The 144179-nt window shown below is 38.5% G+C and overlaps 1 protein-coding gene across 1 annotated transcript; it reads left to right on the top strand.

The window, feature by feature from the left end:
• Positions 1 to 116010: 116010 nt before the first annotated feature.
• LOC145164593 (uncharacterized) lies at positions 116011 to 116758 on the top strand. Its single transcript, XM_079083303.1, has 2 exons — positions 116011 to 116620; positions 116730 to 116758. The coding sequence occupies exons 1-2, from the start codon at positions 116011 to 116013 to the stop codon at positions 116756 to 116758; spliced, it is 639 nt and encodes a 212-aa protein (XP_078939429.1).
• Positions 116759 to 144179: the final 27421 nt, after the last annotated feature.

Below are 144179 nucleotides of genomic sequence, written 5' to 3'. Positions count from 1 at the left end.
TGGTAGTGTCTTTAGAAAACACTCTTCACTGGTTGTTCGAAGTTGTACTTGCAATTATATTTAGCGACTTATCCAAGTGGGATACGGTTGGATTAAGTGTCTAAGGTGCTAACTAAATTGGTATAATATTGATGAATAAAAGTAAAGTCCATTTGGGTTGCCCTCATAACCAGAAAATGGCTCAGATTGATCAAAGGAGAGAGATAAATGACTTATAATATATTATACGATTGATATAGTACTTATAATATGGGTTAATTAGAATTAATTATTGGTACAAGGGTTGAGCTGTGATTATTCAATAGTTGAATAAAATGAAGGATCTAGAATCCTCCTTATGGTGGATTGTTTTGGAGGCTCTTAATAGAGCTTCTGGAATCCTTCAAATAATAAATGGAAACTATATTTGAAATAATATTATATTAAGTTCAAATATAGGGTAGTATGTTTATCAGGCAGCTATATAAAGGGGCATACCCTTATGATTTTCAGCCTAACCCTTTATCAAGAGAGAATTCCAAAAATCCTCATCCTCTCCCTTCCCTCCTTCAATCCTAGGGTTTTTTTGTGTTTGGGTGTGACGCATTAGAGGCTCACATACTTTTGGAGATAGTTTTCAATGAGATTATCAAGGTTATGAGAAGCTTAATTCGAATTAAACTATAAGGTATGTGGTTCTATTCATGAATTTGATTCATAGGGTTTGAAGTTTTTGTTTCGTAAGTATGTTGCTATTAATAGTGAAAAGACATAGACCCATTAGGTTTCATGTACCGTTAATAGTTAAGTGAAATTATTCATGTACATTTGAGGTGTAACCTAAAAATCCCATCAGATTTATGATTTGAAAACGAAAATTGTTGGGTGTACTTTGTATTTGTAACGTGCTATTTTTAGCCGTAGAAGTTTTGGAATTTTAGCAAAATAAAATTTTAAATTTAAGTTTTAAACTAATAATAATAATAGATCATGTTCTAGTGGATAATTAAAATAAAATAGAATTTTAATGCCTCGCGAATAAATTTTGCTAGAAGAATTATTTTTTATAAGTTGAGAAATATAGTCTTTGACTTGGGGGAGTTGACTAACTAATGAATGGGATCAACTTTTCATAGATTAGTATGGAGAAGGACCTTAAGTGAACAATTGTAAGTTGTTAGTGATTTTTGGACGCTATTTTGTAAGAAACTTTCTTAGGGGGGACTTAAGTTGTCAATATTACATAAGATGAGATATATTTGAACCCATATTCTCGCTTCTTCTTCTCATTCACATAATCAGCCCATATTCTCCCTCCATGAGCGACTTCTACTCCCAAACCCTTGATGGGTGAAGCTTGAAGCAATTGGTTGAATCTTTGATCAATTCCTTTGTGAATCTAGCTTGGAAGGTAACTTTTTCCCCGTTTTTCTCTTCTGATTTTCGTTCTAGAACATTATAGGTGTGGTGAATCCAAATATCCCTTCCAATTATTGAGTTCACATGAGTTTTATGTTTGTTTTAATTTCTAGAACCATCTTTTATCTTCAACTAGCAAATAGTTGATAGATTTGGAAATTAGATGTGACAACCAAGAAATTTTTTGTCACCAACCAGGGTTACAAAATAGTAGGGAAAGATAAATATAATAGCTGAGTATTCTAATGTTTCATTTTATGAAGAAATATAATCAAATATATTGTTACACTTAGGATTAAATCAACGTTTTAACTAAAAAATAAGCGTCCAAAAAGTTGTACCGTCTTTTAAAACGGTTTATATATTTGGAAAGTACTCGTCGAGATGATCGCAAGGATATAAAATTTGTAAAAATCCGACTCCAATTGGAGGAGTTATAATTTTTGTAAAATGTAAAATCAATCGCGTAAATAAATATTACAACGTCAAAACGGTACACAGATATCGGTTAAATATTGACTAAAGTTACCTGGTCGGTGTGGGCAACGCCCACACCGGCCTTTTTAGGGAAAAAGGAAAAAACGACATTAAACGAATGTAGTGGTGGTAACGGGATGCAACGCGCAGGCGTATAACGCCCAATAACGGTGAAGTGGGGGTGGTGTTCTTAGGCGTTATTAGGTGTTATCACCCTTAATAACCGGAGTGGGCGTTGCACACTCCTAGTAGCCTTATAAATAGGAGAATCGTAGTACTCCTCAAGATAAGCACTTTAGGAAAAAGAATGTTGAAAATGGGATTCGTATGAGAGAGATACGATTTTTGTAAAACCATTTATTTTTACCTCCGTTAAGCAAAAAGATGAAAGTCAAAACGAGCCGAAACAACCTAAAGGAAAATTGTAGTATTAGTTTAGATCATCACATAGATATAAAGAGGGTAAAGATCAAAGCTTGTACACTTAAGTTATAGATTTTTCAAAATCTTTGAAGTTGACGCGAGGTGCGCGCCATTGCATAGCGTGCATCTGACGCCAGATTTGATCGGATTGCGAGTAATGTGGACCATGGAGAGAGTGATATGTGTCGACTCCATGATGGAGCCACGATGACCACACGCGACCCGCACAGATATTTGTGTTGTGCGTACTCCAAAACCTCAACTATAAATAATAGGTTCTTCAGTCCCATTCTGCATCCCTCAAGACTCTCTATCACTCTCTCTATTGGATCAGTTGCAATCCTGAGACGCATCGGACTCTCGAGCCCGAATCAACCCTACACCAGTGATATCACGCACCGAGGGTGAGTTCATGGCCCCATTTTTCAAATTTTTAAAGATTTTACCGGCGGGGGGGGGGGGGGGAGGGGGGGTCCATGTTTATCAAACTGCTTTATCAAAATATATTTTTGTATGTGTGTGTGTATATATATATATATATATATATATATATATATATATATATATATATCATGGTAAAGTGTATATACTTAGTGATAATTAAGGAAAAGAATTTCATCGGACGAAGATTAAAGAAAGAAAAGATAAAACAATAAATGCACTTAGGACTAAATAAACATGTGTTATTGCACTCTTATTATTCATCATGTAGTATGATTACATTCGGCTAACCCCGAACTTATAATCGTTAATCTTAGGAGAGACAGAAAGATATGTATAGATCTATACGAGGCTGACACCACCACATGCGATTACTAGCTACAATCCCGACATGATAATTTTCTTAAGTATACAATAATATTATTCGACGTACGATGAAGCATCATGTGGGACATATATCGGTCCATAGCGTCGATTATTGGGTCTATATGTAATATTGTTTGGAAAACCTTAACTTAAACTGCCTAGAGGGACGCCTTCAAGTAGTTGTATAATTCGATTAAAAAGGATTCAATAAAAACTATAAATTTTAGGATAACTACTATATCCTAAAAGAAAGAAAGATTTTCAAAAGAAAAGGATTCAAATTAAATAAAAAGAATAATGCAGAAAACTATAAAAACCCATGAACTCACTAACATTATGTTGACGGTCTCAAAATACATGTATTCTTAGGAAAATATGTGTGAAGGGTAGCTGTGGAAGGAAAGAAGCAATCAAGGAGATTACATGGAGTTATTTCCGTTTGTTTTAAATTTTTAGTTATGGATAGGGAGTGTGCTTGACTATCAAACAATGTAACCCTTAAATAATTTAAAATAAATAAAAGAAATGTTTGTGTTATATTTTTGTGTTGTTCAATGTACCTGTCATAGTGATCCAATGTCCCTACATCGCACAGCTCGGCGATTCTGTCGGCGGCCAAGGTTGTGACATATTGGTATCGGAGCTACAGGTTATAACGAACTAGTAATTCCTTAGGAACTATGACTATAACCTAGGGTATACACTCTAAATTAGTTAAACCTAATAAAAATTATTATTATTATTAATTACCATGTGGATAGATTATTAACGGGAGAGGTGTCTAGTTTGAACTGTCGCTTGGGTTGCTGGATTTTAGAACGGCCATATGCTAAAATGGTCCTGCCCTCTGTCACATCTCACTTGGCTGATCCGTACTTGATAGTCTTGAAGTATAAAACATAGAATTAATAAAATACATTTAATCCAACATAATCAGATATTGAGCTATAAAAACTCTTACAAATATACCCAAATATCATAAAGATCATCCATCTAAATCACAACTTTAGATTTTAGGTCAAGAACGAATCCTAGGGTTAATACAGTACTATGGTCATACCACAACTAGACCTAGAATGTGCAACTAAGTTTTATTATTGTCCGACTGATGCACACATAAACCTGGATGTCGTATTTGGCAATCTAAACGCTTAAGGATTTACGGATCGATAACTTAGTTCGATTAGTTGATTTTAGAATTAGATCAAGACCTACAGCTAGAGGATTCTTGGATCGGGGACTTAGATCGAATTATTGAGGATTGGAGGCTAAGATTGAGACCTATTACATGAGGATTCAGCACTTAGTTTGAATGGTACACCTTGAGGATATTCAGATTGATGGATTAGAGTCAGGTATCCGACATACCCCATATAAAGAATCACAGGAGATACGGTACTATCTACTACATACTTATAATAGGAAATTAATTATTTTATGATTCTCATACTATATCTCCTAAACATATTTCCTTTTCGATGTCTTATGCAGGGTATCAGTGTGATATGGAGGACATATGGGCTTGGGTATCGTATCATTTACTAGAGGAGGACTAGGTTGTGCCACACATGCAAGAGACGGAGAGTGACTATGATCCTATGATGCAGTTTCCCCTACCCCAATATCAGTCAAGGAGGATGAAGAGGCATTCGAGGAAAAGAAGGAGCTCATTGAAGAGGATGAGCAGCATGATGAGGATTTTGGTAGGGACCATTAGATAACATACCTTATACGAATTCGTCATCCCATGATGACCCTGTCGAGTGTGGTGAGACTCAGGAGGAGGAAACTACTGAGTCGGAGCCATCCCTCGACATTGTGACACCAGTACCCCCATCTTCTAGCCGATCCTTCGATATCCATGCCTCAGGGCCTAGGACAATATACACTCTAAGAAAATCTATCCCCATTACATCCCAGAAAAGAGTAGCATCGCCGCTATCGTCGCTTAGGGCATCAATGAAGTCGTACCCATCCATAAGTGGATTCCTTAGGTAGATGAGTGGATTGAAGAGGAGAGCATCAGGTTCTATGAGGTTGGAGAGTCTTCACAGGCACCATTACAAGATCCTATTGTAGAGGATCCTACTAAGAGGGCGATCTCAGTGTTGGTTCCACGGGTAGCCCGACAAGATGACATTATATATCGTACTGAGATGGATCTTATATCATTGAGGAGGGATGTGAGGATGGTGACCGGTAGGGTGTAGGAGTTAGAGCGGAGCAGGGATGTGGATAAGATGAGGATCCTCCATGTATATGACCATCTGGAGTAGGCTCATTCTCAGGTTCAGTTTCATCAGATTAAGATCGATGGTTTAGAGAAGCGTGTGGGAGAGTTGGAGCAAAGGTTAATAGTGTTAGAGATCGGCACGGTTACTATGGAGCTGATGATCGGTTACCTACAACACCAGATGGCACAGCTAGTGGCATTGATAGTGGTTTATATTGGTATATGGTAGATAGTTCAATCTTGGAAAGTTGAGAACTACATTTTTAGGTTTGAAGGATGGGAAAGTTAGCAGATTTATATAATGCTACTATGTCTTTTGTATGTAACATAGAAAATTTTCCTGTTCAAACCACCTTTTTTGTACACTCTTGGAAAGTCTTGATGTAAATGTAACCAAACACAATGGAAATTAATGAAATCATATGTATTTCATAAATGATCCGTTGCATTGTGAAATTATTTGTATAATTGATTTGTTTTATTGTTATAGTTAACTTTTTAAATTAATTCTCAAACAAATCTCGACTAATTATGATAATTAACATATATACCCTTAATATAGAATCATGCCACGCACAAGAAGAAACCCGGGACCACAAGACCCTAGCCATGAACCCATGAACCCAGCTGCAATTAAGGCCTTAATAGCCAAACATGTTGCCAATGCAATCACAGACTTAGAAACCAATAGGAACACAGGCTGAGGAGGTAATGGAGGAGAAGGTTCTAATGGAGATAACCAAGGTCCACCCATGACATGTTGATATAAGGATTTTATGAATTAAAAACCGAATTCCTTCCATTGAAACGAAGGTGTAGTCGGTTTGACTCGATGGATAGTAAGAATGGAGTCTGTCTTTGAGATTAGTTTCAGTTCAAAAGATTTCAAGGTGAAGTTTGCTACTTGTACCCTGGCAGATGTGCAGCCCTCGCCTAGTTGAATAGCTATGCGAAAACGATGGGAGTTTGTAATGTTAATGCCATATCGTGGAGCGAACTAAAGAAGCTCTTGATAGAAGAATATTGTCTAAATGAGGAAATGTAGAAGATGGAACAAGAACTCTGGAATTTGGAGATGGAAGAAGCTGATATTGCTGCTTATACGAACCATTTTAATGATCTCTCCTCCTTATGTCCCGGAATGGTCACTCTAAAATATAAGAAGATGGAAAGATACATTTGGGGTCTGCCCTAGCCCATTCATGGTTTAGTTACCACCTCAAAGTCAAGTACGTAGGACAGTGCTAAGAGACTTGCCTTCATCCTGACAAATCAAGAGATACGTCGTGGCATAATGGTCCAGAAGGTTGATCTTCCAAAGGCGGAGCGTAAAACGATAAAGTTTGGAAAGAACTCCAAAGGAAGTACTAAGTGAAAGACCCACACTTTCGTATTTCTAAAAGACCCAAACTTTCATACTTGACAATTGTTACTCTAAAACATGCTACATGCATATTCAAAAAACCAATATTTTACATTGACAATTTGATTACAAAAGACTGGATACAAACCGACTAAGTTTTAGTATATTACATAACTACCCAGGATATTTAAGCTTTTATACATACATGATCCCTAAATACAAAAGTAATATTATAACTATTCTAAACCTTCCAACAGTATAAGACTATACTGTTTACTTATCTCCTGTAATTGTTAAACATTGAGAGGGGTAAGCGGTGACGCTTAGTGAGTTCAATAATAGATACAATATAACATTATACCATATATATACCAATATGACAGAAACAAAGGGAACAAGGAATAACAAAGGCAAATGTGTATCATATGACACACTTTCCATATCAATCGATGATTTGATTCAAAGATATACAATCTATAAGACATAACAATTTCCATACTTGATATAAATCAATAAAGCTTCGGCCCAAATGGCACAGAAGACATATACTTTCTGATTAAACATTTTGGTAGATTTCAGGCTTTCAGCCATGTCTAACCATCAGCCAAAGCCATAGAATAGAAGTCATTCTCTTACGAGACATGCTCTACATGGCCAGAGGCTACATACCAATACCCAAGTGATGCTTATGTCATACACTTCAAGTCAAATGTATAGCTCCGTTAGTATTCTGTTAGTATACAAATCATGCTTTACATAGCCAATGGTATAAAACCAGAATAACACAGGAAAGCACATTGAATATATAACACATAACATACAATTGTTCCTATATATTGAACTCACCGTGAAATAATCGGGGATTAATTTGGGCAGCACTTCGACTCTAAATATGACTTTCTGTGACGAAACCGGGGATTTTAGTTGAAATCCGGCTTTACGCGGGCAGAGTTTCGACTTGAAAATATGATTTTCTCGGGAACTTCGGGGCGTAGGGACTTGCTTCGGGTGTCGGGGATGATACCGGGGCTTCGGGGGGGTTAAAAAAGGGCTAAAGAAGGTTTAGAGAGTGAGAGATATCAGAATTAACAAACAAATTCCGAAGGCTTCGTTTTCTATTTATAGAGTGAAAAATCGACTCTCACGTCGTGAACCATGTATGTTCACGTCGTGGCTTTGATCCTGGTCATCCCCTAGGCTTGCCGTGTGTCTTCTAGGATCGAAACGCGTCGTTCACTGAGTTCACGTCGTGAACACTGTGTTCACGTCGTGAATGTAGTCAAATTCTCGAAGTTTGTGCTCCGAACTTCAAAAATTCATATCTTTCGCATACGAGCTCCATTTTTGACGTTCTTTATATCCACGCGTAGGTGAGATTATGATCTACATCTTTCATTTAGACTTCGCTGGCTAATTTTGACATTATTTTTAATATTATATTAATATTTATTTTAACGGGCCGAGACAGGAAAAGTCCGTTAAATTTTCATAACTTCTTCATCCGACGTCCGTTTCCGTATGTCTTTTTACCATTGTACTACTATTAACGAGACCTTCGATTCTCGTTTAGGTTGTGTCGGCTAAAAATCACTCGATCTTTATTTCGAGATTTTAACTGTCTACTGCTATACCAAAACTTAGAAAAATCATAACTTCCTCATACGAAGTCAGATTTGGGCGTTCTTTTTATGAAAATTCTCGGTTTAACAAATACTATGACTTTCATTTAGATCACCAACGCTAAAAAGTAGTTTATCAAAAACCCACTTTTTACGTCATTCGGCGTTCTGCCGGTTCTGTCGCGAAACTTTGATTGGTCATAACTTCTTCGTTATAACTCGAATTTCGATGAGGTTTTCGCCTAAATGTTTCTAACGGGATTCTATACAACTTTCAATAATAAAATTTTACTTATTTCAATTTTTATATTTTCGTTAAATTTCAATATTAGATTGGAATCTCATAAGACTTCCAATATTTTCCGAGTGATTCTAAACATAGTTTTACTTCATTTCTAGTAAAAACTATTTGTTAGAACTCAACGCTCAAATTCATATAATATTTCATTATATTTTTCACTTTTAAAATTACATAACACGATTTCAAAACGTGTATGTTACAAATACCTCCTCCTTTTGAGGATTTCGTCCCCGAAATCACATTGATATAAATTAGTGGAGATATTTCGCTTTTATCTCATTCTTATTTTTCCTAAGCATAATTTGGGCCTCGATGGTGTTTCCACTTGACGAGCACCAACTCCACAACATATGCACAAAGCATATTTTCTACTGTTTGGATTGTTCTCTCCGTCTGACCATCTCCTTCTTCAATTCTCTGACTGAAATTTCGTCACTACACGAGACATGGTTCTCTGAACCAATCAATTCACTTCGCAGATCTATATTAGTCGGAATCGATTCTTTATGATCATTAAGGTCTGAATGAAAATCATCTTCTTAGTCGTCACCGAAATGAAGGTAATGACATACTCGAACAAAAACGGAATCAATTTCTAGCTTCTTGGTAACCTTGTGACTTTCCCCGATCCAAGTGCGAGTCGTGTGCTTCCAATAGTATAGGCCTCCACTACTATTCACACCTACTCATACTCGTCCCAAGTATTGTCTCGTAGTTCCCAAGTCACCATTCAAAAGTTTTCACAAAAAAACTTTTCACACCTAAGTGTGTTCAAACAAGTACATAGAACAATTTCTCCTAGACTCAACTAAGGATTTCGCGTTTCTATCAAAAATATCTTGGATTTCTTAAATTCATCTTCTAGAATTCTTTTATGCATAAGCTCAATCTAGCATATCCTAATATTTTTCCTAAGTCGAAAGGAATTTCACTTCCAGACCAAGGTCGGCAACAGACCTTAAACTTTCTCAAGTAATAGCAATATAAGTAAGCAACCTAAGGCATGCTATATCCATTTATCATTTAGCACATATTAGAATATAAGGCATATCTCCTCTAATATTCTAGTGCTTGTGTCCATTTAGGTATTCAACCTAAAATATACTAGGCACATATCGTACCATCATCCCTTAGCAATTTATGTTTAAGCCTAGAAATTCCTTACCATTCCTAGTTCACTTAAACTAATGCTCTAAAAATTTTGAAGTAACTTAATATTTTAAAATACTAGGGTTTATCACTACCCAATACCCCACTTAAATCTTTTCTATGGTTTGTATCCATATACTTACAAATGACTCCGTTCATATATTGAACGTTAGACAGTTTAAGTCTAAATATCAATCCGTGATATTTAGTTCACTTAAACTAGTGCTCTGATACCATGATTGAAAGACCCATACTTTCATATTTCTAAAAGACCCAAACTTTCATACTTGACAATTGTTACTCCAAAACATGCTACATGCATATTCATAAAAACAATATTTTACATTGATAATTTGATTACAAAAGACTGGATACAAACCGACTAAGTTTTAGTATATTACATAACTACCCAGGATATTTAAGCTTTTATACATATATGATCCCTAAATACAAAAGTAATATTATAACTATTCTAAACCTTCCAACAGTATAAGACTATACTTTTTACTTACCTCCTGCAATTGTTAAACATTGAGAGGGGTAAGCGGTGACGCTTAGTGAGTTCAATAATAGATACAGTATAACATTATGTCATATATATACCAATATGACAGAAACAAAGGGAACAAGGAACAACAAAGGCAAATGTGTATCATATGACGCACTTTCCATATCAATCGATGATTTGATTCAAAGATATACAATCAATAAGACATAACAATTTCCATACTTGAAATAAATCAATAAAGCTTCGGCCCAAATGGCACAGAAGACATATACTTTCTAATTAAACATTTTGGTAGATTTCAGGCTTTCAGCCCTGTCTAACCATCTGCCAATGCCATAGAATAGAAGTCATTCTCTTACGAGACATGCTCTACATGCCCAGAGGCTACATACCAATACCCAAGTGATGCTTATGTCATACACTTCAAGTCAAAGGTATAGCTTCGTTAGTATTCCGTTAGTATACAAATCATGCTTTACATAGCCAAAGGTATAAAACCAGAATAACACAGGAAAGCACATTAAACATATAACACATAACATACAATTGTTCCTATATATTTAACTCACCGTGAAATAACCGGGGATTAATTTGGGCAGCACTTCGACTCTAAATATGACTTTTTGTGACGAAACCGGGGATTTTAGTTGAAATCCGGCATTACGCGGGCAGAGTTTCGACTTGAAAATATGATTTTCGCAGGAACTTCGGGGCGTCGGGAATTGCTTCGGGTGTCGGGGATGATATCGGGGATTCAGGGGGGTTAAAAGTGGGCTAAAGAAGGTTTAGAGAGTGAGAGATATCAGAATTAACAAACAAATCCCGAAGGCTTCGTTTTCTATTTATAGGGTGAAAAATCGACTCTCACGTCGTGAACCACGTATGTTCACGTCGTGGCTTTGATCATGGTCATCCCCTAGGCTTGCCGTGTGTCTTCTAGGATCGAAATGCGTCGTTCACTGAGTTCACGTCGTGAACACTGTGTTCACGTCGTGAATGTAGTCAAATTCTCGAAGTTTGTGCTCCGAACTTCAAAAATTCATATCTTTAACATACGAGCTCCGTTTTTGACATTCTTTATATCCACGCGTAGGTGAGATTATGCTCTACATCTTTCATTTAGACTCCGTCGGCTAATTTTGACTTTATTTTTAATATTATATTAATATTATTTTTTTAACGGGCCGAGACAGGAAAAGTCCGTTAAATTTTCATAACTTCTTCGTCTGACGTCCGTTTTCGTATGTCTTTTTACCGTTGTACTACTATTAACGAGACCTTCGATTCTCGTTTAGGTTGTTTTGGCTAAAAATCACTCGATCTTTATTTTGAGATTTTAGTTGTCTACTGCTATACCGAAACTTAGAAAAATCATAACTTCCTCATAAGAAGTCAGATTTGGGCGTTCTTTTTATGAAAGTTCTCGGTTTAACAAATACTACGAATTTCATTTAGATCACCAAGGCTAAAAAGTAGTTTATCAAAAACCCACTTTTTACGTCATTCGGCGTCGTGCCGGTTCTGTCGCCAAACTTCGATTGGTCATAACTTCTTCGTTATAACTCGAATTTCGATGAGGTTTTCGCCTAAATGTTTCTAATGGGATTCTATACAACTTTCAATAATAAAATTTTACTTATTTTAATTTTTATATTTTCGTTAAATTTCAATATTAGATTGGAATCTCATAAGACTTCCAATATTTTCCGAGTGATTCTAAACATAGTTTTACTTCATTTCTAGTAAAAACTATCTGTTAGAACTTAACGCTCAAATTCATATAATATTTTATTATATTTTTCACTTTTAAAATTACATAACACGATTTCAAAACGTGTATGTTACACTAAGCAACCATCGGAAAAGAGGTGTGAAGTGGTTCAAGCATATGCGGTTACAACAACCCCAACAGGGACTACCACTGGAGGTAGTCCAAAGTTTAAACAGTGTGGGTATCATCATACGGGAGCATGTTGGGTCTGTACCAATTATGGCAGAAAAGGTCATATTGCCAACAGATGCAGAGCTCCAACAAGCCAAGGAACCGCAACAACAGTAGAAGGTAGAATGTGTTTTGAGTGCAAGGAGGTTGGACATATAAGGAAGAATTGTCCAAGGTTGAGGGGACAGGGAGGAAATGCTAAAGGTTGAGGATTTGTGATAGGAGCTAAGGTGGTCATCCAGGATCTGAAGGTAGTTACTGGTACGTTTCTAATCAATGACTTATAGGAAAATGTACTTTTCGCTATCAGTGCCAATAAAAGCTATATTACTCCCACGTTTAGGAAATTATTAAACCATCCATCTAGTAAACTTAGGGAAGACTATATATTATAAATGGCTAACGGTCAAATCGGTAGTACCCATGAAGTACTGAAAAATTATATGTTAAAATTAAATAATCATACTTTCCTCGTCAATCTCATACCTAGGGTCATTAGGAGCTTTGAATTCATCATCGGCATGGATTAGTTATCCCCTAAACACGTCGAAGTCTTATCCTTTGAGAAAGCATTACATCTACCCTTATCGACCAGAGAATCCTTAATCGTCTACGGAGACAAACCTAGTAAAAATCTTAAAATTGTTTCCTATAAGAAGGCAAGAAAATACTTGCAGAAAAAGTATTACGCCTTTCTACCCCATATTGTCAACAAGAAGGACGATAAGAAAAAGATCGAAGAATTACCTCGGGTGTGCGATTATCCTGATGTATTCCCTGAAGACCTATATGGATTACCCCCAGTGCGTCAAATCAAGTTTCAGATTGATCTAGTTCCAGGAGCTGCCCCGGTAGCAAAGTCTCCTTATAGATTGACACCATCAGAGATGCAAGAGCTCTCCAGCCAGCTACAGGAACTTCTTGGCAAGGGATTCATCAGACCAAGCTTCTCGCCGTGGGGAGCACCCATTTTTTTTGTCAAGAAGAAAGATGGATCTTTCTGGATGTGCATCGACTATAGGGAATTAAATAAATTTACTGTCAATAATCGATATACACTTCCCCGAATCAACACTCTCTTCAATAAACTACAAGGATCCATTTATTACTCTAACATCAATCTTAGATTTGGATATCCTCAACTCCGAGTAATGGAAGAGAACATTTCGAAGACTACATTTAGAACCCGATAGGACCATTATGAGTTCATGGTCATGTCTTTTGGACTGACCAATGCCCCAACTATTTTTATGGATCTCATGAACCCACTATGCAATCCCTACTTGGACAAATTCGTGATAGTATTCATCGACGATATTCTAATCTATTCTTAAACCAAGGAAGAGCATGGGCAGCATTTTCGAGTGATCCAAGAGCTACTAAGGAAAGAAAAGTTGTATGCAAAATTCTCCAAGTGCGAATTTTGGATTAGAGACGTATACTTTCTAGGGCACGTAGTAAGCAGTAAAGGAATTTGCGTTGATCCTTCCGATATTGAAGCTGTGAAGAATTAGGAAACACCCAACACAGCTACCGAGGTTCGGCAATTCTTAGGCTTAGTAGGTTATTATTAGATATTCATAGAGAACTTCTCTAAGATTGCCAAACCCTCACAACATTGACCCAAAAGGAAACAAAATATGTTTGGAGACAAACTAGAAGCAGCTTTTCTAAAGGTGAAGGAAATGTTGTGCGGTGCACCAATATTATCCATTCTAGAGGGTACTGATGATTTCATTGTGTATTGCGATGCTTCGCATTAGGGATTAAGATTTGTATTGATGCAAAGAGAAAAATCATAGCGTACGCCGTACGTCAACTGAAGATGCATGAGAATAACTACACCACCCACGACTTAGAGTTTGGAGTTGTAGTTTTTGCATTAAAAACTTGGCATCATTATCTTTATAGAACGAAGTGTATAATATACAACGACCACAAGAGCCTCCAGTACATTTCGACCAAAAATAACGAAACATGCGATAAGGATGATGGTTGGAATTGATTAATGACTATGAATGTGAGATCCGTTATCATCCATGCAAGGATAACGTCGTAGCCGACACCTTGTGTTGTAAAGAACTAGTTAAGCCTCTTAGAGTCAAAGCACTTTCAATGAATATCTAGTCTAGTCTAATTGTAAGTCCCTGATCTGCTCGTGTATCAATCAGATCCGTTTGATGGTGCGGAATCCCGATCAAACGGATGATGCCAGATCAAAATAAAAGAGAAGGAGAAGAAGAAGATGATGAATCTTGTATTATTTGATGATTAGAATGCAGATCCAAATACAAGATTCACACACAACACACACTCTCTTCTCTGTCTCTCTAGAACACCTTTGGTTTCACACACTTAAGCTCTCCTCAACTACTCTGCCTCACATGCACTCCTCACCCTATATATAGTACATGGGCCGTGAACAAGTTCACGGCCGTAAACACAGCCGTAAACACGTATACGGCCGTAAACACCAAGCTGTTTACGGTCCAAGACACAAAAATACATTTTCCTAGAAAAGTAAAGTATAAACCATATTTTTGACCCAACAATCTCCCCTTTGGTTTATAACTTTCTTTTCTTAATTGACCCAACAAGCTCCCCCTAAAAAGTAGTTGGCTTTTCTTGTCAATCTTCATCGAGAGCTTGGCTTCAACATTAATCTTCAAATTCTTCACGACTTCAAGATGAACTTGATGAATCTTCAATGAATGACTTCATCTTGAGCAGTTGGGATTTTCTGCAGAATTTGACATTGAACGCATATTGGGTGAGGAGGCTTCTTGTAGAGATTCTTGAAAGATAGCGCTTTCAGCTTGAGAATCTTCAGAAAGAACATCAGAGAGAACTAATCTTCAGGATCACTTCAGCGGGTTCAAGAATAGCAACAAATTGATTGAGGAGGCTTCAATGCAATCTGTCACATAATCTTCAAGTGCAGCTTCACCTTGCTTCTGGGGTTGAAAGATTGAATGTCGAAAGAATATTCTTCATTTCTTACTCCTTCGAATGAGAATTCTTCGATGATCACGGATGAAGCCTTGGCTCAGAAATATTCGACACAAACTCCATGAGTTTCATCTTCACCTGAATTCACTTTTCAAGACAAAACAAAACTAAAAGAAAATTTAGCACACAATATTTTTGGATTTTTCATATTTTCTGAAAAAGAAATAAAACATAAATAACACTATTTTTGGATTTTTAATTTTTGATTTTTGTTTGGTTTTCAAAATTTTTAATTCTCCCCTGATATTTAAATTAGAAGAAAACTATGAACAAATTTAACAAAAATAATATCTAACTTTAAGAGTGATTTGGGATCAAAGTTTTTAGACAGCCTTTATCCGTTTACCAGCACCTCTCCCTTCATGAATAGATCTGGTCAATCGTCGGTATTGTGGTCCAATTAAACACGAGAGATTGTGACAAAATTAGGACATACTATAAGTGACAAGACAATGTGATCCTAAGTTCCTAGATAATATTCCTTAAGGACCATTCAGCTGACGACGACCAAAGATATTGTTGTCCACCTAAATTGAGCAGCGAGATCTATAGACAACCTAGTGATTGTTCAATTTTAAATGTACTAGAACATGTTTCCCGCTTCCTGACATACCCCAATAATCAGGAACTTCCAAAGTACTCCTTACTTTACGTGAGCAGACAATTATTATGAGAGAAGTCAGATTTAGAATGCATATGCTATACACCTAGGTCGGATCTCTTCCAATCTCGCAGAGGGTGAAACATATGACTAACCAGATTTAGAGGGATTGAGAAGTAGAATGGTGCATATGTTGTGTACCAGGTCGGATGTATTTCAATCATGCAAAGGAGACAGCATATGACTAACAGACAGGAAGAATTGCATAGATAGAAGATGCAAAGAAATAGAATTGCATATGTTACAATCCAGGTCGGATGTATTTCAATCACGCAGAGGAGGCAACATATGACTAATAGAAAGAAAGCAAGAAAATAATTTCCTACAGACCTACTTTATCGGAATTCCCCAGTCGCCCCATCAATACCGGAATTAAGGACAAAGGTTGTACATCGCGGAAGAGTTAAACCACGGTTCTAGATACAGATTATTTTAGTGTGACCGGTGGATTATCATGTATATCTCCCTGCTCAACCTATCTGAGCGTTGTATTGTCAAGCTAAACGGATCTATCTAGGTCAAGATTTTTCAAGTCTCTAGATTCCTTAAGTTCATTAATGCCTAGTCAAGTCCATTTTAATCTTTCGTGCCTACCAGCGCATCGAACACAGAGCCTAGACAATTCAGATTCAGTCCCTTACACAGATTCAGATTGCCTGTTATCACATGACTATATCACTTCCCAAAACATCTCCCTCAAGCACATTTCATTAACACCATTTTTTTTTGAAATATTCTAATTTTTGTTTTGTTTTTATTTCTCCCCCTAAATTTGTGCATAGGAAAGAAACAAAAGTAAACGCGCAAATTTAAACTATCCTAAAACAAAAATTAGTCTTTAAAGCGAATCAGCTTAAGAAAAACTCGGGAGTATAGAGAAGAAAACTCAAACCGTAAGTCACCGATTGAATTTGCATCCAGAAGGTCCGAGAACAGCACGCGTAATCTCAGAACAGATCCAAAAATTCTTCACATCGTTAAGCACTAACCCCATGAGTGATCCCTTCCTTTCTTCCCTTCCCGCAAAGGACACATACTCCCAAACAGAGTTATGAATGTTGTACAGTTGAGAGATGTCCCCTATCATGTGCCTGGAACAACCACTACCAACAAACCAAAGTCTGATGATATGCCTCCATAGCTGCTCCGACATAGAGCGGGATTAGTTGGTCTTTGGAACCCAGTCCATTTTGAAACTGGGTTGACCTTTGTCATCCTTGCACGGTACTCTCTCCCATGACATATCCTGTTTATCACAAACAGAAGATGAAGAAATATTAGAATCGTTAGAAGATTTGGGAGAGTGAGCCTTTGGAACCCATTTGTAGTTGGGTTTGACCCATTTCTTTTTCGATCCGATGGGTGCCTCGGTACTTGCTTTTGATCTTGATGTCGGCCGTTGAGATGACTTTGATTTTGGCTTCACGAGAGCATCTCTTGGATTTGGCTTCTTGGCCGGCATTCCCTTCTTGTTGTTGGGAGTTGGATTCTTGGCCTTCTGCGCATTCCAGTCACCATTGCGCGATCGTGACCTCGAATGATTTCTTTTGTAGAATCTCCCACTTGGCACGTTCTGCCAGCCTTGTGCATAGTAGGGAACGTATGCGCGATTAGGACAATTTCTGGAAATGTGTCTACATGTCTTTTTCTTCACTGTGAAGTTGTTTCTTCCTGCCCCTGGTGGCGTATCCTTGCCTTGTCTCTTGCTTTTCCCACACACACAGTTGCAGCAGGCACTCTGTTTAACTTGTGTTGGTGGCCTGTATTTCTCGACGGCAGGCTTGTTAGGAGTAACTGAGTTAGAAGCAACAGATTCAGAGTTCAAGGAGTCATTAGTTTGTTCAGTGGTATTCTCCTTGATCTCATCTTCCGCTACTTTACCTGCACATGAAGTAGACGCATCGGTATTATTCACCTCAACACCCTCAGTTGGTTGTTCAGTAGCTGGTTTACCGTATACCATAAATGGTTCTCGGTGAATCTCTTCCTGAGTCAAAGGTTTGGCAGTGTAGTTATGATTGAAGGGAGGAGGGACACCCTCATAACCTAGACCCTTTTGCTGGTTATCCTTAACTTTCATACTATGTTCCATCATAGACGTAACTACCTCACTTCATACATCGAATTTCTTAAATGTAAATTCAGCATCATTATATTTAGCTTTTAATGCATCAAGTTCGGCAGTTATAGCAGCAAGTTTTTTCTTAATGTGATCGTAATTTTCACACTTGTTGCTGTAATCTTCTTGCAGTTTTCGGAAATCCTTGGTTTTGGTCTCTAATTGAGCTTTCAGAGGTTTCTGACCTTTCCTAAGGGTATAGCCTTCGTATTTGAGATCCTCATTTTCTCTTTTTAATAAATCGATTTGATCTCGGAGAAATTTAATAGTAGTTTGACAAGATGGAGTACATGAAACTTCATTGACCGGGATGTTTGAGGAACTCATATTTTTTTTTATTATTATTATTTGAGTTGCCCTTTGACTTAAAAACCGAGAAAGTCAACCTTAAAATTCAAATTTAGAAAGTCAAACTTAAAAATCAAACCGAAAAACTAAATTTGAAAATTTGAAAGTTAAACGAAAAAGTCAAAGTTTAAAGTCAAATGTCAAACTTGAAAAGTCAAAGTCAAAATTTAAGATCAAAAGGCAAAAATAAAAATTAAAAATTAAAAACTAAATTTTTTGGTTGAAAATGGATTTTGAAAATAAAGGAAATTGATTTTTGGGTTAAAAATGTAAAATTTGTGAAAATGGGAACCGAGAAGGACTGTTTTTGAATAAAGAATGCGAAGGAAAGGAACAAAGGGGATGCTAGAGGAGTTGGTTAAGACGTATGGCTGTGTTTGGAGGAGACCCAGGTTCGATTCCCGGCACCCCCAACTTCGATTCTCCTTTTCTTAATGGACGCTGCTATGCGAGGAAAGGAGGATGCGAGGACGAGGTTGCGAAGTGAGGATCGGACCCTACACGAGACCGAGCCGCACACCGAGGACCGCACACTCCGCGGCCGTACACCTTCAACTGGCCGCACACCTTCAATCAGATCGCGAAAAAAACAACGTTTTTCACCATTTTTGCTCCAAAACTCGATCAAAAACTCGTTTTTAGGAAAAACGCGAAGAACAAACCCCCCTTATTTTGCCACGATCTATCCAAAAACGCAAAAATTCTTCAAAAATATGATCAAATAAGCTCCAGATCTGACAAAATTGATTGATACAATCCAATCTCTGATACCAATTGTAAGTCCCTGATCTGCTCGTGTATCAATCAGATCCGTTTGATGGTGTGGAATCCCGATCAAACGGATGATGCCAGATCAAAATAAAAGAGAAGGAGAAGAAGAAGATGATGAATCTTGTATTATTTGATGATTAGAATGTAGATCCAAATACAAGATTCACACACAACACACACTCTCTTCTCTCTCTCTCTCAAGAACACCTTTGGTTTCACACACTTATGCTCTCCTCAACTACTCTGCCTCACATGCACTCCTCACCCTATATATAGTACATGGGCTGTAAACAGGTTCACGGCCGTAAGCACAGCCGTAAACACCAAGCTGTTTACGGTCCAAGACACAAAAATACATTTTCCTAGAAAAGTAAAGTATAAACCATATTTTTGACCCAACACTAATCCCACAAATTATAAATGCTCAGCTCGAGGCTCTAGCAGAATAACACATCGAGGCAGAAGGCCTCAGGGGAATGGAAAAGCAATTAGAAATTAGGGATGAGGGAGCAAGGTACTTCATGGATCGAATACGGGTTCCAAAGTTTGGAAATGTCAAGGGACTAGTTTTAGATAAGGCCCATAGGACTAGGTACTCCATCCGTCCTGGATCAAACAAGATGTATCTAGATTTAAAAACTCTTTATTGGTGGCCGAACATGAAGGCTGAAATTACAACCTACAAAAGTAAATGCCTAACATGTTCCAAGGTCAAGGCAGAACATCAATGGCCATCGGGATTGTTGTAACAACCGGAAATACCTGAGTGGAAGTGGGAGCAGATTGCAATGGATTTTGTGACCAAGTTGCCTAAGACTGCTAGTGGTTACGATACTATATGGGTAGTTGTCGATAGACTAAACAAGTCTGCCCACTTCCTACCGATAAATGAGACAGATAAGATGGAGAATCTGACCAAGACGTACCTTAGAGAGATTGTCATATTACATGGGGTACCACAATCTATCATCTCCGATAGGGATAGTAGATTTACTTCCCGATTCTGGCAAATTTTTCAAAAATCCCTTGGTACTCGCCTGGATATGAGTACAACATATCATCCTCAGACCAACGGTCAAAGCGAAAGGAAAATCCAAATGCTTGAGGACATTCTCAGAGCGTGTGTGGTAGATTTCGACAACTCATAGGACACTCATCTTCCATTGATCGAGTTCTCATACAATAATAGATATCACATGAGCATCAAGGTTGCACCATTCGAAGATTTATATGGTCGGAAATGTCGATCTCCTATTGGTTGGGCAAATTTTGGTGATACCCAACTAGCCAAGAAGTTCGCGGGAATAGCCTACGAACATGCCCATAGATTATTCATGAGACGATCGAGAAAATAGTGTAAATCTTCAAACGCATGAAGGCAACACGTGATCGTTAGAAGAGCTATGCTGATATAAGACGCAAACCCTTTGAATTCCAAGTTGGAGATAGGGTAATGCTTAAGGTCTCTCCTTGGAAAGGAGTTATAAGGTTTGGAAAAAGGGGAAAACTAAATCCTAAGTACATAGGAACGTTTGAAATGATTAATTAGATTGGTCCAGTGGCCTATCAGCTTAGGTTACCCCAAGAGCTAAATAACATGCATGACGTCTTCCATGTGTCCAATATGAAGAAGTGTATCTCCAACGATACACTTATCATTCCACTTGACGAAATCCAAATCAATCTTTAACTGAACTTCGTCGAGGAACCAGTCGAAATTATGGACAGAGAGGTCAAACGACTGAAGCAGAGTCGGATTCCCATAGTCAAGGTATAATGGACCTCTAAGCGAGGACCTAGGTATACCTGGGAACGAGATGATCAAAAGAAGAACAAGTACCCTCACTTGTTCGAAGGAATCCTGATGATAAAATAAAATTTCGGGACAAAATTTCTAAAATGAGGGGAGAATGTGACAACCAAGAAAATTTCCCTCACTAACCACCGTTAGGAAATAGTAGGGAAAGATAAATGTAATAGCTTAGTATTGTAAATTTTTATTTTATTAATAAATATAATCAAATATGTTGTTACATTTAGATATATATCGACGTTTAGACTAAAAAAATAAGCGTCAACAAAGTTGTATCGTCTTTTATAACGATTAATATATTTGGAAAGTACTCGTCGAGGTGATCCCAATGATATAAGATTTGTAAAAATCCAACTCCGATTAAAGGAGTTATGATTTTAGTAAAAAGTAAAATCAATCGTGTAAATAAATATTACGACGTCAAAACGGTACACATAGATCGGTTAAGTTTTAACTAAAGTTATAAAAAGGAGAATTGTAGTACTCCTCGAGATAAGTACTTGAGGAAAAAGAATTCCGAAAACAGGATCCGTGTGAGAGAGATAAGATTTTTGTAAAATCATTTTTTTACCCCGTTAGGCCAAAAGATGAAAGTCAAAACGAGCCGAAACAACCTAAATGAAAGTTGTAGTACTAGATTACATCATCACATAGATATAAAGAGGGTAAAGATTGGAGCTCGTTCGCGTAAGATATAGGTTTTTCAAAATCTTTTATGTACATGTAAGGTACATGAAACTACGCGGCATGCATCTGACACCAGATTCGATCGGATTGCGAGTGACATGTCCCAAGGAAAGAGTGACACATGACGACTCCCTGATGCAGCCAAGATGAGCACGTGCGACGCACGGAGATATGTGGGTCGTGAGCACTCCAAAACCTCAACTATAAAAAGAAGGGTCTGTAGGCCCATTATGCATCCCTCAAGAATCTCTCTCACACTCACTCTCTCTGTTGGAGCTGTTGCAATCCCAAGGCTCCCCAGAGTCCTGAGCCTGAATCAACCATACACCAGCGGTATAACGCATCGAGGGTGAGTTCATGGCCCCATTTTTATGGTTTTAAAGATTTTACCGGGGGGGGGGGATACATGTTTATCAAAATGCTTTCTCAAAATATATTTTTGTAAATATATTAGTAGTTTATATATAAAAAATGAAACGATAGGATAATATGCATTGTACTTAGCTGTTACAATGTCCTAATATCTTGCTATTAAAGTAATCATAATTGTTGTGTATATGGTAATAGAATATGTATATATGTAGTGTATATATATATATATATATATATATATATATATATATATATATATATATATATATATATATGTATACGAAAATAATTATGAAGTATTCACTAATTATAATTATCATATATATATATATATATATATATATATATATATATATATATATATATATATATATATATCATGGTAAAGCGTATATATGTAGTGATGTAGTGATAATTAGGGAGAAGAATTTCATTAGACAAAGATTAAAGAAAGAAAAGATAAAACTATAAACATACTTACGATTAAATAAACATGTGTTAGTGATCTGTTATTATTCATCCTATAGTCTGATTAAATGCAGTTGACCCTGAACCTATAATCTTTAATCTTGCGAGAGTCAGAAAGATATGTATAGATCTTTACGGGGCTGACACCCCCACCTGCAAGTGCTTGTTACAATCACGACATAATAACTTTCTTAAGTATAACAATAATAATATTTGACGTATGATTAAGATTCGTGCGGGGCATATATTAGTTCATAACATCGATTAGAGGGGCTTATGGTAATACTGTTCGAAAAATCTTAACTTAAACTGTCTTGAGGGACTCTTTCAAGTAGTTGTATGATTCGATTAAAAAGGATACAATAAAAACTACGCAGTTTAGGATAGGTATTATATCCTAAAATAAAGAAAGATTTTCAAATGAAAATGGATTTGAATTAAATAAAAAGAGTAAAGCATAAAACTATAAAAAAACTTGTGATCTCACCAACATTATGTTGATGATTTCAAAATACATGTATTCTCAGGAAAAATAAGTGTGGAAAGTAGTTGTGGAAGGAAGGTAGCCATCAAGGAGATCGCATGGACTTATTTTTGTTTGTTTTATATTTTTAGTTATGGATGGGGAGTGTGCTTGACTATTGAACAATTTAACCCTTAAATATTTAAAATAAATAAAATAAATATTTGTGTTGTTCAATATACCTTCGTCGTGATCCAGTGTCCCTACGTCACACAGCTCGACGTTTCTGCCGACGACCGAGGGTGTGACATTGGAGTTGTTGAAATGGGTTCTCAAACCCTATATCTTTCAAATCCAAATCTATGTCTCATTTTTGTCGTTTTATGTTGTAATTTCACTCATAGATTCATCTCTAAGCTCCAACTAGCTAATAGTTATGATATTTGGGAAGTTTAGGTGTGATTTAGGTGGGTTTTCTTAGCCATCAATGGTGGAATATGAAATTTATCATCTAAATGGAGAATTCTTGGAGTTTCATGTTCTTCTACTTTGTTTAGATCATTATCCATTGTTGGATTTGAAATTCCTACTCTAATTTAGGTTAATTAGTTTTTGGTCATAATTTGGGGTTTTCCAACCGAAGATATTCTAGATCTTAAATCCATGGATGATGATGAGTATGAATTTGTTTTTTTGTTCTCATGAAGTTGAATCATTAGCTTTAAGGTCTTGATGAAAATTCGTGCTTGCTTAGGTAATTAATGAGCTTTTGAAGAAGGCAACCTTCTTTCGAGTTCATGAGAAGCTTTAAGCTCAATGTTAATCATAGATTGAGTTTCAATATTTCATGACTCCATTAATTTCATATTCTTTAAGTTTTATATTGGTATTAAATCATTTGGCTTCAATTTGTCTTCATACATTGTGATTTTGGTGCAAATTGAGTTTTATGTCCTCATTGAGCTTCAAAGTGAAGTTGTAACATCCCAAAAATTCATAACTAAAAATTTCATTTTTTTAATTAGATAAAACCACCAACCATTCATTATTTACAGAAAACCATAATGTGAAGATAAAAGTATAACGTTAATCATCTAGAAATACATCAGAGTCAACATGCAGAAATCACGGGTGCGTGCAATGCGAACAACCCGATCCCTTCCTCTTGGAACCGAAGTACCTGAAACATTTTAAACATAAACCGTAAGCACAAAGCCATGTGAGTTCCCCCAAAATACCTCATACCATACATATCATGTATATATACATATATTGGGCCCCAACGGGTATTGGTCCCCGCCTGGTATACATACATACATAGACAACATATGCAAGATTCACAAAGACAACTAGTATACTATATATAATCCAATGGGCCGGCATTGGTACCTTCGACACGTAACTACTGCGAGGAGACTCACTTCAATTCGCTGAAAAGATAGCTGAACAGATTACAACTCCAACTGATGACTCTACAAGTCACCTATACATCAACCAAGGACCTAGTCTCAAACTACTTATCAAAATACCCAAAATACCCCTTAGTCACACTTGGTCTAAATCTCGGAGTTGTTCCAACCATCCAGGAGCCTATGGAACTGTTATGCGATAATGAAGGAGCGGTTGCCTTAAAAAAGGAACCAAGAGATCATGGTAAAACCAGACATATCGACAGAAAGTACCATTTTATCAGACATAGAGTAGAAGAAGGCCATCTTGTAGTAAAGAGGGTGTCATCTGAAGATAACCCAGCAGACCCCCTCACAAAGGGTCTGAGTAGGGCTAAGCATATTCAGCATGCTCAGAGCATAGGACTGAAAGATGATATTAGTTTTAGTAGTTAGATTAGTTTTTGTTCTGAAACTTGTAACAAAGTAAATGTAATTGACTTTAGGTGATTAAATAATAAAGTATTATTTATAAGTTTGGTTACTGCCTTTTGTCGATTGTTTGTTATTGTGTTTCATATTTTGCATGTTTTACTTCCAGAATAATTTAATTATTCAAACTCCACAGTCGCTCGTACTTTTGGAAGTAAGTAGTGAATTAAGACTGTCATGAACTGGATTGTAGATTGTCTAAGGATAGACATGGCAATAGAATTGCTGCAACGTTCATGAGTACTCAGAAATTGAGATTTGAGTATTGGATAAACCCTCGCTCAGAGTATCACTTCATGGAATTCATCACGAGTAATACTGAGACGATAATATCTTATAATCTTCAAACGAAGATATATGAGTTGTAATTTACAAAGTCGGTTATACATTGGTGATACGAAAACGCATCAGTAACTTGGTGTTATAAAACATATTGTCATGTATAATTTGATGAGTAAAAGATACAAGCATATGAGTCAACATTTATTCGTTCCTTTTGTCCTAACCGGAAAAGCGATATATGTGGGCCCCTCGATGATTTGGTGTTGACTTATGTGCTGGGCCCAGCCAGGACTAAATTGATGTGTTCAATTAGAAGTCCTACATCATCACAAATCAGAAATCGGGAAACATAGATTCTAGACATAGAGATTGATTACGTTCCATGTCTTATGTCTGGGGATATCTTGCAGAACGAAGGATTATATGATCGCTTATCTTAGGACATGTAACTGACTGGGTCAGAGTTCAGCAGCAGCTTTTGGAAGCTACAATTTGCTGGTCAAATTTAGAAGGCATACTAGCAATTATAGTTACAGACTTATCCAAGTGGGAGACTGTTGGATTGAGGTGTCGAAGCCCATAACTATAATTGGTATGTACTTGAATTTATAGCAGCACAGTCCTTTTGGGTTGCCCTCAACCTAGCAACTGGACAAGGAAATTATGAAAGGAGAGATATTAATTTATAAGATTAATGAATTAATATAAATGATTTATTAATATGTTAAAAGATTAATATATTAATTAGAAATCATTATGTTTAATTAATAGTTAGCCAGAAATTAATCAGAATTAATTTTGGGGTTAAAAGTATTAAGTATAAAGCGCAGGGACTAGTTTGCAATTATCCAATAGTTGAGTGGAAGGATCCAGAACCTCCTTGGAAGGAGGTGGACGAAATCTATAAGGGAAACCCTAGAGATTTCGTCCAAGGGGCTTTGGATAAGTCCTTTGGGTTAGCTTAGGCCCTAAGCAAAGGAGTATTAGGGTTTTCCCTAAACCCTAGATCCCTCAGCTATTTAAGGAGCCTCCCAGCTCACAATTTCGGCCACTCCTACCTTGGAAGAAACCCTAGGCCGAAAATTGCATACCCTCTCTCTTTCTCTTCTTCAAGTTTCCTTCTTGCTAGTTCTTGGGTGTGATTCCATTAGAGGCATTACATTTGTGGTGCTAAGCTTCCAAGAAGACCAAGATCAAGATCAAGAGGATTGTCAATTGTTTGCTATAACAATTGAAAGGTATGTAACTCTTAAACCCTAGTTTGTTAATTTCGAAATTAGCCTCTCTCCTCTAGGGTTCTTGTTTTGCAATTCAAAGTTATATGTTCAATAGATAAAACATAGATCCAAAGTAGGTTGCATGTGAACTTAAGGATTGTTTTCTATTTTATTTGTTTTACATAAAATCCATCAGTGGTATCAGAGCCATTGTTTGTTTTAAATTGAATTGCTATAATAGTTGAATTGCAAATTAGGGTTTATAGCCATTAAACCCTAAAGGCCAAAATTTTCGATTTTAGGGTTTTGGTTCAAAGGCTTTTCGAAAAACCCTAGCCTCCATGAACCCTAATCGAAATTAGGGTTAGGGTTTTGAAAACCCTAGCCTCCTCCCTTAAAATTTCAAAATATGCTAGCCCTTTTTTTTAGGGTTTCCTTGTTTTGGATAATAGTTGCCTTATTAGATAATTGAGAAAAATAAGGAAATTATCCTATCCCCATATTTTCGAAATCTAGAAGGGATATGGATTAGGATTAAATTAATTGTTTAATTTAATTAGATAATCCTTACAAGATTTAATAAATTGGTTAAAAGTTAATTAATAGATAAATATTAAATCTAGTTATTTGGTTTATTTTAAATTTAAAATTAATGTCTTAATTTTCGAAATTTATATATAAACCTTAAAGTTTTAAAAAGTTTAAAACACACCTTATATATGTATTATAATTAAAAGTTTAATATTATATATGTATAAGAATATGGTCAGTCAAATCGCTAGTATGCCTCATTCACGAAGCTAGTCTATAAAGGGGGTATAAGGAAACTGCCTATAAAATGGTAGTTGAATGGGTGTCCACTCTCACCCACCGCTTCCTTGATTAGTGGAGGGTCGTTAGCAGAACGGATTTGATAGGACAACTACATCTCATTAAAAGTATAATGTTATTAAAGAAAGTACTAGAACATTATTTTACAAAATCCCACATTCTAGTTACTTTAGGAAAAATATGAAAAGTATGCTAATCCATGAAATTGCACATTATGATTTATTGGTCGTTAGTGGAGCGTGTGTGGTTAACCAGCACACTAAAAGGCACTAATAAAGAGTAGTAATGGGTATCTCATAATTGTTATTTTGATGGAGCGTGTGTGGTTTACCAGCACATCAATAGTTGATGATAAAGACAATGAGGTTACCAAGCACATTTGCATGGTTATTCACATCTTGTTTGTGATCCTCGGCATCCCAGTCACAAATAGAAGAGCATAATCTGAGATTAAAACATGCTATTGAATAGTTTCAATGTATCTCAAAAGAATTAGGAATTTCACTTCGTTTATTTCGTCTAATGGTGGAATTAGTGAATCGTCATTCACCTACCCTTATGAAATTTACACTTGGATCTCGGCATCCCATTTCTAAGTTGTGAATCTTCATAGTTGGATCCTAACCTTGATATTATATCTTTGGGTTATTATATTAAGGTATCTTGAAATCTAACTAAAACTTTCTTTCTTTTCAGATGTCTACTCCTGGAAACACTTCTGCTTCATCCTCCTCCAACCACAACTTCTCTTTGCTCAACATTTGCTCCAAAGTCGTTATGGATGGCTCTAACTATAACGATTGGATGCGTAACATCAAGATGGCGCTTCGATTTGAGGACAAAGAATATGTCCTTGAAAAGGAGCTCAAAGAGCTTGATGAGTCTAAAGCTACTCCTGACGAATATGCTGCCTACAAGAAACATTATGATGATGCTACCAAAGTGGCATGCATCATGGTGGCAACCATGTCCCCAGAACTGCAGAGGTACTATGAGGACTACTGGCCTTTTGAGATGAACAAGGACCTTATGGAAAAGTACCATAAGCGAGCTCGTCAAGAAAAGTTTGAAGTAGTCAAGTCACTCATGGCTTGCAAGATGAAAGAAGGGGAGTCGGTTGTATCTCATGTGCAAAGAATGGAACGCTACATAGAGCGTTTGGTCAAGCTCAACATTCACTTTGATGAGGAATTGGCCATTGACATGGTCTTGAACTCACTACCTGATTGTTATGGTCAGTTTATTCTAACTTACCATTTGAACAACACTGAGCAGACACTGGCCCAATTGCACAACTTGTTGCAGACAGCTGAAGCAGGGATGAAGGGTAAAAGTATAGCCTCCACTCCTGTAAGTGCCCCTGTCTTGGCCATTGGACAGGGAAAGGGGAAAAAGAGGAAAGGTCCTCCTAAGCAAAACTGGAAGAGCAAGGCTCAAGCTGGATCATCTAGTAATGGCCCAAAGGCTAAGCCCAATGCTACCACTCCCCATGTTTCTGATCCAAAGGAGGCCGTTTGCTTTTATTGCAATCAAAAGGGGCATTGGAAGAGATCATGCCCACAATATCTGCAAGACATCAAAGATGGCAAAGTAAAGCCATCTTCGCCAGGTATATACACTATTTCTTCTAATAACTCATTATCTTCTCGTTCATGGGTCCTTGATACAGGATGTGGTTTTCACATCTGTTCTGATTTGCAGGGCCTAAAGGAAAGTGAGGAGATAGAGCGAGGAAGGATAAACTTGATCATGGGGAACAAGAAGTCTTCACCAGTGACCAAGATCGGAGTTTACCAACTTTTGCTTAGTAATGATGTTAGATTAGATTTATTAAATTGTTGCTATTCGTCTGAGATGACGAGAAACATTATTTCATTTCATGCATTGTTCAGACAAGGTTTTAAATATTCTTTTAATGATTTGAATGGTTCAATTTCTGTTTATAAGAATGGTGTTTTTGTGTTTGAAGCTTTGCCTTGTGATGGTGTGTATGACACAGTGACTTGTGTTGATAGCTTAGGAAATAGTGTATTTAATATTGACTTGTCTAATAGTGTAGACAAGGCATGCTTGTGGCATTGTCATCTTGGACACATTAACAAGAAACGCATAGCCCAACTCCAAAAGGATGGAGTGTTGGAATCATTTGACCTAAAATCAGATGATATGTGTGAATCTTGTCTTTTGGGAAAGATGACAAAATCACCATTCACAGGGTCTTGTGAAAGAGGTGAAGGTCTGTTGGATCTCATACACATAGATGTGTGTGGGCCCTTCAGATCAACTACAAGGGATGCTTGTTAATCGATTCTATGTGACTTTCACTAATGATTATAGCAGATATGGTTATATCTACTTAATCAAACATAAGTCAGAAACCTTTGAAAAGTTCAAAGAGTTTAAGCATGAGGTCGAAAATCAATTGGGCAGAAAGATAAAGGTACTTAGATCCGATAGAGGCGGGGAATATCTTAGTATCGAGTTCAACGACTATCTAAAAGAATGTGGGATAGTCTCACAATTAACTCCTCCTAGGACACCACAGTTAAATGGTGTAGCTGAGAGGCGTAATCGAACCTTGTTAGACATGGTTCGTTCTATGATGAGTCATGCTTCGCTTCCTATTCACTTCTGGGGGTATGCCTTAGAGACAGCCGCTCACATCCTCAATCTTGTCCCTACAAAGAAGGTTGCCAAAACACCTCACGAAATGTGGACGGGGAAAGTTCCCTCGTTAGCGCATATTAAAGTCTGGGGTTGTGAAGCTTTCGTAAGACGGGAGACTCACGACAAGCTAGCAGCTAGAAGTGAGAAATGTGTTTTCATTGGTTACCCAAAGCAGTCTTTTGGATATTTGTTCTACAGACCTAGTGAAAACGTGGTCTTTGTAGCACGAAGAGGAGTCTTTCTAGAAAGAGAGCTCATATTCAAATAGGACAGTGGGAGCACCATTGACCTTGAAGAAATTCAAGAGTTAGCCAATGAAGGAACCTTAGATGACACTAGCACTCAACCAGAGGAAACAGTTCCTGTTGAACCAGTTGATAACTCATTACCTCTTCGAAGATCCACTAGGGTGAGTGTGCCACCTGAGTTATATGTTTTTCATATTACTTCAGATGGTGACACATTCATAAGTGATAGGACACTGGTAAATTTAGATGAACCAGTCACTTATAAGGAAGCAATGGCAGGCCCAGAGGCTTCCAAGTGGAAAGAGGCAATGGACAGCGAGATTAAGTCCATGTATGACACCCAAGTTTGGAATTTGGTTGATAGTGCACCAGGTCGTAAGACAGTTGGTTGCAAATGGATCTTCAAGAAGAAGACAGACATGGATGGAAATGTGCACACATTCAAGGCTCGATTGGTTGCAAAAGGTTTCACTCAAACCCCAGGGGTTGACTATGATGAGACTTTTTCGCCAGTAGGTAAGATTAAATCTATTAGGATATTGCTCGCCATAACTGCCTTTCATGACTATGAAATCTGGCATATGGATGTCAAAACTGCTTTCCTTAATGGGAAGTTGGCTGAGGATGTTTACATAAATCAGCCAGAGGGTTTTGTTGATGCAAAGTTTCCCAATAGAGTGTGCAAGCTTGATAAATCCATTTATAGATTGAAACAAGCATCTCGCAGCTGGAATCTTTGCTTCCATGAGAAAGTCAAAGAGTTTGGTTTCTCTAGAAGTGAAGATGAGTTTTGTGTGTATATCAAGGCTAGTGGGAGTATAGTAACTTTTCTGGTGTTATATGTCGACGACATATTACTCATTGGTAACGATGTTCCAACCTTGAAAGATGTTAAGTCTTGGCTTGGAAAGTGTTTTGCCATGAAAGACCTTGGAGAAGCTGCCTATATTCTAGGGATTAGAATATTGAGAGATAGAAAGAAGAGACTAATTGGACTTATTCAGAGCACATACTTGGATAAGGTACTAAAGAGGTTTAGTATGGAAAATTCCAAGAAGGGAGAGCTACCTATCCAAAGCAATACCAAATTGAGTAAGACTCAATGCCGGAGTACAGATGAGGAAATAGCAGACATGAGTCGTGTACCTTATGCTTCCGCTGTCGGATCGATCATGTACGCTATGACATGTACTCGCCCTGATGTGGCATTTGCTTTGAGCATGGTCAGTCGCTATCAGGGAAACCCGGGTAGAGCTCATTGGATAGCAGTAAAGAACATACTCAAGTATTTGTGAAGGACGAAGGACTGGGTCCTTGTACTTGGTGGCAATGATACTTTGAGAGTAGATGGTTACAGTGATGCCAACTTTCAGACGGATAGAGATAACTTCCGTTCTCAATCAGGCTGGGTATTTCTACTGAACAGAGGAGCAGTTACTTGGAAAAGTTCCAAGCAAGATATGGTGGCTGATTCTACTTGTGAATCAGAGTACATAGCAGCGAGTGAAGCGTCGAAAGAAGCAGCTTGGTTAAGGAACTTCATCGGAGATCTCGGAGTTGTTCCAACCATCCAGGAGCCTATGGAACTATTCTGCGATAATGAAGGAGCGGTTGCCTTAACAAAGGAACCAAGAGATCATGGTAAAACTAGACATATCGACAGAAAGTACCATTTTATCAGACATAGAGTAGAAGAAGGCCATCTTGTAGTAAAGAGGGTGTCATCTGAAGATAACCCAGCAGACCCCCTCACAAAGGGTCTGAGTAGGGCTAAGCATATTCAGCATGCTCAGAGCATAGGACTGAAAGATGATATTAGTTTTAGTAGTTAGATTAGTTTTTGTTCTGAAACTTGTAACAAAGTAAATGTAATTGACTTTTGGTGATTAAATAATAAAGTATTATTTATAAGTTTGGTTACTACCTTTTGTCGATTGTTTGTTATTGTGTTTCATATTTTGCATGTTTTACTTCCAGAATAATTTAATTATTCAAACTCCACAGTCGCTCGTACTTTTGGAAGTAAGTAGTGAATTAAGACTGTCATGAACTGGATTGTAGATTGTCTAAGGATAGGCATGGAAATAGAATTGCTGCAACGTTCATGAGTACTCAGAAATTGAGATTTGAGTATTGGATAAACCCTCACTCAGAGTATCACTTCATGGAATTCATCACGAGTAATACTGAGACGATAATATCTTATAATTTTTAAACGAAGATATATGAGTTGTAATTTACAAAGTCGGTTATACATTGGTGATACGAAAACGCATCAGTAACTTGGTGTTATAAAACGTATTGTCATGTATAATTTGATGAGTAAAAGATACAAGCATATGAGTCAACGTTTATTCGTTCCTTTTGCCCTCGATGATTTGGTGTTGACTTATATGATGGGCCCAGCCAGGACTAAATTGATGTGTTCAATTAGAAGTCCTACATCATCACAAATCAGAAATCGGGAAACATAGATTCTAGACAAAGAGATTGATTACGTTCCATGTCTTATGTCTGGGGATATCTTGCAGAACGAAGGATTATATGATCGCTTATCTTAGGACATGTAACTGACTGGGTCAGAGTTCAGCAGCAGCTTTTGGAAGCTACAATTTGCTGGTCAAATTTAGAAGGCATACTAGCAATTATAGTTACAGACTTATCCAAGTGGGAGACTGTTGGATTGAGGTGTCGAAGCCCATAACTATAATTGGTATGTACTTGAATTTATAGCAGCACAGTCCTTTTGGGTTGCCCTCAACCTAGCAACTGGACAAGGAAATTATGAAAGGAGAGATATTAATTTATAAGATTAATGAATTAATATAAATGATTTATTAATATGTTAAAAGATTAATATATTAATTAGAAATCATTATGTTTAATTAATAGTTAGCCAGAAATTAATCAGAATTAATTTTGGGGTTAAAAGTATTAATTATAAAGTGCAGGGACTAGTTTGCAATTATCCAATAGTTGAGTGGAAGGATCCAGAACCTCCTTGGAAGGAGGTGGACGAAATCTATAGGGGAAACCCTAGAGATTTCGTCCAAGGAGCTTTGGATAAGTCCTTTGGGTTAGCTTAGGCCCTAAGCAAAGGAGTATTAGGGTTTTCCCTAAACCCTAGATCCCTCAGCTATATAAGGAGCCTCCCAGCTCACAATTTCGGCCACTCCTACCTTGGAAGAAACCCTAAGCCGAAAATTGCATACCCTCTCTCTCTCTCTCTCTTCTTCAAGTTTCCTTCTTGCTAGTTCTTGGGTGTGATTCCATTAGAGGCATTACATTTGTGGTGCTAAGCTTCCAAGAAGACCAAGATCAAGATCAAGAGGATTGTCAATTGTTTGCTATAACAATTGAAAGGTATGTAACTCTTAAACCCTAGTTTGTTAATTTCGAAATTAGCCTCTCTACTCTAGGGTTCTTGTTTTGCAATTCAAAGTTATATGTTCAATAGATAAAACATAGATCCAAAGTAGGTTTCATGTGAACTTAGGAATTGTTTTCTAGTTTATTTGTTTTACATAAAACCCATCAGCAATACCACTAAAAATATCATGCATGGAACTCAAAATAGCATTAAACTCCATATCTGAAACATATGGTAGGAAGGGGACCTTAATAATCCATAAAGTTGCCAACTGTATGGACCCCATGCATTCCACTTAACCCAACATGAATAAATAAGAACAAAAACCTAGATCTAGCATGCTTGAAATAGAAAGGTAGAAGCTTGACAACTTACAAAGGTCCAACAATAGCACAAGATGATGGAAAGAAGCTTGCTTGCTCCGAACAATACACCAATAGAGTCTTCTTCTTCAATAAAGGGCTAGAAACCACCCATAAAGGCCTAAATGAGCTCAAAAGCTTCAAAGGAGATTAGGGTTACGAACTTCGAGGTTTAAGAGTGATGGAGGATGAGGGTGGGAAACCCTATCCTCCCTCTTTCCTTTAAATACTCGACAAATAAGGGTTTAACGATCAACCTCTCGCCACGTCGTGTCCAACAATGCCACCTTGTGGGGGCTCATTAAAGTCCCACGAACATTCTAGCATGGGCACGTCATGGTGAGCCTTCACCACGTCGTGGTCAACCGAAAATCAAGAATTATTTATAAAATTTTTTACCTTGGAGAAACCAAATGTTACAGAAGTTTATAAAATGATTCTTGTTTGATGTCGATCACATTGATGTGAACAAGCTTGGTGAAGTGTAGGAAGAGTGAAGTATCAATAGCACTGGACTAAGGTGAGTTTATCGGGAGAATATATCCTAAATTATAACTTTTATCTAAGAGTTTTCACATGCTACAAATTGCAAATATGATATGAAATGTATTGTTTTTTCTTGTATGTTTGTACATGCTATGTTCTTTCGATATAAAGAAGCAAGTTGAGTATTTTATACAAGTGACTTGGAAAATAAAAGAGTTTTTTCCTTAAAATTTTATTTGAAAATAAAATGGATTTAAGATGAAATATTGATAAGTGGTTTTGAAATCTCTAAAAGAAACTTGTTTTTTGTGTTGGTATGATATATTATGGTGTTTTCATGTTAAAACGGTGTTTTATGGAAAATGTTGCTTTATGTTGAAATGATGTTTTATTATTTGAGATTTTTAACATGTGTATACATACTAGGTAGGTGTCCATGTGATTCCTTCATTATATCCATACAGGATTATCCATTATGATATATAATAATAGTGGGTGATTCGAGATAATCCTTACTATGCACGAGTGGGATAACTACCCCTTGTGTGGTGCTTATGTGATGGTTTATGAATACCTAGTCTATGATGTTGACTTTTGAGATGTTTGTTTGGAATACACTCCTTACATCGTCCCTATTAGTTGTGTTTGGAATACGCTCATTCATGGCTATATGGTGTATATTTGGAATACACTCATTCATAATCAAGTCTTAACCATCAAACTTGTGAGATTGGACTCTTATGAGAAACTTAGGTTTAAGGATAGTTGCATATTGCATACCATTGATCCATTTGTTCGTTTATCCTGTTTGGGCCAAATTGAGTCTTGATTTTGATTAACTAATAAATGTTAATTTGAGATTTGTTGAATGGTTGGGATTGTAAATCCTTGTGTTGTTTTGAGTCATTAAATCCCAACTTATTTTTGTCTTATCTTATTTTGAAAATGTTAAAAATCAAATATATTGGAATTTGTTTTCATAAAATATTGGTTATGATATTCGTAAAATGTTGGGAAGTGTTTTATTTTGAAAGAAAGAGCTTTAATTAAACTTTGGAGCCATTGAGGCCTAATATGTCAAAACGGTGTTTGATAAGATTTGGAAATAAAACCTCTACATTTTTAATACATTTTCAAATAAAATATATAATTTTTAGAGTTTGATTTGAGTAACTGATATAGTTATCTCCCCACTCAAAATGGATCCACCTTGGCTATTCTCACTAGGAAAATTGATTGTCTAACCTGTTTTGGCATATGTTCAGGTTGAAGATGGAATCGTGATGTAGAAGAATTAGATTGGATTTTGAGAAGACCACAACTTATGTGGTGAAATTGAACTAGTGTTGTTAATACTTAAATTGTTAACAACCTTACTACCTAAACTTTTAAAATGTTATGTTTTGGGTCCGTTTTTAGATTTCTGAAAAAAAAAACAAAAAAACAAAAATAAATAACTGAACTGAATTTGGATTTTTAAAACTTAACTTTTTTCTAAAATGATGTTTCAATGGGCCTTAGTGAGGGGTGTTACATATTAAAAGTCAACTGTTATAGTAGACATAAATATTGAGATTGTTGCAATAAACAATCATAGCCTTCAAGGGAGTGATGTGGAGCTCTTGACGAATACGGTGTAATCAATTCATCTCAACAACTGCATTGGATACACATCAATATTATGCCTTCACACTAGAAAAAGGTATAGTAACATGACATTTGGACAACCATGATATGATGTTGTTACCACGAAAGAAACAATAGATAGATGTAGATCAACATGTGAAAGGGACATTCCCCATGGTCTACACCGAAGTACGCAATCAGATCATGTGATGGAGAGATATGAAGTTTTATTCCATGATCAATGGTACTATGTAAATATCCAAACATATGCTTCAAAGCATAAAATTGTGGTTTCTTGGGTTCATGCAAAGGTAGATTTGTTGAACAATAAATACATTATCTAGATGAGTGAATGTTAGGTACTAAAGTTCACCCGCCAGGCTGCAGTATAGGATGGAATCGACAATAAGAGTACCCTTAGCATCAAATTTAGCTTGAGTATCAGCATGAGTAAGATATATATGGCAATATGGCATGTGTGTGATACGATTACGAAAGGCGACCTTTCAAATTCCAAACCAAGTGTTGGTTCCAAACATCAAATGCAACTGAGAGCTAAGGTTTCAATTCCGATTGCGATTGATTGCGAGAATCAGAAACTATCGGAAGGCTTGTCCCCAATGGCAACTTCAACTGTGGTTGTGAATGGGTGCAATTGCAACTGGTTACCAACCATCGAAATGAATCGTAGTCTCTTGTTATCAGTACGATTGGATGCGAACCTCAAAGTACTTTCATATGCAAACTTTGAAGTGTTGCGATTACGAACAATCTCGGAACCAATCGAACTCTCATACACTTGGTTCTGATACGTGTATTGTATTGGTTTTGATGGTCTGCTCGGCTCCTAAGGGCTACTTGGTACTTGTTGTTGGATAGGAAGCCTACTTGGAATCGATACACGATGGATTTTCATTGTTACCACGGTAATTAGCTGGAAGATTTTATTTTACTTTTGGAAACGATTTTAGTCTTTTATTGATTTCCTTATTTACTTTTCGATAAGCCTTCAGAAAGTAGTTTCCTTTTTATCGTGAGTTACCTTTTGTAATCGTTTTGTAAGGCTATAAATAGCCCTTTTGATCATTCATTAAAGATATTCGAAGAATTTTGTTCAAGAACTTTTGTTCATCCTTTCTTGAATTATTGCGTATAATTCCGATTGTTGTCATTATTTGATATGCGTTTCTCATTCGTGGCTCGATTTTATGTCAATAGGTCTTGGATTTTTATTAAATATCATTTGAAGGATGCTTTCCGGATTTTGATAGAATTCGAGTTAATAGTTCATAACTAGTTTTTACCCGATATTCAATCTATAGGTCTAGATTGTCTATCAAATCTATCCCTTTTCTTATTTTCTTTTTGTTCTTGTTCTAGTTATTGTTTCCACTGCAATCACAAAAACCCAAAAACAAATCACCCCCTATTTGCATCATAAGTGGTATCAGAGAACAGATTCTAAATTTCCTGACAATTTTATTCGCTTTCCAGATTTTACTGTGGTTTTTGTTAAAATTGCATCAAGGAGCCATGAACGTCGACGATCCAAATTTCGTGAATGCCTTACATGAAGCTTTACGTGTTTTGCAATATGGATAAAGGCGGAAACCTAGGCACAGACAATTTAGGAATTCTAAGAAGTGCAAGGTAAACGAATTGCCTGAATTTGTTGGTGGGACCGGTCCAGAAGTATATTTGGATTGGGAGAGAAAGATTGAAATAATCTTTAACTTTAAGGAGTCAGATGTTGAGAAATGTTGTAAGTGTGCAATATTGAAGTTTAGTGGAGGAGCTTAAATTTGGTTTGAAGGTTTAAAGACCATGATAGCTCGTGAAGGAAGAAAGAAGATTTCTTCTTGGGAGTCCTTGAAACAAAAAGTTGGGAAGAGGTATGTACCAGCCCATCATAGGACAACAACTTATAGGAGGATGGCAGATTTGAAGCAAGGGAAGATGAATGTAGGAGAATACATTAATGACTTTGAGAAGTTATCATTTCTAGGAGACATTGAGGAGGAAAAACAATAGAAGATGGCACGTTTTCTATGTGGTCTGAATTACAACATCTCTGGTACGGTGGAACTTTATCTATACTCTGATTTCAACATGCTTTGTAGTCTTTCTTTGAAGTTAGAAACCCAAGGGAAGGCAAATTATGTGGGAAGTTCTAGTTTGGAGTCTATCAATCCTAATCCTTGGTTTGTGTCCAAAATTAGCATGAAGGCGACCATAATAACTATTCTTACTGTTGCAAGTAGTTCCACTACAGCCCCAAAGTTGAGTAGTGTGAACAAGGAGACCAGCTTGTCCAAGGTTCATTGTTTCAAATGTCAAGGGTCTGAACAATATCATAATGTTTTTCCGAACAAGAGGGTAGGGACATTAAGAGAGGTTGTTGAGGTTCCTAATGAGTTGCTTGGGGAAGAACAAAGAGTGGATGATACTTTTGTGCATGAAGAAACTTGTAAACCCAAAGAGAAAGAAGAAAGGTATGAAGCGACGACATGTGACATGATTTTGTTTCATAGAGCTTTGCAATCATAGGTGGTGTTGATTGCTCTCAAAGAAACCAATTGTTTCATACAAAGTGTCGTGTGAAGGATAAGTTGTGTAATTTGATTATCGATGATGAAATTTGTACAAATGTTGTTTTTAGAGAGATGGTTACAAAGTTGGGCTTAGTTACAAAAACCCATCCTAAGCCATATACAATTCATTGGTTGGAAGATGGAAACAAATTGAAGGTGAATAAAAAGGTTAGAGTTGGTTTAGTCATGGGATCGTATGAAGATGAATTTTTGTGTGATGTTAATCCCATGGATGCTTGTCATATTCTTTTGGGACGACCATGACGATTTGAAAGGGACGTGATACATAGTGGAAGAACAAATGAATACGAGTTGAGGCATAATGGTAAGAAAATTGTGTTAAGTCCCATGTCGTCAACAGTAGTAAGGTGGATGGTAAACAAGCAAGGCAAGAAGCCAAATATTACTATGTTGACTAGTGAAAAGGAAGTGATTAAGGATCATTTTTGCAATGCTCCAGTTTTGGCATTATCGTATTTTTATAAAGCTTTTGATATTGAATGTGATGCAAGTGATGTGGAACGTGTCAATGATAATGCTTACATTGAGGATTTTGGTGAAGATACATAAGGAAAGGTTCACAAAACAAGGGAGCTAGACCGAAATTAACAAGACCTTAGTCCTCTGATAGAAGCGGAGAACTCATATGAAGATGATGTGATAAAGGAGAGAACGAAGAATGAAACAGATTCTGTGTGTGTCTAGGAATCTGAAGCTAGTCTCTCAAAGGCGGATTCTCAACCATTGCTTAAGATGAATGGTTAACCTAATTTTCGTTCGTTGCCTAAGGATGTTGAAGATTTATCGAGCCTAAATACGGTCTTAAAGAATGTTTCTAATCAGATTAAGTATGTTCATCCTATTTCTATTGTTAGTTATGATGGATCTGATGTTGAGAATGATAGGAAGAATGATAAATATGATGAGACATTGGAAGGTGGTACTAATATTGATCATGGGGATAAAATGAGTTTTTGAATGAGATTGTTGCTTGGTCTAAAAGTGAGCGTTGGGATGATGATGGTCATATGGAATTCAGGAAAATTCCTTTTAAAGGGGGAGGGGATGATACGATTGCGAAATGCGACCTTTCAAATTACAAACTGAGTGTTGGTTCTGAACATCAAATGCGACTGAGAGAAAATGTTTCAATTCTGATTGTGATTGATTACAAGAACCGGAAACTATCGGAAGGTGTGTCCCCAATAGTAACTTCAATTACGATTGGGAATAGGTGCGATTGCAACTGGTTATGACTGGTTCTGAACCATCGGAACGAATCGCAATCTCTTGTTATCAATACGACTCGATGCGAACCTCGGAGTACTTTCAGATGCGAACTTCGGAGTGTTGCGATTACGAACAATCTCAGAACCAATCAGACTATCATACACTTGGTTCCAATACGTGCATGGATATTGGTTCCAATAGGCTACTCGGCTCCGAAGGGCTACTCGGTTCCGATGGGCTACTAAGCTCCAATAGGCTACTTGGAATCGATACAAGATGGATTTTCATGGTTACCACCATTAATTAGCTGTAAAATTTTATTTTGTTTTTGTAAACGATTTTAGTCTTTTATTTATTTCCTTATTTAGTTTTCAATAAACCTTTAGAAGGTAGTTTCCTTTTTATCGTTAGTTTCCTTTTTGTAATCATTTGTAAGGCTATAAATAGCACTTTTGATCATTCATTAAAGATATTCGAACAATTTTGTTCAAGAACTTTTGTTCATCCTTTCTTGAATTATTGCGTATAACTCAGATTGTTGTCATTGTTTGGGAAGCGTTTCTCATTTGTGGCTCGATTTCAAGTCAATAGGTTTTGGCTTGTTATCAAATATCATTTGAAGGATGCTTTCCGAATTTCGATAGAATTCAATTTAATAGGTCTTAACTTGTTTTCACTTAATGTTCAATCTATAGGTCTAGATAGTCTATCAAATCTATCCCTTTTTTTATTTTCTTATAGTTCTTATTCTAGTTATTGTTTCCGCTGCAATCATAAAAACCCAAAAACAAATTAACCCCCCCCCCCCCCCCCGCCCTCCTTTTATTCACGTCAGTGTGGGAGCAATAAGGTCAAGAGCAGACTTTCTCTACTTGAGACACATACTGATGTTGTAATGAATAGAGATGCCCAAAAAATAATTTAGTAAGGCTTACTCTCTACTTCATTATATCTTAGATGACTCTCGCATCTTCATGATTTTGTGAACATTCTACAACTTATTATTTGTTTTGCAGGTTCTATAAGAAATTATTATTTTCCTATAAGTCGTTGGTATTCTAGATCCGAGCATGAAGTGTGCTATTTATGTATGTTTAAAAGCCAATGTGGAGCATATTACCCGGAGATATGCTCTGAGGGAATCAAGAAAATCCTAGTGAGTTTTAAGTAGCCTATTATTTTCTTTCAAAATGACTGTATGTAGGTCTCTTTGGATGTCGTTAGGATGTGTTTTTTTACATGAGATATGATTGAAATCAAAAGGTACCTGCCTAATGTGATTTTATATGGTGATTATGGCTCCTATGTTTATTACAAAGTTAAAAAAAGAAGAATCAACTTTTAAATTTGAATATGGTTCTTTATCCCTTTGCAACTCTTAGATCTTTGTGATGTTATACTCACTGGGGATGAAAGGCAAATCCATGTTATGATTTAAGACATAGTTTTACTTAGGGTTGCTCACTATTTCGATGAAAATGAATTCTCCAATTGTACAATTTGGATTGGACTATTTGGTTCGAATATTCAGATTTTTCGAATGGTTTTCAACAAAAGTGATTTATTATTTTGGACTTCAGATTGGTTTTGGTTTATAAAATAAGAATCGAATAGTCCAAAAAAACCGAATAACAATTTATTATTTTTTTATTTTTAATATGTAACGTCCCAAAAATACTAAGTAAAAAAATTTTGTTTTTAAATCAACTAAAAACATCAACCATTCATTTCAAAACCCTCAAAGTCTGTCAATGTAGAAAATATTTACCAGAGTACAATCCAATATCATAAAATGTAAAACAGTGGTGGATGTTGGGCGATCATGTCGGACCTTTCCCCTTCGAACCAGAAGTACCTGAAAAACATTTTAAACATAAACTGTAAGCACAAAGCTTAGTGAGTTCCCTAAAACACAACATACCATACATACATTGCCATAGGCCACCCCTTGGTCTTGAATACAAGTGTCATCGGTTACCCTCATGGTCTTTTCCTTGGAATGCCATGGGCTACCTCCAGGGTCTTACAACCAAGTGTCATGGGCTACCCCCATGGTTTTTCCTTGAAATTCCTTGGGCTACCCCCATGGTCTAACATCCAAGTACCATGGGCTACCCCCTTGGTCTTTCGTGCAATTTCCATGGGCTACCCCCATGGTCTTTCATACAAATGCCACGGGATACCCTCGGGGTCTTCCATGCAAGTATCACAAAAGCAACAAGCATCCTACATAGTATAGTGAGAAGGCTCACCTCAATCTGATGATAAACAAATCACACACTCGAGTTGCTGCTACAATGGCTCCTCACATTGAACATATCCAAAACCATCCCTAAATAATAATTAGGGTAATAATCCATAATCAAAGGTCCAAATCATATTCTCTTTTACTACCCTTCACATACTAGACCCAACTAAAAACGGCCCAAATGCACTTTTGGGAGTATTCCATGCATACTCCTCCATTACGCCATGTGTATTGGGCTTCACCAAAAATGGATTCGGGGCTAAACCCATTACGCCAAGCGTACCCAGAGCTTACGCCCGATGTACTTCTCTGTTGCCCAAACTCCCTTATAAGCTCTTAATGCTTAAAGACCACACGTACAACTGATAGATCTTAATCTTGGGAAGGTCTTAACTGATAAGGTTGACAACTTTAAGCTTTTGCATGGCTTAATAAGGCCCAAAACCAAACCCTAGGTTCATAACTTCACAAAATGACCAACAATTCATGAATGGGTGGACTATAACAATCAAGATTCGATTTTTATGACTTATCAACCTCAAAAATAGCTAGAAATGATGCTCAAGGGTTTTGGAGTAGCTCATACTTACAAGAACCAAATCCATGGGACCAAAAACCCATAAGGATTCACCAACAAAAAAGATCTAGCAAATGAAACATTAATGTGTGAGCTTTTTGCCTCATGAAGAAGCTAGATGAACCACAAAATCTGGATCTACAAGCAGTGGACTCCCAAGAGCTCCTCCAATGATCACCTTCTTCACAAAACACCCAAAATTACACTCTAAAAGCTCAAGAATCTTACAAGGTGACCAGGGTTTCGAAATGGTGCTTTGGGACAGTGGGGGCTAGTGATGAGGGAGGCCTCAAGGACTTAAGGTCCTTTAAATAGGGTGCAAACTCTTAAATTTAGGGTTTTGGGATCAGCCATAGTACGCCATGCGTACTGCATGAAAACCCCACATCCATTTTAATGACTTACGCCCAACATACTCCTCAAGTACGCCCCGTGTAAGGACCAATTTTGCAAGAAAGTGTTACTTTTAAGTCAGAAATAGAAATACCTAGAAACGGATGTTACATAATATATCTAAAAAAATTACTAATTTTATAATTTATTTTTTCAAATAAGTTCAAAAAGTTTCATCTAATAAAAAAATTTATTATGCATTTTCTCACAAAAGCTTTTTTTATCTATTAAATATTAAACTATAATATACCTTCTTAGTATTTGTTTATAAAATTTAAATCACAACTAAATAATTTGTTTTTGCTTCTTTTGTAAAAATTTGATAATATTATAATTATATGTCGTTTTGAGATGTTCTAGTTTTTGAAAACCGAATTATAAAAACTGATCCAACCGAATTGTAATTGGATCGGATCAGATCAGATTTGAATTCACTTTGGACTATTCAGATCCATATTTTGAAAATCCCAATCAATTTGGATTGACTTAATTGGATCGGATGGAATTGATCCATCCAAATGATCACCCCTAGTTTTACTACAAAAATTGCTATTGAAAGGCTGACTACAAAAAAAAAATAAATAAATAAATAAAGGTTCATAGCATAAATGAATTTTTGTGTGTTGGAAATATGTTCAATTTTATTAATTGTTTTGGTAATATTTCTAATAATAGCAAGGTACTTTTGGGTTGGCCTCATGACCCAAATGACATTAGGAAATACAGATAAATAAGTTGTTATTTATTAATGAATTAATATAATTAGAAAGTATTTTGCTAATTAATGAAATTGTTTTAATTAATTAAAGAGTTTGATTAATAAGTAATTCCCGGAGATTAATTGGAATATTCATAAAGCTCATGAAAACTGTATATGGACAATTATGATAGGCCCTCTAGATAGGAATATGGTAGGTTTGAATCAGATAAAGATTAACCCTAGAGTTTAAATCCTTTTAGGTTTCTATATGCAACCTATAAATAGACTAATAGACTGTTAGGGGTAAACCATACGTGTGTTGAATCCTTTACTAAAATTTTCCAACCTCACACACACACACACACACTCTCTCTCTCTCTCTGTATATATATATATATATATATATATATATATATATATATATATATATATATATATATATATATATATATATATATATATATATATATCCATATATGAAATTCTTAACCTCTCTCCTTAGGTTAGAGATAAAGGTGTTATGATGGATACATTAAGGACTAAATTCATCCAGGTCCTGGTAGTTACACGAGATATAGATTAAACCCTAACTGAGGGTTTCATCCTTTTGATTTTGGTGTTGTAGGTTTAACTTTATTAGGGGTTCTACTTTGGATCATTCATCCATTGCAAGCACTGGCATGTACGAGATCCCAAACAAGCAATCCAGAAGTTAGTAATTTCTTTCTAGTTGATTTTTAAAGTTCGTTGCTATAACTAGTAAAACATAGATCTAGGGTGCATGTACAATTAGGTAAATCTTTTGATTGTTTTCGCTACCGTTAGATAATGTAATTATGCTAATAAAACCCAATAGTGGTATCAGATCCAATAGGTTTAGCTCTATTGCACAAACTTTGTAAAAATCGAAGCATAAAAAGAAACCTACAAGTTGCAGGCGTGACGTGTCTTCTGCTAGACAAGACGCGTTTGGAGATTTTTTGGGTTTTCAAATTTTATTCGTTTTTCGAAAGTCTTGGAGATAAGCCTCTAATTTGAAATATCATTTTAACTGTTTCAATGTGAATATTCAAATTTTGAGATTAATTTGAAATATTATTTAATTGGAATTTAAATATGAATATCTAATTAATTAAAGTTTGAATATTATTTAAACTTAAATTAAAATTTCAATATTTATCTTATACTTTATTTAATAAGAGAATAAAATTAGAAAGACAAAAATATAAATTTAAAAGGTTTAAATTTAGTGTATGTTATAATTACTATATGTAGAACAATTAAACTACATGTGTCCTCACATGTTTTGATAAAAACATTATCGTTTAATCAAAACTAGGTGTACTTACTCTAATACTCGAAGTAAGGTTTAAGGATGTCTCTATGATTTCGAATAAGGTTGGTTTTTTAAATGTTTCATGCTTACCACCCTCACCGCCTTTTTTATTCTTAGAGTGGAGTTACCGAAAGGGTTCGATCGTATTTTATTTCAAGATTAAAAGTATTAATCAAGTAATAAAACAAAAATTCTTTTTTACATATCTAAAAACGTGAGTCATGTGTTTTTTACATAAAACTCTTGATTTTTGACTTATAAATCAAGGGTAAATGTTAATAACTAAATCTTTATTTTTCAATGATTGTATTTCATAATAATTATTATGATAAGATAATATTATAAGGTTCATAATTGTTTTGATAGGATTTTTAAGGTTAAAGTTTATAAATATGAGTTTTTAGGGTTTTTAGGGTTTTTCGGATTTTGCTGAACTTTAGATATCAAGGTAGATTGAATTTTGGACGCATCAAATTATTTTTTGAGTCTTATAACTCTTTTATAGTTATAAATAATGTTTTTAATTCCTTTTTGTCGGTTTATTGGCATTTATATGTAGTGGTTCCGAGATTCAAGTGAACTTGAAGAACCAAGTATACTAGTCATAGTTTCAACTTTGACTTAAGTTCCACGAGACTCCGACCTAATTTTTACCACTAGGTCAAGTGCATAATGTGTGTATATGATTCATGAAAAGGTGTTCGAGTCAAAGAGTGACCCGAATATGGATAGCCTCTACAGTTAAGTAGTTGTAGAATTCACATATCAATATGAAATCTAAGTACATTATCCATTGTTTCTAATTGTTTCCAAGTTCCTAGTAGGTTATAACTTAGGTCTAGTTACTAAGTCTAGTATGTGTCGTGCCTGTACGTGCAACTAAATTTAGTCAAATCTAGAACCGACTCGAATTTTGACGGTTGTCACACTAACCTGAATCAAGAGAGAAAAATGAGAAAGACCAGCAAATGATATCCCTAAACTGTCAGCGGAATACTGAAATGCTTAAATTGAACCCTAATCCGCTAAATTAAATCGCCATTTTAGAAAACACAATTCCTTAAAACAATGAATTTCAAGTGCCGCTCATTCTAATCAACACGCAAAAGCTTGGTAATTTTGAAGCTGATTTCTCGGATTGAAGTTGGAAACTGTTATCTCTTCCGGTGCGTTTTAAATGGTGTTCGATACTGAAGGGTATATCCGGGATTTGATAGGTAAAGAAATGGGCGGGAAAAATCGATTGAGGGAGGCTAATAGAATGCCACGTGGCAAATTTGGTTTTATTTATTAGATTAGGGGATTTTGATTATGCAACTTATGTGTGGATAACCACCTTGTCATTTGGAAAATATAATTTAATATGATGTGTCACTCATAAAATTATTATGTTGATGGAGAGTGTATGGTTAACCGGCAAGCCAACATGAGAGTAATTTCATATTGTTGGTCATGCGGTTTTGCATGGTTGATTCACCATCTATTTAATGATTTGCGGTATCCCCATCATTAAATTTGAGATGAGCACAAACAAGATTAACATGCCATTAAACATCAATGAATCTCAAGTCATCTAGGAGTTTCAAAAGTTTGAAACTGGCTAATTGCATTGCCTACCTAAATAACTTTGTTGTGTGTTTATGACATCTCTTTACTCATCGTAAAGCCAAGTATGGATCCTAGCCTTGTTAATAATGTATTTAGGGTTAATAATTATTTTAAGGATAAAGTCAAACTAAACAAACCTCTTTCATCTTGTAGAGATGATGAACAACAACAACCCTCCACATCCTCCCTCTTCGAAGTCAAACTTCTTTCTTATCTCAATCCAATCTAAAGAGAAACTGACCGGTCAGAACTATCTAGACTGGATTCATACCTTGAGGATTTCCCTAAGGTACGAGGGAAAAGAGTATGTTCTAGGTCAGAATATCCCTTATGTGGCATTCAAAATTACTAAAGTTGCTTGCATAATGTTGACGATCATGTCTCCAGAACTCTAAAAGAGTTTCAAGAGTCTTGGGGCGTTCATAATTAATGAGCATCTCAAGGAAATGTTCTAAGAGTAAGCTCGGAAAAGAAAGGTTTGAGATCATTAAATCTTTGATGGCTTTTAAAAACCAAGACGAAAATTCTATATACGCACACGTTTAGAAAGTGAAGTCATATATTAACAGATTGGTGAACTTGGGTATTGAGTTTCCAAAGGAGTTGACCATTGACATGATCTTGAACTCGCTTTCTAGTTCGTATCATTAGTTCATCATGAACTATAATATGAACAACCTTGACAAGACCCTAATGGAACTTCATGGCATATTGAAAACAGCCAAAGCAAGCTTGGTGAAAACTAAAAGCTCCAACACTACTACTTTTTTCTTGATCATTGGGCATGGTAGTGCTAACAAGAAGAATAAGTTTTCTCATGTTAAGGGTAAAGCCAAGGTTGAATCTTCCAATCAAGGTCTTAAGAGAAAAGGCGATTCTTAGATAGCGCCTAATACCGACCCAAATGAGACCATTTGTTTTTAGTGCCAAGAAAAGGGTTATTGGAGGCGTAGCTGCCCAAAGTACCTTGAAGATGTGAAGAAGAAAAAAGTCAAGGGTATTGGCACTTCATGTATTTTTATGATTGAATTTCACAATATGTCAACTTCTACTTCTTGGGTTCTTGATACTGGATGTGGTACTCACATTTGCTTGGATTTGTATGAACTAAAGGTAAGTAGAAGGTTCAAGCATGGGGAACAGAGGAATCACACCTGTTACAAGGATCAGGATCAGGGAATAAAAGCTCATGCTACAAATGGAATTTCTTTTAGTTTAGTTAATTGTAATGGTGTTTATGAAAGTATTGTTTGTGTAGGAAACAATTATAATCTAATGTCACATGTTGGTTCTTCAAATGTTTAGGATAGATAATGTTTGTGACATTGTCATCTTTGGCATATAAATATGAAACACATGGTTAAGTTTCAAAAGGATGCGATCTTGTGACATGATCATCTTAAACTTTGCTCAATCAACTCATCATGTCTGGGGCCTCTCAGGGCACGGATGATCCCGTTTCGCGGCGTCTAGATTGCCCAATCCATCATTCGGTACGAATCGGCACACTTCCGACATTTTCGAAAGAACTTGTTTTCGAAGAAACAAAGAAAAGGAAGCATGAAACAATTAATCGAAGGCGTGCTATCCAAAAATTGTTTCAAAAGAGATTAATGATGAGGAAGTTGTAAAACTCGTTTCTAAAGAAACTATTGTTGATGATGCATTATTTTTCCACGTTGGAAAAAATGATGATAAATCAAAAGGAGAAAGAACTATGGATGAAGAAGATGAAGATTTTATCGAGGAAGGAGATATTCCATTACCATCAATCATCCTCAACAAGAAGGATGAAATCCGTAATCAAAACAAAACGGAAAAAGTCAAGTTTGCGTCTCTTCTAGACGCTGTCGCGGTTCATATTCCTTCAAAAAAATCCGGATTATAGCACAGGTAATAACGAAGTCTCCAAGTTATTGATTCGGCTGCTGTCCCTTCATCAAAAATAACTGACGGCGAACAAGGAGTAGTTGTTGAAGGAAGACGCATTCCAAATATTATACAAAATGTTGATGACGGAATGCGCGTTCAAGATAGCCAATTTTTGGAAAATGAATCTCATGATGTGCCTTCCAGTTTTTGCAGCCCTATTCTTGGTAATGTCCAAAATAACGACGAATGCACTAATGACTGCAATAATGAGATTCCTTTTTCCAATAATTGCATTTATGGAAATAGTTTGAAAAAAAAATGCACGTTGAGGAAGAGGGTCCAAAGAATTTTGAAGGGTTGGTTAAAAAAACACCCTATATTATCATACTAGGTGTGAGACCCGGGTACCACACGGGTTGATTAAAATGAAAGTTAAATATTAAAGTGTAAATATTAAAACACCAATAGTGTATTTTAATTCAAGATTAACGATAAATCGTCATGTCGTACTATAAAATATAAATTTTAATAAAAAAAACTATACTCATACATAGTAATACCAGTGTTTTATTTAAAAATATTTATAATAAAATAATTTAATTTGCTAATAACTTCTATTGTTTTATTATTCTCAAAAAGATGTTTAAACAAATTTTATTTGGAAAATAAGAAAACAAAGAACAAAAAATCTAAGAAAAATATAAAAAGAAGTATGTAAGTAGCATAATTTTAAATTCGTATAACATATATAGATACATTGGAAAGTTTTTGAAAAAATAGAATATATGTGAATTTAAATGCCAAATAGTAGTATAATTTTAGGCTAATAATATCGAATAAAAAAAATAAATGGAAAATTGATTTAAAAGTCCTTAAATGTAGGAATTGAAATTTGGAAGGAACATGTATTCTTAAATCCTCATAAATACATAATTAGGTGACATTATTAAATAAAATTGAAAAATACAAGAAAATGACATGTGGATTTTATTAAATTCAAAAACAACATAAAATGTCAAGTGTCATAATTCATGACAAAGTGACATGGCAAAAAGTTCTTTATTTATTAAGGAGGATAGACACTTTAATTTAATTTTAAAATAATATTATAAGTTGACTTTTAGAGTGTCTAAGTGTGTTTTAGTGCATTCGAGGAACGTTGAATTAAAAACACACCCTAATTTTAAAGAACATGTGAACCCCTCCCACATGGATTCTTGTAACACAAATCATGAAAGTCACGTGGAGTCGTGGACTCCATGCACGAGGATAATCACTTGAGCCCACTAATGAAAAGTTTGGATCAAAATAAAAAAAGACTTGCCTTTTCTTTTTGGCCCACATCCGACACATAGTCAAAAAAGAAATACTAATCTGCCAGCCCCCGATGGACCCCCTTGTCGGCTTCACGTGGATCGCACCTCCAAAGGATCTGGCCCATGTCCTTCACAAGACCATCAATGCAGCCCAAAAAGTTATTCTCGCCAAGCGATTAAATCCAAAGCGTCAACAGGTAAGTTTTCTAAACCTCATCCACTATTTATATCGAATAATGTATCTGAGATGCATGAAAATCCACTTTGTTCTCCTAAAAATAATAATGCCAACACTAAAAATGAAGAATCTCAAAACCAAGATAAAAAAGGACCGAACTCCATCCTCCTTTACTTCCCAAATCTTTTGCTCATGTTCTTACCGGGTCCCAAAAACAGGAAAATCCAAATTTTAGACTATCCGAGAGATATTATTGAAGACGTGGATGAGCCTGTTGACATCCCTTTGTCTTCGGTGAAAAAAAGTTGCGTCACTTATATGTTTATATTCAAAAGTGGCGCCCCAGACTTAATCTTCATAAAGCCCTTATAGATAAAAATCCCTTTTTGGCTCAAAATTCATGACATACCGTATGAAGCTTGGAATGATAAAGGCCTTAGTTACATTGCCCGTAAAATTGGCAAGCCTTTAGCTATGGATTCTCAGACCGCTAACATGTGTGCTTATGTCGCGGGTAAATCAACATTTGCTCGTGTCTTGTTGAGGTCCCAACTAGACCAAAGTGGATGTATGTTGTTAAAATCCGCATCCCGGATCCGTTAGCTAACACATTCACTTCATAGCCTTGACATAGAATATGCTTAGAAACTCCATTGTGCTCTCATTGTATGATTTATGGTCATTTAATGATAATTCTTGTTCATACCTTATTTCATTAAATAATGAAAAAAAAAAGTTGATACTTCTACCCAAAGTCCCAATATAGAAGAGGAAAATCAAGAAAATACTAAAAAAGATAATAATAGTTTCACCTTTGTTTCTCAAAGAAACCCTTTAAATTGAGGGTCCTCCCTCCCTCCTCAAAAAATGCTAAAAAAAATAAAAAAATAAAAAAGAATAATTCCCTAATCACTTCTTCTAATGGTACAAAATCTCAAAATCTTAATCACAATCAAGGAAAAAATAAAAATAAAATTCAATAAGAATATCGCGTGATCCAAATAATGACCCTCCCGCAGACATATATCGTCTCCCCTCTTTCCTACCTCGTACCCCACCAAAACCGTGGGTACCCCCAAAAACACTAAACCTCCTACCTTAGTAAATACCAAACCCCCTAATGCCTCAAAACACTCATCTTCTTCTAAAAACCGTTATTCTATTCTTGGCGATGCTTCTGCTTCTGATTTCCTCGACATCATCACTGCTCCTATTGTCCCCCCCCCCCCCCTCGGGTGCTTCTGTCAGGGTAAAACTCAGGTTGAGTTTGACCCGGATTCTAATGACTTCTTTGATGAGGATGATGTGACCGAGGTTGAGTCTGATGATGGAGATATTGCTCAGTTTTTCGAGGCAGATATGTCCCTCCGGTGCAGATATGTCCATTATTCAGGAGGCTGAGATGGAGGTCTCCAACCACCCTACTATTTACTAATGACGCACATCATTGTTTGGAACTCTCGAGGGCTCTGTAAGCTTGACCATCAAAAAGCTATGAGAGACCTTATTCGTGATAATCATCTTTGCATATGTGTTGCCCTTGAGACGCATGCTTCTTATTCTAAGATACATCGTATTTGTGATGTCTTTGAACCTTTAAAGGGGTACCAGATCCCTACAGGTACCCGTATTATTGTTGTCTAGAACCCTCAAGTGGGTATGATTTTTTTTAATGCCACAGATTAGGTCATGCACTTTAATGTTAAAATCCTTCAGTCTACCAATAGCTTCTTCTGCTCTTTTATTTAAGCTCATAACTACCATATGCAATGTCGTCAGCTGTGGGACTCCTTAACTAAACATAAGCAGGTAGTTAGGAATGCTCCTTAGATCATTATGGGTGACTTTAATGTTGCTCTTGAACTCAAGGACAGTATTGTTGGCTCCTCTTGTATTACTCGTGGCATGAATGACGTTCTTGACTGTATCAATAATATTGAGGTTGAAAACCTGAATTTCAGTGATCATTTTTACACTTGGATTAAATCTCCGAACGATGGTAATGACATTCTCAAAAAGCTTGATTGTGTTATGTGTAACACCCATATCTCTTTCGTTTTTCCCTCTGCCTTTGTGCCCTTCCTCCCTATCGCACTTCTGACCACTCCCCGACTCTTCTCTCTCTTCCCTCGCATACCCCCTTTAAACCGAAACCTTTGAAAATTTCCAACTTTCTTAGAGATTGTTCCTTCCAAATGGAGCCACGACATACCGAGGTACCAGATGTATAAACTGTCTCAAAATCTCAATCACCTGAAAGGACCCATGAGAAATCTCTTACACAAGAAGCGAAACCTATTCTCTAAGTTCACCTCCTACCGCACCGAGCTTGATAGAGTCTGTAACACCCACAGATTTAGGCTGGTCAATTAAGCTATAATAGGTGTTAAAAATGACTTTTTGATAAAAGATTAGTTTGGATAAATAATCTTAACCAAAGTTATATAATGTGCGACAAGGATTCGGTACATATAAAGAACGTTGAAATCCGACTTCGTATGAAGAAGTTATGCTTCTTCGAAGTTTCAAGATTTAACCAACACAGCTCTATGTATCGTAATAAATGAAATTTTGATTAATTGTTTTTTTTATCCTAAGTGATCTAAATGAAATTCATAGTAATCATTAAACCGAGAGCGTGCATATAGAGAACGTCCAAATCTGACTTCATGAGAGGAAGTTATGATTTTTTGAAGTTTCAACGCAATAGCGCGGGCACATATATCGAAATTATAATTGGTTGATTGTTAGCCGAAACAATATCAACGAGAATAGAAGATCTAGTAAATTTGAACTCGTCAATATAAAGACAGTCGAAAACAGAGTTTGTATGAATAAGTTATGAGTTGCGCACGAACTTTAACATTCTAAAGCGGTCTAAATAAGAATTTTCGTGAAAACAAGAATTAGATGTTAAAACCTTAATAAAAGTTGTAGATCTTGTCGAGAGCTTTCCGAGGATATAAAAAACGTCGAATACAAAGCTCGTATTCGAAAGTTATGGTTGTCCGATGATCTGTGAGAAAACACCTAGACTGATGATGTGTCACCACGAGAGAGCGCCACGTGGCCTGGTCGGCGACCCCCCCTCTTCCGAGACATGGTGACGTGGCACCATGAAAATCTGACGTGTGGCTCCATAGGAACACGACATGTGGCAGCTTCTAGAAAAGAGTGGGGTTGTAACACCCCGGTATTCAGGTACTTTTAAATTCATCCATATGGTTTAATTCATGTCATTTGGTCCCTGTAATAGAAGGAAGTAACCATGAGAAGCCCTAGTGGCAATTTTGAAATTTTGGGACACATGGGAGTACGCTAAGCATACATGAGGGTACGTTGGGCGTATTTATGTCTAGAGGAAACCCTAAGTTTTAGGGTTTGAGGGGTATTTAAACATCCTTATGGCTCATTTATCCTCACATTTTCAGCCTCCAAAGCCTTATAGTCGTTCTTGCAAAACCCTAGCCTCTTTAGAGTGTGATTTGAGCCTTAAAGTGTGTTCTTGGTGTTTTAGAGGAAGGAGAAGTTGCATCAAGAAGCCTTAAAGTGGAAGCAAGCTTGTGGATCTAGGATCTTTGCCTCTTTGTGAAGCTCTAGAAGGTATAAAGTCTATACCTTTATGTTTTGGTTGTTAGATCTCATCTTTTGAAGTTTTATATTGCTTTTCTTGTCCCAAAGGTCCCATTCTATGCATGTTTGGTTACTGGCGTTTTGAGCTGTCCTTCCAGACCTTAGGAAGGGTACTAAGCCATAAAAATGAGGTCCTAATGGCTAGTATTGTCTCATGCATCTTGTAGAGAGTCTTAATGGATTATGACCTTGTATTAAGGACTTTATGGACATGCAAAGTCATAAATTGGAGACTTTACGACTTTAGGGTGCATTTTGACATTAGATCTGAAATATAGGCTTAAGTGCTTAAGCCATTAAGCACTTAATGAAGATTTAAGGTTTGCGAGGTTACCCCCGTGTAGGTGGGAGTACGCCCCGCGTACTCAGTCAGTCACCCCGTGAATTGGTCAATGTGAGGCTTCGCGTACGCTTAGCGTACCTCTTGGTTAAGTCCTGTGTACTCGCCTGAGTCAACCCTTGTTGAGTTGACTCGGTTGGGTTGACTCAGTTGATTTAGTGGGCTTTACCATTTGACTTTGACCAGTTGACTTTGAGTTTGACTAAGTTTGACTTTGAGGGCATTTTGGGTATTCCGGGATTTTGATGGAATTGGTCACTTGGTGGATGTTGGTATTGAGTAGAGAGCTGAGATTCGGAGTTGGGCCTTATCAGTTTTGTCCAGTTTTTGAGGTGAGTTTTCCTCACTATAAATTCGGGTCGAAGGCACCAATGTCGGCCCATTGGTTTGATAACATGTTATTCGTTGATATGTTGACTATGGAGTAGATATGCATGCTAGTTTGGATATGCTAGTCTGGTAGATCTGTATGACTACCTGTGATATTGTCTATTTATCTGTGTATGTTATTATATGTTATATGTCAACATATTGTGTGGGTTGGGTTGAGGTTGTACTGCTCCGTGTTGTAGCCAACAAACCCTGGAGCAAGCTAGATATGAGCTGAGGGTCGGGGAGGGCATGTCAGACTCATACTGAGGGCTCATGAGCATTCTAGATACAAGTTGAGGGTCGGGAAGGGCATGCCAGACTCGTACTGAGGGCTTAGTGATATTCAGTCTGAGGACTGATCAGCCCAGGGAGCAAGCAAGACATAAGTTGTGGGCCAAGGGCAAGCCAAAGTTATGTTGTGGGCTCACGGGTAATCCAATATGTTAGCTATGGACCGATTGCATGCTTTATTATTTATGTGCTATTTGTTTGTGTATTGGTATTTTAAGGCAACTCACCAAGCTTTGGGCTTACAGTTTTGGATTATGTTTCAGGTACCTCAGAGGATCACGGAAAGGCGAAGGCGTGATCGTGCACCTCCTCGTGTTTGGTTTTTGTGGTTTTGGGCAAACTCTGATATTAAACATGTTTTAAAAACTATTTTTTAAACAATGATGATTTATGGTTTGTTTTAAAAGTTTAAAATTTTCATGATTTTTATGGATGTTACAAGTTGGTATCAGAGCCTTGGTTTGAGTGAATTGGAGGAACACCTGTGTGAATCCAATCTCAAATTAAGGAAAAGATTTTTAAAATAATGTTTAAATGGTTTTCAAAATAATCAAGGAGGATGCGATGTGTACGATCAGTCGGAGCCAGTAAGTTGACCCCAAAATACCATACTGTTATTTGATATTGTGATATGTTAGAACATCATGCTAGTGATAGGCTAAGGATCTTCAGGATTTTGCATGATAGAATTGCCGGATTATATGATGTCTGATAGCTTATGGTTCTTCTCTAATGGAATTGACATCATTACTGTAGTTGCTTCATGTATGCATCATGGTTATGCATAACTAAGATTCTATAGCATGAGAACGTTTGGTTTGGCCTTATTTCCTATTCTTTTTTGATGAAGGGCTTAGGGTAGCATCATATACTCAATTGTCTATAGGGTCCAATGTTATGAATGACTAGCATACACGAGTGTTCCAGGGTTGGTGGAAGTTTCATGGATGAGTTGTGTGAGGTCAGCCGGCCAGTTTCGAGAGATTTAGCCTTTTCCTCTAGGGAGTGAGGATTGAGTATGATTATGCTAGTGTGTATTGTTAGAGCTGTTTTGATGATCCTTTAAGACAAATACGGATAGGTGTGGAAGGTAGTATGGGTATGTACTACTAAAATCACAGGACCCGTACGTGTAACAAGGAAGTCACAACCCCTAGGGTTTTGTTAGGAGTTGGTTCCCCTGATATGATATGCGTATTATCTGATATCCTCCTAGTTTATTTTCAGTATGGTGACTACGCGACGTTTTGAGGCTGGGTCCGGATCGGGATCAAGAGCTGGTAGTCAGGGTGGGTCAGCTGTGTTGGATGACAGGATCAGGGAGATCGTGCAGGAGGAGATTGTTGCTCGCTTCCAAGCTTAGTTTCCAGAGATGTTCGGGTCCATTAACACAACCATGATTGAGTACTTTGATGAGCGTTATGCTGCTTTGTTTGAGACTATTACTGCTGCAGCCACCGGAGCCCTTGCGGTTGTAGGGGTTGGATCGGGTCGGGTTTTTCAGTATCGGGAGTTCGATGATATGAAGCCCCGACTTTTGATGGAGTGCACGACTCGATCATAGCCATGAGGTGGCTATCTGATGTGAAGGGATGTTTCTTTACCTAACCAGAAGGTCAGGTGCACTCTGAACCTTTTGAGGACCGGAACGAAGGATTGGTGGAGGCTTGCTGATAGTTTATTTTCTGCTGAGCAGAGAGATGTTGTGTCTTGGGAACAGTTCTCGGAGCTGTTCTGCTCTAGATATGTGCCTCTGGTGGACTGTGAGAGGTTGGCCTAGGAATATCTGGATTTGAGGCAGGGGACAGAGTCAGTGACGGATATCACCAAGATGTTCATGGAGAGGGCTATGTTTTGTCCTGATTTTGCTACATCTAAGCAAGCTCAGATGACCCATTACTTGAGCATGCTTAAGAAGAAGATCAGACAGTTTGTTTCCACCCAGCACTATGGTTCCTTTTTAGAGATGTTGGAGGCCGCCAAGCGGCGTGAGATTGAGATTGATTTCCAGACGGGGGAGTAGAGACCGGCCCGGAAGCAGTCGTAGCCTGCGCTAAAGCGGTTTAGGACCGCTGATGTCAGATCTGGGGGCCAAAAGGGCCGCACTTGTAGAAAGTGAAGAAAGGTGCCTGAGGGTGCTTATCGATCATTATCTAAGGCCATAATTGTGGCCAACAGGGCCATATGGCGAGGGATTGCCGCCAACATGCCCCGACACTCAGTTCCAGGATTTGTTATCATTACGACCAGTTTGGCCATGTGAAGGCCAACTGTCCCTCGCTTGCTTCTAGGCCGACACTGGCTCCAGCGCCGACTACTTTTAGGATCACTGATGGGTGTCAAGGGAGGGTGGAACCCCCGAGGGCTCGAGGTAGCGCTTTCCAGCTCATTGCTGAGGAGGCCAGATCAGCTCCAAATGTTGTGACTAGTATGTTTCTATCCATTATTATGTTGATTATTTTTATGTTATGCTTATCTATGTGCCTCTGTTAGGTACGTTCCTAGTGAACTCTTTTCCTGCTCTAGTTTTGTTTGACTCGGGTGCGAATCGGTCCTTTGTGTCTCGATCGTTCAGTAGAGAGTTTGATATGCCCATTGGGGAGTTAGAGTGTCTCTTGCGATTTTCTATCGCCAACGAACACGGAGTTTCTTCATCATCAGTGTATTAGGGTTGTATTCTGGAGATTTTCAGGGAGCCTTATCCGATCGATTTGATCCCTATCCCCATGAGGGATGTTTGTGTGATTGTGGGTATGGATTGGCTGAGCCACTTCGGTGCTATGATTGATTATGAGGGCCAGCGCATAGTAGTTTGAACCCCAAGTGGGGGAGAACTGGTTATCTATGGAGAGGGCACTAGGATGGGTTCAGGGTTTTGTTCTGCAGCCATGGCTCGATAGTATATTCAGCATGGGTGTGTGGATTACTTGGCTTATGTGGTGGATACGCGTGTTGGGGATTAGGTTTCAGTTTTAGAGGTCCCGGTTGTCAGGGAGTTTGCCGAGGTGTTTCTGGAGGAATTAACCTGTGTGCCTCCCGATAGGCAGGTCGAGTTCAGGATTGACCTTGTTCCAGGTGTGGCCCAGATTGCCAAGGCGGCGTACCGCTTGGCATCGCTTGAGATGCAGGACTTGTCATCCCAGATGCAGGAGCTGTTAGGCAAGCAGTTCATTAGGCCGAGCATATCTCAGTGAGGAGCACCGATTTTGTTCGTCAAGAAGAAGGATGGTTCACACCGGATGTGTATTGATTACCAGGAATTGAACAAGTTAACAGTGAAGAACCGTTATCCCCTTCCGCGGATTCATGACCTCTTTAATCAGTTGCAGGGTGCATCTTGGTTCTCCAAGATAGATCTGAGGTCCGAGTACCACTAGGTCAGAGTGAGAGAGGAGGCGTGGAGAAGACCGCGTTCCGGACTCGTTATGGGCATTATGATTTCGTGGTGATGCCATTTGGGCTCACCAATGCACCTTCAATATTCATGGATTTGATGAATCGAGTATGTAGGCCGATGCTCGATCGTTCGGTTATCATGTTCATTGATGACATCTTGGTGTATTCCAAGACTAAAAAGCAGCATGAGGATCATCTTCGTGAGCTTCTGGGGGTTTTGAGGCGAGAACGACTTTATGCTAAGTTCTTGAAGTGTTAGTTTTGGTTACGAGAGGTTCAGTTCCTTGGACACCTCGTTAACCAGGCTGGGATATTGGTTGATCCGGCCAAGATCGAGGCCATGATGCAGTGGGAGGTTCCGAAATCTCCCTCGGATACCAGGATTTTCTTGGGTTTGGCAAGGTACTATCTGAGATTCATTCAGGATTTCTCCAAGATTGCAGTACCCCTCACTCGTCTGATGAGGAAGGGGGTGGATTTCCGATGGGGTCCTGAGCAACAATCGATATTTGAGAACCTTCGATAGAGACTTTGTGAGGCCCCGGTCTTGACCTTCCCAGAGGGAAATTGAGGATTTTGTGGTATTCTGTGATGTATCCATCACTGTCTTGGGGGCGGTACTCATGCAGAGAGGTCAAGTGATAGCATATGATTCGTGGAAGCTGAAGCCGCACGAGCCACGATATCCCATGCATGATATGGAGTTGGGGTAGTGGTTTTTGCTCTCAAGATTTGGAGGCACTATCTTTATGGGTTCTGCTGTACTATCTACATGCATCGGAAGAGTCTGAGGCATATTATGGATCAGTCGAACCTGAACATGAGGCAGCGCAGGTGGCTAGACGTAGTCAAGGATTATAACTGCGAGATCCTTTACCATATGGATAAAGCGAATGTGGTAGCGGATGCCTTGAGACACAAGCCGGTTGGGCCTTCTGACGGGGTATCATGTATAAGGATATCAATGGCTTCATTACTTTTGCGACTGATTAGGAGGCTCGGGTTGAGGGTGTGCGGGAAAAGAATTGGAAGAAAGAGAGGATCAGGGGTGAGATTGCCAGATTTCTTCTGGATGGTCGTGGGTTGTTGACCCATTGTGGTCGGGTTTGGGTTCCGATGTCTGGTGGGGTCAGAAAGATTGTATTGGAAGTCATCAGTCTCGTTTTCCTATCCATCCGGGGGGCCACTAAGATGTATCGGGATCTGAGACTGAGCTATTGGTAGTCGGGTATGAAGAGGGAGATAGCATGGTACATGGAGAGATGCATGACCTGCAGGATGGTCAAGGCTGAGCATCAGAGGCGCATGGCAAGCTATAACCTCTGGAGGTTCCCATGTGAAAATGGGAGCAGATTTCGATGGACTTCATCACCAAGTTGTCAAAGACAGCAAAGGGTTTTAATGCTATTTGGTCATCGTGGATTGATTGACCAAGAGTGCCCACTTTCTGGAAATTCGGGAGAGTTCTTCGGCCGAGAAGTTGGCCGATGTGTATATTCGCGAGATTTTTGCTCGCCATGGGGTTTCGGTCTCCATTGTTTCAAAAGCGTGATGTTCGGTTCACCTCTCGTTTTTTGCAGAAGTTTCATTAGGAACTGGGCACAGGGTTGCACTTCAGCACTGCTTGTCATCCGCAGACCGATGGCCAGAGTGAGCGGACGATACAGCCCCTTGAGGCTATGTTCAAGTCCTGCGTTATTGATTTTGGTGGGATTTGGGACTCCTACCTACCTCTTGCGGAGTTCTCCTACAACAAAAATTATAACTCCAACATTGGTGTTCCGCCTTTTGAGCTCTTTTATGGGCGGAGATGTCGTACCCCGGTTTACTGGGGCGAGGTTGGTCACAAGGTTATGGGGCACACAGAAGTGGTCCTTCAGACCACAGAGATGATTCAACAGATCAGGCAGAGATTACAGACTGCTAAGAGTCGGCAGAAGAGCTATGCCGACCGACGCCATTCCGATTTGGAGTTTCAAGTCGGCGACATGGTATTACTGAATGTATCACCTTGGAAAGGTGTGATACGCTTCAGGAAGTGGGGAAAGTTGGGTCCTCAGTATATTGGGCCGTTTCGAGTGATCGCCAGGGTTGGCAAGGTTTCTAACAGATTGGATCTTCCTGAGGAGCTCAGCTAGATTCACAACACTTTCCATGTTTTGCAGTTGCGGAAGTGCATATTGGATAAGGATGTGGTGGTTTCATTGAATGATATTCAGGTTGAAGAGCGCCTGAACTATGTTGAGAGGCCGGTAGCTATCCTAGAAAGGAAGGTAAAGGTTTTGTGTAGCAAGCAAGTACCTTTGGTAAAGGTACCGTGGCAGCACTGGAGGGGCTCCGAGGACGAAGTGTAATTCAAGTGGGGGAGAGTTGTAAGGCCCCGATATTTAGGTACTTTTAAATTCATCTGTATGGTTTAATTCATGTCATTTTGGTCCCTGTAATAGAAGGAAGTAGCCATGAGAAGCCCTAGTGGCAATTTTGAAATTTTTGGACAGGTGGGAGTACGCTAAGTGTACATGAGGGTACACTGAGCATACTAGGGTGCGCCCTAGTACCATCGGCGTACACTTACGTACGATGGGCGTACATTTATGTATGCTGGGCGTACACTTATGTACGATGGGCGTACTTATGTCTGGAGGAAACCCTAAGTTTTAGGGTTTGAGGGGTATTTAAACATCCTTATGGCTCATTTATCCCCACCTTTTCAGCCTCCAAAGCCGTAGAGTCGTTCTTGCAAAACCCTAGCCTCTTTATAGTGTGATTTGAGCCGTAAAGTGTGTTCTTGGTGTTTTAGTGGAAGGAGAAGTTGCATCAAGAAGCCTTGAAGTGGAAGCAAGCTTGTGGATCTGGGATCTTTGCCTCTTTGTGAAACTCCAGAAGGTATAAAGTCTATAGCTTTATGTTTTGGTTATTAGATCTCATCTTTGGAAATTTTATGTTGCTTTTATTGTCCTAAAGTTCCCATTCTATGTATGTTTGGTTATTGGCGTTTTGAGTTGTCCTTCCAGACCGTAGGAAGGGTCCTAAGCCATAAAATGAGGTCTTAGTGGCTAGTATTGTCTCCTGCATCTTAAAGAGAGTCTTAATGGATTAAGACCTTGTATTAAGGAATTTATGGACGTGCAAAGTCATAAAGTTGGAGACTTTATGACTTTAGGGTGCATTTGGACAGTAGATCTGAAATATGGGCTTAAGTGCTTAAGCCATTAAGCACTTAATGAAGATTTGAGCTCTGCGAGGTTATGCCCGGCGTAGGTGGGAGTACGCCCCGCATACTCGGTCAGCCACCCTGTGTATTGGTCAATGTGAGGCTTCGCGTACGCGAAGCGTAGCTCTGGGTTACGCCCCGTGTACTCGCCTAAGTCAGCCCTTGTTGAGTTAACTCGGTTGAGTTGATTCGGTTGGGTTGACTCAGTTGGTTTAGTGGGTTTGACGTTTTGACTTTGACCTGTTGACTTTGTGCTTGACCAAGTTTGACCACGTTTGACCAAGTGTCACTTTGAGGGCATTTTGGGTATTTTGGGATTTTGATGGAATTGTTCACTTGGTGGATGTAGGTATTAAGTAGAGAGTTGAGATTCAGAGTCGGGCCTTATAAATTATGTCCAGTTTGTGAGGTGAGTTTTCCTCACTATACTTTTGGTTCGAAGGCACCAAGGTCGGCCCATTGGTTTGATAACATGTTATTTGTTGATATGTTGAGTATTGAGTAGATATGCATGCTAGTTTTGATATGCTAGTTTGGAAGATCTGTAGGACTACCTATGATACTGTATGTTTATCTGTGTATGTTATTATCTGTTATATGTTGACATATTGTGTGGGTTGGGTTGAGGTTGTACTGCTCCATGCTATAGCCAACAAACGCTGGAGCAAACCAGATATGAGTTGAGCGCTAGGGAGGGCATGCCAGACTCATACTGAGGGCTCATGAGCATTCTAGATACGAGTTGAGGGCCGGGAAGGGAATGCTAGACTCGTACCGAGGGCTTTGCGATATTCTATACGAGGATTGATCAGGCCGGGGAGAAATCCGAACATAAGTTGAGGGACAAGGGTAAGCGAGACTTATGATGTGGGCTCAGGGGTAATCCAGTATGTTAGATATAGACCCATTGGATGTTGTATTATTTATGTGCTATTTGTTTGTGTATTGGTATTTTGGGGGAACTCACTAAGCTTTTGGCTTACAGTTTTGTATTATGTTTCAGGTACCTCATAGGATCGCGTAAAGGAGAAGCGTGATCGTGCACCTCCTCGTGTTTGGTCTTTGTGGTTTTGGGCAAACTCTGATATTAAACATGTTTTGAAAACTATTTTGTAAACAATGATGAATTATGGTTTGTTTTAAAATTTTAAATTTTTCATGAGTTTTATGGATGTTACAGGGGTATCCATTCTGGACGAAGACACGTGTCAAATAACCATAGGAGCCAGGAAGGCTGATGTGCGTGGCGCACACCATACCTTGCACGGCGTGCAGGTGCTGAATTCAGCATATAAATAGCAGCATAATCCCATTCATTCCTCCACACCCACCAGTTTTTTCCTCTTGAAATCCTTACAACTTTTGCCTAGTTTTTCCTTAGTTTTAAATAGCTGGCGAAGCCCTACGATCCGTGAGAGACTGATATCTAGGAGCTATCAAGTCGGAGTCCTACCACTACAATTTCCCGGTTTTCGCTAAAACCTTTGTATGTTAAGCTACACTATCTTTCTTTCAGTGTAACTTATATTTATAGTCATAAGTTGTTCTAATGAACCTATAAATATGATTTATCGAAAATTCCAAGTCAAAATACTGATTGATCTACTTACGGGAGAGGTGTCTAGAAAGGTCATGTTGGTTTGGTTATTGGATTTCAGAAAAGGTATTATGCTGAAATGATCTTGTCTCCCAATTGTCTTGCCAGGTTGATCCTTACTAGATAGGTCTTCATGTAGACATTAGGATTATTAAGGAATCTAGACTATAATTATTATAGTCGCCATGATTATGAAACTAGACTAAGACTTAATATTTTATGCATATAGGTCTTTTGAAAGTACAAAGCAAAGCGCTGCCGAAATCGTCAGTCATCCACTTTTACCAAGTGAGTGCATAGTTACTTTCAAACTTACACATAGATGTAAGTATTCTAATTGCTTATGTTCTATATGTGTTGTTTTGCTATGTTTAATATATAAAGTATGACATGATTGGATAAAACTAAATATTTACGAATGGGTAGTAAAGGGTCGTGTGAGATAAATGAGAGGTCGTGATAGGTTAGTGAACGCCATGTGAAATAATAATATGTGTCTACGCAAAGTAATATGGTATTGTCGTGCTTGACCAAAGTACTATTGTACTGTTGTGCTTGTCGTGTTTGTCCAAAGTACCATCACATTGTTGTGCTTACCCAATACATTATCCTACTGTCGTGCCTAATTACTTATGTACTCACCAGGTTTCCCAACCTGACCCACTCAGTTTCGTTGTATCACGAATACCAATACGAAGGTACTGTTAGATAATGTAATTATCTGCTAAGAGATTTATGGAGTCAGTAGGCTACTAGAATACTATGTTTTTAAAGTGGAACTCTTCTTTGGAAATGTTCGATATTAATGTTATCTCACATCGAAATAATATTTTGGGGACAAGTTTCCACACTAAAAAATACTATGTTTTTAAATAAGCATAAATAAAAGTTTTAAAATGGCCGTAAAAATTTAGGGATGTCATAGTTGGTATTAGAGCTTTAGTTTAAGCGAACTAGGAATTTTGAGGATTTCCAAACGTAAACTTAGAGATTAAGTAATGATAGTAAGGTGTGTGTCCAGGATATTTTAGGTTAGATACCTAAATAGACCCAATCACTAGCATATTTTAGGGTATAAGCCTTAAAATAATATGAAGTGCTAAATAAGAAATTATTATATATAGCATGATGTAGGTTGAATGCCTTATTTGCTATGTTATGCACTAGTATACTTTAGGAGGATGTCGTATACGTTGAATATGTACTAAATGATATGTATAACATGCCTTAGGTTCTTACCTACATTGTTATTACTTGGGAAAAGTTAAGGTCTATTGCCGACCTAGAACTAGGAAGCCTATGTGTTCAGGATTCTAAACGTATCATTACTGTATTAGAATTGACATGTAACATTTCGAAGTGATAAGGAGGACTTATGCGTCTAAACATAAATAAAATGTTCCCTATCAAAATCTATTCTCGTCTGGGTACACAAAATGCCTATTTCGATGCACAGAACGACATGGTAAGGATGTGTAGTGGATTGAGAAATGATATCGGAGACCGAAAGCCTGAACCTCATCCTCAACATATGGATGGACATGTGCTAGCAGTCATACCAACAGTTGAACCAGTTACGATGGTAAGAGTTCAAACTATGATTCGGGAAATGTTTTTCAAACATCTGGAGGAGATTAGACAACTAATCCGAGAAGATAAGAAAGAACCCAATACATCGATATAGAACCAGTGTTGAATAAAGGAGGTCATAGTGGGAATGAAGAACCACATAGGGTTAGGGAGAACTACACTAACAAAGAGGTTGATATAGATGGATGCAAGTATGAAGACTTAATGGCATCCCAACCGCCAAGTCTTTTTGGAGAACCAACACCAATAACGGTTATGGATTGGATCCATGAAATGGAAATGGTGTTTGAGAGATGCGATTATAGCAACCAACAGAAAAAAAATCACAGCCAGATAGCTAAAGGCTAGAGTCTTGAGCTGGTGGAAACGATTAGCTGGTACTAGGCTAAAAGCGGAAACAAAGAGAATGTCATGGGAGAACTTCCTTGTACAGTTGAAAGAAGAATACTATTCAGGGAGAGACCTTTTGGAAATAGCTAATGAATTCTAGAACCTGAAGAAAGGACACACGAGCACCAGAGAGTACGCTACAGCCTTTACTGAAAAGATGGAATTAGTCCCTTGCCTATTTCCTACTGAACTCTCTAATATAGAGAGATTGCTAATGGCTTACCAAAGGATTCCGGTCCTTTGGTGAAGCAAGAAACTATCTTGGGAGCAGCCATCCAAGTTGCAAGATCCTTGGAATACATAGTTGAGGGGAGAATCGACACCAAGGAAGAAGTTGGAGAGAAGAGGAAGGGTGAAGAAATTTTAGAACCCAATAAAAAGGGTAGGTTTCCGAAATATGACCCTAACGACGAGAAGCTCGTAGGTAGAAACGAAGCAATTTGGTGCGAGAAATGCGGAAGGAAGCAATGCATAGAAGTGGTAACCTGTTACAGGTGTGGAAAAACTGGTCACTATGCTAAGCAATGTGTAGCCGCTCATAAGGCATGTTTCAAGTGTGGGGAAGCCGCTCATTTCAAGTAGGATTTCCCAAAGAAAAAAGGAGATGCACGAGCATTATAAAAGACTCTAAAGACAATAAAGGAAGAAGTAGATGACGCTTCAGGAAGTCAGGGATAGGAATCTACCTATCCAAGTTCAAAGTAGTCATCCCACACAAATAATGTTATAATATGTAGCCTAATATATGAGGCATTAAGTGTAATAAACTTTGAAGATGATTGTAATCATTTCTAAAGTAATAAAATCTCTTAATATATGTTAAACCATTTATTGATTCATTTGTGAAGTGACTTAGGGAAACTGCGAGTCAACTTTTGGGACAAGTATGAGTAGGTGTAGAAGGTAGTATAGGCCCGTACTACCGGAAGCACATGACTCGTACTTGAATTAGGATGAGTCACAAGGTTACTATGGAACTATAGTTGAATTTGTTTTATTTATGTCCATCGTTACCATCATTTCGGTAGTAACTAAGAAGATGAATGTTATTTCTGACCATAGTGGCCATATTGAATCGATTCCAACTAATCTACGGAGTAAGTTCAACGTAGCGTCTGACTTTAGATTGAAGGAAAAGATAATCGAAGCGATCGATAGAAGTATCACAATCGCCGTTAGGATTAAGAAGCTTGTAGCTAGAAGTGCTACATTAGAACATGAAGGAAAGTATCTTTCGTGTTAGAATCTGACTCAAAGAGATATGAGTCAAGCCATTACATCCTATGATGAAAGGTCATTAGAAGATGACCCATCGGTCTGTTACGATAGTTAAAGTGAAGACCTTATCTTAGATTAAGTCACTCCTAGAAGGAGCAGGAACGTCCAATGGAGATCAAATTTAGAAGGAAGAACAAGAGTGGGATTGAACACCATCAACAGTCAAGAAGTCTAAGAGTTAGAAACTCAATAGAAATGACATAAGACTTACAGTTATTACCTAGGATGGAAAGGTGACATGCGGAGTCATTATACAAGCCCCGTTTCGTTGATGATTTTGGGACGTAAGAAACCTAAGGGGGAGATAATTGTAATACGTGTAGATTTGATCTAGTCGATTAAGGTATAATAGACATTAAAAATGAATTTTTGATAAAAGTTTATTTTGGATAAATAATCTTAACCAAAGTTATAGAATATGTGACAAGGATTCTGTACATATAAAATACACTGAAATCCGACTTCGTATGAAGAAGTTATGTTTCTTCGAAGTTTCACGATTTAACCGACACAACTCTACGTATGGTAAAAGTGAAATTTTGATTAATTTTTTTTAGCCTAAGTAATATAAAGGAAAGTCGTATTAATCGTTAAACCGAGAGCGTGCATATAGAGAATGTCCAAATCTGATTTTGTCAGAGGAAGTTGTGATTTTTCAAATTTTCAGCGCAACAATGTGGGTGCAGATACCAAAATTTTAATCAGTTGATTGTTAGTTGAAACTATTTAAATGAGAATTGGAGATCTCATAAATATGAACAAGTAGATATGAAGACAGTCGAGAATGGAGTTTGTATGAATAAGTTATGAATTTTGCATGAACTTTAACAGTCTAAAGCGGTCTAAATATGAATTTTTATTACAACAAGAATTACATGTTAAGACCTTAATCAAAGTTGTACTTCTCATCGGGAGCTTTTCGGGAATATATAGAACATCGAAAATGGAGCTCGTATGCGAAAGTTATGGCCATATGAAGATCTGTGCGAAAACACCTAGACTGATGACATGGTACCACGAGAGGGTGCCACGTGTCCTGGTCGGCGACCCCCTCTCTTCCAAGACATGGTGACGTGGCACCATGAAAATCCGACATGTGGCTCCGTAGGAACGTGACACGTGACAACTTCTAGAAAGGAGTGAGGTGGCCAATCTGGATGACGACACGTGTCAAATAGCCATAGGAGCCAGCAAGGATGATTTACGCTGCACACACCACAGATTATGCGGTGCGTAGGTACTCAATTTAGCTTATAAATAGCAGCATAATCCTATTCATTCCTCCACACCCACCTATTTTCCCTCTCGAAATCCTCACAGCTTTTGCCCAATTATTCCTTATTTTTAAGTACCTGGCAAAGACCTGCGATCCCTGTGATCCCGACATCTAGTAGCTATCGCACCGGAGTCCTGCAACTATAATTTCATGGGTTTCGCTAAAACCTCTGTAAATTAATCTACACTCTCTTTCTTTCAGTGTAACTTATATTTATAGTCATAAGTTGTTATTATGAACCTATATACAAGATTTATTGGTAATTTCAAGTCAAAATATTGCTTGATCTACTTACGGGAGAGGTGTCTAGAATGGTCATGTTGGCTTGGTTGTTGGATTTCAGAAAAGCAATTTTGTCAAAATTATCATGCCTCTTAACTGTCCTGTCTGGCTGATCCTTACTTGATTGATCTTGATGTAGACATTGGGATTAGTAAGGAATCTAAACACTAATTATTATAGTCATCAGGATTATGGAACTAGACTAAGACTTAATACTTTATGCGTCTAGGTCTTTCGAAAGTGCGAAGCGAAGTGCTGCCGAAATCTCTAGTCATCCACTTTTACCAAGTGAGTGCATCGTTACTTTCAAACTTACACATAAATATAAGTATTCTAATTACTTAAATGATATGTGTGTTGTGTTGTTGTGTTTAATAAATAAAATACGATAGGATTGAATAAAACTAAATATATACGAATGGGTAGTAAAGGGTCATGTGAGATATATAAGAGGTCGTGATAGGTTAGTGAACGCCGTGTGAAATAATAAGCCGTGTCTATCCAAAGTAATATGGTACTATCATGCTTGACCAATGTACTATTGTACAACCGTGTTTGTTGTGTTTGTTGTGTTTTTCCAAACTACCATCATACTTCCATGCTTACCTAATATATTATCGTACTACCGATCCCAATTACTTAGGGGAATATAGATGACTATCGTGTAAGATCCTTTAGGAGAGATCCCTCAAGATCATTACTTAAAGTTAGGAAGTGAGGATAACGGGAATAGGTAACTGGGTTATCGGTTAGTCGTATAAATATACTTAAAGATTACAATACTGTGGGTTGAAAACCCTATATAGTCACCAGGCTTCCCAACCTAACTCACTCAGTTTCTCTGTATCACAGGTAGTGATACGGTGGTACTGATAGATAATGTAATTATCTACTGAGAGATTAAAGGAGTTAGTAGGCTGCTATATCATTGTAAGGCTTGTTTATTATTATATTTTGTAACATCCCAAAATCTAAGACCAAAAAATTCATTTTTAATTTAATAATTCATAAAAAAGATTATTGAAAACATCATTAAGTTATCTCATATCATAAAATTCCATGATTCATATGTCTCAAAACAAGTCATAAGATAATAATGTCAGAGTACAAATCCCAAGAATCATCATAGTGCGGAAGATCGTGGTGTGATGCGTTGCTATCGTGCCGACCCCTTTCCCTTCGAAGAAGAAATACCTGAAACAAAAACTAAAAACCATAAGCACAAAGCTTAGTGAGTTCCCCCATCATACCACATACCATATAATAAACATACTGTTTAACATGTCCGGGTACTGGCCTACCCCTTCGGTCTCTTTCAACCGGTAACTGCCTAGCATATCAGGGTGCTGGCCTACCCCTTCGGTCTCTTTCAACCGGTAACTTGCCTAGCATATCAGGGTGCTGACCTACCACTTCGGTCTCTTTCAACCGGTAGCTTGCCTAGCATATCAGGGTGCTGGCCTACCCCTTCGGTCTCTTTCAACCGGTAGCTTGCCTAGCATATCAGGGTGCTGCCCTACCCCTTCGGTCCTTTGGACCGGTACCGGGGACTATTTCACCCCCTACTTCTACCATATAATATCCTAGTACATAAACACATAAGTCACATCATGCCTAGCATATCAGGGTGTTGGCCTACCCCTTCGGCCCTTTCGACCGGTACTAGGGTTTATCCTAACCCTCCTACCACTATCACATGATATCATAGAATACTAGCACATAAAGCATACCAGATAGTGGCATACCAGATAATTATCACAAAGACAATTATCTATACTATAGCACTTACTAGTGGGCCGACATTGGTGCCTTCGACCCACTTCTACTGGAAGGTAACTCACCTCAAATGTCGTGAAGTAGCTGAACTGTCCTCGGCTCTGAAATCAACTCCACTCAAACTCCTACACATAAAAGATCTCCTTTAATCATCCTTTCATACTCATAACCCATTACGAGTCAACTTTGGTCAAAGTGAAAGTCATAGTCAACACCCTGGTCAAAGTCAGCCTTCTGGTCAAAGTCAACATTCTGAGTTGACTCAACTCGCCGAGTTGGTCCAACAACTCGTCGAGTTCAGTGAATCATAATCCTGAAATCGCGATCCAACCCGTCGAGTTCTTTCACAACTCGTCGAGTTCCTTCTATCTATAAAATTGGGACTTCCCAAGTCAACTCGTTGAGTCATCCTTGAACTCGTCGAGTTTTGCCTATTTTCAGAATTGGGACTCTTCGACCCAACTCGTCGAGTTCCACTATGGACTCGACGAGTTCTTCAGTCTGTTAAACCATCTTAAGGGATTAAGTCCTTATCCCTTATATCTAAGCTCCAAATTTCCAATACTTACTGAAAATGCCCTTTTAAGGGTAAAGTTTCCACCTTTACCCGTTAATACTCTTCCTTAAGATATATAGCTCAAACCCTAACTCTTAAGGACCTAGATCTTGGTCCACAAGCCATCAATACTTCAAGATAGGGTGCACAAACAGAGATCTAGACCTTAGAGACTAAATAAACACGTAAAGTCTCCAACTTTCTCTCCATGCATGGCCTTTTGGAGCTTAAAAGGCCAAAATGATATCCTATAGCTTGCATGGGGCTTCAATGGCCATAAATTTTGCACCTTTATGCCATGAAAGCCCTCCATGGTTCCAGATCTGATGACATACTCACTTGGGACATCCATTTCCCAAAGGTCATGCTTCTTGAACCAAAAATCCCATAAAACTGAAGATAAAGATATCTAAGCATATTATAGACAAGATAAGAGCTCTATACCTCCAATGAACCAGAAATGAAGCTAGACTTTTGGATCTACTCTTCTCTAATCCTTCCTTGCTCACTCTTCAAGTGTCTCCTTCTTTAATAATCACCAAGAATGCACAAAATGGCTCAAAAACTCTCACAAGTGGATTAGGGTTTCGAGGCTAGGGTTTGGGATGATGGAGGCTGTAAATGAGGCCAACCTTTGGAGGTCAAGGTGTTTAAATAGGGTGCTAAACCCTGAAAATTAGGGTTTCACCCTGGTAGCCCTTGTAACACCCTGACTCCCAGGTATATTTTAAAATCTTTTTATTCATTTTATTGAAGAAAATCGACGAGTTGGAGGCCCCAACTCGTCGTGTCAAACCTAGTCATCCCTGCATGGTTTTTGACTCCTACTCGACGAGTCGGAGGAGCCCGACTCGACGAGTAGAGGTTGTGCATGGAAACCCTAATTTTTTGGGTTTTCCCCTACCTATTTAAAGAACCTTGACTCCTCTCCCCAACCTCCCTTACCAGCCCATCATCAAAAACCAAACTGTAGCAAGCTAAGTCTCATTTTTTGAGTGTGTGAGGCTAAAAGAGTGTGTTTTGGTGCATTTCTTGAAGAGATTTGAAGGCTTAGAAGCTTGGAACGAGAAGGAGCCTGTGGATCCAACATCTACTTCATTTTGGCATTTATTTGAAGGTAAAAAGTCTTTACCTTGGCTTTCCATTTCTTAGATCTTCTCTCATGCATGAATATGGTCATTTTTGGGGCAAATGGGGTCATTCTCGGATTTGAACTTGTCCATAAGATATGGTCTCAGATCTGGACTCCTCTAGGTCCCAAATTCGGAAAGATAATAACTTTATCTAGTATTAACCCCTCACCATGCCCTAAACCTCATTCTAGACTTGGTTTTGGAATTCTAAGCCTTTAGGACCTTGCATGCACGTAAAGTTTGCAACTTTACGTGGAATTTGTGCCTTAGGAAGTTAGATCTATAACTTGGAGCTTTGGAGTACCTTAAAAACGTCTGGATAAGAAATGGACTGCATGAACTCGATGAGTCGCATAGCCGACTCGGTGAGTCAGATCAAGATTGCCCGTATTTGATTCTACATGAACACGACGAGTTAGTAAGAGGACTCGATGAGTCAGTAGGGTTTTCCCCGACATCTGGACACGCATCGACTCGACGAGTTGGTTGGAAACTCGGCAAGTCAATTAGGGTTTTGGTGATTTTTGAGTTCTTAAGGAACTCGACGACTTGCTAGCTGCACTCGACGAGTCAGGTCAACATGGACTGTTGACTTTGACATTAACCAAAGGTTGACCAGTTTGACTTCTGGGGGTATTTTGCTACTTGTGAGGTGAGTTATCCTCACTATATCAACAGGGTCTAAGGAACCAATACCAGCCCTTTTTGGATTTGTATTCGGGTTATTGCATGATATGCTTTATTATTTGTATCCTGGTTATAGGATGGTTGCCATGTTAGTGACCTATTAGATCGTTATCGTGGGTATAGGATGGTTGCTATATTAGTGATCGGTTAGATCGGTATCCTGGTTATTGGATGGTTGCCATGTTAATGATCTGTTAGATCGGTATGACTATCTGTACATCCTAGCTAGCGTATGATTTATGTTCACATGTTTGCTGGTTTGGGGGATTGGGTTGTGGCAGGTCCTGCTTTGTGCTGTAGGTCATGATACCCAGGGCAGACCGGATAGACTGCAGACCCGGTTAGGGCATACTAGTCAGGCCGAAGGCCCGGCGAGCGGTCCGGATAGGCTGAAGGCCCTCAGAGGTGGTCCAGACGTGTCAATGGCTCGGAGAGCGGTTCAGATAGACTGATGGCTGTGAGGCGGTCCAGTAAGATGGATGGATCATTATGCATGCTGTGTTTGTTTATATGATATGGTTATATTTGTATGGCGTTGGTATTTTGGGGGAAACTCACTAAGCTTCGGGCATACAGTTGTTGATTATGTTTCAGGTACTTCTGATGATCACGACAAGGAGAAGGCATGATCGTGCACCTCCTTATATTTTCATGATTTGATTTTGGGAATACTTTGATGTTTAAACAATTTTGAAAACAAATTGTAATAACTTAATGGTTTTAAATGTTTTAAAAAGTTCAAATTTGGCATGATTTTTATGGATGTTACAAGTTTGTATCAGAGCCTTGGTTTGAGTGAATTGGAGGAAACACTCGTGTGTCTCCAGTCTCAAACTAAGGACAAGATTTTAAAACGATTGTTCAAATGTTTTTCAAAATACTAAAGGAGGATGCAAGTGTACGATCAGTCGGAGCTCGCGAATAGACCCCAAAATACCTTACAGATTATTTGATTTATCTGATATGTTGGAAAAACATGCTAATACTAGGCTAGGGATCTTCAGGAATTGCATGATAGAATTTCCTGATTATATGATGCGTGATAGCCTAGGGTTTTTCCTTATATGAAATTGACAACTTTACTGTAGTTGCTTAGTGTAGGCATCTCACGGTTGTGCATAATTAAGATCTTATAGCCTGAGAATGTTTGGTTTGGCCTTATTTCCTGTTCTTGTCTAATGAAGGGCTTAGAGTAGGATCAGGTATTCGAAAGTCTATAGGGTCCAGCGTTATGTAGGGCTAGCATACACTAGTGTTGCAGGGTTGGTGGAAGTTTCATGGATTAGTTGTTGGGATTAGTCTTCCAATTATGAGATATGTAGCTTTCCTCTAGGAGTGAGGATTGAGTGCACGCCATGCTTCTATATAGTGGTAGGGCATTGTGATGATACTTGAGACAAATATAGGTAGGTGTGGAAGGTAGTATGGGTCCGTACTAGTGAAAGCACAGGACCCATACGCGTAGCAAGGAAGTCACAACCCCTAGGGTTTGTTGGGAGTTGGTTCCCGGGATTATTATATGGAGTATCTGATATCTTCTTGGTATATTTTCAGCATGGTGGTTACTCGACGATTTGTGACTGGATCCGGGTCAGGATCAGGAGGCGGTGGACAGGAGGCACCAGCAGTGCCCGAGACCATCGGCCATATGGGGCCAGACGAGATGGACGCCAGGATCCGGGAGATCCTGCATGATGAGGTTGCTGTGATGTTTCGGACTTAGTTACCGGAGATGTTCGGGTCTATCAAGACTGCCCTGATGGAGTATTTCGATGAGTGTTACACAACCCTCACTGAGACGGCTGCCGCAGCACCTACAACAGCTGTAACAGCAGCAAGGGGAGGAGCCAGTCTGGCTTTTCATTATCGGGACTTCGACAACACGAAGCCCCTTGCTTTTGGTGGGACTCAGGACCCCATCAAATCCATGAGGTGGCTATCTGACGTGGAGGAGTGTTTCTTCATGTGTTCATGTCCTACTGACCAGAAGGTCAGATGTGCCCTGAACCTGCTGAGGTCTGGAGCAAAGGACTGGTGGAGATTGATGACTGGATCGTATTCTGATGACCAGAGAGCTGCAGTTACTTGGGAGTAGTTCAGGGATATGTTCCGTGCCCACTACATTCCACGGGTTGAGCGGGAACGGTTGGCTCAAGAGTTCTTGGAGTTGAGATAGGATGGTGAGTCAGTGACGCAGATCTCCCGTATGTTCACGGAGAGGGCGATGTTCTGCCCAGAGTTTGCTTCTGAGCAGGCTCAGATGAGACATTATCTGAGCATGCTCAAGACTGACATTCGACAGTTTGTGGTGACCCAGCGTTGTAATACGCCTCTGGAGTTACAGGAGGCCTCTAGGCGGTGTGAGTTAGAGAATGAGCTGCAGTTGAGGGAGCAGCGGAAGGCCCCGACACAGTCACAGACGGCGCCAAATCGGTCTAAGACCGCTGATTCTAAGCCAAGGGAACAGCAGGGCCGCACTTGTGGCAAGTGTGGGAAGGGTCATTCTGGAGTTTGTAGATCGGGTAGCGCGTGCCGCAAATGCGGAAAGGAGGGGAACTATGCGCGGGATTGTCGCCAGCCAGCCCTGGTCCAGGATATGAGGATCTGCTACCACTTTCATCAGGTTGGTCACGTGAAGACCAACTGTCCCCAACTCGCTGCTAGACCGGCGCAGGCTCCAACGCCGGATACACTGAGGATTACTGACGGGAGTCAGGGTCGAGCAGCACCCCCGAGGGCTCAAGGACTCGCCTTCCAGCTTACAGCAGAGGAGGCCAGAGTAGCACCAGACGTATTTTCTGGTATGTTTCTATCCCTTATCTTACTGATTATATATGTTTTATGCTTATATGTTTGTACCGGTGATTAGTTACATTTTTAGTGAACTCCTTACCTGCTTTGGTTTTAAATGACTCGGGGGCGAGTTGGTCGTTTGTCTCTCAGACATTTAGTAGGGAGTTCGGTTTTCCAGTATGAGAGCTAGAGTGTCCGTTGCGAGTCTCTATCGCCAACGTGTTGGTTTTGAGCATTCTAACACTCCTATGGTGTACATGCAACCTTAGAAACCTTGGATCTATGTTTTATCTATGATACTTGCAAAATTGATTTTCCAAGGTTCATAATCTATCTAGCATACATGGGGAACTTTTAAACATAAAAGATAGTAAGAAATACATACCTTTAGTTGCTTGGATTCCTTGAGAACCATGTGAGCCTAGCACCTCAAGTGTGATGCGTCAAATGTCTCACACAACACCAAATACATTTGGAATAACCTTGAGAGAAATGGATCACTTCTAAAATCGGCTATGCCCTCTTGTTCTCACACTAGTGCCGATTTTGGTCTACAACATATTCCTTTTATAGTGTGTCATAAGTAGGGTTACACCATGTAAACCCTAACTTGACATGGCTCTTCATTTCCATGAACCATGGGTTCAAAAACACCATGGGGCATCCATGGAGCATCCTATGGGTTGTAGCCCAACTTGATAATCCATGGAGCATTAGCCCACTATACAAGTATGAGTTATTTACACAATCAACCCATATATTTAATTAGTCTCTTTTCGATCACTTAATTAATTTCAAATTAATTCTTTGATCAATACTAATTAAATAATATTATTAATATATTAGAACTTATAATATATTAATAAACCTTAAGTGTTATTTCTCTCATTTTGGTCTATCCAAATGCATGATGCCATGCAACCCAAATGGACCATGCTAATCGGGTCAAGTACGTTCCAGAAATAGTTATGAACTTAGACACCTAATCCAACACAACGAACACGGGGCTTCTGCTTCTTTAGTCTATCAGGGTTGCATGTTGGAGATATTCGGGGTATCATTCCCGATAGACTTGATTCCGATTCCCATGGGGGATGTGTGTGTGATCGTAGGTATGATCTCGCTTAGTCGCCACGATGCCATGATCGACTGCGAGGGTCAGCGGGTGGTAGTTCGAACCCCAAGTGCGGGAGAACTGATTGTCTACAGCAAGGGCACCAGATTGGGATAAGGGTTTTGTTCGGCTGCCAGGGCTCGGCAGTACATTCAGCACGGGTGTGCGGGTTGTCTAGCGTATGTGGTGGATACACGGGTCAGTGATCAGGTTTCAGTATCAGGGGTTCCAGTGGTGAGGGAGTTTGATGACGTATTCCCGGAGGAGTTACCCGGAGTGCCTCCGGAGAGGCAGGTCGAGTTTAGGATCGACGTAGTGCCAGATGCGGCCCCTATCACCAAGGCGTCGTACCGGTTGGCACTACAAGAGATGCAAGAGCTGTCATCACAGCTGTAGGAACTCCTGGGCAAGCAGTTCATTCGTCCGAGCAGCTCTCCGTGGGGAGCGCCGATTCTCTTCGTCAGGAAGAAGGATGGTTCACACCGGATGTGCATTGACTACAGAGAGTTGAACAAGTTGACGGTGAAAAACCGTTACCCACTCTCGAGGATAGATGATCTTTTCGATCAGTTGCAGGGACCATCTTGGTTCTCCAAGATAGACCTGAGGTCCTGGTACCATCAGGTCAGGGTTAGAGAGGAGGACTTGGAGAAGACCGCATTCCGGACTCGTTATGGACATTACGAGTTCGTGGTGATGCCGTTTGGGCTCACCAACGCGCTGGCAGTATTTATGGACCTGATGAATCGGGTCTGCAGGCTGATGCTCGATCGCTCGGTTATCGTGTTCATAGACGATATCTTGGTATACTCCAAGACCCGAGAGCAGCATGAGGAGCATCTACGGGAGCTATTAGGAGTTTTGAGACGAGAACGGCTTTATGCCAAGTTCTCGAAGTGCAAGTTTTGGTTACGAGAGGTTCAGTTCCTTGGACACCTCGTTAACCAGGAGGGGATTTTGGTCGATCCGGCCAAAATCGAGGCGGTAATGCAGCGGGAGGTTCTGAAATCTCCCAAGGATATCAGGAGCTTCTTGGGAATGGTTGGGTACTATCGGAGATTCATACAAGATTTCTCCAATATTGCAGTACCCCTCACTCGTCTGGCGAGGAAAGGGGTGGATTTCCGGTGGGGCCCCGAGCAGCAGAGGGCGTTTGAGACCCTGAAACAGCGGCTATGCGAGGCTCCAGTATTGATTCTCCCAGAGGGGGTTGAGGATTTTGTAGTGTTCTGTGATGCATCCATCACGGGACTGGGAGTGGTCCTCATGTAGAGAGGACGGGTGATAGCCTACACGTCGCAGCAGCTGAAGCCGCACGAGACGAGATACCCTACTCATGATCTGGAGTTGGGAGCGGTGGTATTCTCTCTCAAGATTTGGAGACATTTCCTTTATGGGGTCCATTGTACTATATACACAGACCACAAGAGCCTGAGACACATCATGGATCAGCCAAACCTGAACATGAGACAGCGTAGGTGGCTGGATGTAGTTAAGGACTACGACTGTGAGATCCTTTACCACCCAAGTAAATCGAATGTGGTTGTGGACGCTCTGAGCTGCAAGTCAGCTGGATCTTCTACCCCAGTGACATGTATGAGGATATCTATGGATTCTCCATTTGTAAGCTTGATCTGGGAAGCTCAGGCAGAGGGTATGCGTTAGGAGAACTGGAAGCTTGAGAGGATTAGGAGTGAGAACACCCTGTTTATGCAGGATAGCCGGGGATTATTGACCCGTTGTGTTCGGGTTTAGTTCCGATGTCGGGTGGGGTCAGACAGACTATTTTTGAGGAGTCTCATAAGTCTCGCTTCTTTATTCACCCGGGGGCCACCAAGATGTACCAGGATTTGCGATTAAGTTACTGGTGGCCGTGCATGAAGCAAGAAATCGCTTGGTATGTGGAGAGGTGTCTGACCTGCAGGATGGTCAAGGTCGAGCACCAGAGGCCGCATGGCAAGCTACAGCCTCTAGAGGTTCCCATGTGGAAGTGGAACATATCAACATATCACGATGGATTTTATTACCAAGCTGTCGTGGACGGCAAAGGGCTTCCTCGCTATTTGGGTCATCGTAGATCGATTGACCAAGAGTGCCCACTTTTTAGCGATACGGGAGAGTTCATCAGCCGAGAAGCTGGCCGATGTGTATATACGCGAGATTGTCGCTCGCCATGGGGTTTCGGTCTCTATCATTTTAGACCGTGATGTTCGGTTCACCTCCCGTTTCTGGCAGAAGTTCCACGAGGAGCTGGGCTCGCAGCTACACTTCAGTATAGCCTATCATCCGCAGACGGACGACCAGAGTGAGCGGACCATCCAGAATCTCGAGGATATGCTGAGAGCCTGCGTTATTGACTTCGATAGGAGCTGGGACTCCTACCTTCCTCTTGCAGAGTTCTCCTACAACAACAACTTTCATTCCAGTATTGGTGCTCGACCATATGAGCTGTTGTATGGACGGAGATGCAGCACCCCAGTTTGTTGGGGCGAGGTTGGACATGATGGGTTTTGAGCATTCTAACACTCCTAAAGTGTACATGCAACCCTAGAAACCCTGGATCTATGTTTTACTAAGATACATGCAAATTTGATTTTTCCAAGGTTCTTAACCTAACTAGCATGGCATGGGGAACTTGAAACATAAAAGCTAGTAGAAGAACTTACCTTTCTTGTTGCTTGGATTCCTTAAGAAATTTGTGAGCCTAGCACCTCAAATGTGATGCCTCAAATGTTTCACACAACACCACAACTCTTGGAATAACATTGAGAGAAGTACACTATCACTCAAAATCGGCTAACCCTCTTGTTCTTCACTTAGTGCCGATTTTTGGTAGCTCATAGGGTCTTTATATAGTGTGTCATAAGTAGAGTTACACCATGTAAACCCTAATTGACATGGCTTTTCATTTCCTCCGTGATCCATGGGTTTTAGCCTCCATGGAGCATCCATGGAGCACCCTATAGATTTAGCCCAACCCAATTAACCATGGATCATTAGCCCACTATATATGAATGGATGATTTACACAATCAACCCCATATATTTAATTAATCTCAATTTTGATCACAAAATTAATTCCAAATTAATTCTTGATCAATACTAATTAAATAATATGATTTCATATTAATATATTAGAACTTATAATATATTAACAAATCATAAGTGTCCTTCTTCTCATTTTGTCTATCCAATTATCATAATGCCATGCAACCCAAATGGACCATGCCAATCGGGTCAAGTACATACCAGAAATAGTTATGGACTTAGACACCTTGTCCAATAGTCTCCCACTTGGATAAGTCTAATAACTATAACTGCAAGTATGACATCAGGAACCGATCAACAATCATAGCTCTTTCAAAGTCTCGTGGAACTAAGATGACGTGCCATTTAAGATTAGTGATCATATAATCCTCTGTTCTCAAGATATCAGCCGGACAAATACATGGAACAATGTCGTACTTATTGTCCAGTAGTTTATTTCCCGATTTCCGATTTGTTTTACATAGAACTTAATCGAACACATCAATTTAGTTCTGACCGGGCCCGGTACATAGGTCAAAACAAAATCATCGAGGGGCCCAGATATCACTTCTAATCCTAGAAGGAACAGATAAACTTCGACTCATATGCTTGTTCTACTACTTGTTGAATCATACACAAAGGTACATTTTATAACATCGAGTTACCAATGCGTTTTCGTACAATCAATGTATAACCAACTCATAGTCAACAACTCATATCTCTAGATTTGAAGACTTATATGATATTACCGTCTCACGATCACTCGAGATAAATTCCATGAAGTGATACAAGTAAGCGTAGATTGAATCCAATACTCGAATCGCTATTCCAGGAGTACTCATGAACACTGTAGCCCCTTTGTCCCAGACAAACTGCATACCCTTCATGACAGTCTTGCCTCATTACCTACTTCCAAAGTATGATTGACTGTGAATGGTTTGAATAATATGATATACTATAACATAATTATTCTGGAAGTCAAAACATGCAAAAATTGAAATGATAGTAAACGATTGACAGAAGATAGTAACACTTTACATATAAATAAACAACAACTTTTATTTATCATCAAATGTCAATTACACTTTACAAATTTCAAAAACTATCTAATTTCTAAAACTAATATCATCCTTTAGCCCAATGCGCCTCACATGCTGAAGATGCTTAACCCTACTTAGTCCCTTCGTGAGGGGATCTGCTGGGTTCCCATCCGATGATACCCTCTTTGCCACGAGGAGTCCTTCTTCTATTCGATGTCTAATGAAATGGTATTTTCTGTCGATGTGTCTAGATCTGCCGTGATCCCTTGGTTCCTTGGCTAAGGCAACTGCAATTTTACTACCACAAAAAATATCCATAGGCTCCTATATAGCTGATACTACTCCAAGGTCTCCAATGAAGTTATTCAGCCATATAGCCTCCTTTACTGCCTCGCTTGTTACTATATACTCTGATTTGCAAGTTGAATCAACCATTGTCTCCTGCTTGGAACTTTTCCAAGTAATTGCTCCTCCGTTTAAGCTAAAGACCCAGCCTGACTGAGAGCGGAAATTATCCCTATCAGTCTGGAAGCTAGCATCAATATACCCTACTACTCTCAAGTCATCACTCCCACCAAGGGTAAGGACCCAGTCCTTAGTTCTCCACAGGTACTTGGGAATGTTCTTTACCGCAGTCCGGTGATCCTTGCCAGGGTTCCCCTGATATCTGCTGACCATGCTCAAAGAAAAGGCCACATCAGGAAGAGTACAATTCATAGCATACATGATCGAGCCTACAACGGAAGCATACGATACTCAACTTATCTCAGCTATCTCAGCCTCTGTACTCGGGCTCTGAGTCTTACTCACTATAGCGTTACTCTGGATCGGTAACTCTCCTTTCTTGGAATCCTGCCTGCTGAACCTATTCAGCACCTTATCCAAGTAGGTACTTTGACTAAGTCCAATTAGTCTCTTACTGCTGTCTCTCAAAATCCTTATCCCTAGGATATAGGCAGCTTCTCTAAGGTCCTTCATAGCGAAACACTTCCCAAGCCAGGACTTTACTTCCTGAAGAGTTGGGATGTCATTTCCTATGAGTAGTATGCCATCCACATATAGTACCAAAAAGCTAACTATACTCCCACTAGCCTTGACATATACAAAGGACTCATCTTCACTCCTCGAAAAGCCAAACTCTTTGACTTTCTCATCGAAACAAAGATTCCATCTGCGAGGTGCTTGTTTCAATCCATAGATGGATTTCTCAAGCTTACACACTCTATTACGATATTCTGTACTGACAAAACCCTCTGGCTGACTTATGTAAACATCCTCAGCCAACTTTCCATTAAGGAAAGCGGTTTTGACATCCATTTCCCATATTTCATAGTCAAGAAATGCAGCAATGGCTAGCATAACCCTAATAGACTTAATCTTCGCTACTGGTGAGAAGGTCTCATCATAGTCAACTCCTGGAGTTTGAGAAAATCCCTTTGTAACAAGTCGCGCCTTATAAGTGTGTACATTCACATCCATGTCGGTCTTCTTCTTGAATATCCATTTGCACCCGACTGTCTTACGACTTGGTACATTGTCAACCAAGTTCCAAACTTGATTGTCATACATGGACTGTATATTGCTGTCCATAGCCTCTTTCCATTTAGCAGACTCAGGGCCTTCCATGGCTTCCGTGTAGCTATTAGGTTCATCCAAACTTACCAGTGTACTATCACTGATAAGTGTATCACCTTCCGCAGTAATATGGAAACCATAGTAATGCTCAGGTGCATTCCTAACTCTCGTGGAATGCCTCAGAGGTACAGACTCGTCAGTTGGATCAACAGGAGTTTCCTCCTCAGGTTGATTGCTAGTGTTTGAGGTTCCTTCACCGCTTGACTCTTGAAGTTCTTCAAGGTCAATTTGCCTCCCACTGTTTCCTTGGCTTATGAACTCTCTCTCTCTCTCTCTCTCTCTCTCTCTCTCTCTCTCTCTCTCTCTCTCAAGACTCCTCTCCTTGCCACAAAGACCACATTATCACTGGGTCTATAGAAGAGGTAACCAAAGGATTTCTGTGGGTAGCCGATGAAAATACACCGCTCACTTCGAGGTTCGAGCTTATCGTGAGTCTGGCGCCTCACGAAAGCCTCGCAACCCCAAATGTTGATGTGGTCCATATTGGGAACTTTCCCAGTCCACATCTCGTGAGGTGTTTTGGCAACCTTTTTGGTAGGGACTTGATTAAGGATATGGGCGGCAGTCTCTAAGGCATACCCCCAGAATGAGATTGGTAGAGAAGCTCGACTCATCATGGAACGAACCATGTCCAACAAGGTTCGATTACGCCTCTCAGCCACACCATTAAGATTTGGTGTTCTAGGAGGTGTCAATTGTTAGACAATCGCACATTCCTTAAGATAATTAAGGAACTCTATACTAAGATACTCACCACCTCGATCGGATCGAACCATCTTAATGTTCTTGCCCATCTGATTCTCCACTTCATGTTTAAACTCTTTAAACTTTTCAAAGTTTTCTGACTTATGCTTGATTAAGTAGACATAACCATATCTACTATAATCATTAGTAAAAGTCACATAGAAGCGATTAGCATCCCTTGTGGCGATTCTGAAGTGTCCACACACATCTGTGTGTACAAGATCCAACAAACCTTCACCCCTAGCACAAGTACCAATGAAGGGTGACTTTGTTATTTTTCCAAGTAAACAAGATTCACAACTATCATCTGACTTTAGGTCAAATGACTCCAAGACTCCATCCTTTCGGAGTTGGCCTATGCGTTTCTTGCTCACATGTCGAAGACGACAATGCCATAATGATGCTTTATCCAAGCTAGTGGAAGAATCGATACACAACACATTATTTTCTTAGTTATCTACAACCGACACAGTTCCATATACACCATCACAAGATAATGCTTTTAAAATAAAGAACATTATTATAGAAAGCATTAATACCACCACATTCATTATCAAATGAAAAAGTAAATCCTTGTTTGTACAAACCATGAAAGGAAATAATATTTCTCGCCATTTCAGACGAGTAACAACATTTATTCAAATCTAACACTAACCCACTACTTAGAAACAAAGAATAAAATCCAATCTTGGTGACAGGTGTAACTTTCCTATTCCCCATAATCAAGATTATCTTACCATGCTCCACATTCTCACTTCTTCTTAGTCCCTGAAAATCAGAACATATGTGAATACCACAACCTGTATCAAGGACCTAAGAATTAGAATATGGTGAGTTATTAGACAATATAGTGTAAATACCTGCATGGTTGGGTTTCACTTTCCCATCATTAACATCTTGCAAGTACTTTGGGCAGTTTCGCTTCCAGTGAGCCTTTTCATGGCAATAGAAGCATTCAGCCTCTTTAGGGTTGGCAGAAGGAGTGACTTAACCATTTTTTATTCTACTTGAAGAGGAGCCATAAAGAGACTTTCCCTTGGTACCCTTCGAAGGGCTCTTCCTCTTCTTCCCTTTACCTTGCCTGATAGCCAGAACAGGGGCGGTGGTAGGAGTAGAAGTAGTAACAACCGATTTACCTTTAAGACCACTTTCGGCGGTCTTCAGAAGTCCTTGAAGTTTGATGGGTGTTACCTCCTCCTTGTTAATATGATAGGTCATTCGGAATTGATCATAACAAGAAGGTAAGGAGTGCAATATGATGTCAATTTCCAACTCCTCGGGAAAGTTCACATTCAACTTCATCAGACGGTCCACAAACCTTTGCATTTTCTGCATGTGGCCCGTGATGGGTTTACCATCTTTCATTCGGGTTGTTATCATGGATGAGATTATTTCATATCGCTCTTGACGAGCACTTTGCTGGTATCTTTCCATCAGATCCTGGTGCATCTCAAAAGGATAAAAGTCCTCATAGGACTTTTGGAGCTCGGCTGTCATCGTGGCCAGCATGATACATGCCACTTTAGTGGCATCTCTCTCATGAGTCTATAAGTCAGCGATCTCCTCGGGAGTAGCAGAAGACTCATCAAGTTCCTTCAGCTCCTTGTCGAGGACATATTCCTTGTCCTCATAGCGAGTGACCATCCTTATGTTCCTAATCCAATCATTGAAATTAGTCCCATCAAAGATGACTCTCCCACATAGGTTCATGAGAGAGAAGGAGCCGATAGGGTTTGAGCTAGAAGCAGCATTGTTGCAAGACATCTGAAAAGGAAGAAAGACAAGTTTGGATTAGATATAAAGATAGTCCTTAATAAGAGGGATGCTGTAATCCAAGCTATAAAAAATTTGAAGGTAGGTGAATGACGATTCACCAATTTCCACCATGAAAAACGAAATGAATTATTTGGTTTTAATTGGCTTTTGAAACTCCTAGATTCTTTTGAGATTCATTGAACATTTCAATGGCATGTTTCAATCTCGATTGTGCCCTTCAAGTTTTGTGACTGGGATGCCAAGGATCACAAAACAAGGTGTGAATAACCATGCAAATTACTTGGTACTCTTAATGTTTATCACCTAATCGATGTGCCGGTTAACCACACGCGCTCCACCGATCTATGATAAACCTTAAGCCACCCTTTTCCAACCTTGTTAAATCCAAGTTAGTGTGTCGGTTAACCACACACGCTCCACTAACGACTTAATCAAGGTGCAAAGTGTAATTTCATGGGTTAGCACCAAATTCACATTTTCCTAAAGTAACTAAGATTGGGAATTTACAAAACATTTAGTTACTTTATAATAATCATTATACTTTTAATAAGAATTTAGAGTCATTGTCCTACCCGTTCGGTTAACGACCCTCCACCAGTCAAGGAAGCGGTGGGTGAGAGTGGACACCCATTAAGCTGCAATTTTATAGGCAACAACCTTATACCCCCTTATAGACCGGCTTCGTGAATGAGGCCTACTAACGGTAAAGCAACTTAATCTTATATATATATATATATATATATATATATATATATATATATATATATAATTAACTTATAATACTATAAAGTATAAGGGTTGAATTTTAACTTTTAAAATTCTAGGGGTTGGAACTAAAGTTTTCTAAAGTGACTTTACATGTTCCAAAAATTGTGGGCAAGTTTTGTAACTATTCAAAACTTTTCAACTTCATAACTTATGAGTTAATGGTTTATTAAAATGAAGACTCTTCATTTTATGTAACCTATGTGTTCTTTAATGGACTTTAAAAGAAAGACTTTTGGTAATCCATAACTTGAGGACAAATTATGGATTCCATTAAAACACTTAGATCAAGAATTAAACTAACAAACAATTTTGCAAATAATTCCTATGATCTACCAAACTCATAAGTGTATGAACATTCATATCAAAAATTTCAAGAATCATAAAAACACATATAAAACTTAAAATTTTGATAATAACCATTGTAAATGGATTAGCATAATCATTGCCACATCAAAAACAGGTTTTATAAGTCCAAAACAGTTTAGGGTAATGATTCTAGTCCATTTCCAGCTGCAAAACTCGAAAAACTGCACTCTCAGCCTCCTACTCGTCAAGTGAAAGAACCTACTCGACGAGTAGGATGAATATATGTACGGACTCGTCGAGTCCCCCCATGGACTCAGCGAGTTCACTCAGTAGAATGCAGAAATTTCGACTTTCTTCAACAATTTCCATCAAGTATCAAGAAAACAAGCCTAGGCTCTGATACCACTGATGGGTTTTGAGCATTCTAACACTCCTAAAGTGTACATGCAACCCTAGAAACCTTGGATCTATGTTTTACTAAGATACATGCAAATTTGATTTTTCCAAGGTTCTTAACCTAACTAGCATGGCATGGGGAACTTGAAACATAAAAGCTCGTAGAAGAACTTACCTTTCTTGTTGCTTGGATTCCTTAAGAACTTTGTGAGCCTAGCACCCCAAATGTGATGCCTCAAATGTTTCACACAACACCACAACTCTTGTAATAACTTTGAAAGAAGTACACTATCACTCAAAATCGGCTAGCCCTCTTGTTCTTCACTTAGTGCCGATTTTGGTAGCTTATGGGGTCTTTATATAGTGTGTCATAAGTAGGGTTACACCATGTAAACCCTAATTGAGATGGCTTTTCATTTCCTCCATGATCCATGGGTTTTAGCCTCCATGGAGCACCCTATGGATTTAGCCCAATCCAATAAACCATGGATCATTAGCCTACTATATAAGAATGGATGATTTACACAATCAACCCCATATATTTAATTAATCTCAATTTTGATCACAAAATTAATTCCAAATTAATTTTTGATCAATACTAATTAAATAATATGATTTCATATTAATATATTATAACTTATAATATATTAACAAATCATAAGTGTCCTTCTTCTCATTTTGTCTATCCAATTATCATGATGCCATGCAACCCAAATGGACCATGCCAATCAGGTCAAGTACATACCAGAAATAGTTATGGACTTAGACACCTTATCCAACAGGACACAGGGTGATGGGACAGACCGAGGTGGTCCTGCAGACTATCGAGATGATTCAACAGATCAGACAGCGGTTGTAGACCGCACAGAGTCGGCAGAAGAGTTACACCGACCGGTGCCGATCTGAGTTGGAGTTTCAGGTCGGTGCCATGGTACTCCTGAAGGTCTCACCCTGGAAGGGTGTGATTCGCTTCAGGAAGAGGGGAAAGTTGGGTCCATGATACATCGGGCCATTCAGGATCACTGCCAGGGTTGGCAAGGTGGCGTATGGACTAGATCTCCCCGACGAGCTCAGTCAGATTCACAACACTTTTCACGTTTCGCAGTTGCGAAAATGTATATCGGATGAGGAGGCGATAGTGTCGTTAGATGATATTCCGGTTAATGAGCGCCTGAATTATGTGGAGAGGCTGGTGGTCGTTGTTGAGAGGAAGGTAAAGATTCTACGAAACAAGGAAGTACCTTTGGTAAAGGTACAATGGGAGCACAGGAGGGGATCCGAGTGGACGTGGGAGCTGGAGGCAGAGATGCGGGAGCACTATCCAGAATTGTTCGCCGCAGCAGACTTCGAGGACGATGTCTAGTGCAAGTGGGGAGAATTGTAACACCCCGACTCCCAAGTATATTTTAAAAGCTTTTTATTCATTTTATTAAAGAAACTCGTCGAGTTTGAAGCCCTAACTGGTCGTGTCGAACCTAGTCATCCTGCGTGGTTTTGACTCCTACTCAACGAGTCGGAGGACCCCGACTCAATGAGTAGAGGTTGTGCATGGAAACCCTAATTTTTAGGGTTTGCCCCCTATTTAAAGAACCTTGACTCCTCTACCCAGCCTCCCTTACCAGCCTATCGTCCAAAACCAAACCCTAGCAAGCTAACTCTCCATTTTTGACTATGTTAGGCTAAAAGAGTGTGTTTTGGTGCATTTCATGAAGATATTTGAAGGCTTAGAAGCTTGGAACGAGAAGGAGCATGTAGATCCAACATCTGCTTCATTTTGGCATTCATTTGAAGGTAAAAGTCTTTACCTTGGATTTCAATTTCTTAGATCTTCACTCATGCATGAATATGGTCATTTTGGGGCACATGGGATCATTCTCGGATTTGAACTTATCCAGAAGATATGGTCTCAGATCTAGACTCCTCTAGGTCCCAAATTCAGAAAGGTATTAACTTTATCAAGTATTAACGCCTCACCATGCCCTAGACCTCATTCTAGACTTGGTTTTGGAATTCTATGCCTCTAGGACCTTGCATGCACGTAAAGTTTGCAACTTTACATGGAATCTGTGCCTTAGGAAGTTAGATCTACAAGTTGGAGCTTTGGAGTAGCTTAAAAACGTCTGGATAGGAAATGGATTGCATGAACTCGATGATTCGTATTGTCGACTCGGCGAGTCGGATGAATATTGCCCGTATTTGATTCTACATGAACACGGCGAGTTAGTAAGAGGACTCGACGAGTCAGTAGGGTTTTCCCCGACATCTGGACACGCATGGACTCGACGAGTTGGTTGGAAACACGACAAGTCAATTAGGTTTTTGGTGATTTCTGAGTTCTTAAGGAACTCGACGAGTTGCTAGCTGCACTCGACGAGTCGGGTCAACATGGACTATTGACTTTGACCGTTGACTTTGACTTTGACCAAAGGTTGACCAGTTTGACTTCTGGGGGTATTTTCGTAATTTGGGAATTTATGGAGGTGAATCATTGGTGGATGTAGGTGTTGGACTTGGAGCTGCATTTGGTGGAGTTTGACTTTATCACTTCGAGCTACTTGTGAGGTGAGATGTCCTCACTATATCAACAGGGTCTAAGGCACCAATGTCGGCTCTTTTCAGATTTGTATCCGGGTTATTGCATGATATGCTTTATGATTTGTATCCTAGTTATAGGATGGTTGCCATGTTAGTGACCTGTTAGATCGGTATCCTGGGTATAGGATGGTTGCTATGTTAGTGATCGGTTAGATCGGTATCCTGGTTATAGAATGGTTTCCATGTTAGTGATCTGTTAGATTTGTATGACTATATGTACATGCTAGCTAGTGTATGATATTTATGTGCACATGTTTGTTGGTTTGGGGAATTGGGTTGAGGCAGGTCTTGATTTGTACTGTAGGCCAAGATACCCAGGGTGAACCGGATAGACTGCAGTCCCGATTAGGGCATACTAGTCAGGCTGAAGGCCCGACGAGCGGTCCGGATAGGCTGAAGGCCCTGAGAGGCGGTCCAGACGTGCCGATGGCTCGGAGAGCGGTCCAGATAGACTGATGGCCTGTGAGGCGGTCCAGTCAGACTGATGGCTCATTATGCATGTTGTGTTTGTTTATATGTTATGGTTATATTTGTATGGTGTTGGTATTTTGGGGGAATCTCACTAAGCTTCGGGCTTACAGTTGTTGATTATGTTTCAGGTACTTCTGATGATCGCGACAAGGTGAAGGTGTGATCGTGCACCTCTTATATTTTCATGATTTGATTCTGGGAATACTCTGATTTTAAGCTATTTTGAAAACAAATGGTAATAACTTAATGGTTCTAAATGTTTTAAAAAGTTCAAATTTGGCATGATTTTTATGGATGTTACAGCCCTACTCGTCGAGTTGAGGCTCTCAACTCATCGAGTAGGCTTTAAACCCCATGTCTGAATTCCATCCCTACTCGACGAGTTTGGGGCCTCCAATTCGTCGAGCCCCTGTACAAAAATGAGTAAATTGATTTAAAATACACACCAGGAACCGGGCCTCCAACTCGTCGAGTCCCTGTACAAAGGATAGCTTGATGTTAATCATAGATCAATGGAGCGTGTGTGGTTAACCGACACGTTGATTAGGTGGTTTGTAACATTGGGTGTACCAAGCTAATTTTCATGGTTATTCACACCTTGTTTGTGATCCTCGGCATCCCAAACACAATCTTGAAGGGCACAATCGAGATTTAAACATGCCATTGAAAAGTTCAATGAATCTCAAACATCTATGAATTTCAAACCAATTCAAACTTAATAATTTATTTCGTTTTTCATGGTGGAAATTGGTAAATCGTCATTTACCTACCTTCAAATATTTTGCAATTGGATTACGGCATCCCTCTTCCGAATTGTAAAATATTGTGTTGGGTCCTAGCCTTAATATTTTGTTTTGGGTGTTATATTAAGGAAAATTAAATCAACTAAACTTGAATATCTCTCATTATAGATGTCTAGGTTAGACAACTATGGTCTTCCCGAACCCTTTCTTCATAAAGATGATATTCGACAAGACGATCAAGGAGAAAGATTAATCACGTCTTCGTGCTGTAGTGGAACTTCACTTCCTCCACCTCCTCCAACAATTCTCCCTAACCTACAAGTTCAAGGACACTCAAAGCCCTATTGGCAGGAAGGAAAGTTTGTATGTGCTCACATCTTGGAGATGAAGTTACATATTGACAAGCTGGGAGAGTTGGGCGTCGAAGTCTCGAGGAAGTTGGTTGTTGACTTGGTTCTTCAGTTACTCCCTGAGTCGTATAGTGAGTTCATTAAGGACTACTATATGACAGATCACGACATGACCCTTATCGATCTTTCCTATTTGCTTGTTGCTTCTGAATCAGCACTGATTTGGCGCACTGGTAAGCAAATTTGATTGGAAGATCTACTTCCCAAACTTCCATGGACATTGACAATGGAAATATTGGAAGTCTAGAAAAGCTTTCTCTTCCCAATGGAAAGGGAACGGCCATAGTCAACCTGGTTGACCAAATGGTAAAGAGAAAGGCTAAGTCTTAGATAGTCTCGTGTACCATTCCAAAAGAGTCCATATGTTTCTATTGTCATGAGAAGGGGCATTGGTTGCGAAGCTGCCATATTTACCTGAAAGATCACAAGGATGGTAAAGTCAGAATGTATGACTCTACTTCAGGTAAAATTCACTATCTAGCTCTATTAAGTTCCTAATTGGAGATTCTTAATACATGATGTAATGTAATTACATTTTGATGTTTTGACGAATCAAAAGGAAACTTAAAGGAAGAGTAAATTGATTATGATCGTGAAGAGATGGATTTTAATCGCATGGTTCGATGATCAGAATTTTGAGCTGCTGCTTAAGAGTTATGATAGATTGCTTAGGAATAGATAACAACATAGTTTTCTTATGTATTTGCATTGTAAGGATAAGTTTTCTGCAAATTTTATAGATAAAGAAATTTTTTTGAAATTTATCTTATTTTAAGTATCCTTACAATGGCATTTGTAAAAATTGTTGCTTATATGTTTCCATTGATAGCAATATTGGAAAATGGATTTGATTCTTTCGTTTGTGGAAGTGTCATAATTTACCAAATAAGGAAAGATTCTCATCACCCAAGTTTCAGTTGGATATAAACTCGGAATCATGCAACTTGTATTGTGTAATGAATGAGAACCTTCATCTTTGGGAAATTAAGAATAATTCCTTGTTCACATGTATATGTGACTCAAGTGAAGGACTAGGCGATCGAGTACACTTGGTTGTGCGCTGGTCAGGTCCACCACAAAGAGCGATAAGACTATTCGTCTTGATTTACTAAACTTTAGTAAATATGGTTATGCTTACAAGATTAAGTATAATTCTAAATCGTTGAAAAAGTTTCAATGTGTAGCAGAACGAATAAGAAGAATCAAATTAGGCAGAAAGATAAAAGTTTCTCCAATCTGAAAGGATGGGAGAGTACTTTAGTATCGTGTTTTATGATCATCTTAATGATAATGGGAAACCATATCACGATTGATCCTCTAAGCATATCTTAGTGCATTTGTATGGCTAAGAAGAGGAACTGTGAATTGTTGAAATGGTTAAATCAAAAAGATGAGTCATACTTCGTTCCAAGAACAAGTCTTAGAGTCATACTCCAAGATTGTGCCTTGAGTGACATAATCTTGAGAAGGTTTATAACATTCATCAAATGTAGAGTAAAATGTTTCTTACTCTTGTATATTTGAAATTGGTAGTTGTGATGTTTTGGATAAAACAAAGACCAAGTAAGTCCAATTATATGAAGTGTTATTCTTGATGAGAATCCGCACTAACTCTTGAGTATTTGGCTGTCAGGTAAAGTTTCTTGACAAAGAGAATCTTATATGTCAAGAGGTCAGTGGGAGTCTTAATGATCTTGAAACGTTTCAAGAACTAATCAAGAGTAAACCTATTGTTAATCACTAGCACACGACTTGAGGTTTGTAACCTATCGTGTTGACAAATTCTTGTTTCTGTGTCCATTTCAGTTAAGTTGATTATGCATGTGAGTTCTATGAGTTCTTAGTTGTTTGCATAACAACCTAGGAAGAAATGGTAGGCCCTTGTGCTGCCAGGTGGCATGAAATTAAGATTGAACAAGTTCAGTACATATTAGTTTGGATTTGTCACTAACCTTGTCTTGTGATTATGGTTATGACAAAATTCATATGGATAGGAACACATACACCATAAAATCTAAGTGTCATAAGGTTTCTCTCCAATTCATGAAAATGATTGTGAGGAAACGCTTTCACTAAGTAGATTTTAAGGAGATAGCATTTGTGATATTTGCATTCTCAAATTCGATTATGATTACGGCTATAGGTCTAAACATTTCAGACTTATGGCTATAGGTTCTAAAATTGTTTAGACACACAAGTGAGCTATCTAAGGAAAGGTGTATGAGTTTGAGAAGCCTAGATAAAGTCTTATCGAAGCATCTTGTATCAGAAATCTGAACTTTGGTAAGAAAGTCAATAAGTATTGATTTCTAGAAGTCCAGCTGATTTCTAAGTACATGTCAAAGCTAGTGGCAGCATAAGTGTTATGCTAATAAGAATGTAATTATTATGCTAGTGGGAGCACAATCATTACGTTAAGTGTTGCGAGTTAGCAATGTTAATTATAGAAAACAAAAGTTTCAATTTGCAAAGATGCAGGGTTTGAAAAGGTTGTTTTGCTATAATTAAGGGAGAGGAATTTATACTTCATTTCAATTCTAAAAGCTTAGATTGAGATTTTTTAATCAAATTTAGTCAAGGATATATACGAATGCTATGTTGGAATGGTTCAACATAAGGAAATTCTATATATATGGAAATGTTAATTGCATTCTCAAATTCGATTATGATTACGGCACCCCTCTTCATAGTTTGAATTGTGAGAACATGGCAAATAGAAATATTATAGCAAAAGACTGATCAAGTATAATGTCTTTATGTAAGACATTATGAATCGTGTCCCATATGCTTCAGGTATAGGATCGATTGCATATGTTATAATATTCTCGTGTTCTAATTTTTCCAAATGCCTAGGGCATTAAGAGGGAAAAATGAATAGAACCGGATATGACTAAAGTGGTTAAACAACTGTTAAGGACAATCTAAGGTTTGCCAAAGATTGGTTGCTTATGGACAGTTGGAAGTATCTTTTGAATTTTGGAAGGACCATATTGACATACTCTGAGAAGAGGGGACTCTTGTTCAGAAGTGATAGTCAAAATGGGAATATGGAAATGTTTCCATAAGTGGAAGTCACTCTTTAAATCTATGTAAGATTAGAAACTTTTATGCAAGAAGGATGTTCAAAGGAATGTACTTTGAATTTAAGACTTCATTTCCTTGGAATTGTCTTGAAACAATTTCCAGTGGAAAGTTTTGTAATATCGTTGGTCAAGTCTCCGTGACTCTAGGTACCTAGACATTACAAAACAATATTGCATAATAGTGTTCTAGCAGTGACAAGAATTTGGAATTCTTACACTTTCAATAAGGATTTGGAGTTGTGAAATGAGCATCATTGGAAATATTTTCAATTGATCTATTTCACAAAATAAAAGACCATAGAAAACATTGTGCATGCTTGGAGTATGGGATAACTATTGTTTTAATTCAAGTGTCCAGTTGATAACTCGAAACATTATACAATGAATAATGTGTAATCAATATGGTGATTAAATAAAAGGTGTTTTATTTATATTCATAAGTTCTGAGACCATATTGGATTCGATTATTCTTGTGCTTCACTTTGAATGTTTTGACTTCCCGAATAACTATGTTGTTCAAACCATCCACAGTCGATCATACTTTGGAAGTAGGTGTTGAGGCAAGACTGTCATGAATCTGACTGTAGATTGTCTAGGTGTTTTAGACATATCACAAGTTTGTTGCAATGTTCATGAGTGCTCCTGGAATAAGATTCGAGTATTGGATTAAATCCACGCTCATCTGAATCACTTCATGGATTTTATCACGAGTGATTGGTGAGATGATAATATCTTATATTCTTGAAACGGAGACATGTGAGTTGTAGTTGCAAGTCGGTTGCACATTGACATATGTAAACACACCAGTAACTTGGTGTTATAAAACATATTGTTGTGTGTGATTTGATGAGTAAGTACAAGCAAGCATTTAACTCGAAGTTTATCCATTCCTTTTACCCTTAGAGGGATAAAAGCGATATATGTGGGCCCCTCGATGATTTAGTGATGACAAACCTAAGTGTTTGGCCAAGCCTAGACTGATTTGATTCGTTCAATTAGTCAGTCGTCATAAATCGGAAATCAGGAAACAACAAATGGACATAGAGAATGATTATAATCCATGTCTCAGTCCATACAATATCTAGAATGGAGAAATATATGATCCCTTATTTAATGGACGCTTCATTGACTAGGTCAGAGTTCGACAACGGCTTTTAATAGCTATGATTGCTAGTCAGGTTGTGCAGTCGTACTTGCAATAATAGTTATTAGACTTATGCAAGTGGGAGACTGTTGGATTAGGTGTCAAGCCCATAACTGAAATTGGTATGTACTTGACCTGAGAGTAGCATGGTCCATTTGGGTTGCATATCACCACGACAATTTGATAGGATGGACTTTTGAGAATAGGTTATTTATGATTTATTAATGTATTATAAGTTCTAATATATTAATATGAAATCATATGATTTAACTAATATTGATCAAGAATTAATTTGGAATTAATGTAGTGATAAAAAGAGACTAATTAAATTGATAGGGACTAATTATGTGAATTAGTTATATATATATGGTTTGGGCTTATGATACATGATGGACTAAGTTATGGATGAATCCATAAAGAGTTAGCCCATTTGAATCATGGATCATGGATAATAAGCCCAAGTGTATGGATTAGGGTTTACCCATGACTCTTGGATTCCTATACTATATATATCACACCCTATAGCCTAAAATTGGTTGCACAAGTTTTGATAGAGTGTTCTTGGAGAGCCATAACCGATTTTAGTGTGCATAAACTCTCTCAAAAGTCATACTTTGTCTAAGGTGTCTTGTGAACCATTTGAGGTGTCATACTTGGGGCACTAAGTTCTTAAAGGCCAAATACAACAAGTTCTACAAGCTACATTGAGAGGTAAACTCCTAACTAGTATTTTATGTTGTTTATGTCATTTGTATGCTAGTTGTAGGCTTAATGCTTTGGAAACAATATTGCATGTATAATTAGAGAAAACATATATCCAAGCATTTAGGGTTGTATATGCACCATAGGATGTTGTAGTATACCAAAACCCAACAGTGACACCTTTAGGAGGACCATATCTCCTACCTGGAACTTTAGGTCTGACCGTCATCTGTCGGCGTAGCTCTTCTTCCGACTCTGGGCCGTCTAGAGTCTACTCCGGACCTGCTGGATCTTCTCCATTGTCTTGAGTACCACTTCGGTACTCCCCATGACCCTCTGCCCAACCTCACCCCAACATATTGGGATCCTGCACTTCCTCCCGTAGAGTATCTCAAAGGGAGGTCGATCGATACTGGCGTGGTAGCTATTATTATAGGAAAACTCTGCCAATGGATGGTAGGTATCCCAGCTACCACTGAAGTCTACGACACACGCCCAGAGCATATCCTCCAAAGTCTGGATGGTCCGCTCAGTCAGACCATCCGTCTGCGGGTGAAAATTCGTGCTAAAGTGTAGACAAGTACCCAAATCGTCATGAAATTTCTTCCATAATCTGGAAGTGAATCGTACATCTCGGTCAGAGATCACGGAAAGTGGTACTCCGTGTCGAGCTACTACCTATCTGATGTAGATGTTAGTCAGCTTCTCGGCCTAAATGTTCTCCTAGATTTGGATGAAATGGACACTCTTGGTCAACTGATCCACGATGACCCAAATCGAATCCACTCCCCGTGCGGTCCTGGGAAGCTTCGTGATGAAATCCATAGTAGTATCCTCCCATTTCCACACATGTATATCCAATGGTTGCGTCTTGTTGTGAGGTCTCTGGTACTCTACCTTGACCTTCCTGCAGGTCAGGCACATCTCAACATACCAGGCTACATCCCGCTTCATGCAGGGCCACCAGTAATCAGGGCGAAGATCTCTATGCATATTCGTCGCTCCGGGATGGATGGAGAATCTGGACTTGTGCGCCTCCTCCATCAGGATCTGGCGCACACCGCATGCGTACAGAACCCACACTCTGCGGTGAAGTGTCAACAGCCTGCGACTATCATATTTGAAGGAGGAAATCTGGCCCACGGTACGCTCACTCTTCCGTTGTTCCTCCTTCAAAGCCTCATGCTGGGCCTCCCGGATCTTCTCCAAAAGTGGAGTCACTACTGTCATCCTCAGACAGATGTCTCTGATTGGGGCTGCGAATGCCTTGTGGCTAAGTGCATCGGCCACAACATTGGCCTTCCCCGGGTGGTAGAGGATCTCACAGTCGTAATCCTTCACCACATCTAACCACCGACGCTGCCTCATGTTCAGATTCGGCTGATCCATGAGGTACCTCAAGCTCTTGTGGTCTGTGTAAATGATACAACGGACCCCATAGAGGTGGTGTCGCCAAATCTTGAGGGCGAAAACAACCGCCCCCAACTCCAGATCGTGTGTCGGGTAGTTCGCCTCGTGAGGCTTCAGATACCTCGAGGCATAGGCGATGACGTGACCTCTCTACATCAACACTACGCACAAACCCGAAATGGACGCATCGCAGTATACTACAAAATCCTCAACACCCTCTGGCAGGGCTAAGATTGGCGCCTCACACAACCTCTGCCTCAACGTCTCGAAGGCTACCTACTGCTCAGGCCCCCAACGAAATACAACGGCGTTTTTCGTCAGCCGGGTCAAGGGTACTGCTATTTTGGAGAAATCTTGTATGAACCTTCGGTAATAGCCTGCTAACGTGAGGAAACTCCGAATCTCAGATGGAGACTTCGGAACCTCCCATCTCATCACGACCTCTACTCGGGCCGGGTCGACCAAAATACCATTCTGGTTGACAAGGTGCCCCAGAAACTACACCTCGCGCTACCAGAACTCGCACTTGGAGAACTTTGCATACAAGCTCTCCCTCCTCAGGGTATCCAACACCTCCCGCAAGTGTTCGTCGTGCTGCTCCTGCGTCTTGGAGTAAACCAAGATGTCATCAATAAAGACTATCACAGATCCATCCAACATCGGTCTGCATATGCGGTTCATGAGGTCCATGAACGCGGCAGGGGCATTGGTGAGCCCAAATGGCATCACCATGAACTCATAGTGGCCATAGTGAGTCGGAAAGTAGTCTTCTGTACATCCTCATCTCCGAATCTCATTTGGTGATAGCCCGAACGCAAATCGATCTTGGAAAACCAAGATGCCCCCTGAAGATGATCGAAGAGATCATCAATCCTCGGGAGTGGGTAACGGTTCTTCACCATTACCTTGTTCAACTCCTGGTAGTCTATACACATCCGATGCGACCCGTCCTTCTTCTTCACAAACAGGATCAGGGCTCCCCAAGGCGAACTGCTCGGCCTGATAAATCCCTTGTCTAACAGCTCCTGCATCTGTGTAGACATCTTCTGCATCTCGGGAGGAGCCAACCGGTATGGTGCCTTGGCTATCGGAGCCGCACCAGGAATTAGGTCAATCCGGAACTCCACCTGTCTCTCTGGAGGAATCCCATGAAACTCCTCTGGGAATACATCCAGGTACTGCCGCACAACTGGCACATCGCTCACGGTCGCCTTACCCGCCTCTCGGGTATCCATGATGTAGGCGACATAACCTGCGCAACCCTGCTGAAGGTAGTGCCTAGCCCTCGATGTTGAGCACAAAGCTAGTCCATGTTGCGGCCTCTCGCCCTGAATCACCAACTCTCCCACACTCGGGCTCCTGACACGCACCAACTGCTGCTCACAGTCGATTACCGCCCCCATTAGGGCTCAACCAATCCATTCCTACGATGACCTTGTTCCCACGCAAAGGAATGGGAACCAAATCCATGAGGTAACGCTCGTCATACATCCTCAAAACACAATCTCTATAGACCTTAGATGCCTGGACAGACCTGTCGTCAGCAATCTCGACCTCTAAAGGACAATCCAACATGCCTGAAGACTCAGAAAACCTCCTGCTGAGTGTAGGGGAGACAAATGATCGGGTAGCCCCCGAATCAAATAACACTTATACTGGGATACCGTTCACTTGGAACGATCATAAACAAAACACATAAAACACAGAACATAAATATCATAACCGAAATGCAATAAGAGTTAGGGAGAAGAAAACATACCCGTCGCCACATCCGGTGCGACACGCGCCTCCTTAGCAGTCAGCTGGAAGGCTCGGCTCCTCACCACGGGAGCATCTGTCTTGCCCTGTCGGCCATCCTTGATCTGCAAGGTCACTGGAGCTGGCGCCGTCACTCGTGCTCCTGATGTCAATCTCAGCAGTTGGCCTTTTTATGGCCCTTCTGATTGCAATGAAAGCAAATAAGGTCTGATGTCTGAAGCGTGGGGGTAGGGGCAGTACAATCCCTATCAAAGTGCCCAAGCTTGCCGCACTTATAGCAGCCCGATGACCCTAATATGCAAACTCCCTCATGCGTCTTGCCGCATTTCCCACAGTGGCTCCGGGCCTGGTGGCCCTTCGACCTAGATTCGGATCGCTTGGGTTTCTTCCCCAAAACCCGAGTAGCCTGCCTAGTCTCCGCCTTCCTCTTCCTGATGTGCTCTATATCGATCTCCCTATCCCTCGCCCTTACTATCATGTCCTCCAAAGTCGGGCATACCGAGTAGCTGACATGTTTCCGAATGTCAGCTCTCAACATGTCATGGTACCGGGTTTTCTTCATCTCCTCGTCACCGTATACTAAGGCACCAGTAAATCCCTTTCCCTGAACTTGGCGATAATCTCCGCCATCGACTCAGTAGTCTGTCTCATATCCAAGAACTCCCTGGCTAGCCGTTGGATCTCCACAGCTGGCGCAAACTCAGCCCTAAACATGGTCACAAAGCCCGACCAAGCCAGAGCCTCAATGGTTGGGGCTCCCAACGTGTCACTGACTGCCTTCCACCAGTCTCTAGCTTTGTCTCTCAAACATCCCGCAGGATACTGGACTTTCGACCCCTCAGTGCAGAAGCTCGTCAACTGTGCAGACTCGATGTCTGCAATCCATCTCCTGGCCATAATGGGGTCATTCACCCCGTGAAAGTCTGGCGCACCACATCCCCTGAAATCCTTGAAGGAGAGTGTGCGCGTCCCTGACTGGCCAGATGCCATGTCACTCCTGAATTCCCTAAGGCGATCCTCCATCAGCTCAATGATCCCTTCCTTGATCGACCCAAAAATCACCGGGGTCGCCTCAAGGATGCCTCTCGTAATCTCAGATGCGATGAACTCGCGTAATCTGTCATCAACCGGCTCGGAACCCGAACCCGAACCTGAACCTGAACCTGACCCAAACCCTAAACCTCCTGCTTCGTGACGTGTCACCACCATTATGAAACAAAACACATAATCGTCAGGGTCATGCATAACCTCGAGAGGTCTCACTCACTCTACAAGTTCCCTGGTTCTATCTCAGCCCTCCTTAACTTGAGTATGGATCCTCTGTTTTCAGTAGCACGGGCCCATACTACCTTCCACATCTATCCGTACTCTGGCAGCCCTACTCGTCGAGTTAAGGCTCTCAACTCGTCGAGTAGGCTTTAAACCCCGCGTCTGAATTCCATCCCTACTCGAAGAGTTTGGGGCCTCCAACTCGTCGAGTCCCTGTACAAAAATGAGTAAATTGATTTAAACTACATACCAGGAACCGGGCATTACATGTTTTGTATCAGTTATTGCATCTCAAGCTTTTAAAAATATTAATGTGGACCACTTCTTTGGAAATATACGATAGTAATGTTATCTCACATCGGAATAATATTTTTGGGACAAGTTTCCGCACTAATAAAATACTTTGTTTTTAAATAAGCATAAATAAAATTTTTAAAATGGACGTGAAAATTTTGGGGATGTCACAGAGTCCAAATTGACCTTGACATGGATCCGCACAACGAACATCTCCGTGAAGAGCATAGGTGCTACATTAATGCTTATAATAAGGTTTGCCATGATAAAGATAGATTCTTTAAACAAAAAAGAATAGGTTGATTGACTTAGGGATGGAGATAAAAAAATTTCTTTGTTTCATAAAACCGTGAAAAGTCACAATTCCAGGAACCACATCGATACTATCCAAAATAACAATGGTAACTGGTTGCATGGTGATGATGTCCATAACATGTCTGTCTCCCACTTTCAAGATTTCCTTGGCTCTGCTCACCCCACTGTTCCCATTCATGACCATGTGTCTCTCTTCCCAAACCAACTTAGTGATGCCCAGGATGTGTCTATGATTCATCCTATCAAATATGAATAAGTTAAGAAAGTTGTGTTCTAAATGGTTGATGATAAGTCCTTGAGTCATGATGGCTTCACAGCAAAGTTCTTTAAATCCACTTGGGATGTTGTTGGATCTAATGTCGGTTCTGCGGTTCGAGAGTTCTTCCACTTTAGGAAACTTCTTAGGACCCTCAACAACACCATCCTTGCCCTTATTCACAAAACTAACTTGCTGGCTAAAGTTACTGATTTCTGTTGTATTTCTTATTGCAACATTGTCTACAAATGCATAAACAAGATCATTGTGAATCGTATAAAATACCACCTTCCCACTTTGGTCAATGAAAACCAATCCGCTTTCATCCTTGGTCACCTTATCACTGACAATGTTCTTCTTGTTCAAGAGCTCATTCATGAGTACCATAAACACCAAGGCCCTTCCAGATGCTCTTTCAAAGTTGATATCCAAAAGGCTTATGATAATGTTGATTGACATTTCCTCTACACCTCCTTGATCATTTTTGGCTTCCCTCTCCAAATGATTGACTGGATTATGACATGTGTTTCTACTACTTCTTTCACTGTGAGAATTAATGGTAATATTCATGGATTTTTCAATGGTCAATGCGACCTTAGATAAGGAGATCCCCTCTCCCCATGGAGGTCCTAAACCTAATGCTCAAAAGGAGGATAGTTGAGTTTGGAGCCTTCATCTACCACAGACAGTGTGAGGAGCAACAAATCACTCATTTTTGCTTTGTGGATGATCTCATTCTTTGTTGCCATGGTGATAGTACCTCGGTTTGTATCATTCACGATTCTCTTATTGATTTTGTTGAAGCCTCCGAGCTCTAACCTAATGAGGCTAAAAGTGAAGCTTTTATTGTAAAGTGGGAGAATGAACTAGAGAAGCTATTAACCAAATCATCAGATTCCCTAAAGGATTCTTCCAATCAGATACCTTGGTGTCCCTCTTACCACAACTCTTTTGACATGTAAGGATTGCAAATTCCTTGTTGACAAGGTTAAATCTAGGCTTGAATATTTGAAAAACAAATCTCTCTCCTTTGCTAGTAGACTTTAACTCATTCTATCGGTCTTATCCTCTATGTAAATCTCTTGGCCCTCTATCTTTATCCTCCCAAAGACCTTCATGAATTAGATATAGAAGCTCATGAGAGGTTTCCTTTGGTGTCAAGGTGAGCTAAAAACAGGAACATCCAAAGTCTCTTGGAAAGTTGTTTACCTACTAAAGACTCAAGGTGGCCTTGGTATTAAGAGTATGTCCACTTGGAATATTGCTCTTATGGTCTCTCACATCTGGAGGCTTCTTACCAATACTACTCCCTCTAGGTGAAATGGATCCACTCTTATAGACTCCAAGTTCGAAACTTATTGGATGCTCCAACTAAAAGCGGCATCAGAGTAGGCTGGCGTAATATCCTTGATATGTGAGAAAATATTATAAAATTCATTATCTCTTGGATTATCGATGGTAACATGACTTATGTGTGGTATGAGAACGGGCATTCTGTTGGTCCCCTCTCTCGGTTCCTTACCCCTCATGTTATTCACCAAGCGGGTTTCTCCCTGGATGCTACTGTTAGTGAAAATTATGCGGGTGGTGAATGGGTTTGTCTTGATCTTTTAAGTAAGTCCATTGGTTCTTTAAGCAACCAACCCCGCCCTATATATCCCACTCTACCCCTGCTAAACTCTTTTGGCATAACAAAGTGGGTATTCTTATCCTGTTTTCTGTTCATGAAGCTTGGCTTAACCATTAGCCAGAGGAGCTAAATGTTCACTGGAACCACCTTATATGGTTCTCTCAAAACATCCCTTGTCATGCCTTCATCTTATCGGTTTCCCTTAAAGATCGTCTCAAAACTCAGGATAAAATCCGTAATTGGGAGCCCAACCAAAAACTTTCTTGTAGATTTTGTCATCTTTGCCCTGACTCTCTCAACCATCTTTTTCTTTGAGTGTTCATATCCATCTCAGATTTGTCATGAGACAACGTCCTTAATAAATCTCAACAATTTTCCTGACAAGTGGCTTAACACATCGACTTCCTCAAGCAGACCACTAGAGGTAAGTTGATTTGGTCTGTTATTCGTTCTCTAGTTCTTGCAGGTACTGTCTACCATATTTGGATTGAAAGGAACAATAACATATTCAAGGATAAGAGAATACCCTATGAAACTATGATCAAGACTATTACCAATGAAGTCCACTCGAGAATCATGAGCCTAATGTTGCCAAAGCTAAGATCATTTGGAGGCTTCCTATGAAAAATGAAGATATTACCACTTAGCACCCGCCTTAACTTTGTGTCCAAGGTTTGTTTCTTATTTTTGTTTTTGTGGTTGTTTATGCTTTGTATTGGGTTTCGAGCATGTTCTTGCCCCTTTTAGTTGGTTTTTAGTCTATTAGGTTATTTTGGTCCTTAGGACCTGTCCTAGGGGTTTTTTTCATTTCTATAGGTGGGGGGAGTCCCCAACATGCTATTGTATTTATTTTTTTTATTAATAAAATTTAATGGAGGTGCCACCCTCCTTTACCAAAAAAAAAAAAGATGAGATCTTGGAATCATTTAACTTGGAGTCGAATGATGTATACGAGTATTGTTTACTTGGCAAGATAACAAAAGCACCTTTCATAGGAAACTATAAATGAGGAAATGATCTATTGGAACTAATCCACACTGATGTATGTGGACCATTCAGATCCGCCACAAGGCATGGTGAATGTTACTTTGTGAATTTTACTTATTATTTTAGTAGATATGGCTATATCTACTTAATGAAGCATAAGTCATAAACTTTTGAAACTATCAGGGAATTCCAAAAGGAAGTTGAAAACCAACTGGGCAAAAAGATCAAGATGCTTCGTTCCGATAAGGGTGGAGAATACTTGAGTCTTGAGTTTATCTATCATCTAAAGGATTGTGGGATTGCCTCACAATTATCTCCTCCTAGAACACCATAACTTAATGGTGTTGCTGAGAGAAGAAATCAAACACTACTTGACATGGTTTGATCTATAATGACTCAATCTACGCTTCCAATCAGTTACTAGGGTTGTGTCATAGAAACATCAGCTAATATATTAAACCTCCCACCAACTAAGAAGGCCGCTAAGACACCATCTGAAATATGGAATGGGTAACCTCCTACTCTTGAACATTTGAAAATCTGGTGTTGCGAAGTTTTTTTTGCGTCGCGAGGCGAGCAATAAATAGAACTTAGAGTAGAAAAGTGTTACTTTGTGGGGTATTCTCAATCGTTTTTTGGATATCTTTTCTATAGTTCTTCTGAGAACAATGTGTGTGTTGCTCGAAGGGGCTTCTTCCTAGAGAGGGAGCTCATGTCCAATAAGCTAGTGGGAGCCCAATTGATCTTGAAGAAATTCAAAGTTCAAAAAAAGAAGGACATGTAGTTGAAACTGGCACTTATTTTTTAGGTTGATCAACCTGTTGAGCAAACCGAAATAATTCCAACTCTTCCCCTTTGCAGATCCAATACGGTTCGTCTCCCTCCCGAGTTTTATGGTTTCCATATAGAAACTAGAGGAGACATATTGATCAGTGATCATACACTGCTTTGTATGGATAAACCATCCAACTATGGAGAAGCGATGGCAGGATCTGAAGCTGCTAAATGGAATGAGAGTATGGAAAGGGGAATTCAATCCATGAATGATAACCAAGTTCGGAATTTTGTTAATCCTACGCCTGGCATAAAAACCGTTAGGTGTAAGTTGATTTTTAAGAAAAAGAACAACAAAGATGGGAATGTGCACACATTCAAAGCTATGCTGGTTCCAAAGGGTTATGCTCAAACTCATGGAACTGATTATGAGGAAACCTTCTCACCAGTAGCCAAGATTAAGTCTATTATAATATTACTTGTCATAGTTGCTTTATGTGATTATGAAATATGGGAAATGAATGTGAAGACTAATTTCCTTAATGGGAATTGGAAAAGGATGTTTACATGAGACAACCTGAAGGCTTCATTGATTCAAAATATTCTAATAGAGTGTGAAAGATTAAGAGGTCCATTTATGGACTTAAAAAAGCATCACATAGCTAGAATCTTTTCTTTCATGAAAAGCTAAAGGAATTTGGATTTTCTAGAAGTAAGGATGAGTCTTGCATATATTTCAAAGCGAGTGGGAGTAATGTGGTCTTCCTAGTATTGTATTTTGATAACATATTCCTTACAATAAATAATATTCCAACCTTGCAGAGCGTTAAAGCTTGTCTTGGAAAATGTTTCGCTATGAAGGGTCTACAGGAAGCAGCTTATATATTGGGCATTAGGGTCTATAAAGATAGATCTAAACATTTAATTGGACTAAGCCAAAGAACATACTTAAATGAGGTTTTTAAAAGATTTAAAATGCAAGATTCTAAGAAAGGATATTTACCCATGCAACATGGGATAAGGTTAAGTAGAGATCAGCCACTAGAAGTGAAGAATAATAGGATAGAATAAGTCAAGTCACATATGTTTCTGCTATAGGATCGATCACGTATGCAATGACATGTACTAGACCTGATATCTCATATGCTTTGAGCATGGCGAGTCAACATCAAGAGAGTCCTACAGACAGTCATTGGAAAGTTGTAAAGAATATCCTCAAGTATTTGAAAAGAAAAAAGGATATGCTTTTGGTCTATATTGGCAAAGAAGATTTGCGAGTTACAGGTTATACAAATGCAAGTTTCCAGACTGATAGGGACAACTCATGTTTGCAGTCAGGTTGGGTGTTCTTGATAAATGGAGGAGTTGTTACATGGAAAAGTTCCAAATAGAAGACAGTGGTAGACTCAACATGCGAGTACGAGTACATTGCAGCTAGTGAAGCTGCATAGGAGGCTACACTGTTGAAGAACTTCATCGATAATCATGGTGTTGTACCAAGAATCAACATGTACTAGATCCATTAGTCCTTCACTTGACTCACATACATGTGATCAATGAATTAGTTATAATTTCCCAACGATCAAGATTCTCATAGATCACGCAATTCAAATTGAATGACTCCAAGTTTCTATCCAATTGATATTTGGTGATGATAATTCCCTTGGTTAATTATGACAATACCACAAGCGATATAACAAGAATCAAATCCACATATAACATTGCTAATAATAGAAATGTAACCAACACTTTCATAAATGCCATTAAAAGGAAATGTATAAACTGAGGCAACCAAATAAACCAAAATTTCATTTTTATTAAAAGTAAACGAAAATTTGGAATTTGTCCTTACAACTCATATAATGAAAAACTATGTTTAAAGACATCTCCTAAGAGCAATAGCAATCTATTAAATTATCCTCACTCCTTATTAGCAGCTCCAAAATCTAATCATCGAACCATGTGACCGAAGTCCATTTCCCTGATCAGATTTAGCACACTCTACTTAAGCTTCCTTTTTTCTTTTAGATCCTGCAATAACATTAAAGTGTGATCATCACATCATGTATTAAGAATCTATGAATAGGAACTTGTTAAGATAATGGAGTTTAGATAATGGATGTACCTGAAGTAGAGTCACACAACTTGACTTCACTATCTCTAAGATCTTTCAGGTACTTTAGGCAGCTTCACAACCAATGTCCCTTCAATTGTCAATAGAAACAAATTGACTCTTTGGGGATAACACATGGAACTATCTCAGAACTGGATTCCTCTTTACCATTCGATAAAACTGTTTGACCTTGGACGACCCATTTCCATTGGGAAGAGAAATGCTTTCTAGACCACCATTGTCACCATTGTCAATGTCCATGAAAACTTTGGAATTAAACCTTTCAAGCACCTTTGCTTCACTTGTACTCTTAAGAATTTTTGCTTTCAGATCAATTAGGGTCATGTCGATTTCTCAATGAACTGACCATATGATCTAGGAAGCGAAAGAAGATCCAAATCAATGACTTTCTCCCTTGGGAAAACGACACCCATTCTATCCAGTCTGTCAATGTATGATTTCATTTCCAGAACATGCGCATAAAAAAAATTTCCATCTTGATGTCTACATGCCAATAGGGCTTGAGTAGTTTCGTATCTTTCAACTTAAGGAAAATGCGACGTTTAGAGAGTCACTCAAGGTGGAGGTGGAAGGGTTGAAGAAGCATGACGTCCAGTTCCACCATTTCCTGAAGAAGGGAAGACACTTTCACCTTGATCAGAATGTGGAAGATCATCTTCAGAAGGAAGAAGAATACCATTTCCTAAAGAATGAGGAAGACCATTATTATCTTTGTAAGACATCTAAAGTGGGAAACGAGAAAATTCAAGTTAGTTGATTTAATCCTTAATTATTAACCAAAAAAATAAAATTAAGGCTAGGATCCATATTTTCAATTCGAACTTTGAAAAAGGATGTCATAATCAAATTCGAATCTATTTTAGGTAGGTAAGGCTTTTACTAATTTCAATCTTATGAAATTCCTAGATCTTTTGAGATTCATTGAAGCTTATCAATGTCATGTTTAATCTATGATTATGCTCTCACTTTTGTGACTGGGGTGCCGAGGATCACAAACAAGATGTGAATAACCATGAAAACTCGCTTGACAACCTCGATGTCATTTATCATCTCACATTGATGTGTCGGTTAACCACACATGCTCCATCAAAAACGATAATTTTTCGAGATGTCCATCATATCTCTTTATAGTCCCTATTAGTGTGTCAGTTAACCACACACGCTCCACTAACGACATATAAAGTATGATATGTGTTTTTCATGGATTAACATACATTTCACATTTTTCCTAAAGTAACTAGATTTAGGACTTAATAAAAATAAATCTAGTGCTTTAATAGCATTATACTTTTAACGAGATTTAATGTCCTCTCAAATCCGTTCGGCTAACGACCATCCACCATACAAGAGAGCAGTGGATAAGAATGGATACCCAATGGCATTCAATCTCACGTCGTGAGATCAATTTGACAAAAAAAATTCGATTTGTTCATGTTCAAGGAATTTACATTCAATTGTTAGACAACCATACACTCTGCTACCACTGATGTGTTTTACATGTATTAATGCGGATAAATCCTTAACACTTAAGGGTACATGTAACCTATTAGATCTATGTCATAACACTATTGAAGTAACATTCTATTGAACAACAAGAACCCTATGAACCCTAGTTATTTTTGAAAGTGAAAAACAAAATAGAAATTACATACCATTTTTATTGTTATAGTAAACAATCAAGAATCCTTCTTCAAGTTCGCTTTGGAAGCTAGCACCACAAATGTCGTGCCTCTGATGGTTCACACCCAACCCTAGCAAGAAGGAAATTATGGAGAGAGGGAATAAGGAAAGCAAAAATTTATCCTAGCCTTGGAATCATATAGTGGCAGAAATTCAAAGGGTTTAGGCTTCTTATATAGTGCAACAAGGAAACCCTAGATAAGCCCAAAACCAATATAATATTATTATCTTGAATTGGTAATTATCTAGCTTCCTAATTATCCTCTAAGGATAATTCTAGATCTCTAATACCCTCCTTAAAACCGTCCATAGCTCTAGGGAGGTTCTAAAATGCCTCTTGCTCAACTATTAAACAATTACACTTTAACCCCTACACTTTTAATTAATTCCATTAATCCCAAAATCAATTCCAATCAATTTCTGATTAATTATTAATTAAATATTACTATTTCCATTTAATATATTATTCTCATAATATATTAATAAATTACTTATTTCAATTTATTAATCAAATAAAAAATCAACCTCTCTTTCTCCAAAATCATCTTGTCCAATTGCTGGGTTTGAGGGCACCTAAAAGGACTGTGTTACTATCAATTCAAGTTTATACCAATTATAGTTATGGGCTTAGACACCCAATCCAACATCTTCTTCATGAGCTTTCGAAATTTCAACCACTTGAGCCATCCTTTTATTCTTGAATTTTTCATGTGCTTTTACAGTTGATATAATTGCCTTCCATTCAGAGCGAAGTCCTTGTAGGAAGGTCACTTTTTTCTTTATGTATTGATGCTCCAAATTGTACTTCACTAATAGGTTTAACAGTTGATTATATCTTTCAAACACTTGATCAATACTTTCACCAGCCTTTTGTTTGAATGATCCAAAACTCCAAAACCAAAGAAGTTTGAAGAGAATCAATTTGTTCATTATTACTAGAATACAGTTCTTTTAATTGTTCCCATATTTTGAAAGCAGTTTTACAGGAACTCACCAATTAGAATATACTTGAAGAAAGGGCAAAACAAATTTATCTTTTTGCTTTCGAATCATATCCAATGTTCTCATTCTCTTTAATAGTGATATCTAAATACTTATTAAGAAGTGTTTCGTACTCTACAATGGATGTAACCGAAATCTTCGTCTTTGAGAACAAGTATGGACCAACAGTCATCAATCTCCAAACATGAGAACCAATTTTTTCAATACCAGTAACATAATCCTTCATATGAAGTGCCCAAACTTCATAATCATCACGAAAAAGAGTAGTAACTCTGCTATTAGAACCAATACTGCTAACCAAATTGAATGTGACACTATGAGGATCATCTTTCACCATGCTTTCAGAGAATATGAACAGTGAATCAAATCAATGAGTAATATACGAAATTCAAATCAAAACAAGTTTTCGAGTAAAGACTTCTAGATCAAATTGCAAAGAATTTGCAAATGCAGGATATATCAAGAAAATCAATGAAGATGAACGAAGAACTGTATGAATAAAACTGAATGCATCGATTTGAATATAACTCAATGATTCCTGCTCTGATACCAATTATAGGATCGATTAACTAGTTCAATTACTAAGAAATCATGAAATATCAAGCAAAAATGAAATGTAAGATTGAGAAGGTAAATAATTTTATGTTTAATTCATTGAGAGTAAGAAGCTCAATTACATCAAATTATGTAAGAACACGCAAAAGGCATACTCTCCTATCTAACTAACATCCCTATTTGTAGGAGAACTATAAAGGAGTCGGTTAGACAATAACCAGTAAGGTTATGACACCTAAGCAGTGACATGTGATACAAATTGTTAAGCAAAGTCACTCCAAAACCTTATGTAAACTAACTTTGAAACAAAGATACATTTGAAATCAACAATACATTGAAGACAAAGTAATACAATTCAATATTTTGCAAAAGACTAATACACAACACATTAGAAAATTTCGAGACTTAATAATTAGTCTATACCCCTACGACTCGTTATTGTGATCTGTCCGGATCTTTCAAGACTATGAATGCATTCATAACATAAAACGAAAGACTCAAATCATTAGTAAAACTAAACTCGACTAATAAACATATGGCATGCTTATTTTTCAAAACAATAATAATAGCTATGCCTTTTCAAAACAATTCTTATAACATAATTTCAAAAATCAATTTATTGGTATAAAACTTTGTCATGTAATAAAGTACTTGTTTAACTATTTACACATTTGAAAACTTTACATCGACTCGCCTATGTTGGTTAGTGAAGACTTACAAAATTTCATGTCCTTCACTTGGTGCTCATTAAATATAATGCCTTTAATTGCTATAAAGTTGTCACATAAGACTCTTATCAACATGTCTTAACTTATTAAGAACTTAATCCCATTTCATACATAACATAATCACTTAATTGATTACTTAAACTTTCCATTCAAAATTTTGTCAATACTAATTAAGCTCCATGTGTATTACATCTATATGGCTTAATTCATTAAGTCAAAAGCTTAATTTTCAACTACCAACATTTCATCAATCTAGGGTTTAAGTTCTTCAAACTCAAATCCATAAATTCATCGTATAATGTTAATAACAACTTGGAATCATGCTCAAATCACTAACTATTACTTCATACTAAAAATTCAAGGTGTTACAACAAGTATCATTAATTTTCTTCATAATCCACCATTAACAACCATGAGAGTTTGAGCAAGAAAAAAGGAGATAATACCTTGATTTACCTAGTAGAGGTTTCACTACTTGATTCTCCTTCAAATTCTATTAGTGTGTGCTTCAATATTGGATTCCATCTCAAAAGTTACTCCTCTTACGCTCTCGGTCGATAGATTTTAAGAAATGATCCAAATGTCAAACAATAATCTGATATATCATGTTCCATACTAGCAGTGAATATGTCGTGTAAGGCCTCATGAACGCGTCACATTTACTTTAGTGATGTTGTGTCATCTCCATCCTACTTTCACACGCGACTCGTAATTCTATACTACACATCGTGCTCCTAAAGTTTGGTTACCCTTTTTAGAAATAACAACCTATATCATTGTGTTACGTCAAATAGACTCTACGTGTCGCGTATACCAATCGTGTGCATCACATTCTCATTATCTTGACTTTGTATCGTTGTTTCTAATGTGTTGTGTAACATCCCTTTATGTGTCGCGTTCCTCATTGTACTGCCCATTCTTGAAATAGCAAGGTACAACACCGTTCTACGTCAAAATAGCTCGACGCGTCGCGTACCTCATGTGTATGTGTCACATAAATTGTAAGTTAGCAAATCCCTTCTGTTGCATATCCTAGTTTTTAACATTTTTATCCTAACTTTGCATTTGCATAACGTCATCATACCAACACCACATCGTCTTAATTTTACATCCACATGAAGGTATGAAAGGGCTTAATAACTTCATTAAGTCATTTTTTGACTAAATGCTTACAAAACTTAATCTATTAAGTCACTAAGTTAGTACTTAAAATTACAAAAATTCTCATTTTACCCTTATTTCTTAAATGAACATTTCTTGGACTAAATCACTTAATTTAAATTTGTATCTTGCCACAATGATCATTAAATCACTTAATTTAATTTGTATATTGCCACAATGATCATTATATTCCTATCAACTAAAGTTATAACATTCAACTTCAAGATTTCATAATATTCATGATAACGAATAAATTGCCTTTGACCAAACTAGCTTTTTAATAAAACTGACGGATGGTCTATCTTTTCTCTTGGCTAAAAGATAAGGCAAATATTTGTTAGCGTAGAATGTCATTTGTGGTGTAGCTCTCCCTTGCAAGTTTTTTTGTTTTGTTTTTTTTTTGTGCAAACAACTTACGAGTTAATTTCTTTTGAATAAAATGTTTCCACTGAAGAAACTACATTTATATGTATTGGTACCACGTGCTCAAATATATTGTATATGACGTATAGACAAATCATTATATATCTCTTATTACAATTAGCAAAAGTATTTTTACTAATTGGTTATAATTGGATATTGTCAAAAAAATGAAGAGTTGGTCTTGCTCTACACGTTTTGTGATTTTTATATTCCCCTTTCGCCTAAATTTTTTAGACAAAACTGCAAAAATGGTCCCTGTGGTATGCATTTTTTTGGGTTTTAGTCCAAACCACGACTTTGTTGGAGTGGTGGTCCTTTTGAGCTAGTTTCGTTGCGTTTTTAGTCTCTCTGAATAGTGAAATGACTGTAATACCCTTAGGGTATTTATTTTTCATTTTTCTTTCAATTCTTAAATCTAATAGTTACTTTTATAATTAACAAAAGAGGGGCCCACCTCTCTCTCTCTCTCTCTCTCTCTCTCTCTCTCTCTCCCCCCCCCCCCCCCCCCCCCGTGTTTGTATTCTTCTGTATGAAAAATATGTCCCCATTTCTTCATCTTCTTGATTAATCATCTACCAACACTGATGGCATGACTACCCAAGCTTCCCTCTTTGCACTCATAATCCCCAACTAAACCTCCCCATGGAAACAATCGCAACCCATCTCCTTCAACACCGTCAAACCATCCAAACCCACCACCCGTTTCACCACCATAAAGGTTGCAGCAACAGGGGAGGTCCCCACCAAAGATGCTCCGATGGGATTCATCCCACCCGAACTCGACCCCAACACCTCATCTCCAATCTTCATCGGAAGCACCGGCGGGCTGCTAAGAAAAGCTTGAGTGGAGGAGTTCTACGTCATCACATGGAAATCACCAAAAGAACAGATCTTTGCCCACCATTTGTGCTGCCATCATGAGGGAAGGACCGAATCTATTGAAATAGTGAGAAAAGAATAGTGTTTGGCTCTTGGGACAAGATTAAGGTTAAAATATTAGATTAAATACCAGTTTTACAGGGTGTTTCCAGCCGGCAGGGGGTGGGTCAGAACATGGTATGAATCGTCACCACAACCTATGAAAGCTCCACCAAAAGGAAGCCTCCTCTCCATTAAAACCGAAAGCTTCCATCTGCTCCCGCTACCCCAACGCAAACTACATCGACCCTCTCTCAACCTCCTCTACAACGGTGAAATAAACCCATATCCTACAATGGCAAATCGCCGTCAGATCTTGAATTGTCAAATAAAGAACTTTTAGTGTGTATGTGTGTGAAATTTGAGCTTCTGATCGAAATTGTAAACTGTTTTCCTCCATGATCGATCATTCTGGCTAATTGGTGCATACCATAGCTTCACTTTTATGGTCTTGTAGGTCGATTTTGTGCCCACTGGGAATGTTTCGTTGAATGCCCATGTGTTTGTGGGTTCATCAGGCTGTTACAACTGCAACATTTAGGGAAGAAGGTTAGACTCCAAATGTGTATGTATGAGAGAGAGGTGGGCCCTCTTATTTTTTTATTGTTTAAATAAATAAATAATTATTAGATTTAAGAAAAATGAAAGAAAAATAGAAAATAAATACCCCAAGGGTATTAAAGTCATTTCAGTCTACTGAGGGACCAAATTTGCAACGAAAATAGCTCAAAAGGACCACTAATCCAAAAAAGTCGGGGTTTGGACTAAAATCCCAAAAATAATGCATACCACAGGGACCATTTTTGCAATTTTGTCAATTTTTTAAAGTGTAAGTTAAAAAATGATTCATTGTTTTGGTCAGATTTGTAGTTTTGGTCCTTAAGTTTAAAAATTAATAGGTTGCATCCCTATGGTATATGAATCTTATAGTTTAGGTCCTTGTTTCAAATAAAAGTACTAACTTACCCTTCATTTTTCTTTTTATTCTCTTTTAACAATTTATTATTATTATTATTATTATTATTATTATTATTATATATAAATTTTATTTGTTCTTTATTTTAATAGAATTTGTACAAATTTATGATAAAATTATTTTTATTTTTTTAAAATTAACTATCTAAACTATATATATATATATATATATATATATATATATATATATATATATATATATATATATACTCTTAGCTTTATTTATTTATCTTTGTTTTTGTGTTTTAAAATTTTTTTAACATTTCTGACGTCTTATTTGAATATACAAATTAATATTGGTTTTTTTTATGTTTTGTTCGTTCACATTATATAAGGTTTTTTTTATTATGTTTTGCTCAAATAAAAATATTAAAAAAGAACCTTGGATAACTATCAAACATTAAATACAATTAAATAACGTTGTTTTTTATGTGTTTTTCATTTACATCATTCGTTTATGTGCTTTACTTTTTTTTATTCAGCTTTAAAATGTTTTATTGTAACTTTTAAACGAATAATCTTAAATATTATGATAAACAACTATCATACTGTCATAACAACTATCAAAATACCAACTATGTTTTAACAACTATTTGTTAAAAGAATAATCTTAAATAAAATCTACCGCTTGTTAATACTCATTAAATATATATTGTTTGAAATAATAAAAAATTACCCTCGTATTTATTTTAACAAAAGAAACAGAATTGAAATATAGTATCTTAAATTGATAAATAGTATAATAACAACAAATAAAACATTTATATATAAATGAATGTTGTAAACGAAAATCTAAGTTAAAGAAAATCAATATTAAATAATTAATAAATACTATTTAATGTTGATTTTTTAAATGTTTTTTTGCTTCCAACATTCATTTATATGTTTTACTTGTTGTTATTATACTATTTATTAATTTAAGATATTATATTTGAATCCTATTTCTTTTGTTAAAATAAATACGATAAGAGTTTTTTATTATACAAGATATACTTAATGGGTATTAACAAGCGGTATATTTTATTTATGATTACTCTTTTAACAGATATTGTTTAAAATATAGTTGTTATTTCGATAGTTGTTATGATGTCAGTGTTGTAAAACTCGTCGAGTTGGCCGAGTACTCCTTACTCGGCCCCTTACCGAGGCGAGTTACAAAACCCGAGTACTGTCAGATCGGCCCCTTACTGAAGCGAACAGTGTTGTAAAACTCGGTCAACTCGGTGATTAATATGTATAATATACTTAATGATTTATTTTCTAACACACACACATGTGATATTTGCTACATATATATCTTAAATTTTCAGTAATTATTCACGAAGTAAGACCATTGTGTGTTTTTCAGTTTTTGTGTATTCACATGTATCTAATTTTATTATATATTTCAATCAACTTATGATTCTAACTTATGATTTTGACATATATAATTTTCCTAAAAATATTTCTACATGACTTACCGAATCCGAGTACTCCTGAGTACTCACTACTCGGCAGTCGGCCGAACGGGTACCGAGTAGTGAGTTCTACAACATTGTATGACGGTATGATAGTTGTTTATCCTAATATTTAAGATTATTTGTTTAAAAAGTAACAATAAAAACTTTTAAAGTGGAATTAAAAAAAAAAGTAAAGCACATAAACGAATGATGTAAACGAAAAACACATAAAAAAACAACATCAAATAATTATATTTGATGTTTGATAGTTATCCAGTGTTCTATTTTAATTTGTTTATTCGAGCAAAACATAAAAAAACGTTATATAATGTGAATGAACAATACGTAAAAAAACAATATTAATTCGTATATCCAAATAAGACGTCAAAAATATTAAAAGATTTTTAAACCACAAAAACAAAGACAAATAAATAAAGCTAAGAATAAATATTAATTTGATATATATATATATATATATATATATATATATATATATATAATTTAAATAAGTAATTTATAAAAATAAAAATAATTTTATAAGAAATCTATACAAATTCTATTAAAATAAAGAACAAATAAAATTATATAATAATAATAATAATAATAATAATAATAAAAATTTGATAACAAAAAATGAAAAAGAAAAAGGAAAGGTAAGTTAGTTTAAGCAAGGACCCAAACTGCAATATTCATAAATCATAGGAATACAACCTAGCATTTTTTAAACTTAAGGACCAAAGCTGCGAATCTGATCAAAGCACAGGGAGCATTTCTCTAATTTACTCTTTTGTAAACCTGTGCGTCGTTTTTTGTCCACTTACATGTCATTTTCTTTCGACACCTGCTTGCCTCACCGTTTTCGATTCATTAGAGTCCGACCAGAACCCTAACATCTAATTCAACCATTCCTCATCCCACTTTTCAATTTTGGAATCAATCCACGATTAAAAGCCGATTTCACGTGCATTATCGGTTGTCGAATTCTGAACTCCATCATCACCACTCGGTACTCACTTGTAGGTTTATTAAACCAGTGGGAGTGGACGCCGTAGAAGGGCATGATTATTTTTAAAAAAATAGTTTTTTTTTGCCTTTTTAACCTTTAAACTTTCCTATTGAACCCTCTCAAACCTTAACATTTTTTTTATCTTTCTACTACATTTCCTCTCAAAAAAATTAAAAAATGTTGCCGTCCGATTCTTCTGAAGACTTTGATATTATGTTTGATGTTTTTGTCGCTGCTGGTAAATTGGCGGAACTAACGTATTAAGCGACATGCAGTAGCGCAGCCAGAAGTGTAGAAAGGAGAACCCGAAGATATTTTTATAGAAATCGTGAAGAGGCAAACAAGATACAAGACTACTTTCAAGAAAATGCCACTTTTCAAGGGTATTATTTCCGAAAACGTTTCAGAATGTTCAAACCTTTGTACGAACGTATAGTGAAAGATCTAACGAGGGAGTGTGATTTTTTCCATCAACGTCCCGATGCTAGATGTACACCCGGTTTCACCCATTTACAAAAATACACAACTGCACTTCGTCACCTAGCGTATGGCATCCCTCCTGATGCATTAGACGAGAGTTTTAGGATGTCCGCTAGGACTGCACGAGATAGTCTCCATTATTTTTGCAAAACTATTATTTAGCTTTATGGGCCAAAATATTTATGTAAGCCTACACGCAATGACATCATGAAATTGCAATCTCATCATGCTAGCATACACAGTTTTCCTGGAATGTTAGGAAGTTTAGATTGTCTACATTTGGCATGGGAAAATTGTCAGACCTGACACCATGGACATCCAACGATCATACTTGAAGCGGTGGCATCATAGGATCTGTGGATTTGGAATGTTTTTTTTTGGTTCTCCTGGCTCCCTTAACGACATTAATTCTCTTAATCGTTCACCTATATTTAACAACATATACGACGGATTTGCACCAGATTCTTCTTTCCAGTTGCGTAGAACACCATATAAATATGGTTATTATCTAGTTGATGGGATCTATCCTAAGTATGTAGTTTTTGTTAAATCGTTTACGTGTCCGTATGATACTCGCCGAAAAAAATTCAAGAAAGCTCAAGAAAGAGCTAGGAAGGATGTCAAGCGGGCTTTTGGAGCTCTCAAGAAACGTTGGTTCATATTGAAAAAACCATCAATTTTTTTCAGCGAGGAAAAAATGCATGAGGTCATGTATGCATGTTTAATGCTGCATAACATGATTATCGAAGATGAAGGAAGAGAGATATTTGATTATGATGAGCATGAAACCATTTGCGAGACAAAAGCAATAGAAATTAGTGGCGACGAGTACATTGAAAAGAGAGCAGATGTTCGTTCTAATGAAACATTTCACAATCTTCATATGGACTTGGTGGAACACATTTATGAGATTCAGCACAGTAACCTCAATTTAGATCTCCCAGATGACCCGAAAGACGAGTTCTCATAGGACGATTTAATGTAGTTCGTTTATGTTTTTTTTAATTTCCTTTTTTTCTAAATTTGTAGGTTTTTGTGACATCCTGTTTGTTAAATAAATAAATAGATAAAATTTGATGAATGAATTGTAGCCCTAAAATCCATAATATTTATCGGGGAGTTGGTTTCGGGGAGTCAAATGACATGATTTAGAGTTTCAGGGATTAAAGTGTATTTTCAGGACTTATTTTGTAAATATTTTCAGTAGTTAGGGGGTGTTTGGTATCATTTGGACTTAATATGAAAGGATTTTGGATGGTTGGGGCTAAAAGGGTAAATTATGTACCTAAGTTGAAAAGAATTTGTCAAGCAGGGGCTACTTGGTAAAATTTCGTACTTGATTTGTAAGGGTTTTCAGAAGGTGTGGTTTAAATGGTAAATTAAGGATTCGTTTTGAAATAAATAATGGGAGGAAGGGCTGGAAGTGTAAAAACCATATGAAAATTGTATGGGATATGGGTGAACCCGTCACCCTCATTAGCCTCCATATATATACATACCATAACCCACGTAAACCCTAACCCTAAACCTAGTTTATGTTCCAACCGCTACCCTCACTACACTCACCCTTCAGCCGCCGCTATCGACCACCGAAGTCACCACCGCGAAGCATTGTTGCCGGCGAAGACGTTCATTGTTGTTGTTCCATTCGCTGACGACGACGGACCATGGTCGTCGTTGCTGCCGTTCGTGGCTAAAGAAGAATGATTCTGGTGCTTCGTCGTTGCTACAGTTCCGACGACCATTCCACCACCGCCTTTCGCCATCTGTTAACGTGCCAATGCCGCTCCGAGCCGTCACCGATGCTGCTGTCAATGAAGGTGAAGGATGCCGTTTAATCCTCTTTATCCGGTCACTGCCGGTATCATGCAATGACCGCCTAGCAACCACTGTTGCAGTCCCTTCCGTTGAAGACGAAGATCGCCGCCGTCGTGGATGTAGTCGGCGAGGCTGCTGTTGCTCGCGCTGGATAGCATCTCTTCTTTGCAATCACAGTTTCAGCGGTGCTGCCGTTTGCAAGCTCGGCTCACTGCCACTACTGTACGCTACCAGGTGGGTGGTTGGGTCTATTTCACAAACGGAAAACAGAAGAGTGTCTGGGTGTGGGGTGTGCGGTTCTTGGCCGGAAAATCAAGAGGGACACCACCACCACCGTGAGGGAGTGGCTAGCACCTCCGACCACCGCCTGCCGCCACAGGGCCGCTGTGTGTGTGTGTGTGTTTTTTTTTATTTGTGTATTTCGATGTAAAATGTATTGTGTGGCCGGATAATCAAAGAAATCAACCCGTCACCGCCGTGAGGAGGTGGTTGCCACCTCACGCCAGCATTCTGCCGCCACCAGCCGCCACCTTGGGTGGCTGTGTGCTTTGTGTGTGTGGTTGTTGTTTTGGGTTGCTTGGAAAATTTCTAGCCAAAAATCATAACCACCACCACGAGGTGGTGGCCGCCGGCGTGAGCCGCCGTTGACCGCCACTACCCGAGGTGGTAGTGTGTGGTGCCCGACTTGTTTAACCTTAATGGGCCTAATGAAGCCCTAATTGACCTAAAAGCCTAACCGTTTGACTAATAGGCTAGTATTTGGGTTGGAAACCCTAATTAGGGTTTGGAAAACCCTAATGTCATGAAACCCTAATTTTGGGGATTTGATCGGGACCCGCACAGGAAGTATTTATTAGACTGAAAATGTTAATTAATAATCATTTGCAATTACCTTATGGCAATATTGGAGTTAATGGATTAAGTCCTTAATGGGTTAAGTAGGAACATTTAACCCTAATCGTCATTTATATGAAAACCCTAATTTCACTTGGGCCTTGAGTTGGGCCTTTCTATTGGGCTTTGGTGATTAGGCTATTGATGGGCCATCCAAGAACAATCATATGGACTAAGAATATATGGATGGGCTTTAGGGTAAGGAACATGTGAGGGTTTGGCCCCAATTTGGAAAATTGGGCCATATGTTGGGCTTTGGCCCATTGGTTGACTTTTGGGCCTTTGGAGTGTGAGTTGGGCCTTAGGCTTGAATCAAGATAGGTTGGGGGTAAAGTAGCCTTTTACCCCAAGCATAGACTTATGGTTATGTATTAGAACCCAATTATGAATTGGGTGTTGTTTTGATGTTGACAGTTTGTGAATCTGTCATCCAGCAGATAGGGTTTTGCCCGCGAGACTTCAGCAGTGCGAGGTGAGTTGTCCTCACTATACTAAGGGGTCTAAGGCACCAATGTCGGCCCATTGGATTTAGTATCCTAGTAGTTATTGATATGTTGAGTATGAGTTAGTGACGTATGCCAATTGATATTCTTGTCTGGTGGATCTATAGGACTACATGTGATACTGTCTGATTATTTGTATGTGCACTTATCTGTTATATGTCGACATGTGATGTGGTGTGGATGGGTTGAGGTTATACTACTCCGTGCGGTGGCCAACAAACCCTAGAGTATACCAGATATGAGCTGAGGGCCAGGGAGGGCATACCAGACTCATCCTGAGGACTCATATGCATTCCTGATACGAGCTGAGGGATGGGCAGGGCATGCCAGACTCGTACTGAGGGCTAATTAGTTGCATTCCAGTCCTAGGACTGAAGGAGCAAGCCAGACATAAGCTGTGGGCCGAGGGGAATCCAGACTTATGTTGTGGGCTCGATAGCAAACCAGATATGTGTTGAGGGCCGAGGTGGGCATTCCAGACCCATACTGTGGGCTCAAGGGTAATCCAGTCTGTGTAGCTGTGGACCCATTGCATGTTATTGTTGTTACTATTATCATTGTATATGTGTTATGCGTTATGTATCAGTATATTGGGGGAACTCACTAAGCTTCGGGCTTACAGTTTCAGTTTTTGTTTCAAGTACTTCGGATGATTGCAGGAAGGCGTAGGCGTTATCGTACAACTCCTCACATTTTATGATTTTGATTTCCGGGATACTCTGACATGAAACTATTTTGAAAACACTTTGTATAATTAATGGTTTTTAAATGGGTTGAAAAAGTTTTAAATTGGCTTGAATTTTATGGATGCTACAATTTGGTATCAAGGCCTTGGTTTGAGTGAATTAGAGGAACACTCGTGTGAATCCAGTCTCAAATCAAGGAAAATATTTTCAAAATGATTTTTAAATGGTTTTCAAAATACTAAAGGAGGTCGCAGAGTGTACGATCAGTCGGAGGCAGTAAGTAGACCCCAAAATACCATACGGTTATTTGATATTGTGATATGTTAGAACAACATGCTAGTACTGGGTTAGGGATCTTCAAGAATTGCATGATAGAATTTGCCTAATTATATGATACCTGATAGCCTAGGGTTTTCCTTATATGAAATTGACATCATTACTGTAGTTGCTCAATGTATGCATCATAGTTATATATAATTAAGATCGTATAGCCTGAGAATGTTTGGTTTGACCTTATTTCCTGTTCTTGATTGATGAAGGGCTTAGGGTAGGATCAGGTATTCGAAAGTATATAGGGTCCAGCGTTATGTATGACTAGCATACACGAGTGCTGCATAGTTGGTGGAAGTTTCATGGGTGGGTTGTGCGAGGTCGATAGGCCGATATGAGATATTAAGTATTCCTCTAGGAGTGAGGATTGAGCGCTCTCCATGTTATTGTATATTGTTAGGGCGTTGTGATGATACTTGAGACAAATATGGGTAAGTGGGTAAGGTAATATGGGCCCGTACTACTGAAAGCACAGGACCCATACGCGTATCAAGAAAGTCACAACCCCTAGGGTATAGTTGGGAAATTGGTTCCCTGTTATTATATGGATTATCCGAGATCTCTCTGGTGTATTATCAGAATGGTTACGAGACGTTTTGAGACCAGATCCGGATCAGGATCAGGAGCTGGCAGTCAGGGCGGGCCATCAGTTGTGACAGGAACTACTAGTCAGATGAGACCAGAGAATATGGATGCTAGGATTCGGGAGATCCTGCATGATAAGATTGTTGCTCTTTTTGGGCACAGTTATCGGTGATGTTTGGGTCTATCGAGACTGCCATGGTTGAGTATTTCGACGAGCGCTATCCAGCCCTTGCTGAGACGACTGTCGCAGCAGCTGCAACAGCTGTAACAGGGCAGGGGGTGGAGCTGGTCGAGCTTTCCGGTACCGAGACTTGTTTTTGGGACATATTCTGATGAGTAGAGGGCTGCAGTTACTTGGGATTAGGTCATTAGGGAGATTTTCTATACTCGTTACATTCTGCAGGTTGAGTGGGAGAGGCTGGCACCAGAGTTTCTGGATTTGAGGCTTCAAGGGTTTTGCTTGAGGCCGGGGTGCGAGTCGCGGGGATCAGGAAGGGAGTGATGATTATAATCAGCTCGAGTTTTGCAGTTGGAAGTAGAAGGGTTGATTGATGGATTGAAATGTCGTTTTCTAGGGCAAGGATTGTGTCATTTCGGTTTTTCTGTGTTCGAAGGAGTGAGCAGGTTTGTAACCTTCGGGGTTAGGTTGTATTTTCGGCTCGGGAACTGTTGGTCGCAGTGGTCGGCCACAACATGTTAGCGCTGGTATGCGCAAGTGATCTGATGTGGCACGAGCTTCTTAGCGATGAGAACAAAAGATGCAATCTCAGGAGGTAGGAAGGCCAGGTGTCGGTCTATATTTTGATTATAAGCAAGGAAGGTACATCTGGATCGCAAATCAGTGGTTGCATACGCTTTGTAAGTGGATATAACTGGGAAACTCTGAGGTCTTTAGCTGTAATTCAGATTTCTCTTGGGGTTTGTTTGATCCGTATCTGGAGGATTATTCAGCATTGGTTATTCATTACATGGTTAAGTATGGTGATACCTGGTTGGTACGGTTAAGTTATGTTTTGGTTTCACACCAGTGGGTGGTGGTTAGAGTTCTAAGTGGGGGAGAATTGGGAATTCTCAGGTTGAGCATCAGCCATTGAAGGTTTTGTCTGTTGCTGTTCAGGTTACGGTTCCAAAATGGTCAAACATGTGTTAATCGGTGAACCTCTCAGGAAGCGGGAATTCTCCGAAGGGATTCAAGAGGCGACAATTGTGAAGCTAGGAACGCGTCACCAATTCCCTTGTGCAGCGTGTTTACGTTTCCAAAGTCTTTGGGGTATGTTTCCCCTCGATCATGGAATAGAATTTTGGATTCGTATCAGACTCAGGTTTCGGTAACCTTCAGGATAATCGTGGAAGTCTTCTCGGACTACTTTTGTATTAGTAGAATCGGATCAGTCTCGACCAAGTATGGACTTTGTGGCGATCGAATATGAGGTTAGGGATTCCCAAGTATGTGCATGGTAGTGATTCTTCGTGTGTATATGTGGGTGTTCAAGGTGGAATTAGGGTTGGTTCGGCTTACGTGCATGGTCAGGTCTGGGTTATAGTCTTCAAATTGGATCTAGAGTTCGATTATCATCCTATTCTCGGGTCATGTGCGACCATGGTTTCGTAGGATTTTTCTTGGGTAGTAACGTATCCTATAACTGAATCGTGCATGGTGGGGTTTCAACATCGTGGTGCTAGTTGATGCTGTGAAGGACGTTGGTTAAACCTTTTTCTTTGGGACAATGTTGATAGTTTATCGGGATTCCAGTCATGAGCTGAGGGCCAGGTCGGGCATACCAGACTCATGTTGTGGGCTCAGAGGCAATCCAGACCTATGTTGAGGACCATGTAGGGGTATTCCAGTCATAAGATGTGGGCCTAGTGATCTTAGTAGTTCATTTCTCCTGTTGGAGCGCTTTCGGAATGGACACATTGTTGAGGTTCGGGCGAGCCGTAATCGGCTGCGAGGAATCAGAAGATTTTGTACGAAATACAAGGGTAGGTCCCTAAATCTCAAGTTATGAGTTTAGACTCAAGTTTCGTATATAGTGGTATTCTGATCTAGGGTATTCCATCCTAAGGATGACCGGAACATATGATTGATTGGACCTAACGTGTTTGGTATTCCAACCCGAGGTTTGATTGGGCCAAACATGTACATGATACGAGGGTATTCCATCCTAAGGATGACTGGACCTGTCGTAGGCATGCCTGGTATTCCAGCCCGAGGCTGATTAGGCCAGGAATGAGTGTTCGTGCTTGTTAGCCGGTCGTTATATGTATGTGGTTCGGGAGCTAAAGGAAGCATTATCTTGTCAACCCTAAAGGGTTCATCTCCAAGTTCACATCCCGTTATTCATTATATCCCTGGGAATTGGTTATCAAAACGAGTTTTCTCTTGAAGGCGTACCTAATCGCTTGTCAAGTAAAGAATTATAGGTAGCAGTATGTGATTTGTGATTATGTTTTCTGGTGGGAAGGCCAGGTTAGCAGAAGTTGAGTAGCCAGTTGGGAGTTAAGTGCAATGAATTCGTCAATGATCCAGTATGGACGGTCTGTCAGGGAGCCAGACCATCTCGAGACTTCGGAATTCGGATTGAGTAAATGTGATCATATTGCAAGGAATTCATTTATCTTCAGGTTTTAGAACCCTGTGAGGGTTGGTTTTGTTTGCCTTGGGAAGGCTGGGATTATGCACGGGATTCTGGCCATGTCATTCAAGTCGTCAGGCGTGTACGAGATGGTAAGGAATGATTTCAAGGACAAAATCTAATTTAAGTGGGGGAGAGTTGTAACATCCTGTTTGTTAAATAAATAAATAGATAAAATTTGGTGAATGAATTGTAGCCCTAAAATCCATAATATTTATCGGGGAGTTGGTTTCGGGGAGTCAAATGACATGATTTAGAGTTTCGGGGATTAAAGTGTATTTTCAGGACTTATTTTGTAAAGATTTTCAGTATTCAGGGGGTGTTTGGTATCATTTGAACTTAATATGAAAGGATTTTGGAAGGCTGAGGGTAAAAGGGTAAATTATGTACCTAAGTTGAAAAGAATTTGTCAAGCAGGGAAAATTTCAGACTTGATTTGTAAGGGTTTTCAAAAGGCGGGGTTTAAATGGTAAATTAAGGATTCGTTTTGAAATAAATAATGGGAGGAGGGGCTGGAAGTGTAAAAACCATATAAAAATTGTATGGGATACGGGTGAACCCGTCACCCTCATAAGCCTCCATAAATATACATACCATAACCCACGTAAACCTTAACCGTAACCCTAAACCTCGTTTATGTTCCAGCCGCCACCCTGTAGGGTTTCAAAGCACTCCATGGATGATGGAAATGGGCCCCTTTGATGAAGTGTAAGTTAAAAGCCCAAGACTTGTCTTTTCCCTATAAATAGTCATGTATTATTCACAATTAGGGTTAAGAGTGAGGCAAAATGTAGCCGCCACGTTGTGAGGTTTCTTATGTAGTGTTAGATTCTTTAGTCTATGCTTAAAGTGTAATTTATTCCTCATGTTTGAATAAATCGAGTGATCATTCGACATATCTTCTTTATTTGTGTTTGTTCTTATTTTCCGCATCTTGTTCATCAAATCACAATTAGGGTTTTATTCCCAACAAGTGGTATCAGAGCGGTTCTTTGAAGATCTATTGATTTTTGAAGTATCGGTTCTTGATTTGATGATTTTCTGCACAAGTTATTGAAGACTTTGGTGTTTTGGCGGTATGGAATCAAGATTTTTTTTCAAGTTACTGTTCATGGAGATTTATACTGTTCATATGGTATTTCTTGTAATCCGATTCGTTTTTTCTGTTCGTATTTTATGATTGGATCTGTAGTCCAATATCAATATCGATTCTATTTTTCTGATATGACCCATATATTTGGCTTTCACTGTTCATGATCTATCATCTTTGGCCCTACTCGTTTTCATTTTGTGTCTCTGGAACGTGTGTATGCTACCTGCTTTATACATCATTCATTCATCTAGTTGGTCTCTCATTGTTTATCTCGATCAAAATCGATGATTATTAATTAATTATCTCAGGTCATTGTTTGTAATCGTATATTCACCAATCGTTTTTTGTTCAAGATCATAATTCTTGTCGATTTTCACTTTCATATTCTCAAAGATCGATCTGATTAACTAGTATTGAACTTGAAATTGTCTTTGAATGAATTCGATTTTTGAAAGTGGCAATTGGGTGTTTGTTGAATGCAAATCTTGAAGTCCTATGATGAACAGATGGTGAACGGATGAACTGCACTGTATCTCGATTTGGATGGTCAAACCCGAAAAGTCAAAATTCAAAATCATTTGAAATCGGGATGATGTAATCTACGTGGATGTATTCGGTGTTTCTGAATTACTACTCGGAATCAAAAACAATATCTGTTCTTGATATCAGTTTTAGATTTACTGTCAAATTGAAAGGGTTGTACCTGTTCACAATCGCCATGTGGGTTTGGTAATCGGGGCTTAATACAATCAGAAAGAATGATATTGGATTCGCAATCGGAAGGGTGATGATCGGAACGAATGGAATTAGGAATTGGAACTTATCGGAATGATTGAGCAGTTGTTCTTGCAGGTCAAACGAAAGTCAAAATTGCCTTGAAAGTCCTTCCTGCGAACATTCTCTTTGGGGTATAATCGATGAAATTGAAGCGAACCTGTGAATGGGTTCTTCTTTGAAATTGGTTCGCTTTGGGTATGATTCTTGGCGTTCAGAACTCAAGTATCGGTATAAAGGCTCGTGCTCGAAAAGAACATGGAACGAATTTGTGTATGTAAGCTCTTGGAACGAAAGAGCTTGGAGCGAAAGAGGGAAGAATAATAAGCGAACCTGTGAATGGTTTCGCCTTGGGATAAAGCTGATGCACTTGGACCGAACCTGGAACAAAGACCTTGGGTTCACTTGTTAATGGTTGGAGCGAACGAAGGAAGGACCGAAAGCGAAAGGGTGATTCGTCTGAAGGAGCTTGAAACGGAAATAGAAACGAAAGGAAATGAACCTTCGGTTGGGTTCGCTTCAGGTGTATAATTGCATGAGCTCGGTATAAACCTTCGCTTTGATATCAATGGTCGTGTTCGCCTGTAACAATTCGTTTATAACCATCGTTCCAGTTGTGTTCTTTTATTCAGACGTCTCGGGGGAGAAGATACCATGTTACATTTATGGTCCCTGAAACTTCAGCGAATTGACTCCTTTGGTCCCTATGCGTTTCATGCCTTGGCAGTTTTGGACCAATTCCAGATTTTGTTACAAATAAAGGGGTTTATTGGTGCATGATTACAATTCCAGCCCCTGAGTTTCTGGAAAGTGACCATTTCAGCCCTTTTTTCGAAAAAGTTTACAATTTTAAGGGATGGTGAACAGTTTTGAATTCTTTAACGCACATATTTTTTTCGTGAACAGAAAATTAAAGATTCCATCAAGTCTTGGCGGTTCGGAAAGTCGTTTTTCGTGATAAAGTCAAATGTTCACGACTTCTTCAAATTTTATACTTCATTGTGTATATCATTTTGTCGCGGGGGAGCACAGTAATTTTTTATCCATTCAAGATCATTCTCATGACCATTTGAAGGCTTTATAATCATATTTTTGATTATAAATCGTGGGAGAATTTGGTATGGCCATTCGAAATTGGATTTGTGACTTTTCAAAGTTGAAGATTTTTGATAAAGCTTGTGGTAAAATTATGAAGGTAGCTTTTACAGTAGAAGTTCTTCATCGAGCTCTGCTAAAGCTTTCACAGAGAAGTATCCTTTACAGCGGAAGTTCTTTATCGAGCTCTGCTAAGGACTTGTTATATCTCCAACTTCTTGTATTTTCTCGATCAAGTGACATTACGAATCTTAAAGTTTGGTTTGTTACATGATATTTTTTGATGGCTTATATCATTGGCTTATTTGAAGATCATTGTGACTTGGAGGGGGAGCTCTTCAAATACAAGAAGTGATTCAGTTTCTTTGTTCTGAAATGGGTTTTTATGGCGGGTTTGGATTTCATGAAGATTTTTTTTGGGATTACATTCGAAAATGAAGTTTAAAGACATTACTTCAGTGCTTGGTTTATATATCCTAGAGCCCGTGTTTGAAGACTATTGAAGAATCAAGATTCGTGGATTACTTCATATATTCCTCGTTGCAGATCTTTTTATTTGCTAGATGCTTGTTTTGGAAGTTAAAGCATTGTCATCCATTCCATACTTTGAGGGGGAGATTGTAGGGTTTCAAAGCACTCCATGGATGATGGAAATAGGCCCCTTTGATGAAGTGTAGGTTAAAAGCCCAAGACTTGTCTTTTCCCTATAAATAGTCATGTATTATTCACAATTAGGGTTAAGAGTGAGGCAAAATGTAGCCGCCACGTTGTGAGGTTTCTTATGTAGTGTTAGATTCTTTAGTGTATGCTGAAAGTGTAATTTATTCCTCATGTTTAAAAAAATCGAGTGATCATTCGACATATGTTCTTTATTTGTGTTTGTTCTTATTTTCCGCATCTTGTTCATCAAATCACAATTAGGGTTTTATTCCCAACACACCCTCACTACACTCACCCTTCAACCGCCGCTATCGACCACCGAAGTCACCACCGCGAACCATTGTTGCCGACGAAGACGTTCATTGTTGTTGTTCCATTACCGACGACGACGACGGACCGTGGCCATCGCTGCTGCCGTTCGTGGCTAAAGAAGAACAATTCTGGTGTTTCGTTGTTGCTGCGGTTCCGACGACCACTCCACCACCGCCTTTCGCCATCTGTTAACATGTAATGTCGCTCTGATCCGTCGCCGACTCTGCTGTCAACAAAGGTGAAGGATGTCGTGTATTCCGCTTCATCCGGTCGATGTCGGTATCACGCAACGACCGCCTAGCAACCACCACTGCAGTCCCTTCCATTGAAGACGAAGATCGTCGACATCGTTGATGCAGTCGGGGAGGCTATTGTTGCTCGCGTTGGATCACATCTCTTCTCCGCCATCACAGTTTCAGCGCTGCCGGCCGCTAGCACTGCTGCCGTTTGCAAGCTCAGCCCACTGCCACCGTCGTACGCCACCAGGTGGGTGGCTGGGTCTATTTCACAAACAATAAACAGAAGAGCGTGTGGGTGTACGGTTCTTGGCCGGAAAATCAAGAGGGACACCACCACCACCGTGAGGTGGTGGCTAGCACCTCCGACCACCGCCTGCCGCCACAGGGCGACTGTGTGTGTGTGTTATTTTATGTGTGTGTATTTATTCGTGTATTTTGAAGTAAAATGTATTGTGCGGCCGGATAATCAAAGATGTAACATCCCAAAATTCAAGGCCAAAACTTTCGTTTTTAAATAATTTATAGCATAAAACCATCGGTATAAAAACATTCATAATGATGTCTCATTTCACAACCAACGTGTCCATAATCCAAAACATGTCCCCATAAAACCATTTTGTCAAAAGTAAAATAAATCAGAGTACATTCCCAGGAAGCTCCGTGCGGAAACATGTGTGTGTGTGTGATGCACTGCTACACCGCCGGCTCCTTCCCCTTAGACGAAGAGGTACCTGAAACCAAAACTGAAACTGTAAGCATGAAGCTTAGCGAGTTCCCCCATCATACCCATAGCACATAATCATAGGTATCTTTCAACCGGTAACCGGGAGCTACCCTCCCCTTCGGTATCTTTCAACCGGTAACCGGGAGCTACCCTCCCCTTCGGTATCTTTCAACCGGTAACCGGGAGCTACTCTGCCCTTCGGTATATTTCAACCGGTATCTGGGAACTAACCTCCCCTTCGGTATCTTTCAACCGGTATCTGGGGACTATTTCACCCCTATCCCTATCACATATTACGGGTCGTAACATATTGGTTTCATATAAACATACATAAGCATACTGTGTCACATAATGACATATCATAATCATACTACTATACATGCATGGGTTTTATCCACCCCTTCGGTATCTTTCAACCGGTAATCGTCCTCGGTATCTTTCAACCGGTAACCAGGGCTAGTGTGCCCTACTACTACTTAACACATACTCAGCACAGATATAGCAACCAGACAATTATCACAAAGATAACTATCTCAACCATAATCACTTACTGGTGGGCCGACATTGGTGCCTTAGACCTACCCCTACTGGAAGGTAACTCACCTCGTAAGGCTGACTGCTGAAAAGCTGATCGACAGATGTCTGACTGCTGCTCCGGTGATCCTCCGGCTATAATTCCCATAAAACACTTAGTCAGACACTGATAATTGTTCTTAGGGTAAAATGACTATTTTACCCCTGACCAAGTCAAAGTCAAAGTCAAAGTCAACCTCCAGTTGACCTGACTCGCCGAGTTGGGCCTCCAACTCGTCGAGTCCATACCCTTCATCTGTCCTTCCTCACGCTTCTACTCGTCGAGTTTAGCAATGACTCGACGGGTTCTCCTTCTAAAACAACCTCGAATGAACCTTCATCCGACTCGCCGAGTTGTATGAACAACTCGTCGAGTTCATACTCGTCTTACAAACAAGTCCTGACCTTGACTCGCTGAGTTGTATGAACAACTCGTCGAGTTTAACTTCAACAGTTGGGAGATTGCCTTGGACTCGCCGAGCCTGCTCATGCACTCGTCGAGTCCTATGAACTCCAGGTCTATGGCTAAGTCCAATGCGTTGGGTCACTCCCACGGACCCTTCTAAGGCCATTCTAACACTCACTAGGTTCCTTTGAACCCTAACAGAAAAAGGGAAGTCAAACCTCAGACTCGCCGAGTCCCAATAATAACTCGCCGAGTCTAGGTTGTCCAAGTCTCATTTCTCGATTTCTGATGTACAACACTTATCCAAATGATAGATCTAGGCTCCTAAGATCGATCTAGCACGTAAAGTTACGAACTTTACGTGCATGAATGGTATTATGAGCTAAAAAGACCCGGAGCGGCCTCCCTCACAACCACAGATAATGGCGCCAACCACGGGGAAAATAACCCTTTTCTTTCTTCTTTTTCCTACCGATCGGAACTACTAAATCCCCTAAATGTCGACAGTCATTTCCATTCTTCTTCCCCTTGGGTTGTTGCCACCGTCGACGCATATTAAACCCACTGAGAGGTAACAGGATCGACTCCTCCTCCCCATTGCGTTCGTCCATTCCTTGTTCGATCTGAGGGAGTAGAAGACGCACCCTTTTTTCATTTAATGGATTTGGCAAAACCAGCCCCCCACCCCCACCCCCTTACAATAGTATTTTAAATAAAACAACCCTTGTTGAGATATTTTATCAAATCAGGTGCCTTGTGTTAGCTAAATTACAAAACAACCCTTAAATTATTATACAAGAGTTAAAATAAACCCCTTTTTGTATGAGCCATTGCAAAAATAGTCCCTTTAGTTCAATTGGTTATACAGCAGTCGTGAGAATGTTTCAAAGTTCAAGAATGATTTATTTTGACTCAAGAAAGTGTAGATCCTGGTTTCTCACACAAAGCTTCAAACGAATGAACCAACTCCAGACAGTCGAACTCACCCTTCAAGGGTGGGTTTCTACGGCCCCTCTTTTATGGTTTTAATATTTAGGGGATAATATATGTTTGTCTATTAAAGTTTTGATGATTTTCAAGTTTTATATACAAAATAGCATCATACTTTATTATCGGTCAAAAGTTTATGAAATAGCAATCTAAAATTGTGATAAATCACCAATTAATCTTTTAAGTTAAAGTAGATTGTTAAAAGATCTTATATTTATACTTTACGTGAAATATGAATATAATTATTAAGAAAAATGATAAGATTCTAAGTAAATTGCTATAATAACACAAATGATATTATAAGTCACAAAAATAAAAATGACCAAAAATATTACTCGCGTATAAAATGAAAGTATATTGTCATATTTGGTAGAAAAGTCAAATTTATGAAATCGTATAATTAATAGTTAAAATTATCGAAATTTAAATTTTAATATATATAAGTTATGTAAAAATGAATGTAAAATTTATTAATATATTTTATATTAATTATAAAAATATAACTCATTTTTACTAAGTTATGAGTTTTTATTGCAACAAATAACATGATCGACTTAAAGTCTTAAGAGTCGTTATTTGCGAAATATTTTACTGTATTGATCACGTAAATTATAAATATCATGGGAATTGTTGGTTTCATGTTGGTTGAAAACTGGAAAATATTATAAAAGAAATCGTTATGCTGCCCAAATTTTGTCATAACAGACAATAGAAATTTGAAAATTCATTAAGTCTTACGTATCTCAAATACTAAAAGACTTCAATCAAATATTATTCCTAAACAAAAAAATCATAAATATTCACCAATCTTACTAGGGGAAGTTTAGGACTAGGATGCCTAGACACATTGTTAGGATCCAACACTCCACGGTCTCCCTGTAGGTGTCACGTTTGTTTATAAAGCCATACAAGTTAGGTTCGCTTCCTAAGCCATTTGGGATATGTTATTGGGTATACTAAGACTGTGTGTCTTTGTGGAAACCCTTTATTTCATAACCGTTAATATGCAAGGAACGACTAACGACGGGTATAAGTGTCATACTATTAATCTTTTACGGTTTGACCGTCCGCCTGGAGTTGCTAGCTACAACTAACGTCCGACGAGACAAATTTAGGCATTGCCATTTAGTTTCATTGAACATTACCACGCGTTATAACCAGGTGAATGACTTTAGCATGTCTTATTATGGAGCCGGTGCAAAAAGTGTAGTGTCGCGAGTTCGGTTATGAGTTCATTATAAAATCCCAGTTTTGATTCGTTACCGTATAGAATCGATATTGGGTTTATACGGGGTTTTCGTTCTCTTACACTAGCTGAAAGAGACTGTACGTAGTGGAATAGTTTGTGACTGAAAATGTTAAGTGTCAATACCATAAATTAATTCATATAACACTTAATTAATATCACGACACGACAGATTAAGGTTTAGTAACTTTTAGCTAATAAGTTATTTATATAAACCCTTTGTTCTTGTATGAGAACACAATATTTATGTTGGAGGAGTTTGCCCCACTGGTTAAGTGTCGGTTCCCAAATTAAGTAAGATAATAATTTAATAATACCACGACACGATTTTACAAAGTTTATTAATTCGGAACTTATGAGTTTTACATATAAACTATAGAAATGCTTGTACAAGGTTTCTGGAGTAAAGTTGATCATTTTATGTTTTCAGAAGATGTGATATGACTTTATTTTATATAAATTGGCATTCAAAGTCCTTTTTTAAAAAATATTTTGGTCATGGGAACCGTATAAATTTGATATAAGTCTGATTTAGTTATGTGTATGTTTCCAAATTTTGTACTTTTGGATTTAAACAAATGGTATTTATGAATGAGTCCAAATGCACTTTTATAACTCATTTATTTTATACTTTTGATAGAAAATTAAGTATTTATAAAAGCTGGTCAACCAGCTAAATTTTATAAAACATTTTTGGTTAAAAATAATACTTTTTGTCAAAACCTGCAGAACTCACCAACAATTTTGTTGACGTATCTTAATATATGTATTCTCAGGTTTATTAACAGTTTGGAAGGACTTGCATAGAAGACCTTCCATTATTTTACTATACAATTGTAAACGCCGATCTGTTAGGTGTGTGTAGTGATTTAGCAATAGTCAATGTTTGAAGAAGTGTGGAATCAAGTACGAATCAAATCAGAGTTATACGAATATAGATTGAACACGAGATGTAAATATGATCTGGTTTTAGCTCTATTATGCTTTCAACTGTTACAGAGAGAAAAATAGACAAGTTGTACAAAGACTCTTATCTAACTCTAAGTAATGTCCCTATTTATAGGAAACGAGAAAGCACACAAAAAATTACAAGGACTAAACAATACGCTTCGTTACAAATGTGCCTTGTAAAATAAACTTATGACTTCGACATATTACAACTGGTCTTCGTCCCTTACATTCCCCCCCTTTGTAATAATGTCAACCATCTTCAGTTCAAAAGAATATGTATAGCATACAGCATCACCCTTCTAATTTCAGAGTACCAAGAAATAATCTTCTTCAACTCTTTCTTGTCCCCTTCGTTATTCTTCTTGCAGCTATTCATACGAATAATGAAGTTCGTATACTGGGACGTTGTGTATCTTTCCACTTTGCAAGCTTGGAATAAGAAGCTCTTGGCTTTTCCATTTTTGTCTTTTCCTGCGAAGACCATGCCAAAAGGCTTCAAACATATTTCCCCATCAGCATACTTCTTCAACTCAGGTTGAGTCTTCGTTGGTTCCATGTGTACTTTCACTTCTAATCCCTTCTCAGTAGCTAACTCCACATCCGTTAGGACCAAACACTCATAGTAGTTATCTATGAATATTTTGATGTGAGATAGACCAAGACGAAAAACTTCTGGATCAGTCTCTCGAAGATACGAAGCATCTTTGTCTTTCAAGAGTAATGCAACTTGTATAAGATCATACAAGTTCATTAATGGAAAATCAGCTATCGAGAAATTACATTCTTGACCATTCGCCCTTGCAACGTAAAATCGAAGGTTTTGCATCATGTCTTCGAAAAGAACATCCCTCTTAATACTGATCATCTTCTTTATCTTCACAAGTGACCAAATTTCCTCTGGAAGTTTCCCTAACACAACATGAAATCTGAGCTTGATGTATGTGTAATCATCATCATTATCAAACTTCTCAGCAATTTTGTACTGAGCCATGATAAAAATCATTTCATTGATTGGGAAATCCAGTTGTCTCATATCGGTATTAGCAACAGCATAGCTCTGTTTCGGCTTCTTCTCAAAAGCATACATATGGTTATATGCAACTCTTGCTTCAATTGTTTCGTAGTTGTAGGGCTTCGCAGGATCACCCTTTTTCATTCCAGGTGGGTCACTTGCATGAATATTTAAAATGCTTTGTACAACTCTTAGCTTCTCTACCTCAGCCTCAGCTTCAGCTTTCTTCTCTTCTTCCGACTTTTCAACCATAATTGTTTTTCCTTTGTCTTTGATTGAGGAACTATCACCAACTTCCTTGGGCTTCGAACTACTACCACCTTCCCCAATCACAATTCCTTTGGAAATTGGTCTTGAAATTGGCATTGTTGTCACAACTGTTGAAGTAACAGGCCCAACAGTTGAAATAATTGGCTTTGATACTGGAATTGTTGTTTGAAAAATCTTCCCAACAGTTTTACCAGCTTCAGTTTTCTCAGCTACATGTGAAATCTCACCAACTTTCGCACTACCAACCTTCTTTTCTCCCCCTTGCACCCCTGTGACCACAGGTGGGGCATCAGTTGGTAGAAGACTGGAAAACTTGGATAATGGAGCCAATTGTTTGTGCAACACAGCCTCGAACTGAGAAAACTTTTGAGACAAGAATTCTGGAGTTATGATCGAAGAGGCAACATGTGTGGTAGACAAATCTTTCAACTCTTTCAACAAAGAGGTAAGCTCCATAAAGATTCGACTGTTATCTGTACAAAGTTGAGTTACTTGAGGACTCAAGCTTTCATACAGCTTGACAAATTTTGTGACAGCCTCACAAATAATATCCACCTTTTGATTTAGAGATGCATAGTCTTGCTGAGCACTACCAATCTCTCTGATCATGTCTTCACGAAGTTCTTGAAGCTTTAAGTTGACATCTTCTCGTACTTGCTTTACATCTTTAACAAACAAGATATGTCTTTCTTTTGCAACCCTTCGTAAATCATGAACTTCACTCACAAAGTTCAAAGATTGAGACTTCACCCGTAATTCGTTACACTTAACATTTTGATCCACCTTCTCCAAGATTTTAGATTCAGAATCTTGAAGTATGCCAACCACTTTACTAACCATCCTGGCTTCGAATGCTTTGAGCATAACATCAAGTTCCAAACGTGAAAGAGATTGACTTCCCCCCATGTCAGCTTGAGACTGAATAATGGAATTCATCTTCTTATTCAAAATCTTAAACTGCTTCATCGTCATTAACATGTTGTCAGGGAAAGTTTCTTCTTCTTCGTCAAATTCCATCTCTTCAAATGTTCCCCCAAAACCCCCCTTCGTCAACATCAATATCTTCAGTAGTTTGAAGTGGATCAGTGGTTTGCGATGAGAACAATGTAATGATCGGTTGGGTAAGAATGGTTTCAAAGGTGGGTGAGTTTGTAGTGCTCGTGATCGGTACAATAAATGGTGGTAAAACAAGAGTAGCAGAAGATACAGGAATACCTTGAGTAGAAACAACAAGTTCTTTATTCGTATTTCCTTCACCCATATTGACATTTACATCCGTATCAGATATGTGTGTAGTGATGTCTGAAGTTCGAACCTCCTCAAGAATTGATTCAGTTATCGATACTTCGGGTGGTGTGACCTTAGTCTGCTCAGCAAGAGATGTTGATTGGAGAATTGTAGCTTCAGGAGTTTCAGGAACTTTCTCCCCTTCGGATGATTCTGCTTGAAGAACCATCTTTCTTTTCTTCAACTTCTTCTTCGAAATATGTGTGGCAACATCTTTAGCTCTTTGTTTCTTAGAAGAAGGAGAAACAGGAGCTGGAACCTCACGAATGAGAATGCCTTGATGATTAAGATATGGTTTACGAACCATAGAAGAAGACTTGAAGGAACCATCAGAAAGCTTTCGTGATCTACGAGACTTTTTCTTAACCCTTCGAAAAACACCTGATTTTGATGGAAGTGTTTCCTTTTCTTGAGTATCATCAACAGGCTCAACTGGGTCAACCACAAAAGTCGAAACTTGTGCATCTGGCTTCGTCTGTTTTGGTGGTGAGTTCTTTTTCTTTGGCTCTTGTACTGGTTTCTCAGGAGTAATTGTTACATCCTTCTTTAACTTGCGAGACTTCTTCGAAGGACCAGCAGTTTCTTTTGGTAACAACTTCCTAGAGCCATCATCCAGATTGATTGTTTCCAAGTACTCCATTAGAACCAAATTCGTTGGATCAACACGTTGTAACATTGCATCTGTAATTCTTGCAACATGTGTAAAGATTTCAGCATCATCCGTAACCTCCTTCGGAAATTGATACTTGATGTATTCAACAGTCTCCTCATCAGTAGGCACCGCAATTCCCTCTTTGGCATAGAAATATCGAAGGATTAGACTCCAATACCGAGCACACGAAATTCCTTGAACAACATTCGTGTTTTCTACACTCTTTTGAAATTCCTTCCATAGTTGTCTAGAATAATCCACATTGATGTCATAATACAACCCAACTACCAATGCATACACCTCCATTTGACCTTTGTCTAAACCTACACTGCGACCAGTCAAGCAGCGTAAAAAGATTCCGAAGAGAAAATTCCAAACAGTTGGAAGTCCTGACTTCTTGAAATCACTGATCTTGGTGAGTGGTGGTTGATAACCCATCTCATTGAACATGTGGATGATTTGTGCAGAAGAAAGATCAGTATAGATTGGAGAATTAGGGATATCAAGAATCTGACAAAAGATCTTCTTGGACAATCGGATCTTCTTGTCATTCATCAGTTGAAAAGTGATGATATCCATTGCTTTGCTGTACGTAGCAGTAGAACCTGCTTGAGAAAGCCATGAAAGTGGAACTGCAAACGAATTGAATATGGCAGTGGAAAGAACAGAACTCTTCAAGGTGACTACCAACATCTTCAATTCATCTGGGTAAAGAGAAACATCATCTTCAACTTGATAGTTTGTGCCTTGAATCTTCATGATTGGTTACGAAGTAACATCTTCAGTGTTTTGGGATTGAACAACGACTTCAGCAGAATTGGCCATGATTAGGGTTTTTGAAAGCTTTGAAGAACAATCGGAAATTTGCAGAGAAAAGTTAGGAAATTTTCGTTTGGAAGCGTAAGCTGAGAACACGCTTTGATTCCCCTTATTATATGTAACCCTAGTGTTTGAATTTGAAGCGGGATTTACATTAAATGATATCCGACGTGGCACCTTGAATCTCGCACCATACTGCCAATAAAGTAGCCATGCGTCAAAAGTAGCTGTCACATCACCTAGAAACCCGGATTGAATACAGAACTTCTTTTCAAACAGTCTGATCGTATATCCCAATTGAATTGTAACCGTCACCAGTCTTCGAATGGAGGTAAGGCTCTTTCACTTTTGGGATAAAAAGCGAAGTCATTTTCCAGATGTTTAAAATCATCAGCCTGAGTTGGTTTTACCCAGAACCTCAAGGATTTCGTGAGTGCAGTGTGCCAAAGAAAAGATAAGAAGCAAATTAACGAAAATTTGGATCTGTGATGTCAAAAAAATTTCGACACAAAAGCAGATAAACCCCGGGCAAAGGTTGCTTCGTTAATTATCAAGAGAGATAATCAACTGCTTGTGTATGTTCCCGTGAATTTCAATCGAATACTTATAGAGAAGTATCGAAGGGCTTCTTTTATAAGGCTTCGTGGGTGGTTTACAATTTCGTTACATATCAACCTAAACATAAGGTGAGTAATTGTAACCGAAATTACCTGTTTGACCAGTGTAGTCAGTGACAAGTATGCTTTGAATTATTTTGAAAGTAACTTCGAAAGCAAATGAAACTCACATGGAAATCATATTCATGAAAGAATTGATACTAAATCCTGTTGGGTAACAAACATCGTGGGCTTCGATAGTTTGATTGAGATTACGCATAAGAAATGAATATGATTTGAAGTTTCGAAAAGTGGTACTGAAATAAATGTTTCGTCAAAACTGGAACAAAGTTCCCCGTCAATTCCTTATGAAGATAGAATGTTGGGTTTCACTTTCATCACTGTCTCATGATGTCAGATCATTAACACAGAATTTTGATATGCCTAAGTCATGATTGGTTTGATCGATGACCTCTCGGACATATGTCATTGTGTGTGAAATGTGTTAGAACTTTGAGATGAAAAAGATTGGTTCACGAAAACACTTGTACCTCTGTTGTGATTGGACCAAACAGACAACTCTTAACTTATTTGAGAAGAGTAAGGTAGCTCATTCGACTAATGTGAATATAAGCCTGACTTGGGAAGAAATTTTCGTATGAAAAATTTCATTATGGCTTTCGTAAACACACATTGAGTCTATGGAGGCTTGGGTCGACATGCTGCAGCATGCTTCTAGGGACAGTCTAACTAGTACAAAGTTGTCGAAAGTGTACCTTCCCAGAAAAACACAAGCATGACCCTTGTATGTCCTTCGTGAAATCTGTACAAACAAAAGATAAAGAAGAAAAGAACAAAAATCTTTTTGATGTTTTTAATTTTTCTTAAAAGAAACAATTAACAAACAAAAGAAAAACTTTTTGAATTTTGTGATTTTTCGAAAGTAAAATGACAAAACAGGAATAAAATCTTTTTGTTGTTTTTGATTTTTCGAAAAATGAAAAAACATAAATAAAATCTTTTTGTTGTTTTTGAATTTTCGAAAATGAAAGTGAAATACAAAAGAAATTTGGAAATCTAACGAAAAGAGTTACTCCAAACCAAAATGCTCAATGTCACGAAGTCGAAGCATGTCGAAGCGTTGACTATGAACAGTAACCTCTGAATGGTTGACTATCAGTATCTGAATGAGTCATGATGACCTCTGAATCGACATATTTATATAACACTTCGTTGTTATATATTCGAAATCATTCCTGGAACTGAACTTGCTTTGATCATTCCCAAACCTGTCAAAATTCAAACAAATGATTTTTCATCCAAAGCTTTTGTAAAAATATCAGCAAGCTGATCCGTTGTTTTTAAAAAATGGACTTCTATATTGCCATCTTCCACATGATCTTTGATAAAGTGATAACGAAGAGTAATATGTTTTGTTTTTTAATGCTGTACTGGATTATGACAAATGCGTATAACACTTTGTGAATCACAATACAATGGAATCTTTTTCATATTAACAACATAATCTCTCAACTGACTCTGAATCCAAATAATTTGTGAAGTACAAGCAGCAGCTGCAACATATTCAGCTTCAGCAGTAGAAATCGAAACACATGTTTGCTTCTTCGACTGCCAACTAACCAACTTTCCATCCAAAAATTGACAACCACCACTTGTGCTTTTTCGATCCAAAGTACACCCTCCAAGATCTGCATATGAAAATGCCTGAATGAAAATCCTGTTTTCGAAGGATACCACAATCCTAACGAAATTGTTCCCTTTAGATAACAAAAGATATTCTTCACAGCAGCTAAATGTGGTTCTCGTGGATTTGCTTGATACCTAGCACAGTTACATACGGAAAACATGATATCAGGTCTACTTGCAGTAAGATAAAGCAATGAACCTATCATGCTCCTGTATAAGGTAAGATCAACCACAGGCATTTCTAACGAAGGTGATAGCCTTGTGCCAACTGCCATTGGTACTGTTAGCTTCGTGCTATTTGTCATTCCAAATGTTTCGATCAAATTCCTTGTATACTTTTCCTGATTGATGAAAATGCCTTCTCTGCTTTGATGAATGTTTAAACCAAGAAAATTATTGATTTTACCCATCATGCTCATTTCAAATTGGCTTTTCATCAAATTCTCAAATTCACTTGACAAAGCAGGGTCAGTAGAGCCAAAAATAATATCGTCGACATAAATTTGAACAAGCATTAGATGATTCCCAACTTTCTTTTGAAATAATGTGGGGTCAATTGATCCTTGTTTAAATTTCGACTGTTTTAAGAAACTGGTAAGAGTTGCATACCATGCTCTTGGTGCTTGTTTTAACCCATATACAGCTTTATCTAAAATGTATACATGATCAGGATGCATTTCATTTACGAAACCTGGAGGTTGTTCAACGTAAACAGTTTCTTCAAGTTCACCATTGAGAAAAGCACATTTCACATCCATTTGATAGACATCGAAATCCTTATGAGCTGCATAAGCTAAAAATATTCGAACAACCTCGAGTCTTGCAACAAGCGTAAAGGTTTCTTCATAATCAATCCCTTCTTGTTGCGAATATCCTTTTACAACTAGTCGTGCTTTATTTCGTACGATATTTCCATCCTTGTCGGTTTTGTTTTTGAAAATCCATTTTAACCCGACAATCGAAACATTTTCAGGTTTTGGAATTAATCTCCATACCTTGTTTCTATCGAATTCAGCCAGTTCAGATTGCATTGCAGCAACCCAATCAGAGTGTTCCATTGAAACCTTAACTGTTTTTGGTTCAATTTTCGAGATGAAAACATTGAACATGCAAAATTCTTGATGTGTATTTAATACCTCTTTCTTCGCACGAATTTGAGCTCTTGTTAATACTCCATCTTGAGGATTCCCAATGACTTGATTTTTTGGATGAGCCTTTGTCCCTTTCTCTAACGGTGGATATGCTGGATCAAATTCCAAAGGTGCATCTTCGTACATCCCTTCATTTTCAGATCCTACAACAGAAATATCATCATTTAGATCATGAATATCATCATTTTGATTAAGATTTATTGTATCATTTTCCTCCTCAACACGATTATCATTTAGATGCTCCCCCTCAACTAGATGCTCCCCCTCAACAACTTCATCCATTCTCCCATTCTCCCCCTCGAAAGAATGCTCCCCCTCAACCAGAGTATTCGAATCCAAGTACTCTCCCTCTACTGGATTATTATGCATACTTTCGCCAACTCCTGGAGAATTCGTTGTTGAATTAACATCTACAATAGTTTGAGGAATTTCCAAGTCATCAGTATGCTTCGAAGATTCAGAGTGATGATTATCATTCGCATAAACTTCAGCATCCACAGCCCTGTCAGGAATACCAAAAATTAAATCATAATCAAATTCAGATGAATTTGATTCTTCAGTTTCATCAGATGATTCATTAATAATTGGTTTTTGTTCAAATTGCTTTTCAACTTGTTTGACATAATAATCATCAAAAGTAAGATTGAATGTTTCTTCGACTGTTCTTGTGCGCTTATTTAACACTCTGTATGCAACCGAACTGTGAGAATATCCCAAAAATATGCCTTCGTCAGCCTTAGCTTGAAATTTTGAGAGGCTATCTTTAAGATTCATTATAAAGCACCTGCAACGAAAAACATGAAAGAATTTGACATTAGGTTTTCGATTATTGATAATTTCATACGGAGTGATGTTGAATCGACGATGTATGAAAAATTGATTTTGAGTGAAAGATGTTGTCGAAACTGCTTCAGCCCACAGATATTGAGGAAGATTTGCATATGTCAACATAGTTCTCGCTGCTTTGCAAAGTGACCTATTTCGTCTTTCAACAACACCATTTTGCTGAGGTGTATATGGCGAAGAGAAGTTATGCGAAATTTCTTTTTCTGTTAAGTACGAATCCAACACTTTGTTCTTAAACTCAGATCCATTATCACTTTTGATCTTGCGAACAATTTTCTTCAGACTCATCTCAATCTTCTTTATAAACTCGATCATTGTTTGAGCAACTTCAGATTTTAACCTGAGAAAATATACCCAAGTAAATCGTGAAAAATCATCAACAATAACCAAAATGTACCGTTTCTTGTTGAGAGTTTCAACAGTTGATGGTCCACAAAGGTCAATGTGAAGAAGTTCCAACGGTTCCACAATTTTCGAATCTATCACAATTGGATGTCCTTTCCTGTGCTGTTTCCCTTGTTCACAAGCTGCATACAAGGTATCATTGTCAATCTTTAGTACAGGTAAACTTCGAACAAGATCATCAACAACCAATTTATTCAAATTTCGAAAGTTTATATGCGATAAACGTCGATGCCATAGCCAGCTGATGTCAGAGGAAGCTTTCGAAAGTAAGCACACTGAGGGTTTGCCGATGATCGGTTTGATATCAAGAGTAAACATGTCACCATGTCGTTTGGATTTGAGCAAAACTTCGTTAGTTTCCACATTCGAAATGATGTTACCTTCTTCGTTAAACACCACTTGATTGCCAGTACCTACAACAAGTTGTGAAACACTTATCAAGTTATGTTGAAGACCTTCGACATAAGCTACACGATTAACAGTAAACTTTCCATTCGTGACTTTGCCATAACCTTTCACCTGACACTTGTGATTATTTCCAAACTTCACAACACCTGCATTTTCCATGCTTCGAAAATCTCTCAAATTTTCCTTTCCACTAGTCATGTGACGTGAGCAACCACTATCGATATACCATTTTTCATCATATTGCTCGTCACATAGTACCTGCGATCAATGAAAGAATTTAGGTACCCAAGGCTGTATGGGTCCTTGGAAATTAATTTTGAAAACATAATGAAATGCAGAACTTTTAACCCAATCACAAACTTTAGTTTTGAGACTATCAATTAAGTCCACATCACTAGATAAAGGAATAGAAACATAAGTTTTTGTTAGTTTGGGATTGTCACTGACACATGCCTTCGTCTTTTTAGAATGAGTTTGTACATGCTTTTCTTTCGAAACTGGTTGCCAAGTTTTTACCGAAACATTCGAGTCTTTTGAAGATGAGCTTTCAGTTGACGAATTATTCACATACTTCTCATCAGCTTCGTGAATTTGTTGTTGAGAATATTTCCTTGATTGATACATTCGTCCTTTTCCTTCAAGCCAATGATCGATGTTTTTGTCACGAGATGTGACAACCCGAAATTTCGATTCTGTACAACCATTCACTTCAATAGAAGACAGAACAGTTTCTGCTAACTTTTGAGCTGTGTAGAGTTAGTTTGAGTGTCCTAAAGCCTAGTACTTCAGGAGATAACAGGGGAGAGGATGCCCTAGGGTTTATTGTGTAGCAATAATGTCCCAAAACTCCAAGAGTTTGGAGTTTACGGCCTAAACAAGGTGTTTACGGCCGTAAACCCCAAGGGTATAAATATGGCACTTAGCCATTTTAATCACTTTTTCACTTTTCAAGATCCAAAACTCAAATCCTCTCAAGTATCATCCGATCTTCCTTCTTGATCTTCAACTTTGTAAGTGTTTCTAGCCCTAAAAAGTTGATATCTTACTTAATCTAGTGATCTTACATGATTACATCCGTGAAATCATTCCAAATGTGTAGATCTTCAAGTTTCACCAAGAACACCAAGAACACACACTAGTGTTCTTGGACTTTTAGCACCTTTTCAAGCTTCTACATAGTAAGTACTCTTACTCTAGTGTGTTATAAGACTTGTTACACTTCCTAAACATATAGAAAACATAAGGAAACACAAGATCAAAGGTGTTTACGGTCCAAGATGTTCTTGGACCGTAAACCCTAATAAAGGGGGCAAACTGTGCTCTAGTCCTTTACCAAGCCTTGGAAACTAGTCTAGATACCATCCTTAAAGTGCTTAGGACCTTAAACGTTGAAAATACCATAAACCCTTAGGGTTTACGGCCGTAAACCCAAGGAGAAGTGGTCCAAGGACCGTAAACTCCACAAAGGAGTGAAATGGTGCCCTAATCTCTTCCTAAGGCTTACACATGAAGTATGAATGCTTCTTATGATCTTTAAAGCTTCAAAACACAAAATGGTCAAAGTACCATGAGTTTACGGCCATAAACTCATGGATTTACGACCGTAAACTCAATGTGGGTTGGTCCCAAAATCGTAAACTCCAAAAGAGTTTACCCTTGGACCCCAAACTCAATAGCAATGTCCTACAACCCTTAGATGAAATCCTTAGCACTTATAGCACTTAAATCAAGTGTTTTACATGTCTTAGGATGTCTTAACTTGGTTAATTAGTTGTTTAATGACTAATTGGATACATATATGTGTTATTATATGTTAACTAGGATCCTTGTGTGTGTTCAAGCCTTCACTGGACACTTAGCATCCTATATCAATCCGTTCATCCAAACCACTCACTACAGGTGAGTTCATACCCCTTAATTAACCTTTTAAATGTTTTTAAATGCTTTTATTGGGGGGGGGGGGGATACAAGTTGAACAATTATAGTTATTATATAAATCACATGTGATTAATAACTACCAAACAAGTGGATTTCTTACTTTCAAACTGTGTTACCAAACTGTTTTACTTCAAACTGTTTTATAAACTCTTTTTCATATCAAATACTTTTATTAAACTCTTTTAACTTATATTATGTGTATCTATGTAGATATAGTTATATAAGTAGGATTGAAAGGACTTAGGACTGATAGCTCACCTTACTTCCTGTTCCTTGTTTGGTTGTGGACTTAGGGTATTCAGGTTATTTGTCCGAAGGTCGTTTGAATCCTAGTTATATATCATGTATATGTGTATAGATATAAAAGGTTACTTCATTTAGTTTAATACCTTTGGGTAGCAAAGGTACACAAACATGTTCATACATTCAAACAACATTACTAGTAAACTATAATAGGTATAGTTTAGGGAGATACTAATACTATCACTAGAACAGGGAAACATACAATGAGTCAGTTCATACATGAGTCAATAACAAACAAACAATAGATACTATGATGAGAAACAAACAATAGATACTATGATGAGAAACAAACAATAGAATACTATGATGAGAAACAAACAATACATGCTAGACAGGGAGAGAACACACAATACAGCTAGCACATACATATACTAGAACATTATTACATTTATGTGAGCCATGTAACGGGGAATGACACTACCTGTCATGACCGTTTTGTATCCAGAATCTCCTTAAGTGGGGAGCGTATGAGTTTGTGCATAGATCTATACTGGATTGACTATCCTACACCTTGCTGCTTGCTACAGTGGGACTTGCAAGTCTACGGGTGCCAAACGTCATTTCTTACGA

This window comes from Lactuca virosa, chromosome 3 (assembly GCF_052849685.1).
Source record: "Lactuca virosa cultivar CGN04683 chromosome 3, Lactuca_virosa_CGN04683_v6, whole genome shotgun sequence".
Taxonomy (NCBI): Eukaryota; Viridiplantae; Streptophyta; class Magnoliopsida; order Asterales; family Asteraceae; genus Lactuca; species Lactuca virosa.
Note: the sequence above shows the minus strand (reverse complement) of the source record. Positions and strands in the feature narration are given on the sequence as shown.

Excerpts from the sequence above, each read along its gene's own strand:
- LOC145164593 (XM_079083303.1), top strand. The coding sequence starts at position 116,011 with ATGGACATCCAACGATCATACTTGAAGCGGTGGCATCATAGGATCTGT. Across the intron at positions 116,621-116,729 it reads CATTTATGAGATTCAGCACA|GTTTTTGTGACATCCTGTTT; the intron begins GTAACCTCAATT and ends CTAAATTTGTAG.